General features: G+C 47.7%; 3 protein-coding genes across 3 annotated transcripts; 1 reads left to right on the top strand and 2 right to left on the bottom strand.

Annotated features, from left to right (window-relative positions):
* Window positions 1–2,762: 2,762 nt before the first annotated feature.
* On the bottom strand, window positions 2,763–18,756 carry YTHDF1 (YTH N6-methyladenosine RNA binding protein 1). Its single transcript, XM_044455317.1, has 5 exons — window positions 18,498–18,756; window positions 16,194–16,218; window positions 13,738–13,817; window positions 6,770–8,299; window positions 2,763–4,360 (listed from the first exon to the last, which is right to left on the bottom strand). Exons 1-5 carry the CDS (start codon window positions 18,522–18,524, stop codon window positions 4,334–4,336), a joined length of 1,689 nt encoding a protein of 562 aa, XP_044311252.1. The 5' UTR covers window positions 18,525–18,756; the 3' UTR covers window positions 2,763–4,333.
* A 7,620-nt stretch (window positions 18,757–26,376) lies between these two features.
* On the top strand, window positions 26,377–35,220 carry BIRC7 (baculoviral IAP repeat containing 7). The gene is made up of 7 exons (XM_044455356.1): window positions 26,377–27,184; window positions 28,549–28,648; window positions 30,350–30,431; window positions 30,516–30,561; window positions 32,639–32,710; window positions 33,993–34,201; window positions 34,788–35,220. Exons 1-6 carry the CDS (start codon window positions 26,560–26,562, stop codon window positions 34,190–34,192), a joined length of 1,125 nt encoding a protein of 374 aa, XP_044311291.1. The 5' UTR covers window positions 26,377–26,559; the 3' UTR covers window positions 34,193–34,201; window positions 34,788–35,220.
* Window positions 35,221–44,016: 8,796 nt separating this feature from the next.
* NKAIN4 (sodium/potassium transporting ATPase interacting 4) lies at window positions 44,017–134,479 on the bottom strand. The gene is made up of 7 exons (XM_044455421.1): window positions 134,426–134,479; window positions 89,954–90,091; window positions 86,750–86,830; window positions 74,918–75,115; window positions 52,013–52,073; window positions 46,143–46,227; window positions 44,017–44,449 (listed from the first exon to the last, which is right to left on the bottom strand). The coding sequence occupies exons 1-7, from the start codon at window positions 134,477–134,479 to the stop codon at window positions 44,440–44,442; spliced, it is 627 nt and encodes a 208-aa protein (XP_044311356.1). The 3' UTR covers window positions 44,017–44,439.
* Between the last annotated feature and the right edge of the window lie 8,543 nt (window positions 134,480–143,022).

Below are 143,022 nucleotides of genomic sequence, written 5' to 3'. Positions count from 1 at the left end.
TTCTAACACTGCAAATTGAAGTTACGGCATTTGAGGAAATATTCAAAGTCAAAAGAGATGCAGTGGTACTTCCAGAGGTGAAAGCAGCTGTCTTCCCAGAGGCCCTTTGAAAATGATCTCACCTCTGTGTGCCTACTTTGCATAGGGAGGTGCATTTGGCCCCCTGCTCTGGCTTTGCTCCCTACAATCGTGCAGCAACTCAAGAGAATCTCATTTCATTGCAGCTACAGTGTTAAGGAGCTCGCACTGTGGCTGGAGCAGGAGATGCAAAAATGATAGCGTGGTCATCCAGCAACTATTCCAGGACCCAAGATCTTCTTTTGCACTGAGGCAGCAGTAAGAACACGTGTGCCATGTAGGAGAGAAGCACAAGACTTTTTCTACCAGCCTGACTGGTCCTCTGACACAAAACCCTCTCACCTCAGAGCTCACCCGCAGTCGGGAGGAAGACTCTAATCATTTTAGTTTGTTTCTAAGCGCAAACATCTTGTGTATTCATTATTAATTAAAACAGAGACAACCTTAAGCAGCCAAATGCAACCGAAGCAGACAGCCAAGCTGCAAACAACCCAGAATATTTCACGTTTTGAAATGGTCAGAGATTGTACACTGGATTTGGATCTTGACACTTTAATACAGAAATTCAGAACTGTTTTGATTGGCTACTGAACAAAGCTCTGTTCTGTTGTAAGAATCCACTTTGTTCTACTGCAATATTGCAGAACTGTTGACTAGAACCATAAAAGCAAATGTCAATACTGGATACCAAATATTTCTGGGTAATTTATGTAGAATTGGTATCAGCTCTACTTTTGACTATGTTAAACAAAAGCGGATTTGCAGAAATAGGATCCTGGTAAGAACAATTCCAAGGTTTTACAGAAGAAAGTCAAATTTTATACAGAAATCATCAGCATGGAACAGCGGAGAAGTGGTGGAAAGAGGTCCCAACGGCAGCATGTTCTTCAGTATGTAATTCTTTCATATTATCATAAGGACTAGACTCTTGCCTCCCCCAGCCCATGTGTAAAGCTGAATTACAGAATGAAAATGGCAGAGCTGACCCAGAAGCAGCCTTCTTCATATAGTCCCTTGAAACCTATGCACACATTTCACTTAATTCATACCTGAAGCCAGAAATATGTTCTTTTTAATCATTTCACAAGGAGAAAATATTTGACCTTTAGGAAAATAGATTCTTGGAAAGGGTGTAGGAAAATTGCTCCTGTCTGACTTGTAGTGCTACTGTGAGATTAACTGCATTTTTTTAGCCTGGGGACTACTTTGCTGCCAGCACATGGCTTAGAAAGGGGTCAGAGTTCAGTTATACCCAAGGCAGTAAACCAGTGTCCAAGCTGTACTTCTTTAAGTTAGGAAAAGGGACTAAGGAATTAAGGCTTCTTCACACTCTGCCCCCCCCCCCCACCCCCCAGGTAAAAACAAGTAATGCAACAGTGCCCAGGCCAAAAACCTTTTGACAAACCAGTTTTCCATAGATATTTTTATTTTAAAACTATAGAGCATTCAATAGTCATGATAGAGTCCTGCCACAGGCTCATTACTTCCAAGTAATATTTCACCAACAGATGCTGGAAAGTTTCCAAAAAGGAAAACAGGGACTCAGTGGTAGGCTGTTCAACACAAGCTGGAGAGAAGACAATTACCCAAACTGTTTTGAAATAAAATCCTAAAGTTATACACTGGTAAGGAGAGGTGCAACCTTTAATTGGCTTGAAGGATCCATCAGCTAAAGGTGCAGTGTTGCAGTGCCTGGGAAAGCATTCCCTTTGGGTGAAGGTTTGCCATGGGAATCAATGTAATGGCAAAAACCTCCCCCACCATTGCCCCGTTTCTGGTGCTCCACCGGTGGAAGAGGGGCTAACAGGATGCACGAGGGCAGCTGCAAGGAAGCCTGGGACCAACACATCCCTCCTGTTCCCCCAACCTCCCCACTTACACTGCTCCAGTGTCGGAGGTGCCACATTTATTCCTTTCTTTCCACTGTTTCAACGGAAGCTTTAAAAGCAAACGCTAGCTGAACGAGGGAGGAGGAGGACTATCTTCTCCCACTCTCCTGCCAGCTGACAGGGTTCTGGATGGGTCCCCTATGGATCTCACTTTCCCAGCTGCTGGCTAGTACAGATACATAGGGAACAGAATTAACTGAACTGACGAATGTACCACAGTTTAAACAACTGTTTACACTGTAGTGCATGACTGCAAAAAAGGAATCAGCCCTCCTAGAGATAGCATTTTCTTCTACTGAAGAACAAAAGCCATTATTAAACTGAAAAGGTCTAAAAAAGGGCTCTAGGCAAATGATGTACCCAATTTTAAAGACAGTAAGATAGAACCAAAGTTATTTTTCCGATGCACTCCCCCAGTAGTTCTGAGTTACACACAGACTTTGCATGCATACCTCTATACAACCAGGAGCAGCGTAATGGAGCCCAAAGGGAGAGGCTGTTCCTTGCTCCAGCTAGCGAAGAGCAACCTAGAAAGTACCTCTTCCTCTCAACCTTACTCACTTTCATTGCAGCTTTCCCCTGGGAGCAAGGCACTAGGGAAAGCACTCACTGAGGACTATAATAGTCGTGGGTCCATCAAGAAGGCCAAGCCAGTAGCCGCCAACCCTCAAAGCAGCCTCTACAAGGCCATTCCCATCAGGTCCTTTTGCCAGCATCTCTTGGTGGAGACCGGGTGAGAGCGGAAGTTGCCCAGGGGCCCAGGTGCTAAGGGAAAAAAATGAGATGACATCACACTTGCTAAGTAGGTATTATTTATTAAGGCTTGTATTCTCCTAGAGGAAAAGTTAATCTGATGCTGCCCCATCACTTCTTACATCAGAAGCAACAGTCCAGAGACAAAGCTATAGATTCTAAATACAAGTCTAAATGATACAGCTTAAACTTTCATTTAAATTGGAGGTCCTCTTGAGTAAATAGTTTTCAGAAGATATTTGCTTTCTAATATAAGTAAAAGATCCTCTACAATAAACACGTGCAGATTCGGTGTGCTAGAGCAACAGGCATGGGCACCAAGAATTCATGCTAAATTTGGAAACTCCGGTTGATGGCCAGTTCTTCGACAGCTCTCTCATTCCACAAAAACATGACAGCAAATTCCGTTTCTTAAAACAGTTGTTTTTACTCATCCAACAGAAAAAAATAGACACACACAGTCAATTATAAACATCTGAAGCATAATCCATCATATGAGTCTGTACTAAGATTCTATATTAAAGCTCACCATTATCTGTAAAAAATTTAAGTGGCATTTTAAGGTGGGGGAGAGATGAAGAAAGAAAAAAGGGGACAGATTAAAAACAAGGTGTGTAATGGCATTATTGGAAAGCTGGAAAAAATCTTTTAAAAGCCACACTGCCCCAAGCCCCTACAATTATGAACCCATTATGTAAATCATTAAAAGCTACAAAACAAAACTGCTGGCAGAGAGCAAAATGGCTCACCTTTTTCTTGCAGAATATGATGTATCGCAAATCCCCACTAAAAAGCACTAGTTCACCAAATAAGGAAGCCATTTTGAGACATTATAATGTATAATCCATGAGGAATATTTCATATGCAAGGTCTAATAAAAGTAACAGCAAATGCACAATTGTGCTTGTGCGGTTTCCATTTTTGCACTTGCATGTGAAGTGATCCTTGTGAATCTGGGCCTTTTCGTTAGCCCCCACCCCCCAAGAATAACAGAAACTGAAAAAGTGAACTATACAACGTGAACCAAGCTTAGCCATATTGAAGTCAATGCTTTTGATATGGGTTATTTCTCCAAACTAACTTAAAAGGACACCAACAACAAAAATCAACTTGTTTTTATGCTTGCCATAGAGAATCAAGGAAATTGTAGGGATGGTGAGACAAGAGGATCTGTAGCACATAAATATAAAATTATGGTGACTTTTCAGATTAGAAACATAATTTGTGCTGAAGTAAGTTCTAAGAAGTCTTTGGGAATACTAATATTTTCAGAATATTCAATTACAGATTAACTTGTTTACAACTTAAAAAATTAAAAAACAGAACACACCTTTATTAATGGATTCTACACCATTTTACATAGAAAAGGTACAAATTAATGCATATTCACCTGGGCAAAAACAAGAAAATAAAAACACACTACAGTGTACTTAAAAGATGCAAGTATTTAATTTCCCCTGCACAAAAAGATATTGGAGCTGAAAGCTTTACAGTCTCCTGATGCTGGAATACAGCACCAGAGTACTTTTTAAAAAGATTCAATTTTTCATAATCAAATTTAATATCAGTTCTAGTATATATATATTTATAGCAAACCATATATATGTTTATTCTTATTGTTTATTTCGATTCTGACGTTCCTGTAAAGAGAAAAACATCCAATTAGAATGTAAAACACCTATTAAAACGCTTGTGCCAATCTTAAGATGAATGGCCATGAAGCAAAGTTGAAGGAACAGGGCATGCAATTCTCTCTATGTCTGATTCACTCTAGCTGTCCAATGGACACAGAAGCCTCCCTGTGGAGCAGCAGAATTTCCCATTAAGATTTGCATCCAGTGATACAATCCTGCTAGGCTTTCACTTCTTGCAGAACCCCCGTTTTCGTCCTTGTACAAGTGCCACACTCAATTACCTTGTGCCTTTGCAACCTAGTGCGCAAGCTTCCGCACAAAATGTGTTCAAGAAGTCCTTGAACAAACTGTTCTGCACAATGCGCTACACAAGTCTTTGCACTAGGTGTTCCACGAACTGTCCCAAATATTGTGTTAGCCAACATGCCGTCGGAAAAGTTACAAGAGTGGCATCATTCTGCTAATGGCTGCATTTCGTCATTACTAATCCTACCTCCTACCAGACTGCATCATTGCAAGTCCTCTTTGAAACTCAGGGGCATCCCAAAAGCAGTTACCACTATGGAAATATTCCAAGTTTTAGGTTTTCCAAAAGCTGCTCCTCTTAAACCAGCCTGTTGTTCATACTATAGGAGACAACTACAGCGCCCGGTTTGGGGATTGGCTAAGCAGCCCTACACCCAAACAGACAGAACACGCACTTGCTTATTATGGAGGAACAGCTTCAAAGCTATCACTCAAGTAGCACCGGTAATCTCACTCACACACATTATTTCTTTGGACCGTGGCCCAAGCATCTTGACTGAACTACAAGTATGCTTTAAATTAAAGCAAATTAAACACTGGCCTAAGCCCTTATTTCTGGATGCTTAAAATTAGCCTGATTTAAGGGGAACGTAAAATGACACTGATGTACCTCCAAGCACTATTCATGAAACCAAACCTGACATTTCCTTAATATTAAGGTAAATTATTATTGTAGCATTGGACAAAGTAATTTTGTTTTATAATTTAGTATGAAAACAAGTGATGCTATGGAAAGCTTCACTTTGAGAAACAGTACATTATCCTCTGCCCTCAGGGAACTATGAGATGGAAGCATTTCAGGTAACAATTGACCCTGGACAAAAGGGCAGAAACTTCCAACTTAATGTTCTTCTTGGACAGCATTATATAGCTATCACATTCTCAGATTTCTCTGTAATTTTTTGACTACAAGCTTTAATGAGAATCAACATGACACCTGAGAAACTGCTTCCACTTAGTCAAGTAGGAGAAGGTGCAAGTAGAGCAGCTCAAAACATTTGCTCTGGTTTCCTGGATGTGTGTACAAGACTATCTTCTGGAGTGAAGCTAAGGAAGGGTACCGTCTACTTTGCATGACCAGTTTATTCTCACTTCTAACATTTTGCTTGTATCACACCCTCCAATTCTCCTACTCCATTCTTGACTTCCATAAATCCATGAGCATCTCTTATCTCTTGTCTTACTAGTAGCATTAGCAAATTTCATTTTGTAACATTTAAAACATTTTAGTGTATTTTACTTTCCAGATTTATATGACTGCTGGACTGTGACTGCACTAAATGGGCATGTATTATAACAGTAAAGGTTTACTTCGGACATAAAACCCATTTTCAGTTGACTCCCACCATTCTGGTGCTTTCTTTCTTATTTCCTGAAAATTGTGCAGCTGTGTATGCTTTCTTTAAAGTTCTAGGTGCCAGGATTTTCAGTCTCCCTGGGCTGTTACATATTGCTACAAATGATTAGTTGCAACTATTTGTAAAGTTGGTGCACTTGCTGAGTGTGTACTGATAAAGAAGTCCACTTTGCTAAATTTAGGTCAAGATCCAAACTGGTATAAGCAGCTGCTTCACTGGCTCATGGAACCTTTCCAGGTCTTCCTTAAAGTAACATCTCCGCATGGACTGCCAAAGACCAGGGGCTCCCCAGAGCAGAAGAGAAGTCACAAGAGGCTGCAATAAGAATGTCTGCCTCTTCCCACGTGCAAACAGAAGCACTTACTGTTCAATACAGGGAGAGCTGGTGGGTTTGGATTTCACCCTCAGTTCTTCCAGGACCTGGAGCAGAACACCCTACACCTTCATCAACACACCTATGAATCTAGGCCACCTTTGAAGGCTCAGACCCATCCAAGCTATTTAAATTACAAATAGTTACATGTGTGGTTGCTGACAGTCTGCACCTTAAATCTACAGTCCAAAAAAGAACAACTCAGACATAGGGTTCCGCATAAGGCTACTTCCAAAGGAAGGTGGGGTATAGATGCCACTGCTATCACCATCACATTTCAAGTACAGGCTTCTAAAGAATAAAACAGGCACCCTTAGACTCACCCACCATCCAGTATTTCCTTCCCCCATTTAATAAAATATTCCAAAGCCAGTTTACCTTTCTCACCACCTCTTCCTCCTCCTGGCGCTTTTCATAATGAGAAAAGTCATCAAAGATGGAGGTGGTATGCTTGTATGTAGCAATAATTTTAAGCACTTGCTTTGCTTTTTCTAAGGGCACCTCCTGAGTATCACGGGAGTTTGTAACGGGTTTGTTGTCATTGTTCTCCAGCCTGATATGTCGGAGCTGATTGTTGGGCACATCTTTCACGAAGATCCACTTGACATCGAACTTCCCCTTCCATTTGTCCTGAGACCAGACCCCAGCACTGGTGCCATAGTCCACCGATGACTTCATCTCCGCCACCCCGCAAAAATGCCCACTGCCATTGACACTGAAGAGCAAGTAGACCGGCCCCTTGCTATTCATAGAGCGGAAAGCACTGTCCAAACGCTTGTTGCCGTGTTCTGTGCTACACCAAATGGAGTATTTGATGGAACGATGAATGTCATCCTCGGAATAGCTCTTTATTATGAATACACGCCCATTTTTAAGGTTCCACTCAAAATCCTTAGGGTTGTAACTGTGTGCTGCTTTCAGTTTTTCAAGGACAGGATGGGATTCGCCACTTGGGATGGAGTTAGCTGGGGTAGCGCCAGGCGAGTTGCTCTCATTACCAGTTCCTGCACTTTGACCAAAAGCTGCATTTCTGTTGCGCGGCGCCACCCACCGGTTCTGTGGTGGCGGCGGCGGCGGCTGAGGGTTCTGATATGGCAGCTGGGTCAGCGGAGGTGGCTGGGCAGGAATAGGCTGAATAATTTGTGGCTGTGGGACTGACTGAGGAGAAGGGATCTGCTGAGGAGTTGGGACTTTGGCCACTGGACCTTTATTATCCCACGTGCCTATGTCCATGTTATGCTTAATGGGAGGTGGAGGTAAAGCCCCACCTATTACAGGCCCACTTTTTGCTTTCATCTTGGGCTGAGGTTTTGCAGGTTTGCTGGCAATAGCAGCCCAAGAAGTTGGCTTGGAAACAGGCAGGTTTATACTTGAGCCACCATTGCCAGACAAAGTGCCTGTCATCCCAGCACTGTTCGCCACTGACCCTACCGTTTTCACTGCAGACGTTGTAACATCCCCTCCAATTTTCAGTCCAACCATTCCTTGTTCAATGCTGTTCATCCCGGGAGCTTTATTTAAAGTCTCACTGTGGAATCCAGTCTGCCCATCCACAATGGTACCACCCAGAGAGCTGGGTGGGTAGCTGTAGCTACTTCCATAGGCAGAATTCTGAGTCTGCTGCCCTTGAGACCCACTCGTTCCCCATGCGGAGAAAGGCGGATTTTCCGGGAAAAAGTTAAATCTGTGTGGGTAGATGCTGTTCCCCAGTCCACCTGGCTGTCCAAACACAGCATCATGCATGAAATGGTGGTCACCGTTACTGAGTTGTCCATAAGTAGTGAGGTATGGGATAGGAGGGTCTCCTCCAGTTGACCATGGTGCTTCACTGAGAGAGTAGGGAAAGCCAATAGAAGGCGGATAATAACTGGACAGGTAGGGATCTGTCATTGATGGATAGCTGTTGTTCTGTTAAAAACAAGAAGTCAGAGATTTGTGATGCTATTCGAATCAGAAAGTATGCTTTTAAAAAGCTCAAATCCTCTGCAGTCACTACCACATGCATAGCATTTTAATAATTGCTTTTTAACAGTTAGACTAAAATTTATTTCTTAGATAACAGAGCATTTCATAGGTTAACCCTCAAAGACATGGAGACTTTCACTGGGCATCTCTTAAATCTCCTCTAACTTTGGTAACCAGAGAGCTATGCTTAAGCTACATTTAAAGGCTGCAATGCCGTAATATGGAATCCCAGAGTCCTTTAAATGTTCTCAAACAGTACACCAACATTATTCAGCCATATTGCAAAATATTAATTAAAAAAGGATTCTTCTAAAAAAACTGTCTTGTTTGAAATAAAATTCAGTCTTCTAGGTAAACCATCAAAAATGCTAGGAAGAAATTTTTAATACAAATCCGTCTCCACTGAGAGTCCCATTTACCTCCCTGTGAAACTTGTACCCTCTGCTCTTCCACCTCAGATTTAGTTACCAAACCATGCTACTACTTCCTACATAACTTTGTAAATTCTGACCTTTTATAAAAATTCATTCTCACAACTCTAGTCCATACACCAGCTATTTCCACTAACATTCTTCAGTCATCTTACCTACCCCGAATTCTGTTGCCCTAACTGTCTGTCTAGCCAGGTATTTTGGTCATATACTGCAACCCACCATATTCTGCCTCAGGGTAGATATGATTTAAATCAGATCGATTTAAATCAGTCACCAATAAGACTAGATTTAAATCATGGTTTTCTGCATAATTTGCATGCATGCCTTGCCCATACGTAGAGGACCGTTATTAACATATTCCCAAACTAGGTCTCTTTTATGGCCTGCTGCCATTACAGAATTTTTCCTCCAGGGAAAGAATAATGTGATAAACCTCAGGCTACACACAAAAAGACTCAAAGACTTGTGGAGTATTCTGCTCAAAGGGTTTTACTTTTATTTTACTGCTTGCCCCTCCCTCCTCAAACTTAACTTCTTGTGCAAATCTATTCCACTCCCAACAAGTTGCTTCTTTTTTTTTTTTTTTTTTTGGAAGCTTCACATTTCAGAGGCAAGGGGATGATTCTGTGTACATAGATTTGCAAAGGAACAATGGGATTAAGGTTTTTTTCTCAACTCTGTATGTTTATTTCATAACATTTTTGCTGTGCAGAATGTCCATGCAATCTCTGTAGACATAAATTCACAGTTCTGAGAACTGTAAACCAAGCATCTGTGACAATATCTTTAAGTTAGAAAGATTGCCCAATAATCTTATAGAAACCTCTAGAAGAGAATGGCATTGTAAATGGATTAATGGAATTCATTTACCAAAAAATTTAAACGTTACATAATTAAAAACTAATTATTTCATGATGAATAACAGTTGGACTATAATATATCATAAACAGAAAACTATCTTTAGATAGATCTTTCCTCAAAAGGCATTTTATTAAAAAATCCAATTTAAATAAACTGATTTGTTACTGTATTTTTTAAAGCATTGATTCTTATCCACCCTGTTTCATGCCTTTTCTAATTTCTTGCAGTTCCCTCTTAACACTAAGTCATCTTCCTTTAAACTCACTTGTTTCCCTTATCCTCTAAGCTGCCTTTGCTTCCACACCCTTGCAATGTTCCATAACACAGCTGCAATGCCAACTTATCTTCATCTCTCTTCTCAAAGTCCAGCTCCCCCCTCCTTCTTTTTCCCTCCCAGGCCAGTCCCACCCTACTAGAGTTACTTTATTTAGAATAGTGCTATCTACCATGGCCCTCTGGTTTATCCTGCTCAAAACCATGAGGCCCCTTCAGCCAACAACCCATTTTTATTGTGAAAACTACCAGATTTTAGGACAAAAAAAGGTGTGTTTTATTCTTGCACTGAGGAAAAAAATTGTGAAAGGATATAGGAACATTCTCTAAATCCATTATTGCATTTTTACACATTAGCTTTCCTTAAGATGACATACATCACATGAGAGGGTAAACATATTCATACCTTTCCAAATTATGTAGACAATATAAACTTGGAAAAACAACAACACTCTATTCCAATTAGAAATGATCACAATTAAAAGTGATTTAAGCTAGCAGGTGTTCAACCTATAGTATTTCTGACCTCCGAAGCATTCCAAAATAATTGTAACCTAATGTCTAAAGTTTCCACATTGAGCAAGCAGGATAAAGCAGGGTCCCCTTTCTGGTAAACTATAAAGCTATTTTGCTCAGCTTGCACCAGGAGGTAAGAAATTATGCAGCGAACCCATTGCATTTCAGAAGCAGCCACAAAATGCAATGTATGCCAACAACCAACAGTATAAAACACTGATAAAATGGGATATGTGATATAGTAAGATAATATGTACACACAGAGAGCACATATAGTTTTTTATAGGTTCAAATTTTTAAAACCATATAACAGGGAAGTAATTTCTAAAGCACATCTAATTGTGTCTATGTTCTACCGTATTTTTCTGTGTATAAGATGCTACTTTTTCTTTAAAACATTTACTTAAAAAGGTGTGTCTTATACATGAGGGGGGACAGCCATGAGCGCACGGGGGGGGGACTGGTGTGCGGTGGGCAATGAGCACAGGTGGGGGCGTGGCGGCGCACAAAGGCAGTGAGCACAGGCGGGGAGCAGTGCGCACACGCGGGGGCCGGCGAAGCGGCGTGCGCAGGGCAGCTTGTTCGCTGGAGCTGGGTAGGAAAAGTGGGGGGCGTCCTATACATGGGGGCGTCTTATAGACGGAAAAATATGGTATGTACATTCATGTTGTTAATGGTAATCAGGGTTGTAACCAGTATGGCAGGGTCTGGGGGTCTTCCTTTGCCTTTCTGTTCCCCTCCAAGGCCAATCCTATCTTCATTTTAGCATTTTTTCCTTTTACATGGAATTCTATGTTTTAGAATACAGTCAACAGCACTGAAGCCTCTGGAATCACAATCTTAGCCTGGCAATTTACCTTTTCAATTTAGTTATCAGTCCACCCTGATAAGATGGCCCATATGTATGCAGTGCAACACAAGGAGCTTTCTGCAGAAAAAGTGACCAGATTCTTATTGGCAGTCACTGCCTCACCAACAACCAGTAGAAATCTAATATGCATTGCATGGAAGAACTGTGACACACATTAATGATGAGTGCCAGGTCTTACTGAACTTCTTCCAAGTTACCGTTCCCCACAGGAGTGGCTTGGGTCAATTTACACTGAGGAATGATTCAAAGCTTGGCACACAAATGATTCAGACTATGGAATTCTTGATATATGGAAGTCTACATTGAAAAGCACTACACATCATGATCCAAGATAACTATAGAGCCATGTGAATTAGAAAAATGCAGCTATATCAATCACAGGTATTTGGAGATCTACTAAAATGCAGACATATCATTTTAAAACATTTCCATGCCGCCCCCATCGCAACAAAGCCTTGGGGCGGCTCACAACAAAATCGGGGCGGCTCACAACAAAAATGGTTACTGGGTAGGTCAGCTATGCATTACCTCCAGTACTGGAGGCAGTTTGCCTCTGCGTACGAGTTGCTGCAGCACATGAGAGGCCAGGCTGACCAATGTAAGAACAGAACACTGGTCTGGACAGGCCTTTGGTCTGCTCCAAAGGCTGTTTGTCCACTGTCAGAAATGACAAAATGTTGTAGGCCAAAGCCTCTGGAGAGCACCAGGCTGAGGAAGGTCTATTTAATCCATTTTTGGGAAAAATAGATTAGTTAGAAAGCTAAAGGTTTAGCACAGAAGATCTGAAGATAACCTAGTCCAACACAGTGTAATGAAGCAACAGCTGCTGCATTCAACTATCCCCATCCATCTCTCTCCATTATCATCTGAAGTACAGTGTGACATTAGCATACAGTGGAAAGGGTCCTATTACGGCATGCCCAAGTTGCCGGAAAGTAACCTTCCCTCCCCAGCCCCAAAGCCCTCCAGTATTCAGCCCAGTCCCAGTTTTAAGGAGCCTCCCCAGTTTCTGAAGCATTGCTGAGAGATGCAGGAGCAGGGCTGGGAAGTCCCTTTCACCAGTTCTGTCTGTTCCAGTGGCAGAAAGACACTGCTCAGTTCAACTCTAGGAGTAATTTCAGCTGACAAGCAAACTGCATCACACACATTACTTTACTGGGTAAGACAACATTCCCCAAGTCATACTCAACCTGACAAAGAAGGAAACACATGCTCAGTTTCTAATCCTGAAGAGAATGATTTAAATAAAAGGGTCCACAGCTGCTCCACATTGTGTCACCTAAGATACCATATAAAAAGAACTAGCATACTATGCTGAAAGTAGGACACCTGGGCCTGAATGAGCGCAATTCAGGATGAAGTCTCATGGTGGCTATGAAGGCCAATGGGAAGCCTTTACAGAGAAATTATTCCCACACAGGACTATCACAAGGATGAAATTGGTTAAAAACGTAAATCATTCCAGAAGCTGGAAATTGCTGAAAAGGTCTACAGCCAGAACTATTACTGAGATACATACATATTCATCAAGATCAAAGAGAATGAGAAAAGTTGGGCCAACCTTTTCAGTAAGACTTACATTAGCTAGTTCATCTACAGTAGTTTAACACCCAAGAGTACGAAGGAGCTCATTTCCCTTAAGGGGGGGAGGGTGAAGGCAGGCTATTTATACTCAAAGTGTACTCAGTGCTTGATCTATGTGACCAAAGGTCAAACTACATGTGATGTCAAAGTTTCAGGATGGAATTCCTGGCAGCTTTTTATTTTGCGAAAGGATCAACACTGTGAGGGGTGGGGTGGGAAGGAGGGGTGAAGCTTTCTCCACCCACACTCCAAATCACATTCCTGAGGCTGCTGGGGGGCAAGGGAATTATATGCTTAAGCCCCAATCAGCACTGACCATTTGACATGCTGCCTAATCCTAATGTGAATTGTATTCCAAAACTCCTTGGGGAGAAACACAGCAGGCAAGCAAGTCTACAGTTCTGGCTTTCTTCCACACCCTCTCCCTTCCGCAGGTAACTCTGGAACATGAGCTTTTCAGAAGCTAGTTTTTGTTTTTTTTGGCTGATGCCTAACTAAAAGAATTCCCTGTAGATGAAAATGTATTTATTTCAAGCATTTTAAGATATTAGCATCCTGAACATTAACTGATCGGAACCAGAGATTGACCTTTACTTAATAAAGGATTTTAAAACAAAATCCACAACATTCTAAGGTGGCAGGTAGTCATACTGACCTATCTGAGCCAGTGGTGGGCTGGTTACCTGAAATCAGATGGAGTGCAGCACCAGTTTCAGCTCCACAATACAGGAAAAAGGTTTTTTTTTTTTTCTTAAAAAAGCTGCCTAACTTCCTGATGAACTACACTCCCTAAAAGCTATTTTTTTAAAAAATCAGATCATTTTCCAGTAGCAATTACTAACCTGATTTGACTGTCCAGAAAGGTAAGGCTCAAAATCGTTGTCATGAACTGTATTCTTTTGGTGAAGAGAACCATTTTGTACTGAAACAAAAGAGCTGCAATTATAACAATATACATTCTGAGGTTTCAATAAATTTCCATTTCTCAAAGCATAATGACAGCATATGTAAATAAAGCAGTGTTCGTCCTATGGCCTTGTCAATGCAAACAAGGTAAATGGATCCAATTGCAAGACAATCTGGAGGGGGGGGAACCTTCCCCAGGCATTCAAGATCCTAACGTTTCTTATAAAACCAGCCTGAGTGGCAGTTATTGAGCAGTTTGCAAGCAGGTTTTTCAACAACGTGCTACACTATTTTGGCAAGAACAGGAATAACACTCATACAATACACTAACATATACTTCTCTTGTGAAGAAAACTGGGCAGCTTAGTAAGTAAGAGCAGAAATCTGAGAGGCCTCCAGATCAGCTAGGCATGCCAGAAGTGGTCAGTAAAATGCTAGCTGAGTGGTCTTTGAAGTTCAGGCTTTCGTATCCTTCTGTGTAAACTGGAGTATATATGCTTTTCTATTAGGCAAGATAAATCCAGATAAGGATACTTCTTTATTTTAGACTGCCCGTTGTTCTTGATTAATGCTTATAATTAGCAAGTATATCTGAACCACTCAGCTTTTTAGACTGTGCCCTAGGGAACCTGAGATTCCTTGAAGGGTCATCAAAGGTTCCTCTAACAGCCACTAATACAGAGAAGCTTCCCTGAAAGACAGGTTGCGTGTCATTACAGATTATCCTTCATGCAGAACAGTGCTAGGTATGTTCTCCAGTGTATTCTCCATACACAGTGAGACACCTGGCCAGTACTCTGCGTGAAATGAGCAGGCATCCTAGAACATGCTGCAGGAGTATCATGGCCAACCAGATGATATGAAAAGGGGCCCCTGAGGGCTTGAAAGCCCCTCATAATTAAAACAAGTTAACAGATATATCAAAACTACCAGACAGTTTTATAAATTATGACAAATCCTCAGCCATGAAAGACATATCAAAGTCTGATCTTATACACAAGCAAAATCAGAAGGCATATTGCTAAGTTATACCTAATAAAAATTGAACTTCTATGGAATGACAAAAACAATCTGGAAAAAGGTTGCATTAGTCTAGGGGAGTTATACAATTTTAATGACTTACTATAATAATATAACAGGAAGCATTGTGCTTGCATGGACTGCTTTTAGGCACAAGATATTAAAGCCATTCAGGGCATAAAACTATGCCCCATGCCCCCAGTGCACATAGGGACTATGCCTATGTGCGTCCAATGCCCAGGACAACACACAGCGGTAGCAATCACTGCTATGTCTCATTCTGGCCATGTTACCTAGACCACCATTTAGCGTTATTTAGATAAAAACCCCAGGGAGGGAAGGAGGCTGGGCTGCCAACAGGAGTCCATGCAGTTTGGGCCCACCCTTCCCCTCCATAAAGCACACTCCTTTTTCTCCCTCAGAGGCCCAGCTGCAACCTTGCAGGAAGCAGTCAGTGTTCTGGAGCATGCTGAGAGTTGCATGCCTTTTCTTCTGTCTGAAGTTCCAGAAGATTGCGCCTTAAGAATGTTTTTCTTATTACAATATTGATATTACTAGAACCACAGTCATTGTACTATCAGTGTATTGTGGTTCTAGTATGGTATCCCTTCATGTCCCATATCTACTTGAAGTAGGAGGAATACTGATATGAATCAATTATGTGTTATTGTTTCCTACCACGACAGTTTAGAATTGGGTGGCCTATATTGTAGACAATTATACATATTATGATTCACATGTACAACATGATTTATAAGCAAGAATGTTTGCTTTCTAAACCTCAGCTTGTCAAATGCTGATTTTTATATACAGTCTCTGCACCTTGCTCTCATAGACAAGTTTAAACTTTGGGATAAATGCTCCAAAAATAGTTTCAGTGGAAAAAAAGAACAGTGATGTATTATACTATAATGACCAATTATATTCTGTTAACAGAAGAGGAAGTGGCTAATAGCAACATGACATTTGCATAAACTTGGATTTTTTAACTTCTCTTTTATAATAATTCTGCTTGCAAAGTCTGCACATCACTGTTGTTTATCATAAGTGGGAGATGAATACCTGTACTACAACAATGCAGAACAAATAGTTTCTTATTTTATATTTTAAAGCATGTAGTAATATGCTTTGGGAAAGCTTTTACTCTAAGAAGGTTAAACATCTATTACGTAAATAAACAAAAAAGTTAAAGCAAACCTCAGACTTAGGCGTTAATTCTTAGCTACTTACTCCTGAGTAGACTCAGGATTGCAGTACTAGGTTAATGACGCTTGGTTTTGCATACAGGTAGGATTTTGTAGCATTAAGAAAGCCACATTCCATCTGTGAAAGCCTAGTTCAGTATGTATTTAGTCTACAACTGCTTTCTTACCTTTATTATCCTGTCCTTTTGGTCTCTGTCATGTCACATGGTAAGATAAAAGAAAACAGATAATGCTTGTCACTAGAGTACAAAGCAAACGACAATTCTAATTTACATAGTGTAACTCATAATGCATTCACAATATTGCTATCTACACTAAGAGATAGGGCAAATCCATTAAAACATTTTCTAATTATAGTTTCCAATCACACTTTTTCCTAGCCTCCAAAGTTTGGACATCTGTTAACTCACTTGATGCCTACTGAATTATCTCACATTATTTGTGGCTAGTTCTAACTGGAAATGGTCAAGGGCATAGAAGAGGCACTATCAGGGACTTCCAAGGAATTAGTACAGAAAGTAACCTCAGCAGAACATCATTGTAAGGGTCAGGGATTGAGCCCAGCAGAAAGAGACAAGAAAATGCACAATGCCTCTGTACAAAAATAGAAACCTAGAGAGAAGAAAGCAAGGGATAAATTGCTAGTGACAACAAAACGAAGAGGGCTAACTTCTGCAGAAACTTATAGAAGGAAAGAGAAACTCCAAACCTTACATTATAACTGATCAAACATGGGAAATGTTAGCCTTAATGCAGATGTATGATATGAGGTAGAAACTTCTTAGTTCTCTTAGTGCCCCAGGCACAAAAGGAAAGGAAGAAGAGTAAGAGGTGAGTCAAGAAAAAAAGTATTAAATCTTGGGGAAGCCAGCAGTTAAGCATGCACACAAACCAAGAAGTAGAGTGCTAGAGAACACAGCACACAAAGAATAAGGCAAGAAGAGGTGGCTGAGACAAAAAATGAACATGAGGGGAGGTCACCCGTGCTGCAGATACTTATGTAGAACTGATGTAGTTCTGCACATAAGAATATGAATTCTCCAATCTAAATTTCATTTCAGCCATGACTTCATTAGGTAGGCAAGTCACTACCTCTCACCCTCAGACTCTTGCATTATAAGGATATTACTTGCCTAAGAATTGCTGTAAGAGTTCGTAAGATAAAGATCATCTAAACACTCCAAACAAGTATATAAAAGTCATAGAACGACAATAATAATAATGATGATGATGATGATGGAAGGAAGTGTGTTTGCAAGCAGACTGAGCTTCCTAAAAGCAAAGACAGGAAGAAAAGAAATACTAAGTTCCTCCAGTCAGATGAGGGAGTGTGCTGCACACATTTTTTTGAAGTTAACACGCAGGAAAAGAAAAGGGAGAAATAGGATGGCCACTGACACAACACATAACTCTAACAAGAGTAGCAGAGACCCCACTTCCCAAAACCGAATGTTGGGCTGCAGTGCAGCCAAGAGTGGCTTAGAGAAGGCAGAGAGATGACAGAGAAATGACCAAATGCCTGCCCTGGGGCAGATGCTCAAGAAGGGAACAACGGGAAAACCAACGGAGACTAAACATGGTAAGGAGGTAACCAAACACAAGGCCTGGCAAATAAACAGTGACCTAAATAGAAGGTCCAAACTATATAACTTGGGCCATGGAAGTTGTGAGAGATGCAAAGTATTTGGAATATGGACGAGTAGAGAAACATAATATCCAAGGTTGTGCTCTCCAAAGGGGCCCTGAACAGTGGTTTTAGGTGGCTGGTTCACATATTGCACAAGTGAAACTGCAGATTTACCTCCAAATGGATACTCAGAGCCCCAGCCAAGTTCCCTAAGGGAACCGGCAACATGAGTATCAGAGGTGTCCAGTGTCTGGCACATCCTCAAATTGAGCAGACACCTCAAACATCTCAGGTGCACAGCTCTCAAAGCATGATGCTCATAGCCACCCCTCCTTGGCTGCATGTATCTGTGTGTGGGGGAGAGACACACACAGACATGAAAGGCACAGCCAAACTCAGAAGGGGGCAAAACAAAGGCCTGAAAGGGCAGGAGAGGAAAAGCCAAGACGAATGAAGCCTTATACTGTACAGGGGAGCCACCAGGCTTTCCCCAGGCGGATGTGCTGGGCTACCTCTTCCACCGGCCTGGTAATGATGGGAACTGTTGTTGACCCCATCTGGCCGGTACCAGACACCGCTGATCCATATTCAAGCACGAGGGGTGCGAGGAAAAGACGAGAGTTTCTCTGGAGCACGCAGCCCGAAAGGAGCGCGCGTGGCCCACCCAGGGAGGCTTGCTGAGTGCCAGGAAGAAAGAAAGGCAGGCAGGCGGGCAGGCAGGCAGAGGAGGGCGGGACGAGCGCAAGAGAAGGGCCGGGGGTTCCACGGCAAGCGAGCAGCTGCCGCGGAGTGGGGAAGGGAGGCGCTGCCCCTGCTGCCCTCCCGCCCCCAGTGACCCACTTACCTGGGGGTCAACGCTGGTGGCAGACATCTCTCATGCGCCCTGAAGTGGGGAGGGGGCGGGGGAGGAGGAGGAGGAGGAGGGAGGGGAGGGGGCGCGGCCAGGCACGAGCGCGCAGCAAGGGTGGGCAGCGTGGGGGTGCCTGTGCGCGGTCGGGGAGCAGGGGAGGGGCGCGTGGCTGGGTGGTCGGGGCTCCCCCCTCCCGTCGCTTGCTTTTCCCGGGAGGAGGGAGTGCGGCTGACTGGCTGGGGGGGGGGGGGAAGGGGACCCCCCGGGGGCCCGGGGGGGGGGGGGGGGGGGAGCTCCGGCCAAGGAGGGGGAGGGGGAGGGAAGAGGGCCGCGCGCACGCGCGCTGGTTCGCTCGTCCGTGCGCGCGCGGGATCCTTCTCTCACATCGCTCGCCTCCACACACGGAGACCTGCCGCCGCCCGCTCGTTTCCCCCTTGCCCTCTCTCGTCGCTCCTTCTCTCGCTCTTGGCCCGAAGGGTGGCGGGTCTACCCTCCCCTTCTGCCGCCTCCTCGCCTCTCCTTGAAGCGGGGCTGGGCGAGAGGGGAGACGACGGGCACTTATTTGCCAGCCGGAGAAGGCTCCTCAGTCCAATGGCGGCGGGGACCGGGCTGCGGTGACGTCAACGCCTCTGCGCGTGGGGCATGCCGGGAGAGGGGGGAACATAGATACACACGCGCACGACCGTACGCGAAAGAGGAAGGAAGGGAATGGGGGGGGGAGGGAAGCGAGATAAAGGCACCACCTGCTGCGCAGGCGCGGTAGGGAGGTGAGAGCGACGGCGTCCGTTACGCGAGAAGACGCAGCCGTAACTCCTCCTCATTCTGACCGTCGGATTTCAAGTTCCCCACCAACCCGCCTTCGCTCTTCGGCTTGGGAGGCGGGGAGAGGGATGATTGACAGCCAGGAGTGGGGCTTATTGCCGATCGTATCCAATAAAAAGAAGGGGGAGTACGATGGTTAAAAAAAAAATGGCCGCGCTGTTTTACCTCGGGCGGGTGGTTGTACGGCTCCAAATGGGCGTGCTTCTGTAGTCCCGCCCCCCGCCAGCCAGAGTGCTGGCTTAATTAATACATGGTACGTGCCCTCCGTTAATTGCTCGCGTGCCCTTCCGTAGCGGGGGTCCTGTACCTTTACGCAGCCGCGTGGCGGACAGGCCGACGTTCAACAGGCGTGGCGCAGTGTCCCGGACACGGCAGAGGCCCCTTCTACTGAATGTCCAGGCATGCCGAGTCCTGCCGGAGGAGGGAGAGAGAAGACTTTTTCCCTCATGCAGCTGGCCATGGGCAGTCGGGTCGGTCCCACATGTGTCCCAGCTTCACGTCAGACACGCACCCAGACACACTCGGACCGTTTCACACGATGCTTTGGCCTTATAGCAGGAAGTGGGGTCCCCCCTGCAATACTCATGTGAGTGTAGTCGGAGTTGTATTATTTCAATTGCAGTAGGAGCCATATATATTTTTACATGCCATGCAGCAGATGCCCAACAATAATACTTAAGGTGCAATCCTAGGAATTTCATCCAGAAAAAAAATCCTACAGTTTCTAGGACTTTCGGGTGAAACGTGTAGGATTGTACCCCGAACTAATTAGAGACCCAAGCAGTATTGATAAGGTTATAAAGGGTATACTCATATGCATGGAAGTTGTAGGACTTTTTCTGGCTAAAAGACGTACCATTGTACACCTGTTCATTCCCCACATGAAAATATGCCTTGCGCTGATTACTGCACTTAATAAAATGTACTCTGTGATTCTAAGCAAGGCAAACTTCCTTTGGACTAAACATGGGTAGGAGCACACTGGACAATGAGTAAGTACGTAGGAATAAAAGGGTGTTGCACCAAACCTTCAGAGACTCAGTTTTGAAAGTCCTGTTACAGATAGGAATGTGACGTTACCAGCAAAACATGCACTAAGGGCTCAGAAATAACCCCAGGATTTGAAGCATCCCAAAGAAGGAAAATGAAGCAGGTTATAAACAAACAAACTGACTTCTTACAAAGGATTTGTAGCAAGTATTGCAGAATTGCCCTAAACCACCAAATCTCCATATGCTAAGTTTTCTTGCCTATTAGATGCAAAACATGTTTTGTTTTAAAGGCCAGCAGGACTGGTGACAGGAAAAAGGAGAGTGATTGATACATCTGACTACAGTGACTAGTGCTAAGATAGGATGCTATAGCATGGAGCCATAAGAATATGGGAAGGGACATGCAGGATCAGACCAAGGGTCCATCGAGTCCAGCACTGCTGCTTAAGGGAGACTCAACAAGCAGGACTGGGTAACAACATATATCCTGCCCATGTTCCCCAGCAGCTGGTCCACTTACACATTGGAGAAATGCACCTTTTGCTTTGGCCAAAGCTGCAGGTGGCCACCCTGTTCATCCAGCAGCAGTTAGTGCACAGCAAATCTTGTTACATTTATCTGTGCCAAAATAATCTTTCCTGCCCCTGTTGATCTTGTTGTGTTAGAGCCTTGGCTTTCTGGTAGGTGTGTGACGTGCTGTACTTACCAGGGATGCTTTTTACCAGCTTAGGATTGCAATTGGCGGACCATCCTATCTAGAAAGAGAGGATTTTGCCTCACTGATTCATGTTCTAGAGACATCCAGAATGGACTATGTAATGCACTTTACATGGGGCTGCCCATGAAGACAGTTTGGAGGTTTCAAACAGTACAGAATATGACTGCCTGAGTGTTGGTAGAGGCTAGTAGTTGGTTTATGTATCATCAGCTGACTGAGCATTGGAGCTTTAGTAGACATGCTGCAAACACTCAAATGGTTAGTTGAAGGACCACCTCTTCCCAAAGCCACTCTCTTCGAATTCATCCAAACCCTTCACTTGCACCACCAAATGTGCTTAGAGTAGTGAGAATGAAAAGGCCTTTCGTTAACACCAGGACATGAGCAGCAGGTGTCAACAGCTAGAACACCAGGAATGCTGGGGAAGAATGGAGGTTTTAGCAGGGTGCAAGAGGCCAGAAGTAAGGAAGGAGTCCAAATGCAGGCTGAGGTCAGATACTGGAAAGGCAAAATCAGATAAGGAGGAGGTGCTTGGCAAGGCAGGTCAGACCAAAGGCAAGGGCAGAGGCCGGATCACGACCACAAGGCAGCCACCATGAAGGTCTACATTGTGACAAAACTAAGCAGTACAGGAGGGCTTTTCTAGAGCACTTCAGCTCCCAGTCATGCTGTATGATTGCACAAGCGCCAGTCCTTGCAAGTTCCTGCAGGCCCCCTGGTCCTGTGGGCACTTGCCGTGTAAACTGTGCTACTCATCAGCAGGGAGATTTCTGTTAAGGCTCCTGGCACCTTTCAGTGATGGCCCTTAAAGGCTTCTGACATCTGCTTCTGTCAGGGGTTTGCTGGTTCCACTTCTGCATAAGCCTTCAAGGAAATCTCTGATGACCCACTGGTTCTTGTTGGGGTTTCTATATTCGATGTGCTGGCTTTATTAGTGTTTTGTTGCGGGTGTTTTGTAGCATTTTCACTGACTGATTTTCATTTGGTTTGCATAATTTCCTTTGGTTTTATTGTTTATATGTCCCTGAGAGAAATGAACACATAAAAGTGGCCTAAAAGCCATTTTAAATAAATAAATATGTTAAATATTAGGGCAAAGCAGTAGTGTTCTAGAATTGTCATTAATTATAGCTTGTTCTAGAGGACGTGACCCTGTGAAGGGCCTAAGGACACAACCTGCAGACAAACAAAGGGACTACACAGCCTTTGCTTTGTCCATGGTCATAATGGGACTAGTTTTATTGGTTTGTATGTTCACTTGTTTAAATGTTTAAAAATCATTTACTACTCTTCAATAAGAAAAAAGAAAACAAAGGTAAGAAACAATCATAACCAAACAGCAGAATGTGATGTTGTGTCCGAAAACCCTGCTAAAATGACCCAAAGAAATAAAGAAGAATTTCCTTGACACACAAATGATAACAAATTAAGCAGGAGAGCTTAAGTGAAACACCAAAGCTGAAAATACCTGCTTCCCCTGGTCACTAGCCATCTCATTTGTTGGGGGGATCCCAGCAGGAGGTGTGTGTGTGTCTGTGTCAGAAGATGATGCCTGGGAATTTTGATATTGAAATAGATTGGCTTTAAGGTCTGGGCTTTCAAGTCACATTGGCATCTTTTAGGTAAATATGGCTACCTTGAAACAGCAACTCCAGTTGTGTTTCTAAAGGTGGCACAACACAATCCAAATTAGGTGAATGATGCTTACCTTGGGGGCACATAGTTTCATCTGCTTATTTAATAGGCATACAATAAATGTTAAACACTTTTATGGGACATTATCTGGAAAACAATGCATTAGGGTTTCTTCATCCCCTTATGAACGATGTATTATTATGTCTTGTTTAATTGAGCACATGTGAGTGACTCTGGGAGCCGTTTTGGCTGAGGAGTGCCATAAAAATGCTTCAAATAAATCAATCAATAAAGATATTAATTTATGGCTTGATCTGAACTCCAAAATGCTCCAGTGGTTTGTGATACTCTTTCCAAACTGGGAAGACATGTTTCCAACATAATTGGTTTGTGATTACCCTCAGCTGAAAAACATGGACCCCATATTTGCATATAAACCTTCAGAACAATTTTTGCATTTGACCCTTGGCTTGACTTGGTTGCATTGAATTGTCTGGGTAGAGGATGCTGAGCTACTGTCTCAGTTTGTGTAACTCATGCTCTCTTGCTGTGCTAAAGCCCCCCTTCCCCTACACTGTTTGGAGGCTCCCAAATCCCTACAATTTGTGATGTTGTTCCACTGACCAACTCTCTACCTCAAAAGGGTTTCCTTCAGGTGGGTTTCCCCCAATGGTAACTAGAATCCAGGTATCTGGGATGGAACTGCTATTAAAATTACTCAGAATTATGCCTGTGAGGTCAAGAAATCTTGACAGAATTAGCCAAATCTTTTATTTGTTGTTGTTGTTGTTTGTCGCAAAGTTGTGTCCGACCCATCGTGACCCCATGGACAACATTCCTCCAGGCCTTCCTGTCCTCCACCATCTCCTGGAGTCCACTTAATTTCACACCGACTGCTTCTATGACTCCATCTGGCCACCTCATCCTCTGCCGTCCCCTTCTTCTTTTGCCGTCTATTGTTCCCAGTTCTTGTCCAGGGAGTCCTTCCTTCTCATTAGGTGGCCAAAGTATTTGAGTTTCATCTTCAGGATCTGGCCTTCTAGAGAGCAGTCAGGGTTGATCTCCTCTAGGACTGACCGGTTTGATCGCCTTGCGGTCCAAGGGACTCGCAGGAGTCTCCTCCAGCACCACAATTCAAAGGCCTCAATTCTTCAGCGCTCAGATTTCCTTATGGTCCAGCTTTCACAGCCATACCTTGCTACTGGGAACCTTTACCTTGTACTCCTTCAGCTTGCTCAGAGTAGAATACACTTTTTCACAAATGTCCGCAAGTGATCCTGTGAGGTAGGTTAGGCTAACAGAGGGCCTCTTCCAGCTAGAGGGCCAAATTCCACTTTCTTGAGATTGTAGAAGACTAAGATTGAGACTTGGTTGGTGGGACCAAAAAACCCAACATATTTTAGCGTATAACATTTACTGTTATTAACAGCCCCAGAAGAGGCATTTCAACCTCTTTTAATAGGTGACAAACTGCTCAAAATCCAGGAAATCATGAAACAGTTGCAGCTTGGAGACAGGGAAGTGTGTCTGGGGAAGCCATGGAAAGTCGGAGGTTTCGCACCCCTGGGCTAAGAGATTGTGGTCAAGAGCGTCACGCTATTTCAGATCTGAACCTGGGTGATCCAGTAGTACTCAGAATACTCTCACCCACAGGTGGGGGGCCTTTGGTCCTCCTAATACAGATGGACTCCAGCTTCCATCTGCCCCAGCCAGCATGGTATATGGTGGTGGAAGATGGGAGTTGTAGTTCACCAACCTCTGGAAGACCACAGTTAACCACCCCCTGATATAGCCACTATGCTTTGGGTACATTTCATGTTTGGCGTGTGTCCCAGATCAGGCTTAAAACTGCTTGTAGCTTTAAATGGCTGATTGCGCACACAAAATAGTTAATTGGTTGGGTGGAGCATGGAAGTTAAAGATGCCCCAGAAGGCAATTGTGCTTTTGTTTTCTACTTTGTGGATGAGGAGTAGAAGCTTTTCTAGTTCAGTAAGTAAGATGCATCAATAATGATATGATAGATTGGTCTTACAACCATAATAATACCATTGAGTATTGATGACTCAATATTTTCAATATTGAGTCATCAATATTTTGAGGGAATATTTTCTTGCAATATCCTTTTCCTTTTAGTAAGAGACTAGTAAAAAATATTTTATATATGTGAAGGTTTTTTTTTAATCCTGCCCTTTACCCAAAATGGCTCCCACAGTGGCTCATTGAGTTGTTTTAAAGACCATCCCTGCTTGTAGGTTTCCAATCGTAAAAACATGATACTAAAGGAAAGGGGATTGGGAGGGAGAAGGAAAACAGCAAATTTAAGTACTGCTAAATTGCAGAGCCCAGCAGGGTTGGTGTACAGATGCAAGAGAAACAATGTATATCTGTGTAATGCTACAGAATTGAGTATCAGACGGAGGAGAACTGCCTTCATTAAATGACCTTAAATTGCTAAAGGTGTGGACTTTTCCTCCTGCTGTCTAGAAAATGGGACTGCTACATCTTGAGCATAGTCTTCTCAAACCTGGTGTTGTTCAAATGTCTCTGACCACAGTTCCCATCACCCCAGCCACAGCAGCTGGAAGATGGGAGTTGTAGTTCAGCATATCTAGAGGGCATCAGTCCTGGGGAAAACCACTCTGGCGGGGGAAATAAACCTTTGTTTAGAAATATTTTTATGTGTATGTAAATTTTAGCAGGCTTAATTAAATTTAATAAAATTTATTAAATTTTATTTTATTTTAATAAAACCTGTATAAAGTAGCAACTATGTTTTTAATGGGCTGATAGAGGCTTATTCACATGATCATTAGTTCATTATGCCTCTATTTTTGTTAGGTGTGGGTCCAAAATATCTTTGGCCCTATGGCAGGTGTGGGGGACTCATCATTCCCCATACAAAGCATGTTGACTTCCTTGACAATTGTGTGGGCTTCCATAACGGTCCCTAGGTATTTAACTTTTCTGTACTATTCTTCAGAAGGAGAAAGTCCCAAAAATATTCATGAAAGTCTTAGTGTACCTGCACTAAGACAAAACTGTGCTTATTTATTATATTTTTGTCTTGCCCGTTTTTCCTGCAAGGAAGCTAAGGTGGTTTACAAATAGTGCTCCTCTTCATTTTATCTTCACAACAGCCCTGTGAGGTAGGTTAGGCTGAGCCTGTGTGACTGGCCCAAAGGCACCCAGGGTGCTTTAGGACCAAATGGGTACTATAACCCCAGGCATCTATTTCCCGCTTCAGTACTCTAGCCACTACACCTCTCTGGCACTCAATGCACCAAATGACAACTCGACTTCCTTGTCATAAAAAGGAGGAATTTTTGAATATGGGCCAGGGAGTCGCGGGCTGCAAACACACTCCGTGCACCTTCTTTTCTTAAATGGAGTAAATACTAAACAAGTCCAGCCCTTTAGGGTGCAGTTCTGTGCATGCCTTAGTTGGTACAGCTCCAAGCTCTCCCTAGCCAGCATGGCAGTTGTAAATCTTTCTGCCATCTCAGCTAACGTTCACCCTAAATGACCGACTCCCCTCTTTTCTGCTCAGTGTTAATAATCTCTACATGTGAGGAATGTACTCAGTTTAAAAGGCATTTCATTTTAACTATTGCTGAATCTCTCACCGCCCCCCCCCCTTTGCATACATTTCCACGCTCTTCTTACTTGGTGTAAACAGTTTACCTTTTCCTTCCTGCCCTGTCCAGGCACAAGAAGAATTGAGCAGAAGGGCAGCCATTGTCTGACAACTACAACAACATCAGAAAAGCCAGAACACCGCCTGTGTCTGCTGCTCCAGAGGCCCTTTGGCGCTCTCTCCCCTCCCACTGCTTTTTTTCAGTGTAGACCTTTCCAGAGCGCACCGCCACAGAGCCAAAGCGGGCGAAAGAGATGCAGGCTGCCGACGGGAGCGAGCGGCTCATTGTCCAGCACGCTGTAGATGCGCTGAGGGCCCTCTTCTCCAGGATGGAGAGCAGCTTATCTCCTGAGCAAACCCACAGCAGAGGTGGCAACTCCTTCCCTGGGAAAAGCAGAAGCAAAGCGTTGCATCAGGCACCCTCCGTCATGAGGTCTGAGGAGAGGCGGCTACAGACCTTCCAGCGCTGGCCAGAGAGTGCCCCGGTTTCTCCAAGGGATCTGGCCGCTGCTGGGTTTTTCTTCACGGGTCCCGACGACCGAGTGAAATGCTTCTGCTGTGAGGGGGTCTTGTACGACTGGCATGCTCAGGATGACCCTGTAGCAGAGCACCGGAAGTTCTTCCCAACGTGTCCCTTCATCCAGGCCAAGGAAGCCAGACCTCTGCTGATGCCTTCCATGGAGGAGATCCAGGATTGCGTGGATGGACAGTTCCTGGGCACATTGCAGAGTTTAAGCATGGAAGAGGCCACTGTGGACAGCCAACCCGAATACCCAGATCTGGAGGCGGAGGGCAGCCGGTTGAGGACTTTCCAGAACTGGCCGTCCTATGCACGCGTGTGTCCAGAGGTGTTGGCCGGAGCGGGCTTCTTCTACACAGGTGTGTAAGGACATGAGGATTTGCTTGCAGTGGGCCGGTTAGAAGGTTTGTCCACAGCAGACTTCTCTTACTCGGTGCCCTCCAGGTGCCTTGTGTCTGGATAGAGAAAGAAGGAAAAAGTAAATGTTTTACAGCGCGTCAGAGGAACACCGATGTGTAGGTGTGTGTATGTGTGCAGCTGCAGGCAAAGGGAGAAGAGAGAAGTAGGGAAACAGCTCACATTGAAGGCCGTTTAACCAGGCGCCTACCCCTAGGATAGGTTCATCTATCACTGCCCTCCAGGCGCCTCCCGCTGAGAAGGCTCAGAGGCAGCAGCAAGACAGCGCCTTCTGAGTGGTGCTTCCCCTAGCTAGCATAGACCAAACCTGCTTGTTAATGCCACGTCTGACCTTGAGAGGTACAGTGCTCCTAAATATGGAGGCTCTGTTTTAGCCATTTTAGCAACCAGTCCTTTTGATCAGTTCTCTATGAACTTCGTCTAATCTTTCTTTACAAGCCAGCAAGCTGTAGGGCAGGGATGGGCAGCTTGCAGCCTCAGAAGGACCCCAGCTCCACCAGCCCTCGCATTATCCCACTCCCGCTGGGCATGCTGGTCTGTATAGTCAGACTTTTCTTTACACAAGTGCACAACTGCAGAGGGGAAGTCTGGAGGGCACGTCCGCGGGCAGCTGGACCTGGCACCAGTGGTTGCAGCCCCAGAAATGGCAGTCCCCTCTCCCGCCACTGCCAGCAACACTTCACCCCCTATACCCTGATCATGACTTCCCCCTTGCCTGGGGGCAGATGGTTCCTCCTGGGAGCCTTGTAGCCTCGTTATGTGAGTGGCGCATTTCGACCAGCTGCCCTACAGACAGTGAGGCGTCCCCTTAGCCATAGGCAAGTAAAACATTGTTTTTGCCCCACCACTCAAAATCCCAGAATCTGTGGGAATACAGAAAGGGCCATGCGATGCTTGGCGCTGGGCGGTCCCTCCTGCCCTGCGCTTTCTCTCCTCATGCGCAGCAGTGCGGTCTGCATGTTTAAGACCCGCTGAGATCTCAAAAACCAGAGCGGTGGCCAGGGAAGATTTTGCTCCCTGCAGGGAGGGAAACGTTTGCAGCATCTTCCCTCTTTCCTATTATTCTAGGCTGTTCTTATTTTCTCCATGATTCTAGGCCACAGTAAAAAGGTAGAAAATACTTAGCAAAATCTGTAGCCATTCTGTGCTCTCTCGATCTCTGGCTGTAGAATTACCCCTCTGGCCCTGCATCATGGACTGATGGTGCATGAGCAGAAAAACCAGCGCGCTCTGTCCTCTGTAGCAAGAACTTTTGGTGATGGGGGCTTTGACTAATACGGGACCCTTTTATTATGGATGTTTTCAGGCGAGGGCGATTTTGTGCGGTGTTTCTACTGTGATGGTGCTTTGCGGAACTGGGAACGTGGGGATGATCCCTGGATGGAGCATGCCAGGTGGTTTCCAAGGTAATGCATCCCTACATTCAAATTGCCTGTCCTCAGAAAACACGGTGCTAGTTTATTTTGGTTTATTTCATTTATATAGCCGGTGGACTCTGGGTAGTTTACACTGATTCCTCAAATAGGATTGCAATACAGTGTGTGTGTGGGATTACTGAATTTAAACGCTTTTTAAAAATTAAGAACCATTTATCAACAAACGCAATATTTTTAAAATACTGGGCACGAATGCCTTATCAAGCCATTAAATAACCTTAAAATGCCTCAGGATGAAGGTCTGCTGTAACCTGGCACTGGAAGGATAACAATGCAGGTGCCAGGCAGGCCTCAATCATCAGGTGATCATTCCATAGTTAGGGGGTCACCACTGAGAAGGCTCTCCTTTTTGTACCCCTGGGGGGCTTAATAGCTTTAACTATTTATTTATTCATTAGGGCTTACCATCAGGCATCCGATTGGGGGTCGGGTGATGAAAGGGCAGCAAGACGAGTGGTTCAACTTGTTGTTGTTGTTGTTGTTGTTATGGCCAGGCAGAGCGATAAGTTATTGTGCGATATTTTTGCATCAGGCAGCAATATAACTCAGCTTGTCTGGAGTGGAGGTGCTTCCCAGTGGCGCCCATATGGCTTGGGCCTTCAGGGGCGCAAAGCTTTCCAAGTCAGCGTACAGCTAACATGAAATCGCCATCGTATAATGCAAATTCCTAAGCTGGCCAGGTCAGCTGGAGCAGGAACTAACTGCTTTGCTGAAAGCAGTGCTTGAACATTCAGGACACCTGCACACAAGAGTCGGCGTGCCGCTTTCACGAGGATGGGATTTTCCAGTTGTTTGCCTTACTCCCCTGAATGCTCGGCGTGCCCGCTATTGTGCGCCCGCCCATGTCATGTGCAGGGTGACTGAGCCGTGCAGCACATTGTTACCGGCCTGCTTTCTTAGCTGCTGGTCTGTAACAGCAAGTTTCCCTAAATGCTTGTAATATTTGGGGCTTTACTTGTAGCTGCAAAGATGTGCATGTTTACTTCTGGAAACCATAATGAATCCTTGTCGTATTTCCTACTAGTTCCTGCTTGAACCCTGACTGGTCTCCAAGGGATATGTGCATGCAGGGTTGGCTTCCTCATTCAAACCCTTGAGGGGTGAACCGTTCTGAGACTCCCAATTTATTCTTCAGCAAAGGCTGCTATAGCAAGAGACCTGGTCAAGATTGCTAGTTCACTGTCACAAGGACCTCTTAAACAAGGAGCCAGCTCTGCGGCTCTGTCTGATGTCTGTTTACCTTCTGGGAGTCCAGGCAGGGTTAGGTAGGACTTTGAAGATCATCTAATCCAACTGCCTGCTAAATGCAGGCTCTCTAATGAATGATAGACTACGGTATCCCTGAAAGGTGATTATTAAGCCTCTGCATAAATGCAATCAGTGAAAGATAACTCTCAAACTTTTGTGGCGGTCTGCTTAGCCATCCCCCTCACTGCTGGATAGTTCTTCCTGCCATTGTTCATCCAACCTCTACTTCAGTGCAATGGGGCCAGTTTTGTGTGAACAGGGGGACTTCTCCTTCCTGTCTCCTCCCCTGCGGCCCTCAGATCTGCTCCAGAGGGTTCCCAGATAGCTTTCGAGCTTGATACCTGCTGTTTCATGTTTTCAACCAAGCTGCTTGTCCCTCAGGAGGTTCTGTGACTGGTCTGGTTTCTGCCCCGCCTTTTGTAGGTGCAAATTCCTCCTGCAGTCCAGAGGAAGAGACTTCATAGACAGCATCCAGGAATCATACCTCAGCCCCCCTGTGTCTCAGGCAAGTGTGTGCACATGCGCAAGATCAAAGACTTAAATAAAATGAGGTTTCTACTCAATAACTTGCAGTTCATGTTGATTTCAGGCCGCCAGCTTCTTCCCATCCGTGCAACGTCTTGCGAGCTCCCAAGGTAGGGACTTCCCTGACGCTGAGCTCTTACTCCGAAGGACATGGGTGTCCCTTGCTTTGGCGAAGCTCCTCTTGGAGTGGCATCTTTGGTGTCAACAAGGCCTTGAGCAGTGTGTAGGAGGGAGAGGGATCTCTGCCCACAGAGCCTACAACCTGGACCATTAAGAGCAGGTGCAAGTGAAAAACTGGGGCCTAGGGGTTGCACATGAACATCTGGTAGCAGAATAACAGCACCAAGCTAAAGGAGAAAAAGGTAGTGCGATTCTAAAAGCCTGGGTAAGATCCAGCAGTGTCCCAACACTAACGGCTTTGTACAATGAGAGCCAGTGTGGCGTAGTGTTTAAGCACGTGGGACTGGGACTCAGGCGATCCGGGTTCGAGTCCCCGCTCAGCCACAGAGCCGACTGGGTGACTTTGGGCCAGTCACAGACTCTCAGCCCAACCTCCCTCACAGGGTTGTTGTTTTGTGGATAAGATTGAGAGCAGGAGGGGAAGAATGATCCGAGCCACTTTGGGTTCTTTAAAAAGGAAAAGGTGGGATATAATCTAATAAATAATAAATAAAATGCAGCTTGTTCCAGTTTATACTACTCTTTCATGCTTTCCAGTTTTTATTATGTCTCTGCTCCACTCTTCTTAAATCCTGGAGCTCAGAGTGGCAACATGCAGTTCCCAGGCACTGACCAGACCCAGCTTCACTATGGCAGCAGCTGCTTGTGCCTTCAGATCCTGCTGCAGTTTTTATACTGCACAAACCTTGGTTTACTGTAGCACCATGTCTACAGTTTACTGTAGCGCTAGGGTACCACTGGATACCTTGCATAGGTAGCAATCCCACTCAAAGAAAGGGGAGAGACATGTGATTTGCAAACTCGGCTAATATGAATGTGGACTGGGGGTTTTATTATGACCCTGGATTCTTTGTCACATACCTTTTGGCTGTGTCCACTGTTAATCTAACAAATTGTTCATTTTAGTGGGTGTACTTTAAATAGGACAAACATTGGATGCAACCCTGAATGTGGCTATGGAATAAGTAAGGCCTGTTCATCATTGATCTAGGAGTTGTGGAAAAAACGTTTCCAGTTTCCCATGCCCTGAATAGAGTAGGATTTGACCTGGCAAATTCATTTAGCTTATACGCAATAGACAAACGTAAAGTATACCACATTGATTTCATGTGCCCTGCATCAGTCCCCTACACCCCCAGCTGAACTGAAATACTTGATTAGGAGGGGAAATTCATTAAAGCACACTTAATGTTGTTTACATGTTCTATTCAAATAAGTCAAAGCTTTCCTTGGCAAATGTCTGTATGGAAACATTTAGTCACAATGAAAATATTACTCAAGAGTATGTCCTTGCTCACATAGCTTAGATTTTAAGGGAAAAAAGAAGGCTCTGAAAACGTTTAGCATGCCTAAATTGCGGTGTCAGTGAGGGTATATATGCACATGTTTCCTAAGAGGAGTGATGTGAAAGTTAATTGCAACTTTGAGCGATTTGTGTATGACCAGAAGTGTATCCATAAAGTTTTATGGAACAATGAACTTTTAGAAATTTCTAACAGAAAATACAGCAATGGAAAAATGTTCCAGTACAGAAAATATCACTCATGTACACTTTCCTCCCTCCTTCCCTCTCTTATTCATACTTGCATGTTCACAACAATTAATTCTTGGGATTTCTTTTTTAAATTAAAAAGCAGTGATCAGAAGCAGTATCAAAAGACTCTCTGGTGTTTGTGTCATTTACTCGCAGGTAGCCACTCTATGGCTGTGATGTGCATGCATGTCTGAACAACTCCAAATCTTTGTCTTTAGGGTTCCATGTAGGGAACGAAACTGGATGCTGCTCTCCTCGATCAGCACATTAGATCACTGAAATTTTCCTGTGTGCATTTTCAGAGAAATAGGTCATGTTGCTCTCGGTGGATGTTCACTTCCAGGAATGTGTGAATGATTAATAAAGCCATGGTGGATGAGTTTGGGGCTTTATAGGATGACTTCTGTTGCTTTAGGGAATGCCTAGACAGGGCTGCTTAATACATGGTCCTTCTCTCTGGTGTGTGTGTTCAGAGCCTGCTCAAGAAGAACAAGGACTTTGGAGAACAAGAAGAGAGGCAGAAACTGAACATCCAAACCGGCCAGGTAAAGTTGGAGGGAAAGCTCCACGGAGGAGGAGGGGGCCAGGCTGGGGAATGAGTGAGTCATGACTAAATCCAGCCCATCATGTGCCGCTTGAACAGCCAGACCTGAATGCTCAAGCGAGCTCCATCAGGCAATCCCCCTCAGGGCAGATTTGCCCAGGGATGCAAGAACCCCTGTGGCTGGGCAAGGCCTGCAGTGTTGCTCATCGGTAAATAGCTGCCTTGACGCCGATGCCTTCTGGACGACTTTGCGGATCAGGCCCAGGTGGGAAGCGGGGAAGCAGCTGACGGCGTCCACTCTGTCAATTCCCACATCCCTGCCAAACCTTCCCCAAAAGGGTGGTCTCGGCGTTCTCCTCCTCACGAAGCTGCCCCACTGATGCATTTAGGAGGTTTCCTAGAATTGGTAGCGGCAACGATGGCTGTAAATGCGATGCAGCGTGACTTGCGTATTTCTTTCCATAGGGTTGTTGAGCCTCTACCACTGTTAGCATAGGAGCAATCTAACCCTTCCTTTCTTAGCTCCCCCATCTCACCTTCTGAGAAATCAGGAGCCCACAAGCCGGATGGTGTAGCCCTCAGGAGGTACATGCTGCCCATGGAATGGAGGTTTCCTGCCCCAGATTTAAACATCTACACTGTTTCTTCTGACCAAGAACTTTTCTACACGAGGCATTTATTGCGGACTCACTCCTGATTCTTTACATTTCTTTACAGACTCTTTAGATCACATCAGGATCCTTCTCGTTCATTTCTGTTTTTTTCAGAAACATTCCCCCCTTAAAACAAAATTCCTGGGAAAGTGAGGCATTATATCTAAAAGTCCTATTTCCCCTTGCGCACTTGAGCTATTCCATTATGACATGGGCCCACGAGAGATTATGCAGCAGAAAGCAGGGAAGGATGAACTTTACATGAAGCTCAGATCTCAGCGCTGTGATGGAGCCAAAAGGAGAAACAGCACCTAACCAGCCTTATGTAGAAAAGCCTTGGATTCAGATCCCTGACTGGCTTGAGAGACACATTTAAAAACACCAAAACTTTGAACACAGAATAAACCCTATACAGCAGAACAACTGCAAAACTATAGAACAGTAAAAGTAGTGCAAATACTTAGGATGTATCAGTTCACCTAGGAAGTTTTCACCATTTTGCAAGGTTAGTCAGCTCTAAGTGCCAAGACTTTAAGAGGGGACGTTCCTTGGGGCGGTTTTCACTGCAAGAAAAGGGAGGGAGTTGGCCCCGCACGTTATGGGTGACTCCTGGCTTCTTTCTCTTCCTAGACGCTTCCTTGAGCCTGGAGGAGAAGCTGCGCCGGCTGCAGGAGGAGCGCATGTGCAAAGTCTGCATGGACAAAGACGTGGCCATCGTGCTCGTCCCCTGCGGGCACTTGGTGGTGTGCGCAGAGTGTGCGCCGAATCTCAGGCGGTGCCCCATCTGCAGGGGCGTCATTCGCGACACTATGAAGGCGTTTCTGTCCTGAACCTGGAAGGTAAAGAGGGTCGCGTAAGAAACCCATCAGAAGGCGGGGGAGAGTTTCCCCGTGGCCAGGGAGGTGTACTGGCTCGGTTCCAGACGGGGATGGGGAGTGCTGAGTCCTCCCGCCAGTCCCACCAGAACGCTCGCTCTGGGCCAGGCGTAACTCCCAGCCGGAGCCGTTTCACAGGTGGTGGTGTGAGGATGGCCGCCATGTGAGGGGCTCAGGTTCCTTGCCAAAGGAAAAAGAGCAGGGCAGAACTGCGATGAAATTGCGTGCAGAGAGGTGTGGGTGGGGAATAGGATCCGCCTCTTGTTTAGCTCAGTGATTAGAGGGCTAACTCTGAGCTTGAACAAGGGGCACTCCTGGGTCGGTATTCCCCATAGGGAGGGCCCCGCTGACCAGGACTGTCTCACTAGGGAAAATTCCATTTTCAGCCTTGTTTTTAATTCAAAATAACAGACAAGCAGACAAATCAAGTGTTTTCGATTGACTGGGGATCAGCATTTTGTGTTATCTTGGAGGCAAGGTGGCACTGGCCATCACGGGAGAGAGACTGTCCAAGGAAAACGTGTTCCTGGTATCCATCTTGCTCTTTCAGAATTGGCAGAAGCAGTTTGTTGTCATCTTGGCGATCCCGATTCTGCCTGAGAAGAGGCGCTCCGCTGAAGAAGCTTCTGAATGCCTTTTGGAAGCCTGGGCCACACCTTTCTCCCCGGTGCAGCATCCCCTTACAGGACTTCTCCATGCATGTTCTTTGGAGCATTTGGGGGGAAGAGGGGAGAAGCGCCTCCATCTCTGTAGGGTGAAAGAGCAAGGTCACCATGACTCTGGAGTTCTTTCTGCTCTGCGCACTGATGGGTACAGGCTTCCAGAGGCTTATTCAAATTGAAGATACAGTTCAAAAAGCTTGTGCAGTACCTTACCTCTATAAGGTTTTGGAGTAGATATTTTTCCCTAGCTTATTTAATAGCTTGGTGTTTTTGTATTATTGAAAAACCAGACCTATTTTTGATGTATGATTACTTATATTTTCTTTTTCAGAATAAAGTATGTATTTTATCCTTCTGGTTAACTTAAAAGCCTACTTTGCTTCTTCAGTCAATCTACTCAAGTGGTCAATTTAATCTTTTATCTGTTTCACTCGATGCTTTCCCTACTGAGGAATTAAAATGCACAATACTGAGCTGATCCCATGGTAACAAGTGTGGAATTGACACACCTGTTGTGCAGAACAGAGACGTGCACAGAAGGCTTCCCAGAATTCCCTACACTGTTTGCAGAGAGAGAAATTGAGGGGGAGAATTCCCAGTGGGAGGAGAAATTCTCAACGATTTCTCATGGGTTCAGTATTGGCAATGGGTTACAGCAGAGAGTTTTGCTGGAGGGGTACCTGGGGTGTTGGCGGTGGGTTCATGTCGCCCCTGCAAAGGGCAGCACCATCAGCACTGGCAGATGGGTCTCCATTTTGCATCCTTCCCCATGCAGGCACGAGGGGGGCAAAGCGGTGGCCATCTCTGGGGCAGAAATGGAGCTATGGCTGGCCCAAAATCTACCCTCCAAGTCCCCAAAGCTTTTCTTCTATGAAAGAGAGGTCCATCTTTTTCTTGGTGTTGTACAGTGTGTGACTTTTGTGGTGTTTGAACTTACCTGGTTGGTGTGAGGTGGCTACGGGTGCTTTGCTGTGTGTCTGTGTGCCGCTTTCTGTGTCCAATTCCTGCATTGCTCTGCACCCTTCCACACGGGCCATGCTTCCTAATTTGGAAAAGCCCTGGAGAAGCTGCTCTCCCAGTGTCTTCCCCTGGTGTGAGAAACTCTGAAAATATTTGGAACATGGTACTGGAGGGCAGCCTCTTGATCCAGAGTCCTAGAACTTTCCTTGGAAGCTAAAATAACACATCCAGGGCTCTTGTGCAAGAAGGGAGGACTCAGATGAGGCTGTTGCTGTCTTGAGCTGGGTCCTGGGCTTGATAACAGACTGGATGAGAGTCAATAAACCGACGCTTAATCCTGGTCAGATGGAGGTACTATTGGTAGGCGGAACCTTGGATAGGTTAGAAGGCCATTGCCCAGCCCTGAAATGCATCCAAAATAGATTATTGCAATGTGCTCTACATGGGGCTGCCCTTGAAGACGGTCCGGCAATTGCAACTGGTGCGGAATTGGGCCGCTTACTTAGTGACTCTAGAGCGGCCCATAGAACACCAGTTCTGAAGAAAACCTCACTGGCTGCCAGTTGTGGCTCAGGCCCAATTCAAGGCGCTTGTATTGACACACAAAGCCCTAAACGGCTTGGGGGTCTGGCTATCTAAGGGACCGTCTGCACCCATATATGCCTACCCACCCCCTCAGATCAGCTCAGGAGGCCCTTCTACAAGAACCCTCCCTCGGGGAGATGAGGGGGGGCAACCAGGTGAAAGGCCTTTGCTGCTGCTGCTCCCCATCTTTGGAACTCCCTTGGGAAATTCGCCTGGCGCCATCTTTATTCTCCTCTGGGCGCCAAGCAAAGACATTCTTTTTAAGGATTTTTTAACACCTAGCCCTGAATGCTGAGGCCCCTTTAGATTGCTTTTATAGATGTTTTAATTGGTCTTAATGTGTTTTACTTTGTTAATATGTTTTATCTATTGCCAGGTTGCTGATGAGGACTGGGCGTTATTCTCACATAACCCCAGTCCTCTACCAGCTTCACTGGCTCCCCATCGAAGTCCGGGCTCAATTCAAGGTGCTGGTTATCACCTACAAAGCCCTTAACGGCTTGGGACCTGGATACCTAAAGGAACTCCTGCTTCCATATTTGCCCTCCCGCCCCTTGAGATTGGCAGCAGAGGCCCTCCTCCGGGAGTCCTCCAGGAGAGACATCAGGAAGCAAAGAACCCGGAGGAGGGCCTTCTCCGTGGTGGCGCCCCACCTATGGAATGCGCTCCCCAGAGAGGTCCGCCTGGCGCCGTCGTTATTTGTTTTTCGGCGCCAGGCTAAGACCTTTTTATTTAAACAATATTTTAACAACTTTTAATATTATCTATAGGTTTTAATTTGCAGCCAGGATGAATCGGGGTTTTTAATTTGTATTCTATGTGTTATGTTTGTTTATTTTATGTAAGCTGTCCCGAGGCTCTAAGCGATGGGACAGCATACAAAAATTCTAAGTAAATAAATAAATGTATCGTAGGCCAGCTAGGAAGGCCTCAGCAGTTATAGGCAGCCCATGAATACATGTATAAATAAATAATGGGAAAGTCAAAGACAGCGGAAGACCAAATATGCAAGGGATAAAGCAAGTCACAGCTGAGCGCGGCTGTGAAGAGCAGGACACGTTGGAAAGCTGCCATTTCTAGGGTTGGAAATTTTTGTAATGGCTTTCTTTAAGGGTTTCAGAACCACTTAATGCAAAGTGAGGAATGCTGTGCTATCCTCATGTACAGCATCGTTGATCTTTCCTTCATCGCCTCACGCACATGCCCTTAACCTGCACATATGAAAGCAATTTCTTAATAGTGTTATCACCTTCATTTAGGCTGTTCTAAAGACACAGGCTGGGGTCCTGGAGCTAAGAACCCACAGATGCCCCTTGGCTAGTAAAACCCACAGCAAGTTTTAGCATCCACCTCAAGCATTTTAAAAAATATTTATATCCCATCTTTTTTCCTTTCAAGGATCTCCAGGTGGCTTCCATATTTTCCTCCTCCTCTCAATCTCATCCCCACCTGGACAACCCTGTGAGATGCATTGGACTGATCCAAAGTTACCTGCTTAGCTTCAGTGCTGAATGGGGACGAAAACCAGGATCTCCTGAGTCCCAGTCCTGCCTTCTTAACCCTTAGAGTACACTAGCTCTTAAGATCCTTGCTGCAATCTTTGATCTTCTCTCTCTGCATCTCCATGTAAGCAAGGGCTGGGCTGCCAGGCACTCCTACAGGACAAAGCAGAGTTAAAACAACTCCTGTCCATGCTGAGAGGGAGCCGGCAGGGGCCTGCGCTGTGTGACTGTACCTATCGAAGACATAAAAATTACCTCCTTTGCCTTCTGCCATATCTTCAGCATAGGATCCCAACTTCTACGGCCAGCTGGTCTGTTGTAAGCAACCGTATTGCTTTGCGTAGACAGACAACAATCTGGTGCCATTCCTGATTTATCCAGCAGAGGGCAGCATCAGCCTAGTAGTAAAGTCGCTTGGCAAGATGAAAGCTGTAGAGATTTCCATACAGAGTTCAGTTTTCAGGGGCATCTCTGTACATTCCTTTTAAAAAGCTGCAGCTTTGCCTTAACTCTTCCAGGCTGCGACATAATAGTCTTTTCAAAGCTGTAAACGGCTGCCAAGGCTAAATGGAGAGGGGAAGAGCTTGCTTGCCAGTGGCCTCGAGAAATAAAGTCTGAAAGCAAGAAAATTATGTCATTCCTATTGTAGGTCTCTGAGCGGTTCACAGCGTTATTTTTTTTATGCTGTTTTTGTCCTGCACATTTTCTGCTGCTCCATGAGAGATGCTCTCTGCACAAGCGGGTGAACTTTAGGGCAGTTGCCCAAGTGATGTGACTTTGACTTTTATGTTGCTGACTGCAAGTTTAGCTAAAACCTAGATTAAAGAATGCATTCATAACTCCAAAAGCTTCCCCACACTTGATCCAAAAGTGAGTAGCTGGGGTCAGCCACAGTACTATGGACGAGGGGTATGGTAGTTGCTGATGTGCTGATGAAGTTTAAACCTCATTGCTCCACATGAGAACATAGCTAAGTCTGGCACTTCATTTGCAGCTTCTTCTGGATAGGTAGAACATGAAAAGCAACCTTATATTAGACCAGGCTACAGTTCTTTAACGTCTTTCTGTTAGAAATGGCTTTGTTAGGTGCCAGTTTAGGCTACTACAAAGACTCCCACATTGGCTACCCTTGAAGACAAGCTACGAATGGAGCGAAATGTGGCAGCCAGATTACTAAGCAGAAATGGAAAGCTGAAAGGCAGTTTACTCCTTTTAAGAGAACAATTTTGTAGATTTTACATCTGCAGTCTACCCTTTCCCAGCTGAGCTGAAGTGTCCATTTTGCACGCTTTTGAAAGTAACAAGGCAGCCCTCTTTCCTGATGGCCACTCCCTGCATTTGCATGTCCCTGTCCCCCAGTATGAATTTGTCCCACTAGTGAGGCTTCGTGCAGGGGGCTGGGGGGTCCCATCCAGCAAGAAGTCCTTCCCTGGCTCGAAGTGGGCACACCTGCACTCAGCCAGCACTGAGAGTAACCAGCTGTTCTGTAGGAGAGATGGAGAGTTGATGGAGCTTCAGGCCAGGCCACGGAAGGCTAACCCTGGCACACACAGGAGCCCTGCCTCTGACCTTGGAGGTAACGCATAGCTCTCGGGACTGCTATCGCTGATATGATAGCCCCCTCCTCCATGAATCTGTCCAGTCCCCCTTTAAATGCATTCACCCTGAAGGCCATTAGCACACCCTGTGAAAGCTAATTCCAGCCCCCTTTCACTTGTCCTGAATGCCCCAGTTTGTAGCCTCTCTCGTGTCCCCCCTTCTTCTTCTGCATCTGTCCAAACAGCTCTTCTCAATTTGAGCCAATGACTCTATTTCTCGCAATCAGATATAGAATCCTTTCTCCTTCCCAGATGTGTGGTCCACAGAGGTTTGGTTGTCTGAATGCTGCAGCTGTCTGGGGCGATGGAATAACTTGTATGTTTGCGGCACCATCTGCCTGCCTGGGCCATCACTGGGCCATGCCTGTCTTCACAGAGGTCCTTCCAAGCAACCACCTTGCGAGGAGGAGGAGGAGGTCACCATCTCCTCCAATTGGCTTTTTATTCTTACAGTGTTTAGCTTGACTCGAGGGAGAGTTACAAACCCCGTCACATCATTGAACAGCCCTCGGATGGTGATGCTCTTCCCAATTTGAGAGGTCAGATTGTGAGCTAGAAGAGAGAAGCCCTTAAGCAAAGAGGCACCCTCCCGCTTCAGGGCTCTCCAAAGTCCCCTTGGGATTGCTCAGTCCCAGGGAGTTGGGTGGGCAGCAGCCACAGGGCCAAGCCAAGCCGCGCTGCTGCCTGAGGTGGGCAAAAAGATGGCACCTCGCCCCGTGCCCTGTGCTGATGGGGCTGGCAGCCGCATCTCCCTCAGGTGCCGGTGCCGTGGCAGCATCCGCTGCAGCTCCTCGGGTCGGCACGATGCCACCGGGGCCTCCGTGCAGAGTTCCTGTGGTAGGGGAGGCCCGGAAGGGCTGACTTGGAATACCAAATGGCCCCCACTGCTCTCCACTGCCTCTGAGCTCCAGAACGCGCCCCTGTTGCGGAGCGCTTGGCCCAGGCTCCTCACCCCAGCCCTGTTCCAAACCAGATGACAGTGACTCGGTGCCCCCGTCTCCCAGCAGCAACTGGCATGCACATCTGGACTAAGGGAGGGGGGCAACTTGTGGCTTTCCAGATGTGGAGACCAGGCAATCGGTCTGTTCCAGTGGGCTCCTGGGAGAAGATGCCGAGCATGCTGTCTTGGATCATTTCATGGATGGACGGATGGTTCAAATAACACCATGTCTTTAAAGCATTAATTTATTAGAACAGTAACAAAGAACAGAGAAAATCATGCTAAGTACAAAAGAGGTCTTCTGGAGGGTTCCCACCTGGAGTCCTTTAGAGGCCTTGGATGGGACACCACACAGAGGCCCTGTCTTCCCACAACCAGGCCACTGTCTCAAAGAGAGTCTGATTCTTGGCCACTTGGGACCTGTGCGATGCGCAGATTGGCATAAGGAGCATCTCCTTCGGGCTTCCGCCTCGGACTCCACGTTCTATTCAGAGGTGTGTGGAGTTGCAGCAGGTAACCAGCAGGGGATGCCTTCAGGGCATGCGGCTTCATGAGGACTGAAGAAGGGCAGAGCCTCCTCAGAGGATGCCAGGGGTGGGTTGCCTGCTTAGGAATGGACACTGGGTGCACATGGTGCAGGGCTGTGGAGCATGGGGTCTCGGTTGCTCAGGAGGAACACGATACAACTTGCTCAAGGGCGTTCTTAGCCAGTCAATTGCCCAAGGTCTTGACTCCAGAGCAGAATGCTAAAGAAAGTCTTTTTTCAGCAATATGACCATCAGGGATGCACTGTTAGGAAAGGCACATGTGGGCTACCTAGGACAGATGGAAAACCTCCCTATAATGGCTGATGGACGCAGCCGGCTAGAGAGACACCCGTGAGATGCCCATTCTCACCATCTTTGTTACAGGCCAACAGCTGTAATCTCAAAGGCCACCCAGCTCGGTTGGCAACAGTCCCAAGGTTTAAAAGGATGCGCTGACCTTTCCACAAGCTGAATAATCAAGTTGAGCCCAAGTTGAGATGGCTCCAGGAGTACGGACAAAACCCAAGAGAGGCTTCGAGGCCACTTGGACAGGCTGTTGGCTTGTTTCTGAGCAGTGCCCACATTCCATGGCTGAGAAGCTTTGGGAGGGGGCCGTTCTCTGGAGGGTGGGGCCACAGGTAAATGGAGCATAGTCAAAATAAGGCAAGACAAAAAGGACCAGCGTGTTATGCCGAAAACTCAGACTTGCCTCAGGAGAGACATTTCAGGCTTGTAGAAAGCGGGTGGGGAGTGGGCTGGCATAAAAACGAAGGACCACCAAAAGAATGATGGTTGGGGAAAGTGGGCTGAGCCATAAAAAAGTGGGAACACCAAGCTTTGGGTCTCGGGATGGAGACCCTGCACCCGATGAGAGAAAAATGGAGTTGGGTGCAAATGCGACCTTGAAACCCAACGCTGAGATATCATTCAAAATGGAGCCCGAGAGGCAGTCGTGGCAGCTGGAGGTGATTAGGAGGCCCCGGGAAGTTTTGGGTTGGCAAAGAGCTGGAGCAGACCGGCCCAGGTTTCCGGAAAGGGATGATCGTGTGGCGGTCCTGAGACCCTCAGCCACAAGAGTGCTGTCAGCACCCTTGCACAGAGTCAGATCTAGGTGTCCCGAAATGAAATCCATTGATTCAAGGGAGAGTTAGTTTTAGAAAAAGCCAATCTTGCTGCACTTCTGGGAAGTCCCTCAGATGCTGCTGTAGTTGCCCGAGGGAGACAAAGGGCTCGGCAGCCAATGCACAGGGCGTAATTCTCAGGCCTGAGGACGACAGTCTGGTGCTGGATCGGACCAATGGCCCAACTAATCCAGAAACCTCTTTCCAATGATGGCTAGCCAAAGTCGCCTTGAAAGTCCACCGCTGGGCCACGAAGGCAACCAGGCTCAGCCAGCGTTGTGTCTGGAACTCCACGTTAGAGCAAGGAGCAAATTCGACATGACTATCAGCCACGCATGTACCTCTAGGATTTTGCCTGATCCCTTTATTTTTTAAAAAAAAATCACACGACCCATCCTGGATTCAGCTAGCAACAAAGGTTTTGGGTTCCGATCTGACAAACAATCTAAAAGGTGTATTATTTTTTGGGAGATCTAACGGATGCGGTGGTATTTATTGTCTTATTATTTATTTAGGAGACTTCGATGCCGCCCCATTCGCCGAAGCCTGGGGGCGGCTCGCACCCATTTCTTTCTGTCGCCCCACCCATGCCCCTGACATGCAAAGACGTCGGGTTAATATCAGCTGCGGCAGCCCCATGGAGAGCCAAATCAGGTCACATCGCTTTGGGGGCCGGACCCAGCCAAAGGGCTGCCGATCGGCTGTCCAGCTACACTTGCAGTCATCAGTGGAAGAGGTGCAGAGAACCTGTGTAGCAACACACACAGAAGACCAGTTGTCCAGCTCCAGGGGATCCTGCTCTTGCTCGGCTCATGTGAGAGGAGGGGCAGGTGAGGCAGCTGAGGGGTAACACTTCCTGCCTTTCCTGTGTTCAGCGTGTGAATGCCACTGCTTATGTAGCACCCCCAGTGCACAAGGAGGATGGATTGGGAGCTTCGGGAGCTCAGCGTGTACAATGCAAAAAGAAAACTTTAGGGTGAAATCGCTCAGGAAGCCAGGACCCTAAACAGCCCCATAGGAACTAAGCATACACAGTGGCTACAGGATACAGGATAATTTAAGGGTTAGAATGGAAAACCATGGGGTGGTATGGGGTGAAGAAAGGAAGGAATGGAGTGAAATCCTAAAAGCAGCTCCCCACACTGCAAATTATGTGGCAGGTCCACATGGCAGCTACACCGTCGGGTCACACGCTCCCAAATGCTGCACACAACTTTTCCAGTTCCTCCCCATCCTCTCCATTCTCAGAGCTTGTTGCGATGCGCACAAAGGGCCTCCCGTGCTTTTGGCACGGCGTGTGGACGTGTGTGCCACAGGGCTGAGGCAAGGGGCGGCGGCAGGCCCTGGGTTCGGGCCCTGGCGGCTCCACCTGAAGGATCCCAGATGTCAACCTGTTGCCATTCCGCACTGACGCAGCCGCATCTTTGGGCTGGTTCCGGATAAGGCAGCTGCATGTAAGCGGTGCTGCTGGTCACATTTCCTCTGGGCCATCTTAATTTCTCCTGTGCATGACCATATTAAAGCACTCTGGATTTGTCAGGATCAACTCAAGCTTATCTCTTTAGTTTTAATGTAAAAGTGTGGGAAATAATGATCCTGCTGGATGAGAGATGGCAGTCAGGAAAACTCTACAGTAACCGACATCCAAGGAAGTTTCCTATCAGTTTTCATTCATTTGTAACAGGGAGCCTGGCTGGTGGACCTGAAGGTGGGAACAGAACTGATAAATGAGGGCCTTGAAGAATACATACTAAATGTGGTTGTGATGACACCGGGGAGCTTGGAAGTTCAACTAGTCCCTTGTCCATTGCAGGCAATTGCAAGGTGATATTCTTTGGGGTGGGTTCAGAGTTCAGGAAGGGAGGGGAGGGTTGGTCCATTTCTAATAACAACGTGTATGCCATTAAACCTCCACAGTGGGTACATTCAAGGATGGGTTCTACAAAAGAGAATCTAACAGAATCAAGTGGATATTTCCAAATATTCTCCCCTGGATTCTCAGTAGAGCAGGTGGGACTGAGTGGGTGGGGAGGGAAGAAGGAAACAATCCTGCCATTCATTCATTGGTAGCAAAACCTACAAGTCCACTAATAAGCCAGCATATTGAGAAGGCATTGGCATGAGCAGCTGGCTAGGAAAAGGTTCTTTTGGCTTGAGTGGCCACCTGTTGAAGTACAGTCTTCATATGTATATCATTTAAGTGGAATGCGTTTTCCATCTCTTTGCTGCTGGGGCTGTGGCCCAGCTGGGATATTTGGCATTCAGATTCTGGGTGCATCACTTCGGCTCATCTGGTCTCACAATCACTTACGCAGGCCTGTGAAAAGGCAGAGGATAAAGATGTTAGAAGAATCAGCCAAGGTCACGCATAGTCAAAGGCAATCAGAAGCCTTTTTTCCTAACACTTTTCTCCATTGCAAAGTTCTTAATTGTGCCAAGAAGGGGTGAACGGTGCTTTCTGAACACACTCACAGAGGATACATTACCAATAGACCCTAAATTTCTGTGTGGTTAATAAAAATACCCACACGAAGCAAATCGGAATATGTTCTTGCAAACGTGTTGCTGCCTCTGCCATCATTGGGTGGTGGAAGTCGAGGTGTTGGATTACTTTCAACAATAAACAGAAGACTGGGTTGCCACGATGCCCAATTCTGTATGACTATTAATTCAGTCCTGCTTGCAGGACTGTATGGACACTGCACAAATGTTGGATCGCCTAACTTCTTTCGGATGTGAAAAGCAGCCTTTGCTTGAGTGTGGCTCTGGTCGTTGAAGTGGTAGAAGGGGGAGCCGGTGGCACAAATCACGCATTTCCATGTGCCCCTGTGCCGCAGCCGTGGGGACAGCTGTCTGTTCCGGATGCCAGCCTCACCATTAAAGCAACTACCTGTGGTCCCAAGCCTACCTGGCAATGCAGTTCAGCACCACGGATAGCTCCCAGAAAGCTCAGACTATTGCCCGGAGTGGGTATGTCCTCTGCTCATCCTGGAGCCTACAGACTTCATTGGTTCTGCATTGCCCAAAATACCACCATTTCCCAGATTTGTCCACACACTGGAACTTTTCACATCGCTTACGGAAAGAACATGGAAACTCAGAACTGGAGGCCAAATCTGGGCCTCCAAGGTTCTCCGTTGGCCACGCTCCTTTCTCAGCCACCATTCTTTATTCTTTCATCAGTGGGTCCTGGCTCCTGTGCAGTGTTTCCCCCATTTTAGAAGATCAAGGGGCCTTCCCAAGGCTTAGTTGGTGGCAGGAAGCATTTGAAGCTACAACCGGTTGGTTGCCGGAGGGCATTTTTCACCAGCCACTTGGCGTTTGGTTCCATCCTCTTTGTCTTCAGGACCAAACACCCCTGGAATGCAGCGCTGGAGAGTTTTACACTGCAGCAGAAGTTGGCCTTCTAAGCTGCAAAAGGTTCCTTACCCTTGTTCTACAAGGAGGTATGAAACAATGGTCCTGTTTTAGGTAATCAGAGCCAGTGCGGTGTAGTGGCCAGAGCACTAGATTTTATGTTGTGAGCCGCCCCGAGGCTTCGGCGAATGGGGCGGCATAGAAATGTTTTAATAAATTAATAAATAAAACAAATTGGGACTCGGGAGATCTGGAAGCTGGTCCCCAGTCAGCCATGAAGTTCGAGGATGAGCTTGGGGTAGCTCCACCTAAACAACCTCGCAGGTTGTCATGAGGATAAAATGGACATGATGGGGACCTTACTAGGTTCCTTGCAAGAAGCAGAAAAAGACAGGATATAAATGTAATATGGTAATAATTTATAGGAGAACAAGAAGAGCAAGGCACGGGAGCGTCCAGATCCGTCCTACATCCAAGCTGGCCTCTATCTCAGTTGTCCTATGGATTTCCTGCAAAGCAAACTTCAAGGTAAATTTGGGGCTTCCAACAGATGAATCTCAGTGTAATTCCTTGGTGACCCGGGGCCTAGTCTGAGATTACCAGATGCCCAGAAGACCCAAGAGGGCCACCTAATGGGGCTACGGCATACTTACAGGTATGTCTGCTTGAACAAAAGGTTGGAGGGCTTTTCATTGACATGGTAGAGAGGGAAAGGATCAAATCCACCAATGAAATCAACTGAAAGAAAGAGAATCCAAAACTCAAGCAATAACAATGGAGTAATTAAAATAAAACAAAGCATGGCCGGAATGGCAAACCATAAGTCAAAGCTGAAGACAATGCAAAAGGGAGTGAAAAGGGCCAAAAGGGGGAAAAAGAAAGGAAGGTGCTCAGAATCTTGTCAAATCTCAGCACTCGGAAATTCTTGGAAATTGACTTCCCTTGGGAAACTTGTGGACAGAAGCTGGGCATAGCAGGGATTACTCTGGCTTGTTTCCCCTCCTGCTCCCAGATTACTTATAAAGACTCAACATTTGTTACTTTAAAATGAAATTTAAGGGAATTAGGCTCAATTTGAATGCACTCTTTTTATGCATCTTCTGTTTTATGCATACCTCTGTTTTCAAAAGTGGTAGACTCATTCAGCAAAAGGACAGAATGGGCTTACAGCCGCATGCATGTAAAACCGTCATGCGCAAGACACAGACCGATCCACGTCCTTATGCTAGAAATAGCCTCCGTGTTTCCCTAGAAGGTGCATCCATAACTTTCTTGGCATTGCACGTTCACAAACAGAGTTCATATTCTCCGTGCATCGTCATATATAGCGATAGCAAACTCAGCAGTCTGCGTGATGTAACTCAAACAGCCCTACATTGAGGGGCGAGAGAGCAACTGGTGCCTGGAACCCCAGCGCTTTGCCGAAGCACAAAATAAAGCACAAAACTTGAGTGGAGAGGACAGCAGTGGGATGCTATGCTCATAAGAAAACAGCTCAGCAGAGACTGCGGATGGGCCGTGTCTGTGGAATGCTGACTACCAGGGAGGGAGAAAATCCCGAGAAAAGGCCCTAATCAGGCACATTCCGCACTGTCACATTTTGTTCCCATAATGCTGGAACAAGGCGGCTGAGAACCTGGGGGAAGCGGAGTTAGTGGCTTGCTTGCAGGAACCCCTGGGGTGCACAGAAGGGCAAGCAACCTTTCCAGTGCAAAAAACAAGGGGAACGCCCACCCTTAAGACGATGGAACGAAGTTGGAGCATGCCGGCTGGCTTAGGGATGGGGAATGAAATGGAGTGTTATGTCAAAGGGCACAGCTGATTGGCCGGCCGGCACCTGGAGCAGGAACTTCCTGGACGATCCCATTTTCCTGCAGGAGACCATTACAGAAACTAAATTCGTCTGCTCAAAGTCTGTCTCCCACCCTGTGTGAGAATCACGTTACTGCTTGCCCAACAGGCCTCTTGGCTTCTAACTTCATCCTCCATATCAAAGAAACCAACAAATGGGAGTGAAAATTAAGAGGCAGCTCAAAGAGGTTCACATCACTCAGAAAGCTCTCGCTGCGGAGAGTGTGAAATATTGATGCTTTGTCAGTGTTAATTACTGAGGTTTGCATTCCGGGCTTGGAATCCCACAAGGGAGGGGGAAGATTGGCAGAGGGTGGGGAGAAGGGGCCTGAAATGTACTGCTCCAGATTTCCACATAAATCGCTCCTGCCCTGGTGACAACATATCTTTTCTTTCAATTTCACTTAATTTTCTTTTGATATGCACAAACATTGACGCCCAAACTACTGCACGCGTGGACACACACACACACACACACACCCCTCCCTGGCTAACTCAGTCTGATCCTTATGACTAGGACCAGGTTTCCCTTTCCTTGCTAAGAAGTTGCCACATTGATAAAACAAACAAGCCCACACTTTAACCAAAGGACAGCCAAATTCTTAAAAGTGGGGAAAATGAGGGAGTTGGCTCCATTAGTCTGATTCTCTTGCTGACTCCAGTGCTTGCTCTGGAGTAAGCCAGTCGGCATAATGCAGCCTCCACAACCCTGGTGCCCTCCGGATCCATTCCTGCCTAGCCCACCCCCTGCTTGGGGCAAAAGCAGAGGGGAGAACAAGGGGCAGGATGGCTTCCCGTCCACCTCCCAGCCAGGCCAGGTAAGCTGGTAGAGCTTTGGAAATGCCAGAAGCTCTGGAATGGGTTTCCCAGTTCCTGCCCACCAGTAGGTTTGCTCCGGAAAAGGCGGATAACTAAAGACACAACCCAGTGGCATTTCCACAGGAAAAGGGCCTGCAGCTCCCAGTGTGGACTCAGACAGCACAGCCCTGGGAGACATTTCCGTACTGCCAATGCCTATGCAGCAACGGCTTCTTCAACAATATAGAGGGGGTGCAGGAGGGGGTGCAGAACCTTGGGCCCAGGCAACAGGTCCAGGCCTCCTGGGTCCCTTACATAGCCACGCCCCTTCCCTTAGCTCCACCCCTTTCCCTCAGCCAGCGACTGATCATTCACCGGGCTCCTGACATTTTGTGCAGGCGTGCTTCCATTCTGAAAGGCTGCAATTCCTCTCCTAGGCATAGCTCGCAGCAGGAAAAACATGAAGCCAAATTGTGCCGGCAGTTTGGGCCATGCCCCTTCTATCCTTAGGGCACCAATGCAATGTAGCCCACAAGGAATTTGGCCCTTGGGCCGCAAGAGCTTGAGCACCTCTGCTGGAAGCGAACTCCTGAAAGGACACCACCCCGCCAACGGATGGCTTTGCTGCTAGGAAGGGGAAATTATTTTTTTTGAAGCTCTGTTTTTGCTTAAGTACAGCCATCTTTGCCTGGCTGGTTGAAAGATAATAGACACAGAGCTGGTTGTCCATGACAAACATTTTGGGGGCTGTAAACCTACAGGTTAGGTCCAACGCAACTTTGATTCATAAAATCTGTGTGAAAAACACAGTTTTTGGATCACTCCGAAGAGCGATTGCTGGAGGATGAGCAGTCCCCGGTTTCAGTATTCCTGTGCTAATCCTCTTGAAATAAATACTTATAGCAACTGAACTGGCTATAAGTATTTATCTTTCTGCACTTCAGCTTAATATATTGCTTATGTGCAGATTACTGATCTGATCCCAAGACTTCTCAAGTCAGCCGATAAACTGTTCAGTCAAGACAAAGCGCTTCTAGCAGAGGGGTTGTAAGGTTAGTCTCCCAAGACGTGCATTCTGCACCACTGCATGAGGCTTGCTCTTGGGGTGCAATTCAAGTCCCTCTGAACTCGGAGACCTACACGCTAGAGGAAGGCGCTCCAGGGTCAATCTCCACCACTGCTACACCTGGTTGCCTGCATTATGTTTGGACAGCTGTTTGCAGCTGTCTATACCAGGGGTCAGCAACCCGCGGCTCCGGAGCCGCATGTGGCTCTTTCATCCCTCTGCTGCAGCTCCCTGTCGCTCAAAGTATGCGTCACAACGGCCAATGTGCGACACCCGCCAGCACGCAATTTATTGAGCTTTTTGACCCCCAGTAGGCCAACCATGGATAAATCCAAGAAAAGAAATTTTCAGAAGAAAACAGAACATTTAATGGTGCATGGGCAGATAAATTTGCTTTCAATGCTGACGGGACTGGTTTACCAGTCTGGGTTTTTTTTAGGTAAAAATGATATATGCAGTGTTATCTTCATTTTAGATGTCAAAAGGGTTTTGTGGCTCCTGGTGTTTTCTTTTCTGTGAGAAACGGGTCCAAATGGCTCTTTGAGTGTTTAAGGTTGCCGACCCCTGGGCTCGGCAAAGTGCCAGGGAGGGGGAGAGGCCAGGATGCTGATAAGGATCGGGGGAAGCCTCAGCTTCTTCCTCTCTTCCCCTTCCAGACAGCCTCCTCTCCTCCCTTTTTGCCCCTCTCCAAGGTGCATTTTGGCTTGTGCAGGGCAACCGCTATGGTTCTTTCTGCATAAGGGGGACAGGGGGTTGTCTGGATTCCTGCAGGAGCACAGACATCTGCACCGTTGGGAAGACCTCATCTTGGCGAATATGAATTCCAGTTTGAATGTTTCGATTGACTTCTTTCCATGTATACCTCTCCTAGTACATTTCCATTGTAGGTCAGGATGAGCAAATCTATCACGTTGGTTCAATTTTTTTATCTCCCTGATAAGAAGCTTATTTTGGCCTGTTTCTGCATTTTGCAAATTTCACATTTAAAAAAAGGCAGCATGAAAACGAGCATGTGTTTCCATGCAGATTTCTCCAACTATATCCACATGTGAAAAAAATATACTTTTACTGAATATGCTGCATTTTTGTATGTATAAATGCATCTTGTGTGGGACTTTTTACCAGATGTGGTGGACATGTAATGCGTTGAAAAATTTTGGAAAGAAACATGTTGTGTTGCTCTGACAGTGAGGAAGCTTTTCTTGATCTCTAGCCTGAATCTGGGTTGTTGCAACTTGAATGGATTATTCCGTCTCCTACAGTCTGGCATTGACAAGAAGAAATCTGGACCTTCCTCTTTGGGGTACCATGTCCCCTCTCAGTTTTCTCTTCTCAAGGCCGGACATGCCCAGTTCCCTCAGTCTCTCCTCACAGGGCAGTGTTTCCAAACCCTGGACCATTTTTGTTGTCCTCCTCTGGACCCTTCCTAATTTTCCTGCATCTTTCTTAAATCTTGGTGCCCAGAAGGTTATTCAACCAAATTTGCACACAACCAAAATTTCATTGTCATGTCCTTTTTCTGCAGACCTGTTAGAAGTGGAAGAAAAAACTTCGGGTGCAAGGTGGGTGGTGCTGCCCGCACCAAGTCAGTTCCCAAAGTTTTGGGGATCATTTGGGGGTAGGTGAACAGGATGCAGGAGGAAGAGGGGGATCTAACAACTTTGGATGGAACCCTTCATATAGTCAACACAACTATCACTCATTGTTTTGCTATTTTCTTAGTTTTCATTTCCATTTACAATAAACCTGATCCTAAATGGTCTCATTCTAAATGGTGCACCATTTAGCAGCATCTTGCATTATCTGCATGCCACACTTTGGAACCAAAGACTCCAGGGTATAGTTGGAGTATGGATCTGAACTAAGTTTAATTTTGGGGACACTTGTTTTCAAAAGTGAAAAGAAAGAAAAAAGAGAATGTGAAAGAAGGAAGAAAGGGCCACAAGGTTGGTGGCCGGTTTGCAGGGGATGCCGTATGAGGCGAGACTGAGGGAACTGGGTCTCTTCAGCCTGGAGGAGACTCAGAGGGGATCTCTTGGCGACATACAGGTATATGAGGGGGTGTCACATGGAGGTGGGTAGAGACCTGTCCTCCCCTGCAGAGGAAGGCAGGACGCGCTCCAAGGGAGCAAAACTCAGGGAGCCAAGGTTCCATTCAGATGCCAGGAAGCACTTCCTGACAGTCAGGACCCTGAGGGTGTGGAATGGGCTTCCACAGGAGGAGGTTGAGGCCCCATCAGTGAGGGTGTTCAAGGATAGGCTGGATGTCCACATGGTGGGCATGTCGTGAGCGGAGCCAGCTGGTGGTGGAGCTCAGACTAGATGGCCCAGAAGGTCCCTTCTGACTCGCTCTGTTTCTGTTTCTAAAGGGTTGCAACAGGCTAAATATCAGGCAGGTCCAGCCCAGTGTTGGTACTGACTCCACTTCCTAAGAATCATTGTGCTGTAGAATCAGAGGTGGACTGTAACTACCAAGGGTCAAACCCCTGCTCAGCCATGACATCGGGTCTCTCCGTCTTTCTCTCCGTCTCTCTCTCCCCCTCTCTTTCTGACCCTAACTTATCTTACAGAGTTGTTTCGAGGATAAAGGGGGAAGAACCATGTAGACGGACTTGAGCTCCTTGGAGAAAAAATGGGTTAGGAATGTCATAAATAACATGCCATGTTCTTCGAGACAGATCTTGAAGCTGTTTAGTTAGTGTTCTGCAACAAAAATTCGGAGCTAAACCAGTCATGATGAGACATGTTCTTAGAAGAGGGACATTGGCTGGAAGCCCTCGCCCAGGACTTGCACGGGTGAATACTTACAGCTGTCTTCTTCTTCTGTGAAAACACTGACAACGTAACAGGCATAGACGAAGCCGACCAGCTGGAAAAGGGGAAGAAAGCAAAGAGACTGGTTATGATGCCGGCGCATATTGCTCCAAAGACAGTCACCGACGTGCTATGCAAGCAGATCTTTCTTAAATTGTTGTGATTGCTGGTTAACCCATGTACTCATTGTTATTCCGTGGCATTTATATCCCACCTCTCTTGCGAGAAACCCAAGGGAGCTTGCAAGATTAACCTTCTAACAGTTTTACTATATGCTGTTATGTATTAAAATCTCATGTATTTTAATAGTCTGTTCATCACTTTGGGGACTCTTGGAGCTGAAAAGTGGGATACAGAACCAAGGAAAATGTTTAAAGTAATGATTTTAGAATATATGTTATTACTTAATATGTTAATATTCCGCCTTTCTTCCATTGTGGTATTTATGACAGCAAACACAACGGTTCCCTGGTGATCCAGGCATGGACCAGACTAGCTCAGCTCAGACCAAGGATGGGGAAACTCCAGCCTGTGGCCCAAGAGGGTTCCCGTTCTGGCCTGCCAGCTTCTTTCCCAATACTACATCCTCTCCCCCACAGGCAAAACCTTCTTATCTCTAGGCAGTAGCTGAATGGAGATAAGAGCTTTCCCTGCTATACAGTGAGAGAGTCTTTGTCAGAGCAGCAGGGAGAATATTTTTCCCCAGTCAGCTGCTGATTGGTGATAAAAGCTCTTCTCTGAACAGGAGAGGGGAGAAGCCACTGAATGATTTGATCCTGCTTACTGCAGAGTCTTGTCCTGCTTAAATGCTCTTCGAAGATTCCTCCAGGACACGGACAAATGGGCTCAAGTTGCAGAAAGTCAGATTCCAGTTAAATATGAGGAAAAGTTTCCTGACCGTCAGAGCAGTACAGCAAGGGACCCCAAGACCTGGGGAGGTGGTGGGCTCTCCCACACTGGAGGCAGTCAAGATGCAACTGGACAGCCCTCTGAGAGGGACGGTTTAACTCAAGAGTCCCGCACTGAGCAGGGGGTTGGGACCTGATGGCCCTCTGGCCCCTTCCACCTCTACTATTCTATGATTCTATGTGTCTACTTGTGAGTAGGGTCCAGCAGTTTGCTCTGAATGCAAGATCTGAGTGGTGTTCACAGTCCTTCCACATAAAGATTCACTCCTAAGCGCCCCAAGCTTTCTTCATTCCAACTGTATAATTAGGGTGAGAGGAAAACTAATTGTGTTGCTTCCCTCGTTGAACAAGGAGTCAGAAATCCTTGCCAGCCTACTATAGATCACCCTGGGGTATTCCAGGACAGCCAGGTCTCCCTTCTGCCAATCCTGGCCTACAGCATATTCTAGAATCTTCTACAACACACAAACATTCCACGTGCCTTTTCCCTTTGCCCCGTCTCTTTCGCATTCCCAGTGCTTTTTCAGGGCGTCTGCCATAACAAGACCACTTTCTATCTATCCATCGCAAAACAGTCAACTCTCTTTGGCAGCACCTTCTGGGGCTTCAGGCTGTGAAGGGGCTTTCCCGCCACTTGCCGCAGGAAATCCTTTGATGCAGGAAATACGCTGGCCAGGGTGGTGATGGGGTCTGTGTGCACAAGCATGACCTGGACCAGTGCGCTGTGCCACGTCCCTTTTAAATTTCCTCTGGTTTTCCTACTCATGGGGAAGGACAATGAGGAAGCCAAGTCTGCTCCATCATCCACCTCGGAAACTTCTCTCAGCATTGCCTGTACTTTCAACGTGGGAGATGAACAACTTGCTCTTTGGAAAAACGCTCAGGGCTACATTCCAGTGGTGGGAAGAGCTGGAGACAAAAGGGACTCTTTTGGCACAAGCGAAAGGGGTGGGGCTCAGAAAACCAAAAACTGCAGCATATTTTAGCTGAAACGTCTTCTTGCCAGTGAGAAAACTACAGAGATGTTAGGAAACTAGAAACAATCCGCAGTCAGGGAAAAGAAGGTGGAAGGGACCCCTTTGCAAAGGCAGATTTGCTCCTGGACCTAAGCTTCCACACCTTTGGTTTAGTATCTTGAGGGCTAGAAGCTTGTTTTATAGAATGAAGTTAATATTGCCAGCACACTGGATTCTTCCTGGACATAGCAACTAGCTTCTATTAATCAAAAGAATTTCTGTTGTTCAGGTCCTTGTACTGCCTTTCAACCATTTCATTGCTGGCATTTGGTTCCTGGTGTCCATCATATCCAAGGGAATGTAGTGAGTGGTCTGCTTACTCCAGATGTTTAACTCCTAATAAGAACTCAGAAGAACCCCACTTGGTAGAGCAGCATTTGTTATTTTTGGCAAAACAATGAAAAGCATTACTCAACTTCTTTCAGCAGAGAAGTCTGCAGCCCAAATGCATTCTGTAATCCCCCCATCCCACCCCACCCCACCCCCCTGGGAGCCTCATTATCCTGCCTTTTGTTCAGCATGGTGATATATGTTTCTCTTGTATTAAAAATGAATGACTCACTTGCCTCGGCCTCCTCATGCATCATTCTGTCTTCCTGCAGTGTGAGAAATTGTTAGATTCTAATTCATCGTCAAACTAGATGGAGTTCACAAGTGAAAACAAATAATTAGGGTCCACAGTAACCTTAAAATATAGTTACAACTGATCTGCGGGAGCGAAGCACGCTAGCATGGGATTTTGCCTTTCGCCAGCAGGGTGTCGCGTTCCGTGGACCAGTGTGGAGCCTTTGAACAGCCCTCAGTGGATGGTTGGGCTTCTCTCCCATGCCAATGCAGCTCGTAATTTCAAAGCCAGGGTTTCAAGATGTAGGGAGAGGTTTCCACTTGCAGCCTAAAGGCTACAGGGAGATGGAGACCTGCCATCCAGAAATGTCTCTTCTACTTAAGCTGGGCATGGGTGCATTTTTTGGCTAGGAATTCCCTGAACTGGGCACCCCAAGGCCCTTCAGTTATTGCAGCGGCTGCAAATTCCTAGGGCTGAGAGGCATTACAGTCAAACAACAGAATGCCGCAAGTTTCCCCCTTGCCGTAAATGATGCTTTGTTGGAGCTGGGCAAAATCCATCAGGGAAACTGCAAATGCCTTGCATGAGGAGAGGAGAGGAGAGGAGAGGAGAGGAGAGGAGAGGAGAGGAGAGGAGAGGTTGCTCCAGTAAGACAAACAGTTCCAAGGCCATTGTCCTGGGTGCTTTTCCTAACAAGCTGAAAGCTATAAGAACTTTGTGTGCCTTCAAGAAACTGTCCTAACTCTTGGACACTGGACTGACTGTTCGCTGCACTAGCTGCTGAATCTTAATAAACTCCTCACCATTCTTCCAGTGGAGTCCATCCAATATACTCTTCACTGACAGCCTGAAATGGACCTAGCCATGTCCTGATGGGCAACGAAAGCTTTTGAAAATGCTGGTGAATGTGCTCTTCTATTGTTGTGCAAATATACCGCTGTGTGCAATTTAGAAAGACTTAAAAGAAAACTACTTAGGTAGATGGCAGGAAAGCAAAAACATTTCTTTCAATTCCAAGGGTCACTATAGCAACATCCACCAAGTGGGACAGAAGGAAAATATAAATGTACTTGGATGCCGGAGCATGAGGAGAAACTGTTTCCAAAATGCAAAGGCAAAACACAAACACAAACCGTTTCTCATATGTTGTCGTTGTTCCTGCCCTCCGCACACTTCCATACTCCTTTGCACGCCCCCTGAGCAGATGCAGGTGAAAACCCGTTTTTTCACAGGGAGGTACGTGATCCTGGAGCTGTTCATGGTGCTGAAAGGAGGACGCGCCATCAAACGAGTTGCGCAGTTGGGCTTCTATCCACATTTGTTGGCCACAGGAAAAGTAACAAGGAGCTACAGTCACAAAGCTCCCATATGCCCTGATTAAATCAGCTTCAACTCACAACTCCCTATATTCTTGGACCCCAACATGAAGCAAAACTATCTGGCGCAGCTTTCGGAAGACAGATGAGGAAGGGCTGCTAACATTACCAGTTAGATGGCATTGAGCAGCTTTTCCATCTTTTTCCTCCTAAAGAGATTTCTGTGGTAAGAAAAAAGGCAGAAAAGGCAGTGGGAAACCACGGGAAGCTGACACATTGAAAGTGACAATGTCTGACCCTCCATAAAATTCCCTGAATGAGGCCAGGTGATGGCATAATAGAACTATCTTGAAGCACTGCCAGTTTTGTGGGTTTCTAGGGAAGGGATATTCTACACCACTCCTTCTTTCCCTGTAGGTACTGTCTGATGCGGTACCATGTTGAGATACCACTTCCTCCAGCTGTTAGTGACCTGACCTCTAAATGGAAACGCGAGATGAAAATCAGATGCAGACACCGGGAACCTTCTTAACTCCGAAGAGTTTAGAGGAAGCTCTGTTGTCTTCCTTTTGTCAGTGGGATGAACAAAATAGCCTGCCCTGGAATTGTTTAGCCATTGCATGACACTTAGGAAAGCTGAGTACCAAAATACATTAAGCGATGGACATAAGATTAAAAATTCATCAGTGCCCCAGAAATATGAAACCTGGCTGCTGACGGTTATAACTTCCAATGCCCTTGAAAAGGTAACGAGCAAACAGATCCTTCCATTTATTAATTCAAGCAAATGATTTATAGCCTTCTGTATCCCCTTGGCTTGGGCTGGGGTAACTAAAAGGCTACCCGATTGCTCCTGAAAAGGTGCTGATGAAGGATTGGACTTCTCCCGACTAGTCCACCCAGTATGGGTGCTTGGCAATGGGGCAGGAAGAAAAGCAGGGCTTGGGGCCCCTCCCTGAGTCCTCACTTGCCTTAAGTGCTTGCTAAATGGGTCATTTGCCTTCAAGGCGACAAGAAGTGCCACGTTGTTGGTCCATGCAGGCCACTGATATGTTTCCAAAGAAAAGGGGAGGATTATTCAGCCCCAGAATCAGCTACTTGTTGACTCTGTTCCATTTTTGATTTCGCTTAACATCCATGAATTTGCCCAAGGTGGTCTTCATGAACTGGTGTCTTCCAGATAGGATCCCCAGCCAGCATGGTGACTGCATTGGCTCAGGGTGATGGGAGTTGTAGTCCAACACATTTTGAGAGCATCAGGTTGGGGAAGGCTGATCTAAACCATCGAAAGGTCAAACAACGGATTACATGCAACGGTGTGTAACAGGACACCCAACCCCTTTGCTTTCAGAAAATCAAAAGTGGCTTTGGAATGGGGAAAATTCAAATGGTGAGGTGGGGAAGGGAGAGGTAAAGACTTCCTGTGCTGGGTGTGTACTAGGGATGTATGGGTTTCTTTAAAGCTGTGTCTGGCATCTTTTCTTCTGCTGTCTGCTCGTGGATAGAGGTGGATTTTGAAGATCAGAATTTCATTCTGAATGTGCTAATTCACCTTGTCCCTAATTTAGATTAGCACAGGTCCACGTTAGAGGGAAGGTGCATGTGGGAAAGTCCCCCCCCCAAAAAAAGGGGGGGATTGGAAAAACTAGTCTGTGGAATGTGCATGATTTAGAAATAGCCAATCCCTCTGGAATCTGCAGATCAGATTCATGAAAATCCTGACTCTCACTTGATACTGTTGCAGATTTCTCTGCGCTTCCCAGCACAAGCATCTGCAGATGGTCACCTACCCATCTTCCCCTGATGTGCACAGACCCTCTAAGCAAGCAGGACTGCTACGCAAGCAGGGACCCAAGAGGTGCACAGCACATGTGCACAACCTGCTGAAGCTCAGCAGGGACCCCTTGGCAGATGCCTACAGCTGGATGCATGCTGGGATCAGGGCCAGTAGTGGGTAAAGCTCGAATGCCAAGAAGTACATCCCTCCTTCCCCTTTGCACATAAAGCATTTTCATTGTGGCAAGGGGATATCTTTTTAAAGAGAGAGATGGATCGCTCCAAGTTGACAGTCCATCGGTACATTTGAGGCAGCAAATTATTCAAGTTAAGGTTATGAAGTGATACACCTATTGCCTGTCTGGTTTGGAGGGCAGAAAAGAGGTTCGTTAAAGCCCCCTGAAGGCGCAGGTAGGTTTTTACGCTGGCTCTGTTTAAGAACAAACCTGGTGAGCCCTCTTAGAAGGTTCCCTGGGTTTTTTGCCAGGAAAAGAAGCAAAGAGTTTTTTGGGGATATGTTGGCTGGGATGCCTTCCAGATGGAAGGCTCCTATCATGAACAATCAAATGCCTTTGTGCAGCTCTTCCATCTTTGTTCCCTTATCTTTTGCTTTGCTTTGTGTTTTGTATAGTTTTTCTGGTGGGGAAAAAAAGAAGGAAAACGTAGTGGGAAAACACAGGGAGACTACAATGTTTTCATGGAGACAGGGCAATGCTACCATAAAAGATTTGTCTGGAAGCACCGTGGCAATTTTTAAAAATACCATCCATTTAACACAGCAGTGCTAAGCAGGAAACATGAGAAGTGTGAGCTAAGAAACCCTGCTAAGAAAAGACTTTTCCCCTCTTTGAAAGCTGGAAGTACAGATGAGAAGGGCACACGCCTGTGTGATCTCATGTGTGGAGGCATCCTCTGCTTTTCTCCCACATGGCCCAAGATTTGCCCTGTAGCATCAGGGGCACATCAAAATGCCCTTCTGGCCCCCTTTAGAGCATCTCTCAGGAACTGTAGGTTCTTCAGCTGTAGGCTTCTGGTTGCAGTTTTCTGTTGGCCTGTTGATTCAGGACTGCATCCCTCCCTCCTACGCTGGCCTGCCAGTTGACTTTGCTTCAACAGATCCTGCTTAGTGTTTAAAACCTGCATTCCGCTTTGACCTTATCCCCAGTACGACTTTCTAACAGGGGGTTCCATCAATAATGAATTACTGTTTATTCAATTGTTTCAGTTCTCCCCCTTCACCCAAAGAGGTTACATCAGTCTCTGAGTTCATCTGGCATGGAGAGCTTTCAAAAGCAGAGGGATTTAGGGGAAGAGTACATTATCAAAGCACAAACTGCCTTTTCCATGTGGTCTGAACTAAGCTATAATTAAATCCAACAACTCAGGGATAGTACGTACTCCTGGAAGCAGCGCTACATCTTGCCTTCAGCATAAAATATGAATGATGCAAAGCCAAGAGCAATGAAGCCAAACTCTGGTCACAATGTTCTTGTCAGTAAAAGGGTGTGCAAAGAGGGGAAGCAGAATGATATGCTTCACAAAAAGAAAAGATACCCATGTTTTGAGCATAAGGAAAATGCAAGCATATGTACCAGGGCAATCGCTTTAGAGGGCTAACCAAAATAAGTGGGACTTATTACCCAGAACTTTTAATCAGGCTAATGATAAATGATGCAAAGTGAGAGAAGAGAACATGTTTGATGATGTTGAAGCCATGGAATCCACAGGATCTGGCAGATCCAGCGCCTCCCCTGATCTGTCCAAGGTCCAAGACACAATCCTTACCATCCCTTGTCGCCATCACAGCAGCGATGGTGGGGGAATGATGGCAACAGAACTTCCTGCCGCCTGCCACAGGTGAAGACAGGAGGCCTGCAACACCCAGAAGACCCTCAGTCACTGTTTCCATGAGCTTAACATTACTCCCTTAATGTACTAATGTTTAAGATGCCACAGCGTTTAAACCACTATATTTTTGTATTATTGAAAATATTTATATGCCACCCTTCATTAAAACAATGACTGAATTGTAATAGAACTCCACAATACAAAACAAAAAGAAACATTGGCAAGGTGTCATGACCCCCAGTCCTTGACTGCCCTGCTTGCAGAAGAGGATGAGGATGAGGAGGTGGCGGCGGCTTAGGCTTAGGCTTAGGCTTAGGCTTAGACTTAGACTGTTTTTCAGGGGTAGGACAGTCAGTGCCTTAGGAAGGCCTTTTGGGCAGTTATAGGTGGCCTATAAATATGTGAAATAAATAAATAATCCAGGGCCCTTGCAGCTAAGAGGATACAGCCTTGGTGCAGATGATGCACCTTCAGCAGAACCTCCATCTTCCCGGTCATGCAAAAGTCTCAGGCTACAAAATCAGCTGAAGGCCCTTTTAACTGTCCATGCTACAGGTCTGATCAGCCTACATCATGATTCAGTTGGCTTTAGCTCCCCGCTGTGACAGCATCTTCCTGTTGCTCCAGCCAGCAGAACTCACTTGGAGCTCTCCAAGGTCCTGATTCCTTCCAGCCTTGCTCTGCTTTATGAGCTGATGCAACCAGCTTCCCCTGCAAGCCTCAAGGAACCACCACATCGTAGCACATAACATAGATCTTACACTCCGCTTGGTTAAAGGAATACATTTTAAAGGGGCCGTAACACCTTCAGGGCTGGCACCCAGCACGCTGGAGAGGGCTGAGAGGCGATGGAGAGTATGCCTATGATGGGGAAACACTACTATTCCAGTTGATATCAAATGTACAGCAGTTCAAGCAGTCAGTGGAACAACCAGGGGGTCTTGATCTCTAGATCTGGATGGATAGGCAGCCCTGTTGTTCACAGCAGCAAAATAATGAATCATAGGAATAGAGGGGACTGCCAAGCCCAGTCGCTCAAGCATTTTCAGTCTTGCTACTGAGCCAGTGCATGGTTAGAGTGTTGGACTTGGGACCTGGCAGGCCCAGGTTCTAGTCCCCACTTGGTCATGAAGCTCACTGGACAGCCATGGGCTAGTTGTCTAACATACCTCACAAGGCTGTTGTTGTGAGGATAAAATGGAACTATGTAAGCTGCCTTGGGTTGCTTACAAGAGGAAAGAAAGCATAATTTAAAGTTAGGATCAGGGCCAAAGCAAGGAAAAACTGGAACCGAGCAGAATAACCAAGCCGAAGCATGAAGTCAGAGCCAATCCAAGGATCCAACCAGGAGGTTAGATTCCAAGCTTAAAGATGCTTTAGTACAGCAACATGGCAGTCCTGAGGGAACAGGAGGCAGTCAAGGTCGGAGAAAGGGAAAGCCAACATGCATGCCAGGAAAAACAGAGAAGCACTAGCTCTGGAGAGCCCACATGGTGTGGTAGTGGGAGGGCTGGACTGGGACTAAGAAGTTTCTAATCCCCACATGGCCCTGAAGCTCCCTGGGTGACTTTGGGCCACTCACTCTCAGCCCATTCTACCTCCTAGGGTTGTTGTGGGGATAAAATGGGGCTATGCAAGCCCCCTGAGGTTCCTCACGAGATGAAAAAGGAGGCATATAAATGCAGTGTGACAATAATAATCATCTGTTACATTTCTTGCCACCCATTAGCCAAAGCTTTTAATTGGAATCCTCAAGGATGAAACCAGACACTCTACCACTGAGTGTTAGATTCTCTCCTAATGTCCTACTAAATCACTCGCTCAAACTGAAGCCTCTTGTGCTGATATATTTATTGTATGTCAGCATGTGAGTTGCCGAAAAGAAAGTCACTCAATCGCCCTCAACACATCAAGGGAAAAGTCTTCCAAAGAAGAACGTCTTCTGGCGATAATAAGAATGAATCTGACGGGGAAGCATAGGGAATATTTTTTAAATTTTTTTGCTGTTGTCTCAGCATGGGATATGAAGGGTTTTTTGATCTATTAGCTCCATGTATTACAGCACCATCCATCAAGGCATTTGCCCACAGGAGAAGATGCTTGAAGGTCAGCCTAGACGGGAAATTATCAAGAAGAGAATTAGAACAATGGAAAAGACGGAAGCAAGCAAGGGGGGAGGGGGAAAGCTTGTCCAAAAAAGGAGAGTCCACCATGATCCAAAAGGTGCTGACAAGCCTGGTTTGTAATAGATGGATAATGCACCTTCCATGATAGATGTATCCCATTAAAATTCTATTAAAATCCAATAAATATAAGCACAGTAGCTGCCCCCAACTTTCGGCCCACCGAGTGGAAGTCAGCCAGACATGCAGGACAGGCCCACCATTGGGTTTTCTTCCTTTTGCATCCCATTCTTGTGCTGCACGTGGGTGTGTGTTCCCGTGAACTACAAAAACAGTGAACTAGTGGGAACGGCACATGGCCCGACTGTGCTCAGCCTTTCAGGTTCCACCTGTGCACACCTGAAATGTTCTACTCTTCAAGCTAGCGATGGGATTCCGGTTCTGCTGATCTTTGATTAGATCAGGGAGGGGAGCTTGCACCTCTCTGGATGTTTCGGCCTGAAACCCACATTATTCTTCACTACTGATTATCCCTCTGGGCGTGATGGAGAGCCCAAAGCTGCCAGTCCCTCCTTTAGGCAACGCAGAGGGCTCCTTTGTGTTCCAACCCAGACAGGCTGTGAGCCCAGGGGGTACCAGGAGACAGTCGTCAGTCACAGAATCAAGGCTGGCACGGGAGGCTGATGATCCAGGAAGGTCCACAGGGCAGCTGAGCATTTACAAAGGGCTGGATGACTTCCAAAGCTTTGATGCTCAGCTCAAATTTCAGATCTGCTGGGTCAGTACCATTCCCTGTAGTGTTATTGAGTCGCCTTGGACTGAACCTCATGTCTCCTCCCGTGAAAGACCAGGCAAGAGTCTTGAGTGGTACATGGACCGATTCCACTTCTTCGCTGCCAGTCCTGTTTGAGGTCTGGTACCCTCTCCCTGGTCCTCCTCAGAGAGATTTTTGTGGCGCTCGACTCAGAGACCTGCGGATTCTAGCAGTGGGACCCCCTGGGTAGGCCTGAACTGGCATCGAAATAAACCAGGGAAATGCTCTTCGAGTACTAGTGGTGGCTCAATATGAACGGCTGCAATAGCAGTGAAATTCCATGTTAGAAATTTTTACGTGTAAGAAAGGGACCGACAGTGGCAGCAAAACACCCACCAGTTTCTTTGATAGACCCATCCAGACCCTGTTAAAACAGGACCCCTAATTCCCCAGCAGTCTGTCTATGCATCCCAGGGATGTTCCCTAAACTTCATCCATACAACTGTCTGGAAATGTAAATTTCCATCTGAAAAGCAAAGGATCTAACTTGCAATTTCACATCCTGAATTATACATGACTCCAACAGCACAGTTCATACTCAGCCTCATGAAATCAGACTGCTTCTTTTTTCAAAAAAAGAATGAAATATGGAGACTTCTGTTCAAATTAAAGTTACTTTGAAAGAAAAACTGTGCAGTGAATAATAAGGCAGCACTGCAGATGCCTCGTGTCATTCAGCTATCCAAGCACCCCACAAGACCGAAAAGCGATGCTCCCCAGACAAGCATGGGGCATGTTCTGAACTGTATTCAAGTTCCTTGCAATATGCCCCATTTAAATATTTTAAGCAGCAACTGGAGAGAGAAGAAAGTGGAGAAAAACGGAGAGTGCAGAATTAGGAGAGACGATTACAAGAGCTGCACAAGAGAAGCCTGGTCGAGAGACCTCATCATTATTCAGGATGTTCAAATGAAGCGTCTGAATGTTTACACAGATCAGCCCCTCCTAGCCTGGATATTGCTGTTCTCTATATTGCAGAAGACCTTGGCTTTGTGTCTCCCAGTGCATCCCCAGCCATCACAGACCCACCCGAGAACTAAGGGGACGGTAACACTGAGTGCACCACCTGGCAACGGAGTTCTTTGGTGGCCATGCCTCCTCCTTTAGACAGGCCAGTCCTCTATTGGAAGGTAACTTCCACTCAAATGGCTGTTTGGTCCAAGTCTAGCTTAAAGACCCCTAGGAAAGAAGAGCATGGGCCTTGGAGTCACTCCTTAACAGTTGCACACAGGCACACGCCATTTGATCACTATGGTGAAATGTATTGCATTTCTATTGCTCATGATGTTCTGGATGAGTCCAATAAACTGACTCAGTCCACACAAAACAGAATTGCTGTTGGTGGCTGGATCATCTGCCCAGCTGGGAGATAATCTACCTGCGCTGGACATGTTTGCACTCCCCACAAAGGACAAGGTTTGCACTTGGGGTGCTCCTGGATCCCCAGCTGTTGCTTGAGTGACAAGGGGCCTCAGTGGCATGGAGCCCCTTTATCAGCTTAGGCTGGTTTACCAACCACGGCCCTACCTGGACAGGTGGGGCCTGGTTACAGTGACCCATGCTCTGGTAACCTTTTGGCTGAAATGCCAACTGATTCAAAACAGGGCCATGTAGCAGTTAATAGGGCTCATGGCTCATGAGAACGTATCACGCCAGTCCTCTTCCAGCAGCACGGGTGGCCAGTTGAACTCCCAGCCCAATGCAAAGTGACAGTATTAACACTGAAAGCCCCAAGCAGCTTGGGACCAGGGCATCTGAACGAATCACTCCTCCTGCATGGACCTACCCAGGCCTCAAGATCATCTTCCACAGTATCTGCAAGTAGCTTCCATATGGCCTCAAATGCCTGAGCCTGCCTAATCTTTGAAGCTAAGCATGTAAGGCCTGGTTAGACTCTGGATGGGTGACTTGAGTATATGATTCTATGTTGATTGTCGTAAACCACCCTGAGAGCTTTGGTTACAGGCAGTATAGCAATGTAATAATAATAATAAAATCTTCTGAGGTCCTTCTTCAGGAGCCCCCTCCACTGGAGGCGAGAGGGTGGAAACCAGAAGAAGGGCCTTCTCAATGGTGGCACCTCATTTATGGAATTGACTCCCCAAGGAAGTATACCTCGCTCCCACTCTTTTTTCCTTTAGGTGGCAGATGAAAACCTTTTTTTTATTTCCAGTTTTTTTACTAGTTGAAAATGATTTAATATTATATTTTACATCATGCTCAGTATTTTATATCTGTCTCAGTATTTGCATTTTATACTGCTGCTGTCCCTGTGTGTTTGTGTGTGTTTTAGCTGTGTGTGTTTTAACTCATGTTGCTTTGATGTTTGTTTGCATGCTTTTGATTTTGTTAACAGCCCGGAGAGCCTTCAGCAACTGGGTGGCACAGAGACTTTAAAAAGAAGCAAACAAACAAACTCAGTGTGAGGAAACTACTGAGCACACGCTTCATGTACAGAACATTTCTCTTCCTGGCATCTAAGATACGAGATCAGCAGTGGGCAGACGATCAGCCAGGATCTACTAGCCCATCTCTAGGTAATAGGCAAGGTTTTTGGACTCGCAGTTTTCTCAGAAAAGCAAACAAGATTGTGAGAATTCCATTCCTTTTTGCAAATCATGCCTATTGCTCTGCTTGCAACTCCAAATAAGAACAAGAGCAGGAAAGAACACTTCTTGAGAAATGCTCGTCCAGAACTTGCGCTTGCAACTGCACACTCGCAGAAGTGCACAATTCAGAAAACATGCACCTATTCACACTTTCAAAAATTCCTCCCTCATTTGCATGTCTGTGCTTTGGCCTATTAGGGAAAAGGTACAGTTTGGGCCAGGAAAAAAAGTCATTCATCCATTCATTCATAATGGCCAAAACACCTTCCTAGGTGACTTACAATGCACTGGGGAAAATTGTGCACTTTTTAAAACTGCAGCTTTTTCCCAATCAGGAAAAAAGATGTTTCCTGATTTTCCTTCAAGCAAGCTTCAGTAAAAAAATTGGAGAACCTCAGTGAACCTGAATGTTGTATATTCATCCATCCCTTGATAGCAAGAACAAACCCCCCCCTTTTCCTCCTCCTTTAGGTTGCTGAAAAGGAAACCAGGAGTGGATTTGTGCAAGGACTTGTGAACTCGGGTTCTGGTTGTGAGCACAGATTTCTAGGTTGAGCAAATACTCATAAACACCCTATTCCTTAATTTGTATGCAAAACCACTCAACTCAGGCAAAGTTTTAAATATGAATTGTTAGACTTTCAGGTTCTTGCTGAAAACAAGATTGGTCCCATGAGCCTAAAGTCTGTCCACTCCTGCATTAGTTTATAAGGTAACAAGACTGACATTTGTGCTTTTAAAATGGAACATGGAGTTTTATACTGAGGCTGCACTAACCCTCTCTCATATCATGGCAAGGGCAAAATATCCCCCAATATCTAGATGATCAGGAGCTTTCTTCCATCCTTTTTATTTAAGCGTCATTTTAATTGTTAATATTATTTGCTTATTTTATCTGGCCAGGGCGACTTATTTTATATTGTTATTTCTTGTATTTTAATTTTATGTTGTGAGCCGCCCCGAAGCTTCGGCGAATGGGGCGGCATAGAAATGTTTTAATAAATAAATAAATAAATAAATAAATAAATAAATAAATGTGTAGAGAACGGCACGCCAGAAAGTCCTCCTGTGCGAGAAGCTGCAGGGAGCAGCATCTCAGAGTCATCCAATGAACTAGCCAGGAAGGCAGTTCAGGGCAGGAAAGGCGGCACATGCAGAACGCACGAGTCACTTACGGAAGTTGCCGTGTTCACGGGCTTTGTTGCTTTGAGACAAGAACAGGCACGTTCAGGGGAAGAAGAGGACCATCTGATCCTGCTCGTGATGATTATTTGGAGTTCCCATGCTCCAGGCAGCTAGACAGCAACAGAGGAGGGCTACCGCTCTGCTTCATGGGGGCATCTGGCTGTTCAACTTGATAAGGGTGGGCAACTTGTGCCCCTCCAGATATTTTAGCCTACGGCTCCCATTGGTCCTAGTCAACACAGTCAATGGTGAGGGAACATGGCAGCGGGATGACCTGTGGGAGTTCGTCGCTGGGTCGCGCTGTGGTCGCGTACGCCACGACAGCCAATAGTATTGTAATTTACCTATGTAACCATGTAAGGCTTGTAACCATATAAGGCTATTTGTAAGCTTTGTGTATTCTGCGTCTGCGCAGCCAGTAGTTGGCCAGCTACTCGACATCTGATTGGCTGTATGCAACTGTTTTGGGTAAAACCAAAGTAGTAATAAAAGGAGGTGCCGGAGGTGAGGGTGAAGAATTTTTCTTTGTCTTCCCCGGCAAACACAACCGAGCATGCTTTGTACCTAATCTCCTGACTGCAGTTTTCTTTATCAGAGATCTCTCCTAAAACTTTCTCGCGCCGTTGCTGAAGCAGGACTTCGGCAATGACCAAGCATCTGGAGGGCCACACATCTTCCCAACTGGAGGAGATGGAGCTTTGGTCTGATCCAGCAAGGCCTTCTTGGCTTTTTCCATCCCAGCCCGTGGATTCTCCTCACCACACCCAGGTATATGTGGATCTGGGCCAGAATATGTGAAGGAAAGATCCATTTCAGCAAGGCCTGGATCCCATCTGGACCTGTAGATGCAAAGGCCGTCATTCCCTACTCCCCTTTATGCTGCCCCCATCTTGCTGCACAGGGAGAATTTCCCCACCCATCTCTCATAATCCTCCGGTGAAGCTGAGTGGTAGGAGATCCAGAAAAGGCGCAAGGAAGCCCTTCTTTATACAGCACATCAACAAATGATGGCATTTGCCCTTAGAAGGTGTCGTGATGGCCACAACTCCGATGGCTTTACAAACAGGTAAGATCGTTTAATGGGAGATAAGGCTACCAATGGTTGTGCTCCATCCACAGGACAGGAAGCATCTTGTGAAACCATTGCTGGGACCCCAAATGGAAGGGTGCTATTGCCCTCATGTCCTGCTTGCGGGCTTCCCAGAGGCATCTGCTCGGCCATGGTGGACAACCAGAGCTGGACTGAAGAACCTCTAGTCAGATCCTGCAGGATTCTTCCTCTATTTGTGTAAGGGTATGAAGACAGGCAGGGCAGGTATTTTCTGGGATTGCAGATCACAGCTGGTGGAGAAGGAGGTGCCACAGCATGCAGGAAGCCCTCTCTCTTCTGCCCGTAGGCCAGTATGACTTCATGATGCTTCTAGGACATGGCAAGAGAAGCCGAGGGCCTGGCTGGCTCATGGAAGAATACTCCTGCACAAGGGCTGAGCTAGATAAGCCTTCCCCAACCTCATGCCCTGCAAATGTGCACTGGCTATGCTGACCAGGAATGATGGGAATTGCATTCCAACTCATCTGCAGGCCACCACTTGGGGAAATGCTGGACTGGATGTTCTTCTCATGTTCTTCGGCTTTCAGAGTGTTTTCTTTAATTTAGAGCCTTATTTTCACCGGGCACACACATTGAATTCTGTTCCCTTATCATCAAGACAAAATTTCCAGTGGATCCAGATTGTTCAGGAAGAAATTGGTTGAGGGGAGAACACCATCCATGATCTCTCAGAATCGCTGGGAAGTTCTCACCAGCCGCTGGAGAGGACGTAATTATGGCGGCTAGTGATGGACAGATGGCAATCTGGTAACCTTTGCTTTCCTGATGCGCCTTCATTTGCTGGGGGCAATTATTACTGGTGAAAATGTACCATATGCAGATGGCTCTCATTCTGGCTTTTATGGCAACATCTGCTGTCAAAGTCAACATTTGCCATCTTTCTGTGAGCGTCCGCAAGTTGTCATTTGACAGGGAAATTGGCAAGAGGCATGAGGGAATTCCCCCACAGAGAGCTCTTTCCAGCCTCCATCTCACAACACTGCCTCTCTTTTCTCATTCCTGTCATCACCATATGAGCCATTCACACATGCTAGAATCCTGCAACTCAGCCGGCCTCTGTGTTCGCACAGCGCGACTACAGAGCTGGGACACACACACAGTTGCATGACCATCATCCGTCATAAGATCTTCTCGTGGTAACATCTCCACCAGGCCACTGGGCTGCAGCCTGGGCTTCAGTGGAGCCCCACAGGTGAGGCTGGCACTGGGGGTCAGCCTCCTCGGGAAGCTGCCTAGGCCTGGAGGGCCACAACCTTGCTTGGGCGACTCCTGTGACTGCCCGGCAGCACCCTTTCTGGAACAAGCACGGCAGGACTGAGAAGGACGACTAGCAGGCTATGTTTGCTTCTCCCTCTGGGCTGAAGACAGGGAGCAGTCCAAGAGGGGTAAGGGGGAGACAAGCAGCCAAGGACCCCCAAAGCTCACAGCCAACACAGTCTGCAGTGCTCTGACCTTCACCTGCTGAATGCTAGAACTCATTCTACCCACTCTACCCACGAATGGATGAAGCTTCCAGTTTTGCTTTGCCCCACATTTGAGCTGAGTACTGCAAGTTCTCTCCTTCTGAATTATGAAGAAATGTGTGAGTTTAGGTAAATCGGATCAAAACTGAACCGTATTAAATGATCACCCAACCACAACAGACAAATTCAGGGAAAGGACCAGATCGTACCTGCCTGCCATGTAGCTCTTAAAAATGAGGGACCCCTTCTTACCCTAACTCAGCACCACGAACATGACTGGAAAAATAGAGCGTCCAACCCAACTTTTCAAAGCACCCCACTTGCATTAATGAACCACTCAATTCCTATTTCTTACACACCCATCTTTCTTTTAACTTCAAGCACTTCTTTACGAAGAAATGTGCAAATTCTTTTCCAAAAAGAAGCCAGATGGAATTCCTGCTCATTCTCCCACCAGTCCATCCCAAACTGTGTTTCTGAGGCCAACTCTACATATGGAAAACTTGGGCACTGCTTTTCTTTTGCGTGTGCAGAGAATGAGACAGAGTTTTTTTACACTATGCAGCATCTATGGTATCAATTGTATTTTGCTGAATTGTGCAGACTCTTCCAAAGAGCAGCTGGATTATTGTCAAAGAAATTTGACAAGAATCACAAGGGTCCAAAGGAAAAGGCATTAGATCTTCCCCCTCCTCCTCCTCCAGAACTCCCCTCCCCCGAAACACCACCTGGTAAACTCCTTTTGAAATCTGCTGCTTCCAAAAATGGGTGTTATGAACTCTGGCCCACATCATTCCTATTGTTATTACGTCGACCTGAACTTGGGAGAAAGCAAATGACCTCTTCTTCTTTGCTCTGATTGCCAGCTTTAATGATTCCCTGAGGCTCAGCTGTGAGGACTGCCCCGTACCTGTTAAAAGAGCTGGAGCAGAGCTGGAGCCAAAGCATGCATGGGAAGAGGAGCTGGAACAAACGGCCGAGAAGGTGCGGGTGGTGCGCATGCCTCGATGCAACGTGCAATCCCACTTTCGGTTGCAGGGGTGCAAACACACAGGGGGATCCACAAGCACAGATGGACAGGCAGTCCCTGCACTACTGGTGAGCTTCTCTTGCTTCACCAATAACGGCAATGGAGGGGCCAAAGGAGATCACCTCCCCCCTACCTTGCTCTGTCGCTTTCTGCCGAGAGAGGAAAGATTGATGCCATACCACCAAAATAAATCGGTTAGTTTCTAGCACCAACAGGGCTGAAAGGCGAGCCCCGTGCTGAAATGTGTCTTGAAATGAGATGAATCCCTGAGTCGAGGGCAGCGAAGCCCGGGATTCGAGGGGGATCTGCTCAAATCAGGCCCAGTCCACCTGCCCGCACACTTTTCTCCTTCCACAGTGGTGGAAAGCACCTCCTTCCCACCCAGGTGGCATGGAAAGTGCACCCCGGTGGGAGCCGTCTGTCCTCACACCAGGTGCCACCTCGTCCCTCTGCCTTCATCCAAGAACGTCCTCTGCAACGCAGGACAACGGGGCCCTCCTAACCCCACCCTGGCTCCCCCCTCTTCCCTAACATTTCCGGGAAGGGGAAGAAAATTGGAGAGGAGGGCTGGCAGCAGCCGGAGCCATATCCTGGCTCAACCAGTTTCCTACCAGCAGAAGCCACCAAAAAGCCTTCCCGGCACAGATGGATGCTTGAGGATGGAGGCCTGTGCAGCTGGCAATGTGGATCCCCAGAAACGTGGGCCTGGGGGACAAACCCAGCGTTTCCCAGAGAAGCACAGCCCTCTCCCTGGCTCCACCCTCTTCTCTCAGACTGCTAGCCTTTGGCAACTCATTTATTTCTTGCATTTCTAGCCCGCCCCATTAGCCACACAGCTCCCTGCAGTTGTGCATTTTTTGCTAGTCAAAGAGGTCCAAATGCCTCTTTTGGAAGTCAGTGGCTCAAAGAGCTTTATGCTGCAAGACGCCGGTACTCTGGCCCCATCAATCTGGCGTTGGCTTTGCACATTGCTGGACTCCGGCCCTCAAGAGCTTCTCCGAAATGGAATGCAGCTCTTGGGCTGCAGAAGTGAACACCCTGTTTCTCAGGACAGGCAGTCTGGCACCAGATCAAGTCCATTATGAGTGGATGAGAGGCTGGGCTCAACTCCTAATGACGTCAGGCAAGGGAAGGCGTCTGAGTTTGCTATTTTGAGCTACCTAGTCCAGTCGCCCTGCACTGTGGGACAAGTAAGAACGCTCCAGGTTTCCTAGGCATAACCACACGTTCGATGAAACCGTATCCTGGACCATGAAGGAAAGAGCCGAAAGTGCCAGGATGATAGATCATCCCGACTGCAGCGCGATGCAGTGGTTAGACCTGGAGTGGGACACTGGAGATCTAGGTTCCAGTCCCCACTCGGCTACTAAGCTCATTGGGTGACTTTGGGCCAGCCACTGCCTCTCAACCTAACCTACCTCACAGGGTTGTTGTGAGGAAACCATTAAGAGGAAGGTCATATAAGCCACCTTGAGTTTATTGAAAGGAAAAAGGTGTGATATAAATATAATAAATAAATATGGGACAAAGCACTCCCTGAAATACACTCCCTGGTTACCTGAAGGAGCGCTTACATCCATATATGCCCAGCCTCCCCTTGAGATCGGTGGGAGAGGCCCTTCTCCGGGAGCCCTCCGTGAAAGAAATTAGGAGGGTGGGGACTCGGAGGAGGGCTTTCTCAGCGGTGGCGCCCGATCTATGGAATGCGCTCCCCAGAGAGGTCCGCCTGGCGCCGTCGTTATTTGTTTTTCGACGCCAGGTGAAGACCTTTTTATTTAAGCGGCATTTTAACTGTTAATATTATTGGATTTTATTTGGCCAGGGCGGCTTATTTTATACTATATTTTTGTATTTTTAATCTAATATTTATATTTTTTAATTTAAGATTATAATTATTTTAATTTATTGTTGTAAGCTGCCCCGAGGCTTCGGCGAATGGGGCGGCATAAAAATGTTTTAATAAATTAATAAATAAACTGAGGCAAGCTGACCTGGGCTTGCAAAGTCTGCGCTTTGTGACTTGAGCCAAACTGGAAACCAGTGGTGCCATTCAGTAGTATTGCTGGCAGTCCTGACACCTGTTTCTGACCACCTAGGAAGGCAGGATCCTTTCCACCCACTTGGAGACGGGAAAACCAGAGTTGGGCTCCTTCTGCAAACATGCATCTCTCCCTTCCCTTGCTCCCCAAACTACCACCTCTTCACAGAAAAGTGCCAGCCTGTTTAATTCCACAGGTCTGGAAATGCACCCCAATATTTATCTGAAATGCAGTTCAGCTTTTGGATTGGAGAGATTCTGCACCCCGATGTACATTCACTAGCTCGACGTTTCTTTTCGGTACACTGAGTCTCAACCATCAAGGCGCAAGGACAATCAAGCACATGTGCCACACAGCCGCAGACTTTATCCTGGTTCCATGATCTGCCGCTACGATCCAGGCAGGCCTGCACCCAGGGGGACATCGGGCAAAGCCCCTTGTTGACGTTTTCAAAAAGTATTCCAGGAAACAAAGCCAATTCCTGCTTCCAGCACTGAAAACCTATGTAATGTGTGCCCTGGCAGCTTTCATGAAGACAATAGACTATTTGTTTCAGTTAATTCCACAGCAAATGAGAAACAATCAATTACCAGGCAGTGCCAATTACTGCAGCATGCTAATGAAAAAAATAAATAATTGAGAGTATGAATAAACACAGCATTTGATGGCAACGTTTGTGGAAACTGCTGGTGTCTGCAGGAATGGAAGCGGCTGTGTGCAAGCATTGTTTTCTGATGGGAAGTATTATTACTTCTTTGGGGAAAACACACATCCTTTGCCTAATTGGATTCTCTCCTCCCCTCCAACTTCAGGTCCCTGACACTCATGTATAAATATTTAAATTGCAGTCACGTCCATGGTTTATCTCCCCTTTTGGATGTACGTAACATCAAGAACTGCTTCGGTTTGATCAACCTGAACCTTCTTTTATTTTCATGATAAAAAGAAGAATTCACCTCGGATGAGCAGTCTTTCTGAGGTTCATAGCTGCATCTCAGCATGTTGCTTGGGGCAGGAGAGCATGCTATTTGCAGAAGCTGCAATTCATTTCGAAATTGTGAATTTATACATTTCTTCAGAAAAAAACAACAATTTACAAGCATCGGCTCAAGACCTAAGAACCTGACTGTTTGTTATGTGTGTTGAAGGATTTCTGGATGATGTAGCTTCTCTCCCTCCCCTTGCTACATAGCAAAGGGAAATTTGGAGAGATGTCTGTGAGGCCTAAACAAGGTTTGCTGTCCAAAAAACCCCAACACCCCAGCCCATGGGTGCGCCTAATGACTGTGGATTTCAGTTCCAGTGTTGACATCCTGAATTTAGTTAGTTGAGCCTTATCGATTTTCGTTGTTTGTTTGCCTTCATTAGTAAGAGTGAAGATTCAGGTGTACACACACATGAATCTTAATTCATGATGAAATAAAAAGCATTAACCAACATCCTCAGAGTTTTGTTATTGAAACAAAAGGGAAAAATACAAAGAAAAACAAGTTAATTTTGCCTTTGTAGAAATAAAACTCTTTCCACAAAATCAAAATTAAAAATTCACCAATGCAGTCCCTTTATGTTCTCTGAAAACAACCTGTGAATCTCCTGTACTTCTACAAATTTCTACCATGCTCAGTTCAGTGTATATTTTGATCCCATAATTTTAGGTATAAATACATGCATGGACCTCTATGTGTAAGTATTAAATTCAAAAACCTAACTTTTGGATTCTGAACTGTGCTGCTAAATTGTGAGTTTCTGCACAATTTTGTGCTGGTGGCTGCACCAGAAGCTGGTTCATTGATCCCTCCTGCTGCCCCAGTTTTTCTAAGCTCTAGCCACTAGTGAGCACTGCTGCTTACACAGAAAGTCCCTTGTTAGATTTGCAGCTTTTCCAGGTATGGCTCAAAAAACTCCAGCCTGAAAACCTGAGAGCTGCTGCCAGTCTGTGTCTGCAGTACTGAGTGAGAGGGACCAAGAGTCTGACTTGGACTAAAAAAAGTATCCTAGATTGTCATAACATCATCCTGATTTGGACAGGAGAAGAAACAGGAGACCCTTTTATTTCCCCCTCTTTGAAAAAATATGATTATGGCATTTGGAAAGGCTCAGCCTCATGCTCACAGGCACTGGCAGTGAGACAAATGATGTGAACTGGATGCGACCACTACCAAACCCCCCAAAGCACAAGAAAACTAAGATACTTTGCCACGGGAGCGGGAGAACTCATAGTGGCACAGCTGGCCCATGAGAGGCTGGTGCCTGGGGTGAAGTGGCCACAGTCTTGCTCCAAAAGGAGGACTGTACAAATGCAACAAACAGGGTTTCTTCTCCGCTGCCCCCAAACTCTGCAACTCGCTCCCTTTGGAGTCGGGCCTGATTCCATCCTTTGCATTCAGGAAGGGGTTTGTTCTTATCCTGGCATTTAAAATTGCTGTTATGCCTTCTAAAGTTTTAAAGTTGTTTTTAGCATTTTGCTATGTATTTGCATACATAGCAAATACATGAGATGTCCCTCCGTGAGAGACATCAGGAAGCAAGGTACCCAGAGGAGGGCTTTCTCTGCTGTGGCGCCCCATCTGTGGAATGGGCTCCCCAGAGAGGTCCGCCTGGCGCCATCGTTATTTGTTTTTCGGCGCCAGGCTAAGACCTTATTATTCAAACAATATTTTAACAATGTATAGTATTTATAGGTTTTAATTGTGCAGCCAGGGTGTTTCCAGGTTTTAACTGTATTTGTATTATATTTATTTATTTGTGTGAGCCGTCCCGAGGCTATATAGCAAGGGGACGGCATGCAAAAACTCTAAAGAAAGAAAGAAAGAAAGAAATTTGTGATTAGGATTTACTTTTTGAATTTTGCATAAGACACCTTGGTTGGCCTCAGAAAAATGGCCTAGAAAGACAAGAAACAAACGAAGAAACAGACTTTCAGTTGGCACAATCCTCTTGGAATCTGAATTCAGAAATGTCATTCAGACATTCTGTAAATGTAGTCTGACTATCCTGGATCGCTGAGGCCAGCCCAGCCTCATTGCGGGGAAGTTCTGCTCCTTTTCATACCACACGCCCACCCTTTAGCCCCGAGGATTCGGCAGGTCGACTCACCGCCACCAGGATCTGCAGGGCACTGTGCATGACCTCGATGTAGCGGTACTCCAGAGCACAGCCGATCACGGAGACGTAGGAGTGGCTGTCCAGGCCTTTGATGCCCGCCATGGGGGTCTCCTTCCGGACACACCCGGGACCGTTCTCACTCCACCACGACTGGTGCCGGGAGATGTTGAAGGTCAGGAGCTCGCTGTCCTGGAGAGGGAAGCGAAAAGAAACACAACAAAGAAGTCATTTTTACCAAGGAGACATTTATTGTGGTTACAGAGCCTTCCATCCCAATCTTTTCCCACCTGTGAGGGGCCCAAGGGCGTTTAGGACCGGCCCAAAGTTGCCAGTGAGCTTCATGAATGAGTGGGGACTAGGACTCGGATCTCCCAGGCCCCCAGTCCAGCGCTCTCGCACCCACCCCATGCGAGCTCTCATAAATTTAGCATAACTAAAGAGTTCAGTGTCAGTTTTAGCCTTTCAAATCTCTGGTTGACTGCAGAACTTCTGTGCTCTGTAGTTCATGGGTAGCTTTGTCTGTTCCTCTGTGCCGGAGTGCCAAGACTGTAAAAGTTCAAACTAGCATGCCTGCTAAGGAGACCCTAGGGGTGTGTGCCTCAGGGTTATTTCATTTTTAAAATGTATTAATTGATTTTAATTAATTTTAATGTGCCCATGAGGTTGAAGCCTACATCTTCACCAAGGATGGTCAGGTTCCTTAACGAGCACGATCGCTTTGCGGTCCGTATGGGATGACGACAAGGAAGATTGGCACGCCAAGGGACAGTTACATGCCTCCCCATTGCTGTGGGGCAGCCTCCCTCTCCCGGAAACGGAGTGGCAGACTTGGAGACCTGCAGAACAGCAGGGACCAGACGTGAAGCGTGGATTCACTCAGGCGGGTCCAGCGCAAAGAGGGCTGTGCCGGCTCGCTTGGAGGCTTCACTGGACCAAGCAAAGGGTTATTCCAACTGGTGCAAAGCTGGACCCATTTGCTGGAAACATGATAATTTTTAGCCAGGCATGCGAAAAGTGAGCAAGGACATCTGTGCTACCTCTGCCTGCTGTACCTCCCACTCCCATCTCCTCCTTTCCCGTTCCCTGTCCTACAGACCGAGCCCCAGAGGTTGCTGCTGTCTGTCTGCTCGCTGTCGGTCTGGTTCCTAGTCCCTTCCTTTGTTTCCTGGGAAGAATGTGCTTACTCTCTGTCCCAGGAGGACTGGGCTTGCCCTCCTGCTCTGGGCACTGAGACACGGGGCTCCCCTCCCTGCCTTTTGCATCTTGTGCTCCAAAACGACAGAGAGCAATGGAACTTGAGCTCCTGCCTGGAGGGATTCCTGGGGATCTCCGGTCCTGGGGCCACCGGTGCCTGGATGATCAGGTGCCCCATCAGCCCCGTGCCACTGTGGCGCTGTCCCACGCGTGGCACGCTGTGTCTGTGCTGGAGGTTTCCAGTTGCCAGACCCTCCACAGAGGGGCCACATCCAGGTCACGTTCTCAGAACAATCACTGATGGGCGAACTTTTACATTGCCTCCAGAGTCACCGAGCGTATGTACTTTTTTCTTTTCTTTTACAGTTTGACGTTTTCTAGGGTGTTTCCCCAACCTCTCCCAGGCTTAATTGTTGTTCAGTCAATCAACCAACCAACCAACCAATTGATCAATCACATTCCAATGCCTCCTTCTTTGCTCTTGCAAGGAACCCAAAGCAGCTTCCATGGTTGGTCTTCTCTCCAGTTGAACATCAAAACAACCCTAGGATGTAGGTTAGTCTGGAAGTTGGGGCTACAAGTCAGCCAGTGAACTTTGTGGATGAGAACCTGGACCGCCTGAATGCCAGTGCAGCACCATAACCACTACCCCACACTGCTACATTTTGCTAGCATAGCAGTGGCATCTCTCTCCACCCACTCCCAGCATCGCTAAAGTATAGGATTGCACTGTAAAGCCATAAAATTAATATATGTGGAATTGGAAGCGGTGTTGGCTGAGGATCCAGTACAGTCATAAACAATATTTCCCTAACCATCCACTTTAATTTCTTCTTCGCCATGAGCACTAAATAACTCCCATAAATTCTTGCCTCAATTCCTCCTGGTGCACTGATGCATTGCATGTTTCAGTCTTCTATTGACCTCCCTCACACTTAACCCTTGAGTCAAATTACTCCAAGAAACCGACCCTTGGCAGGATCAATAACAGCTTAGGTCCATCTCCCTGCAGAATTCCAAATCATCTTTCTCAGCAGCCTGGATGCAGCGATCTCCCATACCCCTTCCCCTCCTCGGTGATACATTTGCTTCAGGGAGCGAAATTGTTCCATTTAGGGGCACGATGCTTTGGGAACACAGTGGGGGTTTGCACGGGGTGGAAAGGACATGTCATCACATTGCCCCTGACAAAGAATTTATTTCTTCCAAGGAAAGGCACTAGTGTGACCCAGTCCGCAGACCCTAACCCAGTCTCTGGACCACCTTGTAGGCCTACTCAAGCTCACAAGTCCCTTCCTTTGGGCCATGAGGACTAAAGCCTTCATGGAAAAGTTGTGTTTTGAGGAGGGATTCTGTGTGTGTTCGTGTGTGCAGAGAGAGAGGTTTGCACATCACGAGAAGTGACAGTCGGGGGCTGCCATGAGGGATAGTAACTTGCCACATTTCCCCAACAAACCACCCTGAACCCCTGGCTGGTTCCTTCTTTTCCCACCCCACCATCTCCTGTTCTTGCCATGCCTCCCAGCAGCCTCCCTGGAAAGCTGCCCTCCATTTCTCTGTTGTACACCGGTGATCTCAGTCCAGGATGGGCTGCACAGCTTACAAATTCTAAGCATGTAGATGGATGCTAAGCTCCATTTTCAGCTGGATCCACTGCCAAGAGCAGGCTGGAATTACTTAGGGAAAAGCTTTATCAACAGCTGCATTTCTCTGGGAGATCCTCTGGGCATCACGTGCAGAGCCACAGGGCCAAAATCAGAAACCTCAGCTTGGACGAAGCCGCAGTTGGACCCAGTATCAAAAAAGATGTCTCTGCACTAGCAATGGACACTTTTCGTTAAATCTGCTGCAGCTGCATCTTGTGGATCGTCAAGCATCTTTTGTGCCATATTCCACCCATGGACAGAATCCACCTTTTCTCCATTTCCTGAATCTGCCTTTGTGCTGGAAAAGGCACACTGGCACAAATGCGCACTTCTGAACATGCCCCCCCCCCAAACTGGCATTTTCATGCTTTAGTCCATGTGAGAAAAGGTGCATTTTCAGCTTGCATGTTTCTGTTGTCATCTTTTTATAACGAAATCTGCAGAATCCACACAATGCAGAAAAAGCTGCTCCAGTGCAGAATCCACAGCTCAAAGTCACAGAAAGTCGTTCATTGCACATGTCTTTGGCATCGCTACCTTGTGCAAACATGCGTGCATGTGAGAAACGGACACTAGTCCACATAGGTTTCTGGTGCGAGACACTTGTCAGTGTTTAAGGTGCTACAGGATTCTTCGCTGCTTTTGCTGTTACAGAGCAGCACATGGCTTACCCCTCCAGAATCTGTTTACAAATCTTTGCCTTGACCTGCCAACCCTGCTCAAAGGGAAACGTGGATTTATTTCAACACATGCAGTAGTTTATTCAGCTTCCCAGCACCAACTCGTCCCTTCTGACGGAGAGATAACCGGCTGAGTTGCATGTATCCATTCCTCTCCTCTCACATCTCTGTGTCTCTCTTGAAGGTTTATGGCTGCCTCCTTCCCTAATGCAAATCAGGCTAAAGGAAAAGGGAAAACCCAAGGGAAAATGGTGTCCCAGGTGCTTTCAGGACCAAGTCTACATGGCAGGGTCCTCTTTCTGCCTGAAACATGCGATGCCTTCCTTGTGCTTTCGTCTCCATACAGGTAGGGTAGAAGAGAGGAGAAGGAAAAGTAAGCCATCCAGAGACTTTTAGTAATGGGACGACATATAAAAGCTTTAAACAAATAAGTAAATATTTTTATGCACCATTTTTCATTTGGACTTTTGCTATCCTGTGTGATCAGGCTGTGTTGCATTGCATGTTCAAATATGAATGTGCTGGTTTATTTATTTAGTTAGGTGTTTTAATCCTACACTCAAATCCTGAAGGAGGATTTGCAAGTACAAGTACAGCCATGCCTATGTCGCTCTAAAAAGCAAAAAATACTTTTCAAAGGAAGTGGTGACCGACCAGCTGTCAAACCTCCTTGCTCCCATAAAAAGGGGTGGCTCTCACTTCTCCACTTTCCTGGAACATTGGGAAAGGGCGGGAAAGCATGTGGAACCTCAGAAGAGCCAGATCCAGAAACCAAACCAAACAAAGCCCCCTGAGGACCTCACTGTGAGGGGGATGACCCATCAGTTACCCACTTTTTTCTGGCAAAGATCACTCACAGCTTTGGTTTCTCATTGACAGCTTAGTTTTTGACAGCTCTCAAGGGAAGGCAAAGAATAAACAAAGTTAGGACTAAGTACAAGTTTGGACTAAGAAACTCAATTTTAAAAGTTTGCAAAAAGCATGCCAATCTTGTACTGAGATTTTTATAAAGGGTATGATAAACCAAGGATACCCCCTCCAGCGTGCTTCGTAGGTACTCTGAAGGGACTCTCATTCATGGTCCAATTGAAGTTTGCTTTTTTGATCTCTGTGTGGGTGGGGATGGTGCAAGGGGGAAAGGGCTTGTGATTATAGAAGGGAATGTAGACGAGACAGGCCCAACTACGGGTTCCCATGGGATGACCAGAGAGGGCAAAGGGAGGAGTGGGGAACAACCCAGAGTGGGTCTGATCCTCTATCAGGCGCACTGTGTATCGTTTCACAAGCAGCCCTCCCTACAAAGCTTATTCACGGGGTGGGTTATTATGGTGTATGAACTCAACCCCCAAAGGCAATCCGCTCCCCTTTGCAAGTCCTTTTACTGCTCAGACCAATCCCTTATTATTGATTCAGAGTCTCCTTCCCTGCTATTTCCGCCCATTGGTTCCAGTTCAGGCCTCCATTCACATCCTGAATGCAGAAGCTGCCACTTTCTTTATTTTCGCATGGTGTGGTGGATTCTGAGGTGCAAGCAGACAAGGCGTGCCTGTCCCGGGGAGAGTTGGATCGGCCCTGTGAACCCCCATCAGCAAGCCAGTTCCAGCAGCGCCCGTCTCTACCAGGATCAGCTCTTTGGCAACGCAAACGGCGTTCAAGACGACAGCACAGCAAAATACCTTGTGTGCATGCACAAATCCAACCGGTGGACTGAGAACACCAGTCTTCCAGATCTCTAGAAGACTCATCAGGTTGACGCGTTATGTTTCTGCAGGACCTGACCGCCTTTAGCAAATCCTTACAGGAACCCATCCCTCCTCACCCCAAATTACCATGCAAATTATTCTCTTTTGGGTGAGTCAGCCTGCTCAAGATAGCTGGCTTCTTAGCTCACGCACTGCTTCCTTCCTTCCATGCATTATCAGAGAAAGCTGAGGTAATAGCCCTCCAAATGAATTAAGTCCACCCCGGGAGAGCCTGATGGTAGAATAATTTTGCATGTTTTAAGGCGAGAACATTTATTATCAACCTAAAAGTGGAGACCATCATTTTTTATCTCAGGGCGGCATGTGCCGAGCGGCTGCGTCTCGCTGAGATGGCAAGGGAATTGTTTCTACTGCTGCTGAAAGCCTTCTGTTGATTGTGTGCACTGGCGGCGAGGCGAGCGTTGAAAGGTAGCCACATGTGCTTCGGCCGTGGATTAGAGGCGTTATAGCTCGCTCATGATGGGTGGGGGGTTGAGGTTACAGTGGGATAATAAGAGGGGCCAGATTAAAGGACACCAGAAACCCTTGCCCAGCTGAGCCCCAAAGGAGCCTGGACTTGAATAGCGCAAGTCCATTTTCTACACCAGGAAGAACTCGCATAATTAAATGATGTGCGAGAGCAGTAAAGTGAGTCCGTCGCTCCATGGCTGCCACCCCTTTCTCACCCACTGCATGGTCTTGTCTCCCCCTGCTTTCCTCAAGCAAGCAAATTTAGCACCAGGGCAGGGAAGGCAAAGTCCGTTTTATCCCCGCAGTCCTGATCATGCAATGAGTGGGGGGCATTTAAAATGAAACACTGCTCAGGGTCAGAGTCTTGCTTTCTTTTATAATCAGGGCTGGCCAGCCATGTTTATCTGTTTGTTGTGCTAACATTTTGGGAATTTAGAAGTGGTCATAATGTTTGGAACAGTGGGAAGCAGGAGGACGGAAAATATATCTTTCTGTTTCACAGCTACAATAAAGTACATGGCTGTTTAGCCCCCCTCCCCACCCCATTGTAGAACCATAAAGACCAGCCCGAAATTACCTAGTTGCGCCAGAGAGTTTGCGATGGATCTCAGAGGCTGATCTTGCAGATTGCTGAGCAGAGGGTTCTGCTGAGCCCTGCGGCCCCCTCCTTGGACGTCCCTCCCCAGGACTGTCCAGAAATGCTTTGAAACCAGGCTTGAGAAGTCGCTGCCCTGACGAGTCACGCAGCCTTTCCTTGCTGTTTCTTGCTGGGCAGCCCTGCCTTTGGGGGTTCCTGCCCCCGCTGCAAGACCCCTCCCCAGCCTCCAGAGCCCAAACCAACACAAGGCATTTGGCCAGGATCCTCTGGCCAGGTGACTCCTGATGGGCCCTCCCTGCTGGTTCTGCTGACCTAATGGCGTGGGTGGGGATGGTGAAAGGGGGAAAGGGGTTGTGATTATAGAAGGGAATGTAGACGAGACTGGCCCAGCTACGGATTCCCATGGGATGACCAGAGAGGGCAAAGGGAGGAGTGTTGTTCCCCACCACCCCGGCATGGCTGCTGACCTAATGGCCTCTGATCCAAAGGCCTGGCGCTTGCAGGAGCTGGAGCAGCCATGTGGGGAGGGCCTGCAGCTATGGAAAGGCCCACTGCTCTGCGCTTGCACAGGAGCACTCTTCACTTCTCCCCTTGCTCCAGAGCCTGGGGCTGGGTGCTCAGCCCTGGCACAAATAGATGGCTAGTTCTCCCTCATCCCCCCATCGCTACAGTCAGGTGCTGTAAGGAGGGACTTGGGTGGAGAGGTCTCCATTGCTGCTCAGAAGATGAAGGAGCTTGAGGAGGGGAAGGTGGATCGCAGCTGCCAGCAGGAGAAAAGAGGGGAGCAGCACCCACGGTGGACCAAATAATAGAGGGGGAAATCACAGCAGCTGCTGGAAGGAACACCGAAACATTGCAACAACTTGAGTTGATCGAACGAGCAGACCCACACAACACCGCCTTCCGCTGAAATGCTCTGATCTTGGTCCTCATCCTCATGTATGCATAGAGATCAGCATATTCCAATTTTACACAGACAAGTCCTAGCCTGCGACCGTTTTGGCAATGCAGAAGAGGCCCCCACACTCCCGGCCTCCTGCATGAGACAGTAAAATGTCTTTGACTTGTGGGATAGAAGCCAAGAGAGAGAAGGGCCAGGTGAGCCAGTCCGCTCAGCCCCACGGAGAGAATGTGGGGCTGCGGGAGCTGGTCACATTCACTCCCACCAAGGTGCCCAGTAGCCCCACCCCTGCTGCCCACGTGCTCGGAGGAGGTGGAGGGCCCTGCTGGAGCCGGTGCTGAATGGTCCTCACAGAGGGACACGAAAGGGTCCCTCTTTGCACGCACGTTGCACACGGTCCAGATGCACATCCATGGATGATTATTACAACTGGAAGAGAAACACGATGTGGACGCTGGGACCTGGTGGGCGCCCCTCTCTCACTCTGCTGCCCGGGGGCCAATGATGGACAGCTCCAAGGCCCAACAGCACTTCCTTCTGCTGCCTCTTCCTCTCACACCAGTCTGGGACTAGCCACCCCTTCAAAGAGAACAGCCATCTTCCAAAGAGAGGACTCTCCTCTGGCAGCCCCTCAGGAGAGGACCGCCCTCCATAAAAGAAGGCATGAGGCCACCTCGGACTGACACATGTGGTCTCCCCTCACACATTGGCATTTTTCATGCATGGCAGACGCAGCCCCTCCATTAGGAACTCCTCACCCAGGAGAAAAGGAATTATCCTGAACGGTGGCTTCACTGAAAACACATTAACTGGGTATGAGGAAGTTACATTTTCCTATGGGGTTCACCTTTTGTTTTTTCTCAGCTGTGCCTGCAAACTGAGCCCATGAACACAGCTGAGCTTCTGGACAGGGTCTCTGTGCACACGCAGAGTGGCAGACACAGTGTAGCTGCTCCTCATCGCGGAGTCGCTCCAGCGCCCTGGTCATTTTCACTGCCCTTCTCCGAACTTTTTCCAGCTCAATCCTGTATTCTTCTGGTGCAGCGACCACAACTGTGCAGGCTTATCCTAAGTGTGGGCACACCGAGGACCTGCAGAAGGGAAATGCCACCTTGGCAGTTTGATTTTCCATTCCTTTCCTAATTACGCCAAACATGGAGTTTGCCTACATTGAAGTCCCTTTTGTGTAGGAGGGGACACGGTCCCAGTACATATGAAAAGGGCATTCACTACCGATGGGGCACGTGCAAATGACCACAGCCTCGCTGGAAACAAGCGCTTGTGCCACTCGCGGGTGCAACTGCAGAAGGAGGAGGAAGAGATGGAAAGCGCGTGGGTGAAGGGACACGTTCCGTAAAAAATCCCATTGCAGAATCCATTGCAAGGGCAAAGGAGGGGAGACTTAAAGAAATGGGGGAAGACAGCTTCTTCTACCCCCTCTGAAAAACAGTGGAAAAGAGAGGGGAGAGGGTGGGGCTGCAAGGTTTGCTGCCGTCCTCCAACTGGGTGAAGCCAACTGGGTCAGCGACCCCATTCCCATCTACGTAAAAGCGAGTAAGGGCAGCTCTCCTTCCCTGCTGACTTCCCCACAAGCAAGCACCCGAAGCCAGTGAGATGAACGTGTGAGTAAGGCCACCAAAGATAACGTGCTTGACTTCTGAGCAGACACGGGTTTTGGCTTGTTTCTTGAGCAAGAGGACAAAGAAACCAATGGGGAAAACTTGAAAAGGCATTGCAAAGTTTATTTTTTCAAAGGACGCGGCAGCAAGAGAGAGAAGATGTCGGGGCTGAGGGAGGCAGGAGAACAGCTGATGGATCCAAGACCCTCTCAGGTGTGGTTGTTTTGCTGTCTCACCCACCATCTTACTGAAGTTTCACCGCCTGACCCCAGAACAGTACCACAAGTTTAGCACACACTGATAATATATACTGGGGGGAAAACTTCAGTATATAAAAAGTCATGAAGAAACCCGTGGTATAGTGATAGAAATAGCAGGAGGCCAATGGGCTGGGATGAACATCTTTTGATGTACCAGCGAGACGGAGCTTACGGCACCACCCAGTAAAAATACCTACTGTGGATTGCCCCGAAGTCGCACCAGTCCCAGAACTTGTTAATTCTTGACCCATGGCAAGAAAACGAAGACTCAGAATTCTGCCGCAACCAACGTAAAGAAAGCTTGACTCTCCCAATAAAGCAATTACAGAGGTTTACTCCTCCTGCCCTGAGGAAGCATTTATGAAACGAACTCAAAAAGACAGAAATCCACCCCCACCCCACCTTTCTCTCCACCTGAATTATCACCTGCCTGGAATGAAAAGGGCAGCTATTACCACCAGCTGCCAAGTTAACTAACTGGATTCTTTCTACCTCACTGCACTTCCTTGCATTTTGTCTCAATAAATTAACTAGCTGCTGACACAGACAGATCAGCCAAGCTATTTTGTCAGAAATTAAAAGTAAGAGCTGTATGGGGAGCGGGAGGTGCAGGAAGGGAGGTGTCCTATATATGCTTCCCTTAAACATCTGGCTCCCCAGAGATCAGGCATGGCCATTTCTCCCATGTAAACTCATAGGAGGCGATGGAGCTGGGTTGGAGATGCGGAGAACCTTCTCTCCGGCCTTATGCCAAAGAGCTTGCCAGCCATTTGTTTAGGTCAAACCCAGGGAGGGTCCAGCAAAAGGGAGAGATTCCTAAATGCTTTTGGATTCAAGGAAGTTCTTCCCCAGAATTCTGGCTCCAAATTCCCAGTGGAAATCTGGCTATTACTGAATCTTGGCAGTTTCATATTTGGAAGCAACATTTGGGGTAACTGCAGTTCTGCCTCACCCCACAGCAACTGCTACGTATATGGACTGTATCTGCCCACGGATATCGACTGCCCCGCATCTGTGACCATTTATTTCAGCACAGGTGGACAACTTGCTCCCTCCAAAAGTTCTGGCCTGCAGTAGCCAGAGGCCCCGGCTAGCAAGGGCATTGATCAGAGACTGTGCAAACCATAACCCCAAACAACTGAATGTTGTCAAGTTGCTTACCTGTGCTTTGGATTTCACAGTCGTTTGTTTATTATTGCATTTCCATCCTACCTTTCTTCCTCTTGCAAGGAAGCCAAATTACAGACGAGCAAAGTCTTAATTAAAAGATAGCATCAAAACAATTATTGAAGTAAAAGCATGACAACAGAAAAAACAAAGCAAGTGGTTCCAACCAATTAAACCTCCTTTAAGCAATAGACCAGCTTGTTTGTTCATTATTATAGCCCATCATTCTTCCTCTTGCAAGGAATCCAAGGCGGCTCACATTGTCCTCCTTTGTCTTCATAATCACTCTGTGCAGTAGCTTAGGCTAAACGTCAGTGGCTGCCCTATGGCCCCTGTGGCCAGGTGAGGGCTAGAACCCACATCACCTGGGTTCTAGCCCAGCATTCCGGCTATTCTACCACATTGGCTCATTCCAACCTCTCACCCGAACCTACCATTTCTTAGATGGCTTTATTTTCTGTGTCATCATTATTTTTAATGAAACTCTGAGCCATCCACACTTCTCACACATGGAATACTCAGGAATTCCTTAACAACACCAAAAGAATGAGAAACTATCATATTTGCACTGTAGATTATGAGGAATTTTCTCCTCCCAGTTAACCTGAGTAACTGAAGTTTGCACTGGGGAGCATGACTTCTTTACAGGAAAATTCACAAAACCCTCAATAAGTTACTATTCCAAGGATTCTTTGGGGAAACCATGGCAATGACATAGAATTAAAACATTAGTTTATTTATGTCGATCTGCCTGTTTGGATATTGTACAGTCTGATTTGCAGCTCTCAGTTCGCCCTATAAAAGATCTTCACAAAACTCAATTTATACTTTGAAGGTCATTGCAAATAATGCTCCTTCTTTCTAAGGTCTTGTATTAAGTATTCTCTAATCCAGAGAATGCTCAAATGTTCTGGAACATGTCTTCATGGATTCAGATCATTTTTATTCCCAACAAATAAATTTCAGCACTCATCACATTGGATATACCAAAAGCAATAAAATAGAAGCACTGGAACCATAGCTGAAAACTTGCAAAATAATTGTGGGCCACGTTTGCCTTAAATGGAGACCATCTTGGTGTGGGGGAATGTATTACAATGCATTTTGAGTCAAAATAGGGTTTCCCTTTCCAAGTCTGACATTTTTATCTCTGGTATTGGTGAGCTTATAGGGGAGGAAGCAGCAGAGACCATATTGGGGGTTACAAAAACCCAAATAATGCTGACATCTTTACAATGAAGGGTCTAAAAAATTAATTTTCCGCCCAAATCATGCTAGGAGCCTGCAGTGATCGATAGCCTTTTTTGGAGAGACATTAAAGCAGTGAATTGGATTCACTTTATGGAAGAGTAATTTAATCCCCTTTGCTTCCTCCTCCTTTCTTTCTCTCCTTAATCTCAAAGTGTGCAGGCAGCATTTTGTCTGAGAGTGTCCTTCCAGGCCCCACTTTGATGTACTGTTCGCTGTGCATCCTTCCCCTCTGCCAGCCCCACTGGGCCCTTCCTCCAATTCATGCTTAGCTGTTCAGACTTCAGCCCCACTCACCTTCGAAAGGCCACCGACCTCCAGGTAAAAGCAGATGACGAAGATGTTCCAGGTGACCCAGATGGCTGTCCAGATGGCATACTGGGAAAGGAGGCGGACCGAAGGAAAGAAAGACATGGGGATGACAGTCAGAATCAAAGAGGGAACAGATGTAAGATGGTCAGCCATGGCATTAGGTCAGGGGTGCTGAACCTCAGGCCCGTGGGCCAAATCCTGTCAGCTCGGGGTCTGAATCTGGACCCAGGGGACAATCCAGTTTTCCTAACCACAGATCATTTGGTGGTCCCCTAGTCTTTGGACACTTCCCTGATCCTTTCACATTCCCATAGGAAATGCCTCTGCTAGATCAAGCAAGAATTTTAAGCTAAAATATGGTGGGATTTCAGGAATGTGGGGCCCCTTTTGCTTTAGGTTCTGCCCACGGGAATCTGGCCCTTGAAATGAATCCTAAGGCGCTTAGGATGAAAGATGTTCAACACCCCAGTTGAGCCCAACTGCTGGCGATTCCCCGGGATTTTGTGCTTTCCCAGCCCTACCTGGAGAAATTCTGGGAACCAGACAATTTTAGAATCCGTTTTCCACCCTGCTTCAACTGAGACATGGCAAGATTAGACAGGACACTTGCCCTATGGAGCATCAGGGTAGTGTGAAAAAGAAGGCCTTATTTTTCCTCCAAGTCTCTCCTTTATGTTTGCACACACATCTCACCTTAAATTCATCTTCAGCGGGTATCTCCCCCCCCCCAGGCCCCACTTTTACTCTAGAGTAAGTGCAGGGGCCCTAATCCAGATTTTGAAAACCCCAGGATGCTCCAGGCTAGGGTCCTGATCTGCATCAAGGCCTCTGTCCCTACTCTGGAGTAAAAGTGAAAGCGAAGGTGACATCGCTATGAGAGAGAGATTTAAAGCAATGTTTGTTTGGATCCACCTGTGAGATCAGAGATTCGTTCAGCAGCAAGTGCCAAAATTCCCGGGGACTTCAAAACAAGCCAAATGACTCCTGACAGTTTATAATTAACTCCTGGGAGTGCAGCTGTATATCTTTTATTGTCTCCCCGCAACTCGCTCGCGCGCCAGTTGATGGATGGGCATTGCAGCCCGTTCGTCCGCTTATAGGCCTGGAGGGTGCTGTAGCCAGCCTGTCTGACTGGCTCTGGATGGATGCTAGATGCATGTCAGTGGCCCCTCAGAAAAGCACTGACTGGAGACCCTCATTTGCTGAGCTCACTGACAGCTGGCTGGAGTTTATTACTTCAGCTGTGATGCCAACCTATGAGGATTCTCCCACTTCAATAACTGGCAGCAATAAAGCCAGGCTTGGATGGGAGAGGGGAAGCTTTTATTAATAATATGGCAGGGAGAAGGCCCCGTGATACCCTGTATTCACTGAATCAAGGCATGCCAACAGCCTCAAAGAGACCTAATGCCAGCCACGAAATTCAGACTGACGTCTCCAGCACTGCCAAAAGGAATGTCAGCTGCAGAGGTGGTGGGAAGAGACAGCTCTGAATCTTCCCTTTGGAGACCATCTGCCCCAGCACCTTGATGCCCAGATGCACCTGTTGAAATAAAAGTTTGGGACTGAGGGATCCCTGTTGCGTCTGATCCCCTTGGATTAGCTGGCCTTTGCCACATCTGCTCCCCTCCCGCTGCCACCCCTGGAATCTTTCTGCCCGAGGCTTTTCCTGACACCAAACCCCCGTCTCTCCGCTGTCCGTCCATTCCCTTTTCCAAATAAGAAAGTCCTTAGGAGACAAGGCCTGGCACAGACCCAGAGATGTCAGGGCATTTGCACATGTGTGTCAGGAAATGCACACTCACACAATGTTTTTGTCCCGTGGTCCTGAGCCCTGGTGTTTTTCTCTCTTAGCACTGCTCCAGTGAGCTGTCCAGACCTGCTGCAGCTTGGGGGGAGCTTTCGTTCCCTGGGGTGCAGCGCTCCGGGAGAACTTCCCTGGGGAATCGTGGCCTAGCCTACCGGCTAAGCCTGGAAGGCTTTGCCTTGTGCCTATTTGGAATACGGTGACACCACCCAAGCCCCCGCCGTTCCATTATCCTGCTGGATACAAAGGCCAAGAGTGGCAAAGCATGACTGGTTAACTTAATGTAAGACATTTGCATACCGCATGGTGCTTTGGGCTGGTAATTAGAACAGTGGCCTCCTGTACGATTAGCAACATGGTAATTTAATTTAGCTCCAAAAGGCTGTGTAATAAAGTGAAACAGTTTCATTAAAATAAATCACATACACTCTGTCGGAAGTGGCAGATGAAAGGGAATATTTGATCATAATTTGAAGTTGTTTCTCTCAGACACAGGTTTATTAGACACAGAGAGACACGGTTGTGCAGGCAGAGACAGGCTGGGTCCCAAAGCTGGAATTATTTTACCTGTATGCCTCACCTTGCTTCCTCCTGCAAGGAACCCAAGATGGCTTGCTAGGTCCTCCTCTCCATTTTATCCACACAGCAACACTCTAGTCCCCACTCATCCTGTGGACTTCACAACTGAGTGGGGACTAGAACCCGCATCTCCCCAGCCCCAGCCTGGCACCCTCACCACTTGGTCAGATTGATATGCCCCAATGTCTTTTGGAAGGCAGAACACACCCTGGTTTCCTGCCATGCTGCTGAAGAAACAAGCCACCGCGGCGATTAGAAGTGGGTTGGCTCTTTGGCAATGGGAAACATTGCTGAGAAATGCCATATGTTGAATTTCTATCACATGCATTATAGCCATCTAATCTTACTCACAGCGAGCCATCAAGCTTAAGTGCCAGATTTGTGAAAGTCATTAAAAGTCTGAAAATGGTCATCTTTTTTAGATTTTTACATTTATATTTTTACCGTTGGGAGTGAAAGAGGCCTCACCATCCAGATTTCCCAGAGAGGAGACAAGAAACATATTGGGCTATCTCAATAATTCTGGCATATATATGCAGGAGACGACCTCAGAACAACACAACTGCGAATACCAATGGCATTTTCTTATTTAATTCATTCTTCTCAACAACCAGCACTTGGCAACTAGGTCCCAATTACTCTGCATTTACATTTAACATTAACTGACTGTGGACATACTTGAGAGAAGCTATTTCTAAGACTTCTCAGCTAAGCCCAATGAATTTAGTGGGACTTAAGCTCCATGCAAGCAAGTTCAGCACTGCAGCTTTGGAAGCATTTAAAAAAAGCTTTTTGCTACTCACCACCACAATGTACCGAGGTCTGTATTGGATTGTACCAAACAAGCCAAGAATAACAATGATGATATGGAGGAAATTTGCAAGAATTGGAGCCCACTGGTATCCCAGGAAATCGAAGACTTGTCTCTCGAAGGCAGCAAGCTGGAAAAGAAGAAAGAGAAGGAGAAAAGGTGCATGAGCAACCAACTCATGAAAATAATCATTTGCAAAGTCAGGGACCGTATCCGCATTGTGAACGATCTTTGTCTAACCTTTTGCATAGGCTCTTGGGGAGCTTTGGAATAGCGAGTGACACTGGAAAATTTCATGGTGATTCATTTTTTGACTTGAATGTGTCCCATTTGCAAGCTGGCAAACGGAAGCAGGTTGCCGAGAAAACTCACATTCCAAAGCATACATTCACATTTACTAGATACCCACTTTAGGGACACTGGAACTTTAAAAATGGTGCATTTTTGAAATATGTACATTTCTATACTTTACCTTACAGGGGGAAAGTACACAATTTGGTGCGCCCATAGCACAAATGCATATCAGCACATTCACTTTCCCCCATCAAGATGAGAGAGAGAGCTTGCAGGTGAAAATGGCAGTGAGGCTACCTGACCTTCCAGGTAGACTCCCAAGATGAGGTTCAGCATCACTGGTTCTCCTAACCCTACCTTACTGTTGCTAATGATCCAGGGCACAGTTCACACCAAATGAATGAAAAAAAAAAATCCATGCTCACCAGAAATTAAAAAAAGCAGTAGATACGGTGTCTGTTTCATCAGTTTCTGCATATTGCAACACTCTCATTCATTCTGCATCATGGTGTGTGTGTGTGTGTGTGTGTGTGTGTGTGTGTGTGTGTGTGTTAAATAAAGGGGTGTGACTAAATGGAAGCCGTATGGCCTGGCACAGCCAGTCTGGAGAAAGACTTGCAAGTGGTAGGTCCCCGAGGAAATTCTGCCCCTCCATAAGTGTAATATGCAACATCTGGAGAAGATTATTTTAACGGGCCAGGCAATAAAGGAGAGTATTTACAGCAGCCTTTCCCAACCTGATGCCCTCCAGATGAGTTGGACTGCAACTCCCATGACTGCCATGGGATGTGTAGTCCAGCACATCTGGCGGACATCAGGTTGGGAAAGGCTGACATGGAAGGAAACCATTCAAATGAAAGCAGAAGGGGTGGGTCAAGCCAGTGGCTTTCTTAGGGTGCGGTGCTGGTTCCCTCCAGCCCAGTATGCTGACACGGGCTGGCAGCAGCTGCTCGCCATCTTTTAGGCAGGATTCTTCCCTAGCCCTACCTGGAGATGCTAGGACAGAACCACGGTAGGCTCCATGGCGGGGCAGAGCCATCCTGCAGCAAGTCCATCATCACCCAGGCAAATTCTAGGGGGGGTATGTCACCCACTTTACAAAGGGCAGTCCTCTGTTTCAAAGCCATCCTCGATTGGAAGGGCTGTCCTTTCCCATTCTGATTTAAAGAGAAAGACCCCTAAGATGGGAGACAACCTCCTCGTCAGAGTGAGCACGTGGACAGCGGACTGAGCAGGTGGGAGAGATGCACTGCCTTTGCCGCTAAATGATGGTGATTATTCCTGAATTAACATCCAGACATACTCAGTCCGTGCATTTAAATTTACCTTTTAAGTGCATTTACCTTTTCTCGCCTTTTCAGTGTTGCATCTCCTTTCTTTTGGTGATGCTTAAGACCTACCAAAGTGTTTGCCTTTCTGATTGACATGAGCCAATAGCCGGCCAGTTGGGTGGATCCACTATAGGAAGCAGGAAACTCTTGGGAGTAGATGGTTGGATCCAACCCAGCAGATCCTGACACCCATTTCCGCACAGGGGCAACTCCCCTTGAGTCCCCCCTAGTTCCCTTCTTGGTGGGGGACGAAGGAGGTCTTGCTGCAGGCAACAGGACAGGCCACTGGGTGAGATGTGGTGATAAAAACAGGCCCAGTCTCACATGGGATCAAGCTGTGCCCACACAGTGGTGCTTTTGTGTGGCTTTCAACGTGCTTGTGCAGGAGGCCTTCCCTTTGGATCTTGCCCACTGCCTTTCCTCTTGCCTTCCTTTTGGCTTTGGTTAACTGTCACTCTCCTTCTCTCTTCTTTCTGACACTTTCGGAAGTTGCATTCTTTCACTCTAAGGGATCCGATTTAATTAACCAGCAGACAGGTACTGCCTGCAATCTCCTATGAAATACACAAGTGTCTGAATGAACAAGTCCCATACCTGGGAAGGCAGAACCGGAAGGCTATTATTCATTTCAAAATCAATTTTCTCTGCATCATTAGAGCCGGCGGCAATGTGTTAAGCCCTTAATCTTTCATTAGGAAGATCAAAACACACACTACAGTGACACCTAGGGATTCTGGATTCTGGTTGGCTGGCTAGGGGAACACATGACTGCCATCAGTTTATCCAATCAGGCATTTAATTGGCTTTGTTTGTTATGCTAAACTAGAAATGTAGATAAAACGACAGGATCTCAACATATTAGTTTGCCTATTAAGCAAGGAAATCCTGCAGCAGTTTGTGTTGTAGAGAAGGGACCCCATGACTCCAAGGTATGGTGAGAAGAAGCTCACCAGAAGACGAAAGGGACAGCCATAGCCAGTATTGTGTGGTGTATACAGAGTGGGAGTTAGACCATTAGGGTTAGTTAGTTCCACTGAAGAGCTGGGAGGGATCTTGAAGGTCATCTCGTCTGACCCCTGGCAAAGCAGGAACTCTGCCAGTACAACATGCCAGCTAAGGACCCAGCCAGCCCCTTGCTTAACTCCCTTTTGAAGAAGCAACCATCACAGCCTGAGCCAGTCTGGATCATCTTAAAAAGCAGTTTAAAACAGACAAATTAAACCCTGCAGCCCCACTGGCAAAATATTTGCATCCCCGAAGCAGTGCAAATGCTACTCTATGTTACCAAACTTTTCCATAAGGATCAGTACACCATGGAAGGATCAGTACACCATTGCAACCCACCCATCAGGTCTGCCCACGTGCTTCTTCCTTGGATCGCGTCCCCTGCCTTATTCGCCTTTGCCCTGTCGTGCGCCAGCTGCTGCTCTTTTAATCCTTCACCAGCCCATGGCCTTCCGAACTGCTTCTGATACCAGCATCTGATCTTGCTGAGGCCCAAGAACAGGACACACATGCAGACTGGCATAGTTTCTCCAAGCAAAAGCGTTTGGTACAGAGACGGGTCGTGCAGCTTCATGCATGCTGAAGGCCCCGGGAACTGGACCAAGGGCTGCAAAGAACCAAGCTCGAAACCTGGAGAGTTGCTGCCAGTCAGTGTCAACAAAACTGGGCTGGATGGATTAAAAGTCCAATGTAGTAAAAGGCATCCTCCTACACTCCTCTCCCTGTAGTTACCGGGGACAGGCTTGGGACCACTCTACAGTTAATGCCGTTCACCAAATTATTCCTCTGATTTCTTTTGCAAGTATCTTTTAAAATTATTGTTCATGAGAGAAGCTGGTGTTGCTGTTCCACAGACTCAGGAAGTTAAAGAGGTGGGAGTGTGTTTGGATTCACCAGCACAGAGACAAGATTCTGGAGAGGGGAGGGGAATGAAGCATTGTAATGATGGGCATTAAAACATGCTCTAGCGTGGATGAATCTCTTACCAGATTCTATCACACAGTTGTCTATCAGGAAACATAGAAACAGAGCAAGTCAGAAGGGGTCTCCCAGGCCATCTAGTCTGACTCCTGGCTCCAGCCGGCTCCGCTCACGACATGCCCACCATGAGCATGTCGAGCCTATCTTTGAAGACCCTCACCAACGGGGCCTCAACCACCACCCGTGGAAGCCCATTCCACACCCTCGGGGCCCTGACTGTCAGAAGTGCTTCCTGGAATCCAAATGGAACCTTGGCTCCCTGAGCTTTGCTCCGTTGGAGCACGTTCTGCCTTCCTCTGCAGGGGAGGACAGGTCTCTACCCACCTCTGTGTGACACCCCCTCACATACCTGTGTGTCGCCAACAGATCCCCTCGGAGTCTCCTCTTCTCCAGGCTGAAGAGACCCAGTTCCCTCAGCCTCGTCCCATACCCCATCCCCTGCAAACCGGCCACCAACCTTGTGGCCCTTCGCTGCACTGACTCTAACCTGGCTAAATCCTTCCTGTAATGAGGGGCCCAAGACTGAGCACAATACTCCAGTTGCGGGCGCACCAGAGTCGTAGAGTGGCAGTAACACCTCTCTCAATCTAGAAGCCACACTTCTGGCTATGCAACCAAGGGTGGCGTTCGCCCTCTTGACCACCGCATCCCATCAGGAAGGAAGGAAGGGACAGACAGATGGACGGATGGACAGAATTGTCTGCCAAGGCACTAGCTGTTCTCTGGTCAGACAATACTCAGTGAGTTGTCATTGTGGGGAGACAGTTGGTAGACACCTGATGATGCTTTTCCTCACAGCCCTGACCTCTGCACTAAGAGAGTCTATGCCTTACTTTTTTTCTCAGTTCAGAGCATTTATGGGCAGACAGAATTATGGACACACAGAATTTATGGCCTCCCCTCCTGCCCGTATCTTCCCTGCACGTGCCAGCAAAACAGTTGAGGAGAGAGAGAGACATCTGGAACGTTACTGGAGAAATACCTATAGGCGGCTCTGGCACACAACCACACATCCTCTGCCAGATTTCATATTTGCACGGCAATGTCGCCCACGGGCCCAGCCCCAGCCGTGCTTTTACGATGATCCGGGAGGCCTGCTGGGCGTGGGGGGGGCATCCGTGATCATGCTGGTAAAGTTCTGAGCCCTCAGTGCTGCACCTCCGTTAAGCCACAGAGCGGCCTTCTGGTTGGTGTGTGTGTGTGTGTGTGCGAGAGCGAGCAAGAGAGAGAGAGAGAGAGAGAGAGAGAGAGAGAGAGAGAGAGGAGAGTCCATCCAAGGTCCATATGATAAGAAACAGACTATTTGCTAGGATAGCTGCTGGGTTACAATTCCATGGAAATATCTGAAGATGTTTGGTGTTCAGAGAAACTGGACAGAACCAGCTAAGCAAACTCTTCCCCAAAACTGGTCCAAACGAGTTGGCACGTGGGAAAGTGTTCAGCTGAAGTCTGAAGAAGAGGAGGAGTGTGGGGGGGGGTGCAGCCTCTGAAGCTCCTTTAAGGTTGCCTGGTGAGCCTGGGAGGGGAGGGGAGGGGAGGGGAGGGAGAGCATATGCTAGGCCAGTCCTTGACCCCGTGGGGAGAAGCAAGCTGCTCAGGTGGAGGGGCTTTGCCCTTTGCCCTGTCCGGCTTTCCACCCTGAAGGCAAGGCCAGAAGCTTCATGAAAAGGGAAAGAATGCGGGGAAGTTTCCAGTTTGGATTCAGCTCTTCACATGGGCAGAGGTTTCTCTTTTCAGTTCTGTTAGAAGGCTATTTAGAGCTCAAGCTGTTCTCTTATCTGTGGCGCCTGAATGAAAAATGCATTTTGCAAAGGATTGTCTTGAGTTTTGAAACCAAAGAGAGGGGACATACTAGGACAGGTTCTCAGCATTAATCCATTCTTGTCTCCTGCCCCTAGACCAGCCTTTTGCAGCTTGTCACCCTCCAGGTGTGTTGGACTACAATTTCCACCATCCCCAGGCACTTGGGTGTGGATGATGGGAATTGCAGGCCATCCCATTTGGAAGGTTCCAGGTTGGGGAAGACTGCCTGGGCCTTGAATATCAAGATGAAGGTTGAAGCCATTGCGATCAAGTGTCTGGCCCCAAATAACCAGGGCAATGCAAGAACAGGAATCAAAGTGGTGGCCTGCAAGACAACCCAAAGGCAGCAAGCAGCAGGATGGAGAACCGGAAGGCGGCAAGGTGAGGACGCAGGTAATCCGTCTAAGAGACTGGCAGTGGAAACCAGAGCTAAGTCCTACAAAAGCTGCTCTGCATTCAGAATAGCCTGTTCAATCCTTGGGCCTCTCCAGTAAAAGATGAGCGGGTGGCAGGTGAGGCAAAGCACTTCTGAGACCCTGCTGAGCTACTCCAGTGAGAACGGGCAATGCTGGGCACATGGACCAAGAGCCTGGCCTAGGGCAATGCAGCTCCCTCAGCCCATCACTTAGAAGCAGGGAGATACGCTGGTGAAACAGCCGAGTCGTGGTAGAGGCTTTATTTCCCTTCCACCTCTTGCAAGGAATCCGAGGCTTACATGGTTCACCTCCTCCTCTCCCTCTGATGCCCACAGCAACCTTGCAAGGTAGGCTAGGCTGAGAGACAGGAACTGCCCCAGGGGCACTCACTGAGCCCCATGGCTTGCAGTTCTCCAGTCCTCACCCAGCGCTCTAACCACTAGCCCATCCTGGCTCTACCACACACTTTGCGTGGCGCGCAAGGGCCAACGCAAGCAAGGCAGACTTTGGGACGTGCCACACAGCTCCAAACAACTCAGCCCATGTCCCTCTCCCCCCCCCACCCCACGCAACACTCCCCACTCTGCTTCTTTAAAAGCTTCACTCCCCTCCTGCTCCTTGGCCAGCCCAGATCCATCTTCGTGAGACACGGGGCATCCATCAGTCATCTTGAAAGTGAGAAGATTTCTCACAAGATGCTGAGGAAATTGGTCCCCAGTTGCAGACTTGCTGAGCACTAATGGCTCTTAAGCTTCAGGTGCCAAGATTTTACAGCAGCAAAGCACATTCTTGCGGAAGGCTAGTTGCGTTAAAATAAATATAAAATTGACGGACTTTCGCTGGAATCCTCTGGATGCATTCCGGGCGCTAGCTGGAAATGGCATCTTGGCTGAGAGACACGAGATGACTTTAGTGCTAGAAAAAGGAGTCTGAATCACTTAGTGCAATGAAGTCAGGATCACCCTTTCGGTGCATTTGGCACTGGAGAACTGAGGTGCTGCATTAGGCATGGGGAGAAAATGAGAGAGACAGAAGGCCTTCAAGGCCAGCTTGCAAATTTCAAAGGAGCATCTAGCAGATGAGGAACAGGATCTTGGACTGCATCTGTCTCCTCCAACCTGGTGGCTTCCAGATGTGTCAGACTACAACTCCAACTGGGAATGATGGGACATATAATCCAGCACATCTGGAGGGCACCAGGCTGGGGAAGACTACACTGAGTGGACCTTTCCTGTAATCCAGCAGGATTCTTATTGTTTATTTGTCAGTTATTGTATTTTTATTCCACTGTAAGGTCAAAAAAATTGGAGTGACTTACATGCAATCAATAAAACAAGACAATCTAAAAAGACATGGCACACAAGGAGAAAAGATGGGGAGGGAAGAGGAAAAAAATGAAACGACCTTTTCACTAGGCTGGTGGACTGGCTGTGCTGCCACATCCTCTCATCTCTTGTACAAGCTGCAGGAATGGCTGCTGGTGGCAGCCCCAGCCTGCTCCTGATGGATTCCAGACAGCTCCTTTCTGTTCTTGCAGCGAAATATATAGAAATGAGGCCTCAGTCCTGCCCCACACTGCAGGATCCCTCTTCTTCTGGGCTACAGCACACCAATCCTGCCCACCATCTATCCAAGCAAAACCTAGCTGGGATCTATCTAGTGGACACTCAAACCCACCTCTGGCCAGATCGCTTCAAAATCCCGAACTGGCTACCAGAAGGGAGACAGGCCTTGATGCTACTGATCTAAGAGGAGAGGGGGGCAGCAACCGGTTGAAGGCATCCCTTCAAAGCTGTGCAGGCTGAAATATCCACCTAATTTAGCCTACAGCTCTTCCCACCCAGTGCATGGAGTGTGGGGGGGGGGCACAAAATCCAGGAAGACACTCAATAATCAAGGAGTGGCCACGGGCATGGCTACAGGAAGGGCAGTGGCTCTCTGGGAAATGGCCACTGGGATTGGATTTCGGTGCCCCTAAGCTGCAGTGGGGCCTGATTAGACCCAAGGAGATGTGCATGCAAAGCCCCCCTTAGACGTGAAGACTTCGGGGCGGTGGCTGTCTCTCCGTAAGCCTCAACAGCACTGTTGTGAGGATGAAATGGGGTGAAGCACGGTGCGCTGGAGGGCTTGTTCTCGCACGCCATCAAGGGGACCCCCTGCCTGAGTCTCTTCCAGAGTGTCCCGTCCTGCTCAGCCCTTGTATACTCAGGGCTGTGGCTTCCTTTATGGGATCAGTCCATCTCCCGTTTGGTTTTCCTCATCTTCTGCCTTTGACTTTCCCCAGCTCTGCCTCCTCATAGAATCATAGAATAGTAGCTTTGGAAGAGGCTGGGAAGGCCATCAAGTCCAACCCCCTGCTCAATGCAGGACCGCAAGTGAAAGGCTGCCCAACTGCCTCCCGAATGCCTCCAGGTGGGAGAGCCCATCACCTCCCCAGGCCATGGGTTCCGTAGTCATACTGCTCTAACAGGAATTTGTTCTGATATCTAGCTGGAATCTGGCTTCCTGTAGCTTGAACCCATTTTTCTGTGTCCTGCTGTCTGGGATGACCGAGGAGACATCTTGGCTCACCTCTGTGTGTACCTTTCCAGTATTTGGAAAGCACCATCCAATCTCCCCTCAGTTTTCTCTTCTCCAGGCTAAACACGCCCCGTTCTTTCCATCTCTCCTCGTGGGGCTTTGTTTCCAGTCCCCGGATCGTCTCTGTTGCCCTCCTCTGAATTTGTTCCCGTTTGCCTACATCATTCTCGAAGTGTGGTGCCCAGAAAGGGACATGGCCCTGCAGATGAGGCCAAAACAGTGCCAGGTAAAGAGGAACCAGCCCCTCATGGGATTCAGAAGCGATACTTCTGCTAACGCAGCCCAATTTATCACTAGCTTTTTGTGGCCACATCACATTGTTGACTCATCTTCAACCTACAGTCTCGGACAATTCAAGGATCTTTCTTGCTTGTTGTATTGTTGAGCCAGCAACCCCCGTCTTTTACTGTGATTTGGTTCCCTTTTCTTAGGTGCAGAACTTGGCATTTGTCCTGATGGAATTTCATTATGTTGTTTTCAGCCCGGCGCTCCAACCTATCAAGATTACTTTGATTGCATGATGCGCCTCAAATACAACAGCCTCAGTTTCATCATTTTTGCTTCCAGAATAGTTCTGGCTTGCTTTCATCCAGGACCCATGACTTTGTTTTCTGGCAGTCCACAATATGCACAAAGCTCTTTTCCAGCACCATGTTTCAAACACATACATTTCCTTCCTGTCGGCTTTCTTCACTGCCCGATTTCACACCCATACATAGCAATCAGGAATACGATAGTGTCGTGGTCCATGCCTCTTCTTCTGAGCAATATCGGTCTCACCAGCCTTTCTTCGCTTAAAGATCTGTGTTGCCACACATGAGTCTTTGAACATACGCAAAGTGCTGAACCTGATCGACTGTTCATTCCCCAAAGCTTTCCTTATGAGCACTTCTGTGTCTCACCCCTGTAGGAGGCACACTGGAACTGGGCACAACTCTGCCCCTTACTGGGCATCCCTCTGGTGTTGGTGGCAGGCCACCCAGTCCAGCTCCTCAAGAGGCTGGGACTTCCCGTGCCAATTTCTCCTCCCTTGGGCTGTAGCTCCTCAGCATTCCCACCTGCTCTTGGACTATTCTCTCCCATTGCTACCTGCTGCACCGTCTCATAAACAGCCTCATCCTCGGAATCGGAATCGGAATCATCCTGGGGAGTCTCCCATGAGCACACCTGACAGGACATGCATGGACGACAAACAGCGTGGATGATCCTGGCCTTGTTCTCCAGTGAACTTCCCTGCACTTGATGATCTTCCCTCGGTCCTTCGTCACTGCCCTTCCGAGTCTCCATTGCCTTTGAATTCCTTGGCTGTCCTCCCCCTTTCAATGGACGGCTGAGCCAAGTATGCAAAATGCAATTCCAGCTACTATTCCAGGTATCCGTGCTAAGTGTCAAATGTAATGTTCCCCTGAGCAGGCATAAGCATGCATCGGAGGGAGAGGGAACGATGCACGACAAAGGGGGGAAATGTGTTTCTGGCGCGTGCGAGGGCTGCTGGCTAGTTCAGACTTGGCAAAGTCCAGAGATCTCCCACTATCTGGCCTCCATAACCAGCCAGGCCTCACAAGCTGCCCAGGACTTGAGGTCATCACTCAGTTTCCCAATACTTGGTTGTGTTTATGAGCTGCCTGGCTGTTTTCCTTCTCCTTCTTCCGCATGAGTTGTCAAGGAAACTCACCTTGGGGCTCTGCCTGCCTACCCCCAGCTTTCAGAGGTCAAGAGAGTAATTGAACAGGAGGGTTCATTTGCTTTGTCTCTTTGGTCAGCGCTGCTGTTTCATAAAATAAACACCGCTCTGCGTCGAGTTTGTCCTGTCTGCTTCTCTGGAAAATGAGGCTCACACACATCGGACTGTGGACCTTCAGAATTGCACATAGGTATCCATGGATGGGCGCCCAGTTCAAAGAGTGGCTCCTTTAAACTACCTTTTTTCATTTTTATTGATGGACAGAGGCCAAACCCAGGGCAAGTGTTGAAAGCTCACCTGTGACCATCAATACACCTCATCTCCCTCGCACTCTCTGCTTGAAAACGCTTCCCGGAATGCCTCTGTGTAACCACCTTGCAATCTACTTTCAAGTCAAGCTCAGAAAACACCTCTTCACCTTTGGGAAACTGCTGGAACAGCTCCCTAGTTTACTACCTTAATGTATCTTTCCCCAGCCAGATAGGATGATGGTGGTGGTGGTGGGTTGGACTACAGCTCCCATCATCCTCAGACAGCATGGCCAATGATCAAGCCCCCTCTAGCTGAAAGAATTGCACTATCCCCCTCTTTTTACCCTGCTTCCATTCACCTTCTTCCTCTGCTGTTTTAAATTGTAAGCACAATGGGGCAGGGACCTGTCAAAGCTGTTCTTTGGAAAGCACCGGGAACATCAAAAGCACACGATGTATACAGAGAGTGTTGAGGTGCTGATGTGGTGCATGGAGTGTGTGTGTATAGTTTGTGGGACACTAATGGGGAGTTGCCCAAACCCAGAGCACAGCAAAAAACAAAACAAAGCACAAAAAAACTGTCTTTTGCAGATTGTTAGGAGTCTTTTGGTGCTTCATCATCGGGGCATCAGACCTTTTTAAGAGCACATGACCATTATGTTGCACTTAAATAATACACAACATCAGAAAAGCAAATTCGTGCACATCCTTCACCCAAAGTTAGCAAAAGGTCTGCAAGTCAAGGGATTCTTTACAACTTGGAAAAGCCAGACTCTTTCAGAAATCTGCAGGCTGGATGAACAGAAATCCAAACTCATCTGAAAGTGTTCTGAATTGTTCAGACACCCCTTGCTGCTGAACAACTGCTCTGGCTGAACCAGTAGCTTCTTCTTAAACCATCCCTCTCAGATGGCTGTCCAGGGTTAGGGTTAGGGTTAGGGTTAGAAACATTTTAAAACCAAGAAATGCTTCATTTTCAACTGCAGTGCCTGATTCTACCATGCTCACATGCATTCTCCAGTAAGTCCATTTGCAAATAAAAAGAGACATTTGCAACACAACTATTGAGTGCTGAGTCAAACCACATCAATGAATTGTCATTAACTCAGCAAAATTTCCATGGAGAAATGAAGCATTGGGAGGTGGTGTACATACATAACCCTAAGTGGAGGAGGGAGGTCAGAAAAAGATGCCGTGTAAAAGATGCCAGTTTTCTCATTTTAAATACACAGAAAAAAGGGGGGGGGGAGCTCCCATTTTTGAAGAGCGCAACATATCTCTGCTCCCAGGACTGGCTTCCTGCTCTAAATTGCAATTGGCTCCATGTGGGGCGAAATACAAACATGCTCTTCTTCTACCAAGTCTATTAGTTTCTGGGGGACAGTCCTGATCAGGCAACATGACACGGAGGGCAGGGCCTAAGCACCCCACTCCCAGCACCACTGCTGGAATCGCAGGTCGCCTGAATCACGCCTGCTTCATCCTTAAGACTACCAGCAGCAGTTCCCCTCTCATTGCAAGCAGCCCCAGGATGCGGGCATATTCAGCAAGGGAGTTGGACCCATCTTGCCCGGACATAGCAGGGCATCCTCTAGAAAGTTCCTCTCCTGGGACTCCCAGAAGTCCCCAGCAGTACAGCCTACAGTAATGGATTGTGGGAGTTCTCATTCGAATCGCCCGAGACACCAAGTTGCCCATGCCTGGAGAGATTCTTACTCCCCCACAGACAGAGGATGATAGCCAGCTCAGCATGGGATGATCCCACAAAGAAGGCACAAGAACTGGTCCAGTGAGTCACAGGCCCTTCCCGACCTTCTCATCATCGCCTTCACCAGCTGAGACCTTTCATCTTCCTCTTCCTTGCTACCCCTTGAAGAGGAAGCCAGAGTGCAAGCGAGCCACGGCATCACTTGATCCTACTTCTCACCTCCCCCATTGCCAGACATGTGAACAGGAGGAAGGGGAAACTCTGGGGGCAGGGGCTACCAGGGTGAGGCCCCCAGCAGGTGCCTGACTTCACCTGCCCTTGACGGCAGCCCTGCCTGGGCTCCGCCCTCACTGCACAGCCACGTGCGAACCCTGCTAGTGGCAATGGATCACAACAAGTTACAGTGAAGACAATTGTGGCCTTCCTGGTACGTGTCCATAAAATGCTTGCAAGTGTTTGGGGGGGGGGCGTGTTGGAGAGCTGGCCAGAGTTAGCAATACACCTAGATAAGCAAATGGACAAATAAGGCAGCTTTCTCTAGAGGTTCCTGCTTTTCGGGTTTGTTGCAGGAAACATCTGTGTGTTCAGGTTGCTAAGAAATCTGAAGCAGCTCTTGTGTTCAGAGGCAAGAAAGGGGTAGCGTGTATTCAAATGGAAACCCATCAACAGCCAGCAGTTATGCGAGCATCTCTTGCCCAAAGGACTCCAGAACCTGGAACAGAACTGGACCTAAGCATCATTTCACAGAGACAGATGTGTCCTGAATCAGTGCCAGGGAACCAGTGCAAAGCAGAAATGTATAGCTGAAGACAGAATTTAGTGGGACGTTGTGTTGCCAATAAAATGTCAGAACAAGCAAAGGCAGATCAATACACATGTCAGTTGAGTCTCTGCAGTGCATAGCTGGTAGGGACAGTAACAGAATCTGCCCCCAGTGGATTTTGATACAGACTTTGCAATGATAAATTTCCCAAAAGGGTTTCCAGATTGGAATTTAGCAGGTTAGAATTCCAGTGGAATTCAGCATTTTGTATTTGATTTGATTTCTGGAGAAGGGGGAAACTGAACTTTCAAATATTTCAAATCATGTATTGTGAGCCGTCCTGAGATGCCAAGTCATAAAGACAGCATACAAAAGTTTTAAATAATAAATAAATGAATAAATAAATATTTTGAAAGAAATTTTAAGGGGTGAAATTGGGCAATGATGGACTGGTGCACCATTGTACAATCTGGCAAATTGCAAATTGCACACAATTATGCACAAGAAGCCACAAAAATCCAACCAAGCCAACCAAAGAAGCTTTCCCAAATGGCAAGAGTCCAAAGGGCCAAGGAACAGACAGTTTGTACAACTTCTCCACTATGCAACTCTGGGAGTCATGACAGAGACAAATATTCCAGTGACTACAGTCCAGAACCAGAAATTTTCACTAGAATTACTATGTGAACATAAACTGGTTTTGGAACCCTGGAACAATTTCTGGCTGCTGCTCAGCATTGCTGATCCCTAGAACACAGCTTCTAAAAGCTGGGGGAGGTGATAACACACTGAGTCAATACCATGTGCTTCCCCACCTTTGGAATAGCCTCGCTAGAGTAGTTTGGTTTTATTCTCTAGACATGTTAATAATTGCCTTTTATTGTAATTATTTTAAAAGAAAAAAGTAAATGATTTTAATTCACCACACTTTGATTAATACTCTCAGCTGTTATATTTACCCTGTTTTAACTGTTTTATTATCTGTTTTTATATTGTTGTGACTGTGAACCATTCAGAGAGTCCTGTAGGATTATTGAAATGGTATATGAGTAAATAAATAATATTATACGTTATTTTATATGATATTATGTCATTCTCCTGTACTATATTATAATGCTATATTATATTATATTAATTTCAGTTTATATCCTGCCTTTACAAAGGACTCAAAGTAGTTTACATCACTCCCCTCTCCTGCTCTCAATTTTATCCCCACAGCAACAACCCTGTGATGTAGGCTGGGCTGAGAGTTTGCGATTGGCCCAAAGTCACCCAGCCGGCTCCATTGGTGAACGAGGACTAGAACCCAGATCACATGAGCACCAGCCTCATGCTCTAACCACTACACCACACTGGAGCTCTCCTGTTCTATGCATATAATTGGAAAACTGGAAAGAACTGTGCCTGGGGGATCATGATTTATCCCTTTTGCTCTTGGTCCCACGTCCTTCGTTATTCAAACATGCAAGCAAAAAGGAACCTGAAATCCACCCTGAGTCATCTTTGGAAGTCACTCATCTGAGCAGTGATAGGACAACCTGGCAATTAGCCGGCAATTTCACACAGCATGCATGTCTTCGCTAAACAAGAGATGACAAGACAATAATCCCTTTATAATGCTTCTTAATCAGACACTCCAAGACAAAAGCTAGTGCAATCCACTGAGCGTTTCCAGTGTTTGGCAGGAATTGTGCTACAAGTGTGCAGAGAAGCGTCTGAAGATGCATTTCCCAGAAAATTGTCCAGAGTTCAAGGTGTTTGGTTTGCTCAGGAAGGAAGGATTGGGAGGAGAAGTAAATTAAATGGAACAGTGGTGCTCCATTTCTGCAGCATTATTCACTGGAGTTAGTTGTATGGACATGTTCTTGTGTTGACCTAAATTACAGTAAGTTGTGCACATGAAAATGGCAATTTGGGAGCTCCTTTGACCCAGTCCATAGTCTCTTGGTGCAAAGAGATCAAACCAGTCAGTCCTAGAGGAGATCAACCCTGACTGCTCTTTAGAAGGTCAGTTACTGAAGATGAAACTCAGATACTTTGGCCACCTAATGAGAAGGACGGACTCCCTGGAGAAGAGCCTGATGCTGGGAACAATAGATGGCAAAAGAAGAAGGGGACGGCAGAGGATGAGGTGGCTGGATGGGGTCACTGCCCAATGGGTATGGGCTTGGGTGGATTCCAAGGGATGGTGGAGGACAGGAGAGCCTGGAGGAATTTCGTCCATGGGGTCATGATGGGTCAGGCACAACTTCGTGACCAAACAACAACAAATAGTCTCGTGGGCTTCCTGAAACTCCTCAGTGTGCGTGTGACTTCCAGATTACAAAGTGGAAGTGAGTGGCTTGATTATACATATGGAAGCAGCGGCCATGGGAGGCAACAGCATGGATAAAAATAAGTGGTTTAAAAAAAGACGAATTTAAAGATTCTTTAATTTAAATTGGATTGTTTTACTTAAATAATATTTTTAATTTAAATCAGATTTTTTAAAAATAAAATGCTTTTTGAGTTAAAATCTATCTATAAAGATCTATAAGATGTCTATTTAAGATTCATTACAGTTGTACATACATACATTTCAAAGGTATTTGTCATGAAATAAGGATTAGTTTTTAATCATGTAGCATGAGGTTGGATTCATATTCATATATTCATATTTAAACATTCATACAATGTTAAAAAATGAATTCCATTCAGAGTTATGCTCTTCCAGAGGTTTGTGTAAGATTATTGGGCAATTTTTCCTATTTAGAAGATATTACCACAGATGCTGGGTTTTAGTCTTTAAAACTGTGAATTTGCACCTGCAGAGATCACATGCCTCTTCTTCACAGCACAAATGTTATAAAATAAACATACAGAGTTGAGAAAAAGACCTTAATCCCATTATCCCTTTGCAAATCTATGTACACAGAACTGACCCCTTACCTCTGAAGTGCCGGGTTTCAAAAAAATTCAATGAACAGGAGAAGATGGTTGGGAGTGGAATAGACCTGCACAAGAAGCTAAGTGTGAGGAGGGAGGGGAAAGCAGTAAAAGTGATAGGGAACCCTTCTGAGCAGAGAACACTCCCCAAGAGTTTTGATCCTTTTGTGTATAGTCTGAGGTTTATCACATTATTCTTTCCCTGGAGGAGAAAACCTATAATGGCAGTAGACTGTAAAAGAGACCCAGTCTGGAAATATTTTAATGCAGCTCCTCTACCTACGGCTATGGCAGGCAGGCATGCAAATTATGTAGAAAACATAGAAACAGAGAAACAGAGCGAGTAAGAAGGGGCCTCCCAGAGTCTGACCTCCGGCACCAGCCGGTTCCGCTCACAACATGCCCACCATGTGGACGACCAGCCTATCCTTGAACACTGGCACCGATGGGGCCTCAACGACCTCTCATGGAAGCCCATTCCACACCCTTGAGGTCCTGACTGTCAGGAAGTGCTTCCTGACATCTAAATGGAACCAGGTTCCCCGAGCTTTGCTCCCTTGGAGCGCGTCCTGCCTTCCTCTGCAGGGGAGAACAGGCCTCTACCCACCTCCGTGTGACACCCCCTCACATACCTGTATGTCGCCAACAGATCCCCTCTGAGTCTCCTCCAGGCTGAAGAGACCCAGTTCCCTCAGTCTCGCCTCATCCCCCATCCCCTGCATGAATTAAACCTAGTCTTACTGATGAGTGATTTAAATCGATTTGATTTAAATCAAATCCACCCTAGCATGCATGTGCTACAGCGGTTCTGGGATTAATTTTTGAGAGGAACACTGGAGGACTAATCCTTGGCCCCTTGGCAATCAAGCTGCAGGGCTGTGCAGGGCCCTGCCTTCCCCCAGTGATGCTCAACGTCCGTGTGACGCCCGTGTGAGCAGACATTAGGGGATCTGAAGCCAAGTGCCACCTGCTCTCTCTCCCTGGGAGGTCTGAACCAGGTGAGACTGTGCATCCTCGCCTGCATCAGTGGCTGGACTCAGCAATGGGCTGGATGGGAGCCAACGAACTGAAGCTGGATCCTGGCAAGGTGGGCAAGAGGTTTCCCAGTCCAGGAGGTGGGCCACTGCCTCTTCCGGATAGGATTGCCCAGGTTTATTTATTTGTTTTACAAATTTCTACACTGCCTATGTTTCCACTGAAGATCTCTAGATGGTTTACAATAGTCAAATCATTAGAACAATTAACAGTACTTGATTAATATAGAGTTAAATCAGATACATATTAGAAATAGCAATTAAAATACTGGTCTTGGTCTGGTGCAAGAAAGAATAAAGAGTTGACACCAAATGAGCCTCTCTGAGGAGCATTTTCCACATTTGGGGTGCCACCACAGAGAAGGCTCTTCTCTGGGTAGCCACCCCCCTCATTTCCTTCAAGGAGGGCTCTCGAAGAAGGACCTCCGCCTCAGATCTCAAGGGGCAGGAGGGCGCATAGGGAAGGAGGCGCTCCTTCAGGTATCCAGGACCCAAGCCATTTAGGGCTTTATAGGTCATGACCAGCACCTTAAATTGGGTCCAGACTGCAAAGGCCTCTGCCAAAAGAAATGAATTTTAGGCAGAGGGTCCTTTTGAAGCTTGGACCCAACTTGGTGCTTGCTTTTCTAGAGAGATTTGCTTGGTGCTACCTTTCAGGCCTGCTTGTTCATCCAGGCCATTTCAGTAACATGTGTAATCTGGGCCACTTGGTTTTAAAACCTCACTAAGTTTCAACTGTAGGAGTTCTTCTGAGTTTTATTATGCTGTCTTATTTTATGTTGCTTTTGATGTTATAGTTTTATGTTCTACTTTGTATTTAATTTTGCAGTGCTTGTTTATTGTACTTGGCCTAGAGAGTGTTTTATTATATACATGTAGGGAAAAACCAACCAAACAAGCAATTGCGGAATGCCAGACACTTTCTCCCACAGGGAAGATGCTGCATGAGGCCGGCACAGCAGGGAGTCTGCACTTCAGTTCAAGTATGGATCGCTAAATCAATTTCTCTTATTGCTACTACTTCGATTACTTCTATGGTGCTTGCTTACTAGATTTTTCCTCTAATAATACTAATACTAGCACTGAGCATATATCTTTGTGCATAGTAACAGGAAGCACTTAAACTATTTTGTTCCTGCTTAGCATCTCTCAAGAGAGGCTGAATCCAGAAACTCATCTGTATTCTGCAAACCAATGAGGAATAGCATAGTGAATCATGGAAACGCCACGGTTCTGCTCCACACTTCTCAGTGGTTGCTCTGAGCATTGCTTGGTTACACAGGGACACACATCTTTGTTGAAAAGTTAACACATCCCTGCCCTCCTCAAAGGCTGAAGGAGCCTCATGTCACAATGTAGCATTATTTTGTTCTATGCTTCAATAATCGCATTTCTCAAATGTGGCCAATGCAAATGAGTTATTGGGAGAGTCATCCCTATGGTTGAATCCCAGATTCCTATTATCCTACATTTAGTGCTACTAGTCCTGTTTAAGGAGACTCCTCTGTATATGGATAGCAGGTTGCCATTGTGGCTTGGTGTGGGTGTATTTCTTTCCCCTCCTCTTTGCATTCATGTTTTCCTTTTTTCTATCTATTTGGGCTGTGCCCCAACCCACTTTTATGGAAAAGCTCATAAAAGCCACAGCCCAAAATCATCCAGCGAGTTCCATGAGTGGGTAGCCACTCGAATCCAGATCTCCCGACTCCCAGTCCTGCATGCAAACTGCAATGCCACACTAGCTAAGGGTAAACATTCTCTAGTATTTGCAGACATTCTCCATGTTTATCTTCTCCGCGTAAAATGTGCAAGCGTTCCACAAGCCATGCTCCTGATGTGGCCAAAACCGTGGAGGGCCCAGCCCTTCGCGGAGGTCCTGCGGTGAAATGCCTGGAGAACCAGTGTGGTGTAGTGGTTAAGAGCCTGGGACTGAGACTAAGGCGAGCCGGGTTTGAGTCCCCGCTCAGCCATGGAGCCAACGGGGTGACTTTGGGCCAGTCACAGACCCTCAGCCCAACCTACCTCACAGGGTGGTTGTTGTGGGGATAAGATGGAGGAGGAGATGTCAGCTGCCTTGAGCCTTTTGTAGGAAAAAGGCAGGATATAAATCGAAAAATAAATACATAAATAAATAACTAAAAACTGCCTTGCCCTGTTCTGGGCAAAGGGTTGAGCAGGAGGCGGCCCAGCGGAACCCACAGCTGGGTCACCCGCAGGTTCTCTGCACCACACAGCCGGCAGGAATGCACAAGACGAAGGGGGCAGTGGTGCAGCCCCCAAGCGCTCTGTGGAACTGTGCACATGCTCAGGAGCCAGCGGCTACACAGGGCCTTGGCAGGGGCTCTCGAACAGGGCACCTCATTCTGCAGCCCGAGAGAAGTCCCCGACTCCTAGCAGGCGACAACCGCCTGCCTGGACGGGATTAGGCGAATACGCAAGGCTGGGCAGGGATCTGAACCCAGGGCCGGGACGCCGAGGCCGCCCGCACGCAGAAGCAGGACTGCTCCGGGGCGCCACGACTTAGCCGCCGGGAAGGGACACGCAGAGCGGGCCGGCCTCACCCCGCCGCCGCCCCCGATGCCCAGAGCTCCGCAGCCCGTCCGTTGGGGAGGGGAAGGGCCGACGCCGCTCCTCCGCCCCGGCAGCTGCTTTAACGGAGCAAGGCGCAGCCCTCCCTGGTTTTAGGCAGCGCTGGAACAGCTAATCCCCCTAATTAGGTCAAGAATGGATTGCTCGCTTTAAAAAGCAAAAAGGAGGAAAGACCCAAGCAAGCAAGCAAGCCGCTTTCTGAGGTAAAAGCGGCCGGCCGTGTGTGATGGATCTGTCAATGCGATCTAATTTTTCTGCTCCTAAACTTTGCCCGCGAGGCAAGGCGGGGGTGGAGAGAGACGGGCCCAGGCGGTTTCCTTCCAAGCAGCTGGGCCTGGCTGACCCTCTCTGTCCTCTGCAGCTAAGCAGCGATGCCACTTTAATTTCCTCTCGCTCCTGCTGCAGCCCCAGCATTGCTCCGATGCTTGGAACAGGCAGTCTTGTAATGAAAACTGTAATTAGAACCCTGCAGAGCCCTTGTCTCTATGCAGGCCCGGTAATTTACATTACAAATCCAGTCCTGTCAAGCGAAGGAAGGAAATTCATTAGAGCTTGCCTGAGCAAAGTGGGGGTGGGGAGGGAATCCAATAAGAGATTGCTATCCTGGAAATCATCATCATCATCATCATCATCATCATCATCATCATCATCATCATCATCTGCCCTTCCCCAATACAGGTGGTTTTCCACATGGAATGCTATGTGATCTTTGGTATATAAACATGGAAGCAAGACCCTCTACATTCAAGCAGAGTTTGAATAAGAGACTACAACCTTACTTTGTACTCTTTCCATGCCAGCCGAAGACCTTTTTATTTTCCCTGTGTTTTTAATTGTTCAACTTTGCAAACTTGGCTTTTGCAGATTCCATTTTATTCTGTACCACTGCTTTGCTTCTATGTTGAATCGCAGCATTTGCAATTCTTTTAAATTAATTTGTGGAGGGGGGGGTGTTTTAACCTTTGCTTGACTTTTGTAAACCGCCCAGAAAGCCGCTGCTATCAGGTGGTATAAAAATGTAATTAAATACATGAATAGATCCAGTTTACTACCAAAGTCCTAGGATTGTTTGGATTCCAAGCTCTGAGGTGGGAAAAAAGCTCTGATCTGGGACCTGGGAATGTATGTGCTTTCACCCTCTTACACACACACACACACACACACACACCCCGAGAGCCAGTGAGCGAGCAGGGCTAGCCACCTCCCCAAGGTTGCAGGAGTGACCCCAGAGAAGGGGTGAAGGGAGAAGAGCAGACGGGGGACGGAGGGCACCAGAACACGATGTATTTTGGTTTTGCTGCTCCCTGTCCAAAATGCTTCTACAGGAAAATGTGTTCTTTTGCTGGTTTGCAGGCAGGAAGAAGAGGCAGGAAGAAGAGGAAGGTGAAGACTCTTTTCATGCTGTTCCCACCCTGCACGGAAGGCCCATCATCCTTTGACTTTGGAGTCCTGGAGGCATCCTCATCGGACTGGACTCTTAGCCCCATTCTGTGAAGGAAGTGCCTCCCCAAAGAATCCATGCTATTATCCCCGATCTCAGGTCAGACCTACCAGAGGGGATGCAGATGGCAGGGGGCACAGAGGCCTCCTTGAGAGTAAAAGTGCAGTTAAAAGAATAATCCACCAGCCAGCAGCTTGCTCACATGTTCCGCACCTCCCTCCCTCTGCGTGATGGTAGGACCGGCCCCTAGTAGAGAAAGAAATTGGAGATGGCACAAATCTATCCCCGTTAGACTTCCTGATCGCAAGTCCTGGCCTCTAGGTCACCCCTTCCAGAACTCATTTTTCCATGGTCCAAACTGGATGTGAGGATGGCAGCAAGAAACATGCTTCTTTTGACAGGATATGTGGAAAGGAAGGCCTTATTTTAACAAGAAAAGGAAATCGAGGAATTTGTGGTCAGCCTCAGAGCAAGCTCTTAAAATCATTCACCCAAAACCGCATCCTGCTTTCCTCCCGCAGCTCCTCTTCAAAATCCAAGCCTTGGATTGCAATCCTAGGCTTACTTTCCTGGGATTCAGATGAACCGCATGCAGTGGGATTTACTTTGGGGTAGAAACATACAGGATTGCTCTGAACAATGCCAGATGTTTTAAAAGCATGGATTGCTAGTCCTCATGATCACAGAGGTTAGCCAGAAAAGGTTATGGCAGGAATTCTCTAAACACCAAATGAATGGATTTCACCTCAGGGAGATGAATGACAATTCTGTCCACACAGGATCTGGGATATCTGGGGCTGTCTGCCTCTTTCAGGAGGAATGCTGGGATCTAATTTAGGGAGGGGGAAGGACAAGAGGACAATTAAAATCCTGCCCTTTTAAATGTGAGAACCTGTTAATTTCCTAACAAATCCTTGACAGCATCTTTTTGGGTGTGAGTGAAAAAAGCAAGGGTTGTTAGTGCTACAACTTAAACATGTGCCATATACTTTGCACAGGCCCAGATTCTATTTTGCCAGCACATGGAGCATGATGAGAAGTGATGTTTCTTTTCTCAAGGGATGGGTGCTGGGCCATGCCAGACTAGCAGTCCTTTATCTGAGGAAGTCGCGGGCAACCGTGAAGAAAGAGTTCTCCTGGTCTGAGTCCTCCTGCTCCACCCCATTGGCAAAACCCACGGGAGTTCTCACTTCCTCCTTCCCACTTGAGTGGCACGTGCTCCTCTTCAGACTTGCCACGTCACATGTTGATCCTCTCACCTCCTGCTAGCGCTCCCCTGACGAAACCATTTGCACCTTTCATCACTGCATGGTGGCCTTCCTCAAAAGCGTCTTCTCTTGTGGGGCCACCTTCTCTTGTCTTCAAGTCCTACCTTCCAGGGTGGTGTAGTGGTTAAGAGTGTGGGACTGGGACTCAGGAGATCTGGGTTCTAGTTCCCACTCAGCCATGGAGCTCACTGGGTGAAACTGGGCCAGTGGCAGACTCTCGACCTACCCCGCAGGGTTGTTGTTGTTGTCCAGGGAACTGAGATTGAAAAGTGGAGGAGAATGATGTAAGCTGCCTTGAGTTATGAGAAGGAAAAAAGGTGAGGCATAAATATAATTAATAGAATAAACTCCATCACTGCCTGGCTGTTTGCTTGGCTGAGTGAATCAGGTGCAGGCAGCTGGAATCTGCCTTGTAGCCATTGATGTCCGATTGCTCATCCTTCCTAGACCAAGGAGCTGGGTGAATACAGAGGTGGTGACTGGGTGAAAGCAGAGGAATGGGATAAGAGCAAGTCTTCTAATGGTCCGGCTCCATGAAGAAGCCCTGGGTGCTTTTATAAGGGCGGAAAGCATCAAGGCAGGTGCCTGCCAAGGACCCACACCCCAGCAGAGCCCGCCGACAAAAGCCCGCTGGACTTGCTGCTTTTCTGCACCATGGCAACCTGCATCTTCACTGCTGCTCTCTCTGGCCGAGACCGTGGGGACCAGGTCCACTCCAGGACTGGAAGAAGAGGCATGGGTGGAATCCTTAGCCAAAACAGCAAGCCCGCCTCACCCTTCAATCAGCCAAGACGTGGGTGAGAATCGGGCCATGTCTGGTTCCGAGGAACAGAGTCCTGTTGAACCAGCAGAGCCAGGAGGTCCATAGTCCAGTGTCAGATCAAAAGAACAGAGCCACCGAGTGGCATCCGATGCTCCCACCATGTGGCAGCCGTGGCAGCCGCCCTGAGCGTGGGGCTAACTCCATTTGGTTGGGAAGGAAGGAGCAGGATCAGCCTGCAATAGCTTCTTAGCCCGAGGACCATGTTACCCCAGTGGCTTGCACTCGGACATCACTGGCGCCTTTGGTTAAGGACTTCTGCAGTGCCGCTTTCTCATCAAAGCCAGCCTAGCAGGCCAACTTGGAAGCCTCTTGTCTTGATCTGCTTGGAAGCTGACGCGGGTGGAAAGATGGCCTCTGCCACAGATGGTGGTGGTGATGGGGAGGAGACCCTTTTGGACGGTCAAGCAACCAGGAGGCGAGAGAGGGAGAGGAAGAGCGAGCGACAGGATGACGGGCAGGAGCAGGTGGTTACCATGTTGGTGAGAAGAGGGAGGGAGCAGATGGAGGGTATCTTGCCCAGGGACCCTGGGAAACCTGGAGCCACACCGACTCGATCAAGGCCTCCGTTCCTCTTTTCCATGCTTTACGTTCTGCCTTCTTCAAGTATCTTTTAAAAACATTAGCGCATATCAGGAGAGGCCGAAAGCATAGGCAATATAACTGCAAACATTTATGCAGCGTTGCTTAAGTACCGCTTATGCGATGAAGAGGCTCATTTATCTCCCCGTCATTCTAGGTGGCTTGTTTCGGTTTCCGTTCTCTGGAGACAGCCAAGTCCATTGTTCTGTAAGTGCCGCTGGCCCCCGACCAGCCAACACTCCAATTATGTCTCTGCCTGCAGTGGTCCCTTGTGAGCGGCCGTGTCCAGTGCTCCCTTCTAGGCCTCTGTTGCCCCTCCTAGCTGCCCCTCCACATCAGCTGCTTCATGTTTTATTCAAAGGAGAATCAGCCTATCGACAAGAGGAGGGGGGAGCAACATCGTATCTTAGGGGCCATGAAAAATGGTAATACGGACTTAATTGTAGTCCAGCTTCTTTATCCCCAAACCTGCTCTGAACACCAGTCCTCAGCACTGCAATATCTGAAATCATAATAAGCAAATTCCTCTGGGCACATACAAAGTGCCTCCTTCCACTATCCTAGGACTGTAACCAACCTCTGTTCACATCAGCTTTTCCCAGCCTGGTTTCCTCCAGGTGGGTTTGACTGCAACTCCCATAATTCCTGCTGGGTGGAGAGGATGGCACTTGTAGTCCGACTCATCCAGATGGTACCATGTTATGGAAGAAGGTCCAGCGCAACTCGGCATGGATGCGCAGACCTGGCGCTTGCAGGATGTAGTTCGGTTGTATACGACAAAGCTGAGGCTCAACCAGTGGAGCCAGTGCAAAAAGGAACACCAAACTGGTTAATTTTTTTTTTAAATCCCAACAAATAGTTAGGTTTGAATTGCATCCTTTTAGCTGTTGATAGAGACAGAGAATGCTGGGAACAATAGATGGCCAAAGAAGAAGGGGACGGCACAGAATTAAGTGGCCAGATGGAGTCACTGAAGCAGTCGGCATGAGCTTGAGTGGACTCGAGGGGATGGTGGAGGACAGGAAGGCCTGGAGGAATGTTGTCCGTGGGGTCGCGATGGGTTGGACATGACTTTGCGATTAACAACAACAGAGACAGAGTCCAAAGATAAATGGTTCACGTGAATGGACAGAGGAACATGTATTTAAAGCTGGGCTGCAGAACCTAGTGCCTGGAAATTCAGTCTGGCCCCCCTGAGGAGTTCCCTTGGGGTCTCCTCGAACCCCGGGGCTCCCCGTGGCCACCCTCCATTTCCCCCAACTTGGCAATTTCCTGGCCTTTGCACCTCTCCCTTCCCACCTCACCTCCAGTTCTAAAGTCTGAAAAGCCTCCCTTTGGGCATAGTTATTAGCAGCAAAAGTGCTAAACTACAATCTGCTTGAATTTCAGGTTATGGATCTTTTGCCTCTGCCTTACCCACCATTGGAACGAGGCCCCGCAAGCTCCAATGTGGAATTCAGCTCTCAGCTAAAAAAGATTCTCCTCCCCACTTAAAAGTTGCAATCCAGGATTCCTCTGAGCCCATGCTCAGCCCAGGAACTTATTTTTGTACCAAACTGTAAGCTCACAGTCTTTTCACACACACAAACCACTCGCAGCCATTCACTTTGGGAAGGGAGAGCCTTTTTGTTTCTGTGAAACAATTACAAGTCAGACAACCTCAGTCATCCAGATCTGCTCCTGTGTTATTCATTAGCACAAAGGGCTTCGTTTGCAAGCAGGTGTAAGATTTCCAGGCAGATTAAATGCTCAGCATCTCTCATCTGGCACAGTCAGTTCAGCCCCAGTGATGCGACATAAGAGGAGCCCATCCAATGAGAGGATAGCAACAGATTCTGCTCAGCATCTTGAGAACGGAGAATTGGCTGAGAAGGCACACAGAATGAGGCCAGATTTGCCAACAGAAACCTAAACCACCCACACTTCCACCCCCTGCTCCTAGATAACACCTAGTTGTGTGAGCAGAACAAACACAGAGAGACACACTCACCATAAATCAGAACCTGTGCAGGCCAGAACAGCCCCCTGAAACTCTCTGAATCAATTTCTGTGCCAGGTTCCTTTCTCTCTTCTGAGAATTAGCGGATGATCTTGGTCGACTCATGCACTCCCATTTGATGGGGGACTTTAGGAGTTCCAGCCCCTACCCAGGTCCACTTCTTTCAGAGCTCTCTAGAGACTTCTGCTGCTCCGGTGATATAGAGGTCCATAGCATGGATGCTCCCACAGATTCCTGTGCTCCAGGAGACCAGCACTTTTTTAATTTTAATTTTAATTAATTTTATTTATTTATTTATTTATTTTATGTAAAGTTTTTCTGTGCCATCCATTACTAACAAATTCTCTGGACGGCGTACAAGGAACCTGACCTGAGCCTGGAAACGCGCTGTGAAAAGCATTACTGACAATGAACCTGCATGATATGAACGAAGCATGTGCTGTACCGCTCAGCCACAGTTCTGCTGACGACCACTTTTGTGTAGCTATTTATGGAAGGGACTCCTCATCTCCAGGTACATTTCAGAACACCTGGTAAACTTTTCTCCCAATCCAGCCTTCCTTGGCTGGCAGGGAATGGTAGGATTTGCAGTCCAGCCCATTTGGAGAGCGCCAGCTTGGAGAAGGCTGCCCTGCACGCAGACACGCAGGCAGCGAACAGAAGTGTCAACATGTGACCAGCAAGCTAACGATGCAAATTAACTCTAATGCAGAGATTTATTGTCCTGTCATCTTCTTTCCTGGACTCACAACAACCCATTCATGTGTTTGCTCCTTCCCGGTTCACAGACTTGCAAATATATATATCTGGCAATGGAACAGAATCTGGCACTTTTAGTGTTGCTGTCATCTAGGAAACCACACAAAAGAGGCATTATAAATCTGCTGGAAAACACATAATCGCTTGCTTGTTGCCGAGACTTGCCAAAGACGATACTCTATTGCTGTGCCGTTTCCCTCTGGCTGCAGGGCACACAAGTCCAAGCCAAGCACTATTTTTGGGGAGCCCCTGAACTCCCAAACTTGACTCAGAGCCAGACTTGTGTACATGCTACATGCAGAAGCGTGAGCCCTGAAACATGCCTTTTCCAGGGCTTTTAGAGGGCATCTACTCCCGCCTCCTTCTGAAGCCCTGGAGCCCTGGGCTTAGCTGACTTAGGGATTTCTGGGAGATTCCAGCTCAGTGCTCGCAAGCTTTGCATAAAGAAAGGTGCAGCTTCAGTCTCCACCATTTCCTGGTAAAGGAACTTAGGCAGTGAGACTGGGAATGACCACGGTCACCTATCCTGGAGAGGAACCATGGGACAGTTGGGCCTGGTTAGGGCTAGTGGGACTGGGCTGCAGGCACAGGCTGTGGGGAGCTTATGTGGACACACGGTGACCATTGCTGCACCCCCTGTCTCCCAGGAACGCCACGCAGGGGGGAGACTGACCAACTGACCGACCCCCATCCATTGGATGAAGCTGCTCCACTGCAGCAGTTCACTCCCTTCCCCATTTGCTTCCCTTTTATCTGGCTTATCCCCTTGATGGTGAGCCTGTGGTCAGCCCATCTCAGCTTCTAATCTCCCGGAGCCCTTAGAACATTGAGCCCGCCCTTCCTCCCAAGTGACCCCCAACTGGGCATACATCTCCCCCCAGCTCTGATCTCCCGCTGGGTCTGCCACGATGGGCCAAAGCAGAATCTCTGAAGCTGGGTGTACCTGCTAGGTCTCTTCCCATCTCGCCTTGATAACTCTAGAGTAGGTTCAGGGTCCCCGATCTAGATTGGAGCCCTAGTGTGGGAGAGTTTACGATCCAGATTGGGTCCCTCTGCCTACTCTAGAGCAAGGGAGGGCAACCTCCTGCCCACAAGCTTATTCTGGCCCATGCTGGTCCCAATCCAGCCGGTGGGACCGAGCACCGTTGGGCACAGCTTTCTCAAACTCTCCGCACGTTGACCGGGGCTACAACAGGGCTCTCTGTTATCAGGTTACCAAGATCAGTTTTCCAGAGCCTGTGCTAGAGGTTACCATGTTTATAACCCCTAATAAATCAAATGGCCAAAGCAGATGTTATCATCACGCAGCTTTGATCAAGAAACAGTCCTAGGGCTAGAATTCATACCGAACTGGCGCCCCAACAATATATTGCAAGTCCAAGCTTAACCACACAAGATTCCAGGCAGAACAGGATAAGTCTTCCAAGCACTTAAGGCACGGATCTCCATGCAAGCTGTCCGCAGGGAGGAGCCCTAAAACTCCTTTCTGCTGATCTCCCCAAAAGGGAACCTGGCCCATCACCTGGTTCTCACCTGCTCAAGCTGCAAATAGACCCCTCCTGCAAGGCCGTATCACCTTCCTTTGGCCTGCAAGTGTTTCAGCAGCTGGGCAGTCCGGGGCTCCCCATGACTGGACTGGGCTCCCCCTTACCCTGCGGCAGGTCCAGCTCTGGTCCTAAGACATGGGCACACAGCAGTGCTGTGATGCAACACGCACCAGAGGGAGAAACCCTGCTTGGCTGGGGACTGAACGGGTGTTTGCTGCCAGCCCTGGCTCAGCCCCCTTCTCTGTGCGGAAAGCACGTGGAGAAGTGGCGAGGACATGGCCTCGGCCCCCTTGGTGTCCCCCGGACTGTCAGCCTTGGTCCAGGGATCCAAGCAGCCCCCTACCCAAAAGTGGGCCCCCTTCCCTCCTGCACCATAAAAATCGGGTGGGGGAAGAAGGACGTCACTGCTAGACTGTAACTGGGATGCCTGTTTTGACCCTCAGCTCCTGGGCTTTGGTCGTTTGGGAACTTTCCAAATCCACCATTCCTGAACCTGCAAGCAGTGAGACGCGGCCCCTGGGCTTTCCGGCAAGTTGCAGTGCAGTTCACCAAAGAAAAACTGTGCGGCAAAAGGAGGATTTTTGGAAAAATGCACGCAAATGCACACAGAAAACAAGAGCCAAATGTGTGTGGGGGTGGCATAGAAAACCAGGCATGGAAGTGCGGACACGTGTTTGTGTGGACTAAAAAAACGCCAGTGCGGAGAAGTGGGACAGAATGAACTTTGCCATGGAAAAAGCAGGAGCTGGGTGAACTTGGGCATGACGGTGTCGGCCATCCCCTTTCCCGCGTCCCCACACGCTCCTGGGCACGGTGCGCGCGGGGCTTTCGCTCCACTCACCTGCCCTGGGCATTGTGCTTCTGACATTTCACCCGGCCGCAGTGACAGGAGGTAGCCAGAGAAGGGGCGGCTCCATTCCTCCATCTGGATTCACCCAGAACATCTCCAGGAAGAGGGGGCAGGGAAGGCTGCCCTTCTGACCCCATCTTGCATTTGGCCTTTGCTGCCTGAGGGAGTGCTTGGAGCAGCTGACTTTTGGCTAGCCCGTCCACGATTACGAACTGCGATTGCAAAGCAGCCAGATGTATTCTGCAGAAAGAGGCCATTTGGAAAGAGGGTGGGGGCTCCAGAAGTTAATGGGAGTCACCGCACGTTGCTCCAGCTGAGGCCTCCGGGGCTGCTGATTCTCGTCATTATTTATTTAGAGTCATAAAAGTGGTCTTACGGCACCGCTGAGATCGGCAGGCTCCTTGTGCCAGGAACCTCACAAGCAAGGGCCGGGGCATCCGCTGCATGCTCTCCGGCCAGATTTTGTGAAACTTGCTTCTCGCAGCTTATGCTCCTTACAATTTCACTTTAAAAAATGTTGTAAGCGTAAAGGTCCCGGAGCTAGCAGTCACTTACTCTCAGCCCAAGCTACCTCACAGGGTTGTTGTGTTTGTGAAGATCAGGTGGAGAGGAGGAGAAGCAAGACGTAAAAAGGCCGGGTATACATGTAACACGGTAAAAATGCAGCAATAGAGTGCACAGCCGCTCACCTTTCAGATCCTGGAAGGGAAGGCCAGTGCGAGTAAACCAGGCAGGGAAGAGACGGGCCCTGCAGCAGTGAGCTGGCAGGGTGGGAGAGCTGGGAGAGCTCCTTGGTGTGAGACTGGGGGGATCAGAAGGTCCCCGAGGGGGTCTGCCTTCCCCTGTGAAGTGCAGGAGGGCAAGCAATCCGTACGCCCAGCCGAGGAGAGGAGCGATCACGCCAATGTCCCTGGTGGGCTTCCTTTCCTTGTGCTTCTGCAATGGTGCAGCGGAACCTGTAAGCAGAGGCGCCATGGCGGCAGCCTTTGATTTGCAGGCGGGTGGGCAGCCTCTGCCCCCCCCCCCCGACTTCCCCACTCCCTCTGAAAGCCGCAGTGGTCCTCACAGTAGCAGGTCACAGGATGTGTGTGAGAATCCGCGTGTTGCGGCGGTTGGGGTGGTGGAAGGGGACTCGGGAGATGGAGGTTCCAGGCCTGACTTGGCCACAAAGCCACTGAGTGACTTTGGGCCTGTCAAGGACTCAGCACAGCCTACCTCACAGGGTTGTTGTGAGGATAAAATATACAAGAGAATAGCCATGTATCATGGCACAGTATACATGTCACAATCCATCCATCCATCCATCAATCACTGTGAGCTGTGCTTGTTGCATTGCAAAGAATTTGGAGACTGCTTGCTCTTGGAAAGGCAATGAAGACCCATTCGCTTTACCCAAGACTTGCTCTTGGTGGAGATGGGAATGGTCCGCACCAGTTTATTCATGTGGATTCTCTCTTCCGCCTGAATGATGGGGCTCAAGCACTGCGACAAAGACCATGTGCACTTCTACCAAGACAAATCCAATCCCGGTCTTGACATTATCATTGCTGGAAACCTAAATCCCACCTCCTGGCTGTTTAAATGACGCTTTGCAAATAGAATTGATAACTTTCCCAGTGATGGCACTCCAGTTTGGAAAGGGAAGTTCCACGTCGAACTGGGACCTTTAGTCTTGTTACCATCTCTAACTGCAGGGACAATAGCCATTAACTGCTGACTGCCAAGCCGTGCCACCTCTAATTAATTAATAGACATTAATAAAATATGATCAGAGCTCCTTTCATCATTGCATATTAGCCACCCAGCTCTAGTGAAGTCCTATCCACTGTCATGGCACTCTCAGAATCTAAATTGTATAAAATGAGGCATGATGTGGGAAAAACTGGACTGGGAGAAGTTTTGCTCTTTCATAATACTAAAACTGGGGTTATCAATGTATTATTGATACTGTTAATGAGCCTGTGGACGGAGCCAAAGAATTAAGGAATGCATTTCTAGAAAACATTGGACTTTAATGAATGCAAGGGCTTTGAAGAAGCTCAGTTTCTCTAGCCTCCTCTCAGAGTATTCATCTCTGCAGAACTGGCATGCGGTTGCTAGCTGATAAGGGCCAAAGTCTGCAGACTCCCTTACTTAGAGGACCTCAGGGCTGTGTATACCCCACCCCACTTTACCTTCACAACAATCCTGCGAGGTAGCTTAGGCTGAGAAACAGGGACTGGCCCAGTGAGGCTCCCAGTGAGAAAAATCCCTCAGTCCAACCCCGACCCAAACTCTGCAAGAGAACTGGATTGCCCGTGAAATTTGAGAAAGGTCCCATCATCTTCCCTGTGAAGGAGAGGGCGACTCTCAGTCTCAGACGTGCTTGGAAAAATAAGTTAAGGGGCTTGCATGCTGTGCATCTGTCTCACCACATGCAGGCCCAAATCCAGAGATGTGCTTAATTCCCTGAAATATGGGGAATACCCTTCGCTCCTAACCATTTTGCTGCCAGGAACAATTTATATATATGTAATAAAACACACACTCTGAATGTATGTTTACTCTAATCAAAATTGCAAAAACTACTGGTTATTTAATCTCTCTCTCTCTCTCTCTCTCTCTCTCTCTCTCTCTCTCTCTCTCTCTCTCTCTCTCTGTGTGTGTGTGTGTGTGTGTGTGTGTGTGTGTGTGTGTGTGTGTGGTGCAGCTAATTAGTTGAGGACCTTTTGCGTTTTTTTCCAAGCATCCCACCTGGTGCTGTTGTGCTCATCAGCACCTGATCACCAAGCAGATGGGCGGTAGCCGCCTGCAGTGAAGGTGGCAGATGGGACAATCCCTGGGAAAGTGGTCATGTGATGGGAGCACTTGGAAGACTATGTCTGGATTATGTCGCATCCAGAGGGTTGCCTGCCTGCCTGCCGGCAGTTCTGTTTTTCGGCACAAGCAGAGCGTTAGTAGGCTTCAGTTAGAAGTAAATGTGTCCAAGCCTTGGACTTGATGAAAGGCAGGGCTGAGTTAAGCAGCAGGAGAAGGTCCAGAGGAAAGCGGACACTTTGGAGGGAAGTCCTAGTTTTGACACATGCACCGTTTCTGACATGGTACAGTCTTCTCGTGGGGCTGTGCCACTTTGCAATGTATGTGGGGATGTGGATCAGTTCTTTGCAAACACCCCATGTTCGCATTTCCCTGATACACCACGAGTGAAGAAACATTCTGAGTTGGTGGCATGGAAGGCAGAGCATGGATGAAACTGAGGCTTGAGACCTGTGTGGGCACGTGGAAGAGCGGGAGGGGTACTTCTGCATACACAGAAATATTAGCAGAGCAAGGAGAAGGCATCGGAACCCTTCAGCCAGATACCTAGTTTTCTGTGCGAGAAAATCTGCAATGATCTTTTGCAGGAATGTTGTATGAGCCTCCTCTTGAAATCTGAAAGAGGAATTGAGGTTTCCCACCATAAGGAGCTGGGTTTTTGTCTACAGGAATATTTGGGAGGGACCTTGGAGGGTGAGGGGCGTCGGGCTTCCCAAAGTTCTCACATCCTTAGGAAGGTCCCAAGACTGGCTGCCTTGTTTGCAGAGCTGGCTTCCCATCTTTGGATTTTAAGGATTCTGGTTGGGAAGGCGCCATCCTGTGACAGTCAAGTCTGTGTTGTCACAGAGCTCAGAGCTGCTAAAACGGATCAAGGCCCTTTAAGAGAGATGGACCTTTAGGGACCAGAAGGTCGTAACACATAATACCGATTCTGGACAGGTGCCTTGGCTGGCTGTACGGTTGCCACACACCCAGCTTCTTCTCCAATGTGGGAATTGAGGTGTCTCTTGAAGCTGGGGAAGATGGTCCTTCCTCTGATAGTCAGAGGTACAAAACAATGACATGAACTGCAGCTCGGATGGACAGAGTCAGAAATGCCTCCTGGTTTGCAGTGATGCGGCAACACCAAAAATAACAGTCTGTTGAAAATCCCCTCTTTTCATCTAAGTCAGATTTTGATGCAGATCTTTTAGGCTCCACCCAAATTTTAACCTGGTTCTGCATCTGTCTGCCATCGGCTTACCAGGCAGCCTTCCTCCACTGAAGAGCCCGTTGCGCTGTGCTTCAAAAGATTTAATCTCTGAAGTCTGTTCAGTATCGATAGATATAAAGGATGCAGCTGACATGTTTTGCAAAGTCTCGGAAGAGCAGCTTCTCAATGCCACTGCTGTGCAATGAACCTTTTTAGTGACTGCCGTTTATGAGATGGTTATTTTAAGTGGTGGTTGGTACTGCCCAATAGTTGTTTCTGTGGAAGTGGCTTCATGCCTCAGAGAGCCAGGATGTAAAACTTGTGAATGAAGTTCATAGAAACAGAAAGTGAGCAAGTAGAAACTGAGCAAGTCAGAAAGGGCCCCCTGGCTCCAGCCAGCTTTGCTCATGGCATGCCCACCATGTGGATGTCCAGCCTATCCTTGAACACCCACACCGATGGGGCCTCAACGACCTCTCGTGGAAGCCCGTTCCACACCCTCAGGGTCCTAACCGTCAGGAAGTGCTTCCTGGCATCTAAATGGAACCTTGGCTCCCTGAGCTTTGCTCCGTTGGAGCGCGTCCTGCCTTCCTCTGCAGGGGAGAACAGGGCTCTCCCCACCTCCGTGTGACACCACTTTACGTACCTATATGTCACCAACAGATCCCCTCAGAGTCTCCCCTTCTGCAGGCTGAAAAGACCCACTTCCCTCAATATGGCTTCCCATGCAATCCAGCCACCATCCTTGTGGCCCTGCGCTGCAGTGACTCTAACCTGAAGTTCATCATTGCCTTCTCTTCAACATGCTGTGATGGGACCGAGGAAGAGTGGGGGGAAGAAGTGGGGTCTGTAGAGGAGAGAAGGCTTGATCCTCTATGTCTGGTATCACCAGGGACCGAAGGGAATAAGAGTTTGGGAGCAAACCTATGCACACTCAGGTAGAGAAGAGCCTGCATACCCGATGTGTGAAGAATCCAATTTGGAGGTGGGGTCCATCAGTTTTCTTTAGCTCAGCTCCCTGGAATCTGGGCTGCTTTCTCTCTGCCCTACGTCTGCCCCACGTCTGCCCCACACCAAGCATTTGTGTGTGCATTGGGTAGGAAGTGAGTCCAAGCAGTTTATTTTTATTTATTAAAACATTTCTATGCCGCCCCTTGCCGAAGCCTCGGGGCGGCTCACGGTTGCATGCGGCCAGCCTGCACCCACGCCATGCGCCTGCCAGCCGGGCGAATGGCACTCCACTTCCACACATGTGCTGTTCAGGCTTTGCATTCTTTGCCCAAAGAATTGCATACTTGGTGTGCTTTGCACAGAGAAGCGACTGGTGTTCCTGAGCATGCACAGACTTGATCTCTGCTCAGATCAATTCCTGGCCAGGGCTAAGCACAAGAAAGGAGTCGGGGAGTGCAAAGAGCTGGATGTGGCTTGGTCTTGGCATCCTTAGCCCCACAACACCCAACATTCCCCAGCGAGCCAGGCCAGCTGGGGGACGCTGGATGTTGTGAACCTTTTCTGTCTAAGCATGTGTAGGATTGTGCCTTTCATGAGCACCGCCTCCCCACAGCCATATCCCACGGGGCACAGTTTTTCTGCTGTATAAGTAAAGGCTTGTCATCCCATCCCATTTAGGAAACTTGGAGCTTTTGGCTTAGACAAAACATCATTTGCCATGTGACAGTTTATCCAGGACTTGTTTTTAGAAAGAGCAGCCTTGAGAGGTACACAAAAGAAATCCAGATGCAGGTCATCTCATGGTACATGGAGAAGGGGGAAGGTGACTCTTTTCCCACAAAACCCCTCCACAAGTCACTTTTGATCCCCAAAGATGCCATTTGCATCGGGGAGATGGTCAGTCCCCCCTCCCCATGCGCCACAGCCCTCACTGGGACCCCTCACCCACTCCTGCACTGCTACAGTTTGTATTCCTCAAAAGAAGAAAAAGTGTGGGGTAGATCGAAATGGGGCACCCATGTTGACTGTTCCAGTGTTCCTCAGCGGTTAGGCTGCAAGCCACTAACTGGGTCTCTGCCTGACTCGGGGAGGTGGGTCGCAGGAGGGGCACGGCCACTGTTCAGACCCCTGGCCCAAACCACCGTGTCCGCCAGTGCAGATTTGGGCAAAAGGCTGCTCCGGTTCCAAAAGGCCCAAGGGCCAACCTGAAGGAGAATGCTGAGGAGGCAACATGGATCATTCAATTTTAGATTGCATTAAGTGAGAGACATGATTTTAAACTCACACGGATCTCCCTAATCAAAGACTAACATAGCAGGAGAAATATTCTATCCAAGCCTTTTGCTGCTGAACCAGGTATGAGGACAGGTTGGGACATCTCATAGGGGAGGTCACACGCCTCTGTTTGCCAGTTGCTGGTGCGGGGGGGGGGGGGCACTACTGCATCCCTGTCTGGCTTCTGGGCTTCCCACTGGCATACAGTCACAGGTGGCTAGCGAAAGCCCAGGTGATGGCCAGGAAGGAGCTAGAAATCGCATGCTCCCAACCTTGCCAGGAGGACCCGCTCTCTCCCTTCCTCCCTATCAGTACCGCTGGCAGCTCTTCCACCCCTTCCCTCCCTCCCTCCCGCCCTCCCTCGCAGCTGCAGCCAGTCCCCAGTTCCTTCCACAGCAAGCCAGCAGCATGTGAGAAATTCCGTTTTGCTTGCAAAACATGCTGAAGTCCCCTGTCCAAAGCTCTGAACATGGGAGCAGCATGAGCCTGCATCCTCCCTTGGCATTTGCAAACACGTGAACACTCTCATGTCATTCTCAATCCCCAGCTCAGCTGGCACACATTTCCAAATACGTGTGCATGTCCTCAGTGGCTTGAAGCAACCCCAGTTCAGCTTGGGGCGGGGAGGGGGGAGTGTGTGGCATTTGTGCAAATCTGGGGAGATTGGCACAAATCTGTGCAGGTTTTGTATTTGTGCAAAACAAGTGGCAGTCACAAATGAGAATGGGAAATGGTTATGAGACTATTGGCAGGATGATGTTTGGAGAAGCCGACAGGTGCGAAGGCCCACCCACTCCCGCATCTGTAACCGGCACGCCGTACGATACAGCCAGAAAACCTGTGGTCCAGGCATCAGTGTTTCACCGCCTTTCCGCAGTGGCTGGCTCCAAGAAAACACCCTTCAGAGCCAGCATCTGGCCAGGGACCCCTCTCCCAAGAGTTGTGTCGGCTGCTTTTCCAGCCCATGTACCTCTCTGGAGAACTGGGCTGCCCTGCAGAGTGCAACGGGGTGGGAGAGAAGACGGAAGGGGGCTGATGGATGAAGCTGCGGGGATGAGAAGTGAGACAAACGCAGCCAGCCTCAAGGAAGAGACGAGGTGGGTGGGGGAAGACAGGCAGGGCTGTCTTAGGGGACGGGCTGCTCCTACACTGAACTTTCTGCCAACCTGGCTCTCCTCAAAAACAGAGAAGACCACTGGACTAAAGCGATCCTTGACCTGATCCGACAAAGCTCTTATATTCTTAAGTAGTTTTCAGGGCACAGAAGCATGTAAAAACGTGTTTGCCAACTTACAATATGAAATGGGCAGTGGGATGGAACATTTTCTGGCAAATTCTGCACTGCTTTATTTTCCCATGGAAAAGCAATCCATTTCATAAGTTCATTAGTAACAAGGAATGGATGCCAATTGCAAATATAACATTAGGAAAGCTTGGCTGTTTCACAGATGTAGATAAATGACTTTCAGCGTATCATGCACAGTTCATTGGAGCCCTCAAATGTATTCATTTGTCAACAGTTTGCAATAGCTTTGGCTTTTTGCCCTAAAATTTAAGCAACATAAGGAAAATATATCCCACTATTACATTTGCAGGTACTTGAAATGTCTATTATTATTATTATTTTACCTTGCATTTACTGCCTACCATTTTTCCTCTTGTGAGGAAGCTTGTGTAAGGAAGTTTGCATAGCTCCATTGTTAACTTCACAACAACAACCCTGCGATGTAGGTTAGCTTGAGAGTGAATGACTTGCCCGAAGTACCCAGGGAGCACCATGTCTGAATGGGGACTATCATCTGCAACTTGCAGGGAGAGATGCAGTGATCTGGCCAGAATCCCGCTCTCTTGTATTTCCCCAGACTTCTATGCCACATTTGGCCCTGGCCAAGAAGAGCGCCAAGCCAAGATCAAGTCTGAGAATTCTTGGGAATTTTAATAGACCCTTTTTAATGCAAATTCGGCAATCCATGTGGCTGCCCTTAACCCCTCCGAGGTCAGAGGATTACAGGCATCCAATGGATGGAGACAAATATCGACTCTGCTTTGAGACAAATCTCAAGGTTGGAGCTCCAGATCGGACTTCTCCTACAGCCATCCAAGTGTGCTTTCATTTTCCCCTCAAATATTTCAGGGTAAATACTTACGGGGCATTGGGACAAAAAATAACAACACGGGATGTTTTAAAACAAATGTTGCCGCTTGCCAAATACAAGGAGAACAAACAGCTCGATTTGATTCCTCTCTAGGGCAGCTTTCTCCGACCAGCTGCCCCCAGTGGCCAAACATCAGGATGCAGTGAGTTGTATTCTCAAACACCGGGAAGGCACCAGGTTGGCGCATCAGACAGTTCTCTGATACAAAGCGATTTTTTAAAATGCAAGTTAACTAATGCAACAGGAAAATATTGCAGGAACTTTCCAATCCGACGTTGCCCTGAAAGTCCACATCATGGGATTCCATCCATTGGATCATCTCAGCACTTGACTATTTGTAACACCGTTGCTCTCCCACCAGGCTTCTGCTGCAGTAAGAGCAAACATGGCCCCCATCTCTGCCATTGGGTGGTCCTCACAGGGATCCTGAAAAGGGCTGAGATTTGCCTGTGTGCACGCACACACAGCTTCTCCAGTGATTTTTGCCCTTGCTTCGTGCATGCAAAAACCGTCCCGAGACGCCAGTAATGGGATGGTCTATAAACGCTTCAAATAAATAAATAAATAAATAAATAAATAAATGGCCATGGTGGTGTAGTGGTTAGAGCTATCTTCTTTAACCAGGATACCTTTGAGTGTGTTGGACTAGAATGCTTAGCACCCAGAATCATGGGTGCTCCAGTATGAGGCATTTGAAGGTCATCTGGCTAGGGAAGGCTGGGTTAGAGCATTGGTCCGTTTCATTTCTACGCAGCCCCGTAGTCAAAGTGATCCAAGTGCTGCACAACAATCCATAAAAGCAGGCAATCAAAATTCATTAAGAATTGAAAAACAGAAAGCATTGAAAGCTTAAAACAGATAAAATGGACAATGCAAAGAAAGACTTTGCAGAAACAGAGGAATGGGTAATGCCCCCGGGTGACGAAGCAAGTCTGTAAAGGCTTCAGAGAAGAGGGCCACCTTAAACTGGTGCCAAACAGATGGCAGATTTGGTGCCAGCTGGGCTGCTGTGGGGAGGTTGTTCCATAGATGGGGGCCGCCACCAAGAAAGCCCTCACCTTTGTTGCCACAGGATTAGGTCTAAGGAGGCCCATATTCAAATCCCCATCCCCCCATCAATGTTACTGGGTGACTCTTTCTCAGCCTAGCCTACCTCACAGGTAAGTTGTGAGGACTTGACTAATGATGGGGTAGAGACAACTGGATACATAGCCTTGAGCACCTTAGAGAAAAGCTGGGGTCAAATGAAATCTAATAAATAAGACTGAAGCACAATCGCAGAAACATGACACATTAGAATCCAAGGGACGAGGATTTCTCAGAAAGGTCCCGCGAGCGTTGCATCTTGGCCTCATTTGCATTTAGTCATCCCCACATTTTCTTTGCGAAGGGAAACAGGGTGTCAGAATTGGTGCTCAGCCCAAGGTCCTTGAGCACAGTCATCACCATGGGCCTCATTTGGCCAATGTTGGTTGAACACAGCTGGAACGCCCTTCCACACCTGCACGGTTAATAGGAACCAGCACTTAAGTTTATCAGCCCACCTTCATACCCATGAGCGCAGCCAACTTCAGCTAGTGATCTGCAGCTTTTCCCATAATATACATCCTGAGACAGGCATTTAATATTCCCCATGGCATGCATAACAAGGTCAGTCAAAAGCATGGGTGGAAATAAATGAATACATAAATTTAAAAAGAGGAACATATAGTTTCCAAAACTTGCCAAGGGAGAAAAAATAATGAGGAGTCCATGAAACACAGACATACTTCCTGCTTTCTGTGTTTCTGTGCAGCTGCATCCCAAGATAGCATCCTCAGTGCTGACTCCAGCGAATGGGAGTGGAGTTCGGCCTGCCCAGCACTTCCATAATTACGTCCAGACTCTCACTTGGAGTCCAAAATCATCATCGCATCAACAAATCGGGACTGCTGGTCCTATCTCCCTAGCAGACAGGACGCTAACACAGGTCCCAGAGAGTTGAAGCTGAAACATGTCTCCACCACCCCCTTGTAGAAAGAGACTAAACACAAGAAACTGCCTTCGGGTACCATCAAACTGACAAGGTGGGATGGATGGGAGTGGCTTCCTTGGATTTTTCACGACAGGTCTTGGAAGGGCTTGGAAAGTTGGTATCCGTTTAAGCTTCACAGTGACACGAACCGTGTGGCCCCAGGGAGGATGGAGCTCGTGGCAGAACCCCGTCAATGGCTCCACGATTGGGCCCCTGCGATGGCACCCCAGAAGCCCCCAGGAACTGCTTCTCCTGGGCATTGCTGCAACCTGCTTCTCCCTCTGCTTCTTGCTCGGGCCTAGACAATGTGGCGCCAGCGCCTCTTTGCCCCAGCCTCTAAAGTATCGGCCTTGTAGGTCTGCCCAGCTGGGCCAAGTGGGCAGGACTGCTGAGTCCCATGGAGCACGAGCCCTGTGAGCCAAGGGGGCAAAGCCTTGAGGGGGTGGCACTCAGGGGGTGGCACCTGGGCTGAGAGTGGCGGAGCACGGGTGGAGCTTGCTGGGCTGAGAGGCCGCAGGCAGCTGGGGGCAGCGTGGAAGGTCAGGCAACTGCCCAGACGTCTAGAGACAAGGCCAAGGGGGCAGGCAGTCTCTGACTGGCTTCCTCCCTGTCTTCTCCATCCTGAGCAGGGCTGCTGGAAGCTCTCCCGCCATGCAAGGTGGGAGAGCACGTCCACACCTTGGCTGCAACGTCATCACGCCCGTCTCCCCCCGCCGCTTGCCCCCAGCCCCGACTGCACGCTGTGCCCCTCCTCCCCGCTTCTGCGACCTGCCTCTGAGGACGGAACCCCCCGCAGCCGGGCACCTGAGCCTGGCTGAGCCACGCCAGATGCTTCTGGCAGCCGGAGGAACTCCTGCTGAGAGGCTGCCTGCCTGCCTGCCTGCCTGTCCCCTGGAGGCCCCTGAGAGATCCACATGGCGAGCCAGGAGGGGGAAGCTGCTCAGGGGCACGGAGGGCACCCAGCCACCAGGCCTTGGCAGCAGCTCCAGGAAAGCTCCGTCGGCAGCGCCCTCCAGCTGTTATAAATGCCACAGTGAAGGAATAGCCAGCAGGGCTCTCTGGAGAAATCTACCCCCCAGGTGCCACCTCGCTGCTGGTAGGGTGGGAAGCAGGTGACGCCACCCTACTTCGTAGGAGGCTCAGCGCTGGCCTGGAGCGGCCAAGGTCTCCCCTCCATTTTTCGACACACCCTTACCAGTTTCCATGGAACCCCACTGAGCTCCACCAGGGACCGGTGAAGCAGCCCCTCTTGGCTCCTGGGCGCCACGTCTCTTGAGTTCCAGTGGATGAACATCTGGCAACTTGGCACACTTGCCGTTGGCGCAACGTGGGTGATGCAATGCCGGGGTGACGCGACCCATTACCCATAGCACCTTTCATTCTGGGCTGTTGGGAAGCCATCTGTGGTGCCCCCTGCTGGTGGACCTATTCTGGGGATGGAGTCGAGTCCCATGAATAGCTCCTGCAGAGCTCAGAATGAAAGCTGTCATGGATAGGGATCCCTGACACATGAAGCCCTTCCTCTGCCAGTCTCCATTCCAGGATCAAGGGAAGTGGGGCTGTGAGTGTTCAGATGGGGAAGCGAGACCCCAGCGTGGGAAGGGACCCATCACAGACAGTGGGAAAGGCCCTTCTAGGGCCTCCTGACTGGAGACAGGTGAGGATGAAGGAAAGATGCACATGCCAAGCAGCATGACTTAAGTGTGGGGCCAGGCTCCGTGGCCCCTTGAGTAGGATGCTCTTGAAAGATCCTCCTCCTGTTCACACTAGGGAAGGTCCAAGAAGACCCCAAGAACACCCACAGAGAGTTCGAAGCACCCAGAGAAACCGACGTGGCGAAGATCAAAGAGCATTCACCTCACTGTCGCTGCTGAACAGGTTCAGACATTTGCTTGCCTCCTTTTTAATATAATTCATCGGACTCGTCAACATGCACTCGATCCGGCTCTCAAAGCTGCGCTATTGGCCTGATGCCTGGCATTGCACGCGGAGCCTACAGCAACCAAAAACACACCAAGCCAAATCTCCCCGCTTTGCCCAGGAACTTAGTGGGAGTTTTGCCAATGATTTGTGATCTCCCCGTTCAGGGAGAAAATTGAGAACGAGCAGGGAAGACTAGTAGATCAAGTTCTTTAGAAATCCCTGAACTTTACATTTTTGACCTCCCTGTTTTTACCAAGGCAAATGCCGTGGGAAGTCTCTAAGGTGAAGGCATCCGAAAGGGGCTTGAGAAAAAGAGCAAGCTGATTCTTGAAGAAAAGGGTCTCTCTCTGCTCTCTCTGTCTCTTTTGAAAAAACATGCCAGAGGGTCTTTGTCTCAGTCTCTTGGATACCAGAGAACTCCCACGCTTGTCAAAAGTGAAGACCAGCTCCTACAGCTGCGGGGGGATGGGAACAGAAGGAAGAGACGGCCCCAATGATGCAACGATGCATATGATGGGGGCAATGCCAATTACAATATTCCAGAGATAAACACGGTCCAAGAGAAACACACGCTCTGTCTTTCTTCTCATTGTGTCGGCCTCATTTAATGCAGTGAGCATAAACAGAACATTAGCTTTGATCTTAAGGCATAAAGCAGGAAACAGACTGCTTCTCTCTGGTGATACGGCAATCACATTTCAGGCACACAATGTAAATACACAATATTGTGTGCAGTCCAATATCTGCAATTCCCTACCTCGGGCAGCAAATCTCCATTTTGAGACTGGGTTTATCTAATCTGCAGACTTCATGGCCAGAACACCTGGTTAAATTTGGGGGCCAGGCTGTTATTCCCCCACCCTCTGCTTTGCATTCCACCTACCCTGGCAAAAAGTTCTGGTGAACTCAAAAGCTCACACATTTTTTGTGGTATTTTGATTATTCAGCTGTGGATTTTAGATTTATTTATTTTCTCATGACCCTCTTCTTGCTTTGCACTGAAGTAAATACAGACACCTTGCAGTTCCTTCCCCTCCCAAATTTTATATCAATGCTTTCAGTTTTAAGAATTAGAGTCTGAGTTTAATGACAACTAGTAAATAGTGACAGTGGATGAATGCAGCCCCAATGAATGACATATGCTTACAGTCGAAATATGTTTAGAATGGGCTTATTGGAAGTCACACCTCCCTTAAGCAGGAGTGAATGCGTCTGGCCTGAAAAGGAAGCAGATTTGGGGAGGTGCCGGCTTCCCAAGGAAACAAGGCGCATGCATGGGCCATTGCCCTTTTAAGGCCAAAGAGACCCTGTCGCCCATTGGAAATTGACATGTAGGGGACCCTCCAGCTGTAAGCTGAATCTCCAGACAATCATAAAACAGCCAACCTTTGTTCATCAGTGCCCACCACCAGCTAGTATGTAGAAAGCCCAGAGAGGTGGGGCGGAGGCATCGCTTGGACAGAAACGTGCCATCCACTTCACCGTACAGACAAGAATCCCCCTTCTCCCAAGCGGACAGACTCTTTCCCCAATCCATAAGGCTGAGAATGTTTCAAGCTGTTTGTTGCAAACTGGCACACATCCCAGCCCCACTGGCAGAGCACATGCTGTGCAGCCGAACAGGGAAAAAAGAATTAACACACTCAATGGAGCCTTATATGCTACTCAATATAAATGATGACCTTTGGCAGCTTTTCCCATCATGAGTATTCCAGTGAATATGCGTGGAACTTCAGCCCTTTCCCTTGCATAGAGAGAGAGGGGGCTAAATAGGATGCCCATTCGGTTGCAGTTTATATCAAGCTGAATAACCAAGCCGTTCCTACTCCCCAATCAAATAAAGTAGCCAGATCCCAATTCACCCTCCTTGCCACCGTTTAAAAAATCATTAAAACAAACTTAGATGAAACTTAGGAAAAAAATCAGTAACTGCCTCCAAGGACAAACAAATTATTAAAATGAAAAGGCTGTCATTTCTGGGGTTGTGCTGCTCATACTCTAAAAGACAAGGATTTTGGAAGGAATTTGGCAACCAGGTATCTTTTGTTTGGGAGCCCTTGAACATTGGCTCTCTGTGTTTCCTTTAGGGCTGAACATTAAACTGAGCGGATTTACATAGCAAGTTGCAGAAAGCTCTCTCAGGCACAAGAAGGACCAGATCATACTTTGGGAAGTTTGCATGTGGCTCTCTAAAAATTAAAAATCTGGAATAATTCAAAGGTGGACTGGACATGTTGCCACTTTGGAGAAAAAAGAAGTTGTACTCCTTCTAAAGGACAGCAGTTCTGCTGTGCCACCTGGTCACTCAGAAATCACCATATGTTTATCCATCAACAGTGGGATTATGGATCACACTGGCTAATTTTAAATAACAATAAAATGAAGACAATGAACATAAACTGTCGTACTATCTTATCTAGAGGTGCTTTTCTCCTTCTCATGAAAGCAGAAGAAGGGAAAAGAAAATGCAAGGGAAAGGGTTATAGGGCTGACTTGCAGAGGTCTGTACAGAAATGATTTACCAGGGATCAGTTAGTCTGTAGAATCTTTTAACCAGTTTACACACAAACAGATCTCCAAAAGTATTGTTAGAAGAGTGGATCTAGTCTATGCCAATCCATGGAAAAGATTGTTGGCTTCATTTCTTTGGAACAAGACGGACACCAGGTTCCATGATGGGACAATCACTAACCCAGAAACATAGGAAAGAACTGAATGGGTGCAAATCTACTTTATGGCTCTTCTATCGGCAGTGGGTGGTTTGAAAGCATGTTGAGCACTAGTGGAGCGAGGGGGCCACTGAGTGAGAAAGGAACATCCTAACTCTCGCCACAGACCAGGAGTCCTCCAGCCAGTGAGCTGGTGGCTATTCTGGTTTAATCTGGGCTGCCTTTTCAAGCGGAGGAAACGACACGCTTCTAGCAACAGAGCTGGGAATTTAATCGGAACGTAACTGCATGGAGCGACACAATGCTTGGAGACTAGCAGTGTGCAAGGACCCACGAAGTGCCTGGTCTGCCCCGAATGTGCAAAGCAGGCTCAGGGGATGGGGGCCCAGAACACGAGGAGGGGCTCTACTTCTTTGCAACGCTTCTGCTCGGGAGAAGAAAAGGCAGGAAGATCAGGAAGGCGTCCTAGCTTGAGCCTCAGAAACGGGGCAGAGGGGACGCTCGGGTCCATTCGTGCCTACCTACCTCACAGGGTTGTTGGCAGGCTGAAAGGGGGGCTGCCCGGGAGGGGGAAAGACGGGGGCGCTATGCAGTAAGGACATGTTCGCCTCGATCGGGAGCGTCTGCGGGAGGAACGGGGCTCGGCCAAGCGCGCCACGACGGTTCAAAGAAGACGCCCCCGCAGCCACGGAGCCCTCTGTGGGTACCCCGCCGAGGAGAGGGGCGGCCGGTTCCCGGAGTCCCCGGGCCGCGTCTCCCGCGGCGGCAGCGGGGGCGCCCCTCTCCTCGCCACGCACCCCTCTCCCCGCGCGCACGGAGCGCAGCGCAGCGCGGGCGCCCGGAGGCGCCGCCACTTACCAGCTGCAAAGTGCAGAGGAAAATCAGCGTGCAGCGCCCGGTGCAGCATCCCATCCTTTCCGCGCTCGGTGGCGGGAGCCCCGCGCAGGCGACCAGCACCTCCCACGGCAGCCCGCCCGCCCGCGAGCCTCAGCCGGACGCCCCGTCCACCATCTCCGCCCGGCCGGACTTCCTCGCCGGAGTTTGTCCTTCTTCAGGCGGCGGCGGCCGGGCTGGGCTGGGCTGGGCTGAGCCGGGCGAACAGCTGCTGCTGACGGCCAGGCGCTTTGTGAAAGCCCCTCAGGAAACCTCTACCTCGGATGGATGGATGGATGGATGGATGGATGAGTGGGTGGGAGATGGGGGGGGGGGGAATACGATCTTAAAAGGGCAATGCTGGCCCAGGGATGGGGGCCCTTCTCGCTTCGTGGGGAAGGCACGGCTTGCAGTGACGAGAGGCGGCCGCCGCCTGGGTTCGCACAGCCCGCGCTCAAGGGCTGAGTGTGGCTTGCCGGAACCGTGGCTTGTTGCTCGCCCAGCCGGGAGAGTCAGCCTCACCGAGCAAGCCACAGCCAGCAGCCCAGCAACGGCCGGGGGGTCCCGCGGGGGTTCCTCGCCGTGAGAACACTGCCCGTGTTAGCCCCCGCTTCGGCGGCAATGCTCAGCCCCCGAGCAGGACCAGTCCTCTTGCTCGAGCCCCTCTTGGAGCCCGCGACACCCCCGTCCAGCAATATTTCTTCGGCGTGCACTTCTCCGAGCATCAGTTGGTCGCCAGCCCCTTTAAGCAGACTGGCGTGCTTCCAGACATCGGCTTCTAGCCAGTGCGAGTCTAAGGGAGCTCCCGTTAATGTCCTGGGTCTACTCTGAGTAGGAGTCACAAGGGATGGGGCACAGCGGCTCCCTCTTTTTCGTTCTGCAGCAAGGACAAGTTGGGAAGAGCGGTTGGGAAGCACCGCAGGGTGATGAATGGAAGGTGTCGTCTGGACCACCTTGTAAAATTCTGTAAATGAGGAAAGGTGGTGAGGAAGTAAATGCTGTACTACGGCATGCACTTACTTGGGAGTAAGCATCAGCCAAGTCAGAGGGGCTATTTCTGAACTGTGGAGCCAGGCTTTCTGCATCTTTGCGCAGCCATCTCACAGAGACGCAACAGAAAGCGGGCGTTTTCATCCCATGGTGATGATAAACGACACTATTTCTCTGAGACTGTGGCTGCAGGAGAACATATGTACTATCTAGGAGGTTTAGATGTGAGATTGCAAGCAAAAATGTTATAGGAGCCACGCTCCCCTCCATCAGGCTGACTTTTTTCACTTTGCTTTTTTATTCAGGTAGTGAATTCAGGTGCAGCAGCTACCAAATTCCTTCCTTCACAATCAGCCTCCGACTCGCCAGATCACCCAAGTCAAGCAGGGAGGGCAGCGTCTCTGCTCGGTGCGTATAGATTCTGCATGCGGCTGTTTCACCGAAAGTAACCTGCGGTGTAGTGGAACCGAGACACACAGGGATGCCTTGTCGGCACTCTTTGAGTAGTGGGGTTGCAAGCTGACACATCCAACTTAAGGTGACCCTATGAATGAAAACCCATGACACGCCCTGTCCATGACAGCTCCGTTCAGTCCTTCCAAGCTCAAGGCTGCGTCTTCCTTGATGGATCCCATCCATCTCCTATTGGGTCTGGCATCTTCGGTCTCGGATTTTTCCCAGCATGGCAATCCACTCCAGGAAGCTTGCCTTCTCATGACGTGGCTGAACTAAGACAGCCTCAGTTTTGCCATTTTTGCTTCTAGGGAAAGTTCTGGCTTGATTGATCTAGGACTCACTTGCTGGTCCGGATGCCCAGGGCATTCACAAAGCTCTCCCCCAGCGCCATCCATTTTCTTCCTGTCTCCTTAGTTCACTGTCTGGCCTTTCACACCTACAGTTTGTGCTTGGGACTAGGATTGCTTGGATGATCTTGGCCTTGGTGTCTGCATGTCTTTACACTGGATGATTTTTTCTTGCTCATTCATTGCCACCCAAGTCCCAGTTTTCTCTGAATTTCTTGCCTGCAATCACCCTTACACTTCTTTTGCAGGTCTTTGTAAAGCCATTGAGTCTCAGGTACCCGTTTAAACTGGACGCCCCTCCAAATGCTTCATATTAGAACTGGGATTGCTCACAATAATATATCATTGCTGGGAAAATCAATGTTCCCACCTGCTGTCCTGAGGATGGCCACTGAGCTTAGAGGAAAGAGAGAAGTCTGAGGGGGTGGCAGATCACATTTTCCTCCCTGCTAACCGTCCCCCCCCCCCACCTACCCCCCAGTGCTTTGGTCCTGGGTGGACTGGCTCATCAAGCTTCTTTCCTAAGATCAGGCCACATTTCAAAAGGGAAGAAAATGTTCTAATTGCTCTTCCTTGTGTATTCCCATCCCTGTCCTGAGCCGTCCTCTACTTTCACTGCCTTTGAAAGTGGAAAGAGCAAATGAAGCTGCAATGCCAAACCGTATGTCAGATAGCAAGTATAGCTGCGTCTTCCATTTTGATTGTAGAGGCACATCGCTCACATACTGGGCAGCAAAGCAAACTGTATGTGCGCCTTCACAGGGCAAAGGTGCTCCGGAGAGTTGCAGTACCCCTGTCTAGCCAGCTGCCTGGGTGGCGCCCAAGAGCAGTAGCTAAAAGGCTCCGCCGTGAGTGAGACCCTCTTCTAGCAGTGGGCTAAACTGCACACAGATTTAATAGCCAGTCAGAATCCCTGGTTTTAAAACACCAGGGGCTTCCGCTACCCAAGTCAATGAAATCTGGAGGTTAGGTTGCATGGCAGCTCCCAGAACCGAAGGGTGAAATGTAGCCATAGCAGAAACATCCCTTTCCTTTCATTTAAAAAACAGCCTTGCAAAATACCAGAGCAAAACATTTCTGTTGTAAATCTATTTGCTTTCCTTAATAAATATCTTTCTTTCCACCCCCGAGATAACCAATACAGAATGAGGAGGGGTAATACATTTTTATTTGGCTATTAAAACATCGCACAAAAATAAGCACACTTGCTGAGCTTGTTACACACAGCATGACATGAAAAATGAAGATAGAGGGAGAGAGAGAGATTCAGTGCCAGGAGATGACCATATATCAAAGATGAGGAGTATTAACAAGAGAGAGAAAGCAAAAATCAGATGCCTTTGCCCACTGGAATAGTGCAATGCTCTGTCATTCATGGAACAAAATCAAAGGTACAATAGAGTAAAACCGATATGCAGGTGGAGAGTCTTGATTACGTATATTGCGGTATCTATGTGAGGTTTCACACCATACCAGTCTTAAAATATGGTTGCAACCCGGAGAAATTTCGAGGCTGGAGGTTCACATGCATTTTAAGTCATTTATTTAAAAGACCTCAATGACACCTTTCGGCAAATCTCCCAAGGCAGATAATAGCAATAATTCAGATTAACAGTCAATGTTAAATTAAAACAATGCAATATTAAGAATTAACATTAATTAAATCCAATAATTAATGTTAAGTTAGAGCAATACAGTCTTAAAAATCACAAACAATAAAACAGTAGGAAAGGGGGAGCAGAAATACAAGCAGAGGAGCAGCAAGAAGAAAATCCAGCATTATTAAAATATTGCTTTTCTGCTCCTCTGCCAAACAAAGCTCCTAGAGGAGCTTACAATCAATCAACAAAAAAGACCCTCCCTAGCCAAAGGCTTACTATCTCAGAAGACATTGTACACAAGGAAAAAGGGAGGGGGAGGCAAGAGGAAAAATCATCTGTCAGACATCTGGGAGAAAAAAAAAAGTCTTTACCAGGCACCAGAGCAATATTCATCAGAGGAAGACCATTTGCTATCATGGCAAGCATTGATTTGCATGTGTGAACTCAGTAATCATGGATATAAATGTTCAGAGAGTGCTATTATTGAGTCCACTGCTTGATAGCTGATGGCTAAATTAACCTCTTTCCTCCCTGTTTTTACCTCTTTTGCTGTGCTCCCAGTTCTATTCACCTGCATTCCCAGTTTCCTAAAAACAATGCCTGTTGGTAATCCTTACATTAATCTGGTAAAGAATACTATATTATTAACAGCAACCTTGTATTGCACCAAAACTGCCAAAATGGTCCGCTGGAATTGAGGTCTGTAGCCAGTCACCCATGCACCAAGTCCATCAGGTGCAGCTTCTGTCCCTCCCCCCCCCCAGCCCCCACCTTGAAGAAGGGGCTGCAGGAGCAGCAGAACGAGGCAGCATGAGAACTTGGGGGGAACTGGAGGAAGCCGCGATGGGGAGTGGGTGGGAACCTCAGGGGCTCCGATCCAAGCAGGACTGAAGCAGCAGTCGGAAGAGACTGGGAAGAAGCCAAGCTGCTCGCAGAATAGCAGAAAACGCTCGCCTCTTAAGGGAACGGTGGACCCATCAGAGAGGGAGCCAAGCAAGGGCTTCTCTGTCCATGGCTCCCGAGCTGCTAGTCCCAATGACTATGCCTCCTCCAGTGTCAATGTACCCTGGCTGCTGGGAAACATGGGCAGGAGGGTGCTCCTGCTTGAGCATTCCTGTGAGCAGCTGCTGTGTGAACAGAAGGTCTGACTGGATGGACCTGGGTTAGATCCAGCAAAGCTCTTTGGATGTTCTTGAGCTCTTTGGAGAACCTTCACAACCGCATCCAACCTTTTGTTTTGTAGCAGTTGGGAATCTGTACCCCCCCCCCACCAGTGGGAATATGGCATGCACCTCCCATCAGCCCCATCCAACAGTCCCGTGGAGTAGGAGCTCAGGATTGCAATCCAAGAACACTTGGAGGGTCACGAATTGAGCATCGCTGCCGGATGGAAAAAGGGAGGTAGTTCTGGAGTTGGTTCCCCAGAGAAGAAGCTACATTGGCTGATTTCAGTCTTCTTTAGCACAGAGTCCAGATCATTTCTCAGCACTCTGTGAACAGAAAGAGACCACCAAATTCATGCTGTAGCATTCCTGAGAATGATGGAGTTGTAGCCTGGATAATACAAGATTGAGGAGGTCTTGAAGACTTTTCCAGAACACACCTTTCAAAGCAGGGAGAACCAACCCACATTGTGGAAAAAATTGCATTAGAAAATGTAGGAACTTTTTCCTATGCAAAAAAGTTGCACAGGGTAATTTGCATTGCATTTTTTTCAGTTTACATTAGGAAAAGGATGGTGGATCTTCTAGAACAGGGGTCCCCAAACTTTTCTGGGCTGTCATCCCCTTTCCTCGTGAGCCCGTACATCTATTTCTCTGTATTAGGCTTATTACTGCTCTGCAAATTAAAAATAACCAATCACCACCTCCCTGGATGTTTCCGTAGCCCCCAGGGGGGCAATACTGCCCACTCTGGAAGCCAGTGCTCAATAGAGCGGCCCTCGTGGGCTTGTGGGCCCGTTTGGAATTTGGAGGAGTCTCATGGTCACCGCCACAAAATGGCTGCCACACATGAGCAGATTCTGTTGCTAAGCGCTGTGTCCAAAGTGATGTGTGGTGAAACCTGATCTTCTGTCTCCAAAGGCCATTCACACATGCAGGTTTTCCTCAGCACTGCCTGGATCAGGGGCTGAATCTGCACATGTGAATCAGCTCGGCCACCGCCACTCGTTTCCTCCCTGAGTTACCACCACTAGCTGGTTGTTTGCTTGCTTATCCCAAGTTTATCCTTGTTCCGAGAGCGAGAGATAGCAACAGCCTTATGAATTGTTGCATTGTCTGAGTTAGCTTCTTTTCTAAATCTTTCCTGGAAGGGTTTTCTTTTGGGCTGGTGATTCCCTTCCCCAAATCTTATGCTTGGCAGTGACGGCTCAAGAGTGATCTCTTGCGACCAGCCTCTGATGACTTCAGCTCATGCAAGGAAAAGGCCAACAGCATTAACACAATCCTATTGCTGGTTGTAAGCACACTGCAGAGTGTGACCACCGGTAATTCAACACAGATGACAAGTTTCGCAGAGTACAACAGAAAAGGATTGTTCAATAGCTCAGTGGAACGGTGGCCATTTTCCAAGGATTATATCCCATCCCCTGCTAGAAATGTTGGAAGGGAACAGGGAGAATCACTTTTTAAAAAACGATCTATCAATTCTGGAAGACAGGCCAGGTTCTAATAAAAGGATGTTTCCGGAGAGTGGAATGTTCCCAGGATATACGAGCCAGTGTGGTGTGTTAGTGAGAGGGTTGGAGGGGGGACCCAGGAGATCTGGGTTCGAGACCCCACCCACCCATCAAGCTCACTGGGGGACTCTGGGGCAGTCACTCACTCTTAGCCACTGTGGGTTCCTCACAAGAGGAGAAGAAGCAGGATATCAAAGCCACGCAACAGTTATAACACTGCTAATAATTTGCCTGCCATGAGATGGGTGATTTTGGACTCACATCAACTGAAGAAGGCTAATAAAATTCTAAAAGGCTGTACGGGATGGACCTGGGTCCAAAAACATCTATTCTGCTGATTCCATGTAATGAAATTTTCCGACTTTCCTAATGAGGACGCAAAGCCACAGGTATGACACGGCTGGCATGTTGAGGGAAATTAAGAAGGCTCTCGCGGTGCGGTGTGAGGCCCCAAGCAGAAACACCAATATTCTTCCTCCCCAAAAACCCATCGCCAATTAAACACTTTGGAATGATTTGCATTGCTCAGGAAAACTGCCACATTAATAAACCTTCGGCGTTCATTTTCAGGTGTATGCCGGGGCATAGGAACCACCTAGGTTGCTTTAAGGCATCCTTCCCCAACTCAATCCCCTCAGGTTGTACTGGACTCCAACTGCTATCAGCCTCAATCAGCATGGCCAGTGATTGGGGATGATGGGAGCTGTAGTCAAAACCATCGGGGGGGGTGCGCCAAATTGACTGCTTTAAGAGCTCTTTCTCTAGTTAGATTCAGGTATGTTCGGTCTACAAGGTGGAGGGAAATTTACATATGCTGGTTTACATACACTCTAAAATCTCTCTGTCTGTCTGTCTGTCTCTGTGTCTTTGAAGGATACAGTCTCTTAAGGACACCCTGCTTTGTAAAAAGGGATGTATGGACAGGGGAGAGGAAGGCATTTGATTTCAGAAAAAACAAAACAACACACACACACACACACACTCAGGCACAGAGATTCAGTGGGGGCAGGAGGTGACGCACATGTGGACAAGAACAGAGCCAATCCAGGGGCATCAGATGCAACAGGATCTGATCAGAGGCAACCGCAGAGCAAAAGGCACGAAACCACGACGACTACAGGACATCGTGAGAGTGCTGGTCTTTTTATACACACGAAAGCCGAGCGTGGGTTGGCTGCTAAGCAGAAGTCCTCCCCTTGCATCCTTTCTTTGCACCCTACCCCCTGAGCATTCAGAGCTGGAAATTGCATTGTGTATCCCATGTCACTTCATCCACAAACCACTTTAGAAAAAAACCCAAGGACGGGCTAAACTTTTACCTGCCCCTGTACCATCGCATTTCCAGTGCTTTGGGAGTGGGCTGCTCTTTGCTGGAGGGATTTAAGCAGCATGCCACCTGCTTCAATACTTTCAGAACATTGTGATTGTTATTATTTCTACACTGCCCAATAGCTGAATCTCTCAGGATGGTTTCCAAAAGTCCACCATCATTTTCTATCAGCTTTTTCCACTAGGATATTTATTGTAATGGTTAGTTGCAATTTGCTTCCTTGCTATTTGCATTCACTGGTTCTAAGTCCTGCCCTCTGCAGTCTGCCTCCTCTGCATCTTCAGATATTTCAAGACCACTGAGGGCCACTTGAGCTGATTAAAGACACTCTCCCAGGCAGGAACCTCCTGCTAGACCCAACAACCCTGAATAAAAATCCCACCTTGAACTCAGTGTAAACTAGCATTTTTTAACCTTGTTATTCCACTATTGAGTTGGCTCTCCTGCGTGCTGCAGCATGCATAATGAGAAGGAGAAATATACATTATTACACACCTGTGCACTAGTATCTGGGAACAGCACAGGTGTGCTCCAAGGCAGGTATACAGGAAGCATGTTTAAATAGGAGCATCGCTGGGAACACCAATGTAACACAGCCAACAGGATTGCTAGACAAAATGTGGGGCCATGAGCCAACAGACTAGATCTGTCCTATTGAAAAAAACCCAATTTATTTAAACCAGTTGTTGGACGCAGTCTTACATTGTAATCACAGTATGTCCCAAGCATTTATTTCAAACCAGGCCTATTCCACTGTGTATCTGAACCACTGCATAGAGCTATAGTCTCTCCGAATGGTCCACAGCGGGCAGCATTGCCTAACGCAGATTCACCTGACTGCACTGCCAAAGAGAGATGCCTGCACTGAAAAAATAAACTAGCCAAGTACTGGGGGGGGGGGTGTTTGTGTGCGTGCGTGCGTGTGCACGCACGCATGCATGCATTTTTCCAGGCAATTTGTAAATCATAACTCTCATGGAAAATGTTTGCCAATTGACTCAGGGCAATTTTGATCACATCCACGGATGGAGTTGTCCAGACTGTGTGTGAATATTCCTGGCTGGTAAATTAGCCAAGGCAGGGACCAGCGCTACAGAGAAAGAAAAACCATGCGATTTTTCTGCCAGGCCAGGCCTGGGGAGAGGGGATGAGAACAGCTGCCCAACAGTGCCCCCTGG

The sequence above is a fragment of the Varanus komodoensis genome, unplaced genomic scaffold, assembly GCF_004798865.1.
Source record: "Varanus komodoensis strain SLA01 unplaced genomic scaffold, ASM479886v1 scaffold8, whole genome shotgun sequence".
Lineage (NCBI taxonomy): Eukaryota > Metazoa > Chordata > Lepidosauria > Squamata > Varanidae > Varanus > Varanus komodoensis.
This window is presented reverse-complemented; position numbering and strand designations above follow the sequence as displayed.

What these genes read in the sequence shown, in the direction of transcription:
- BIRC7 (XM_044455356.1), top strand. Translation starts at nt 26,560, where the DNA reads ATGCAGGCTGCCGACGGGAGCGAGCGGCTCATTGTCCAGCACGCTGTA. An exon ending in TCAGCCCCCCTGTGTCTCAG is followed by an intron (nt 30,432 to 30,515) that starts GCAAGTGTGTGC and finishes TGTTGATTTCAG; the next exon opens with GCCGCCAGCTTCTTCCCATC. An exon ending in ACGTCTTGCGAGCTCCCAAG is followed by an intron (nt 30,562 to 32,638) that starts GTAGGGACTTCC and finishes GTGTGTGTTCAG; the next exon opens with AGCCTGCTCAAGAAGAACAA.
- YTHDF1 (XM_044455317.1), bottom strand. Translation starts at nt 18,524, where the DNA reads ATGTCTGCCACCAGCGTTGACCCCCAG. An exon ending in AAAAGGACAGGATAATAAAG is followed by an intron (nt 13,818 to 16,193) that starts GTAAGAAAGCAG and finishes CTTTTGTTTCAG; the next exon opens with TACAAAATGGTTCTCTTCAC. An exon ending in AGGAAGAGGTGGTGAGAAAG is followed by an intron (nt 4,361 to 6,769) that starts GTAAACTGGCTT and finishes TTCTCTTTACAG; the next exon opens with GAACGTCAGAATCGAAATAA.
- NKAIN4 (XM_044455421.1), bottom strand. Translation starts at nt 134,479, where the DNA reads ATGGGATGCTGCACCGGGCGCTGCACGCTGATTTTCCTCTGCACTTTG. An exon ending in TCCTCTGCACTTTGCAGCTG is followed by an intron (nt 90,092 to 134,425) that starts GTAAGTGGCGGC and finishes CTTCTTTTCCAG; the next exon opens with CTTGCTGCCTTCGAGAGACA. An exon ending in AGGTCGGTGGCCTTTCGAAG is followed by an intron (nt 75,116 to 86,749) that starts GTGAGTGGGGCT and finishes TTCCCTCTCCAG; the next exon opens with GACAGCGAGCTCCTGACCTT.